This window comes from Diabrotica virgifera, chromosome 6 (genome assembly GCF_917563875.1).
Source record: "Diabrotica virgifera virgifera chromosome 6, PGI_DIABVI_V3a".
Lineage (NCBI taxonomy): Eukaryota > Metazoa > Arthropoda > Insecta > Coleoptera > Chrysomelidae > Diabrotica > Diabrotica virgifera.
In genome coordinates this window covers 152,464,145-152,578,694 of record NC_065448.1, presented here as the reverse complement: position 1 = coordinate 152,578,694, position 114,550 = coordinate 152,464,145, and the positions used below count along the sequence as shown (strand labels likewise).

General features: G+C 33.8%; 1 protein-coding gene and 2 long non-coding RNA genes across 6 annotated transcripts; 2 read left to right on the top strand and 1 right to left on the bottom strand.

The window, feature by feature from the left end:
- The first annotated feature begins 11,130 nt into the window (after positions 1–11,130).
- On the top strand, positions 11,131–12,884 carry LOC126886972 (uncharacterized). 3 transcript variants are annotated; one of them, XR_007698849.1, is made up of 4 exons: positions 11,131–11,231; positions 11,286–11,372; positions 11,478–11,630; positions 12,594–12,884. It is a non-coding gene; the product is annotated as an uncharacterized LOC126886972 (long non-coding RNA). The 3 variants fall into 3 exon arrangements; XR_007698848.1 differs by having other exon boundaries at positions 11,149–11,372; positions 11,478–11,529; XR_007698847.1 differs by having other exon boundaries at positions 11,151–11,372.
- Positions 12,885–31,960: 19,076 nt separating this feature from the next.
- On the bottom strand, positions 31,961–76,628 carry LOC126886971 (nuclear inhibitor of protein phosphatase 1). 2 transcript variants are annotated; one of them, XM_050654176.1, is made up of 4 exons: positions 76,443–76,628; positions 76,149–76,363; positions 63,729–63,946; positions 31,961–33,048 (listed from the first exon to the last, which is right to left on the bottom strand). In XM_050654176.1, the coding sequence occupies exons 1-4, from the start codon at positions 76,469–76,471 to the stop codon at positions 32,494–32,496; spliced, it is 1,017 nt and encodes a 338-aa protein (XP_050510133.1). In that variant the 5' UTR covers positions 76,472–76,628; the 3' UTR covers positions 31,961–32,493. The 2 variants fall into 2 exon arrangements, with proteins under 2 accessions (XP_050510133.1, XP_050510134.1); XM_050654177.1 differs by having other exon boundaries at positions 76,149–76,213; positions 76,443–76,581.
- Positions 76,629–108,873: 32,245 nt separating this feature from the next.
- LOC126886970 (uncharacterized) lies at positions 108,874–110,241 on the top strand. The gene is made up of 2 exons (XR_007698846.1): positions 108,874–109,346; positions 109,846–110,241. It is a non-coding gene; the product is annotated as an uncharacterized LOC126886970 (long non-coding RNA).
- Positions 110,242–114,550: the final 4,309 nt, after the last annotated feature.

Genomic DNA, 114,550 nt, shown 5'->3' with positions numbered 1-114,550 from the left:
TAATCTTTAAATGTTTAAAAAAAATAGTTATAAACAAATTAACGTTTCTCAGAAAGTTTTTATTATATTATAATTTAAAAAAATAGCTAAAATGGGCATTTTAAATATCTTTAAAATGAATGCTTTAAAACTTTTTTGCAACCATTTGTAAAAAAGTTATGAAACAGCAAAGTAATCATACGATTACTACTGTGTTTATAGTTTTTTTAATTCTTTCAAAGCGTAGAAGTGAGTTTAAAGTACAAGCTAATTATTTACAAAAAAATATCGATTATCAGTTTAATAGTTATATTTTAATTAAAGATTATAAATATATTTTTTTGTAATTTACACGCGCGAAAGTAGAGTAACACAGTACTGTAGCTAAGATTTTCACTCGGAGCGACGACCGGCCGCGTGATGTACACTTTTAATAAATAATGCATGCTGCGTGTCAGTCGCTTCGAGTGAACATTTTAGCTCCGACTCTGTATCAGGCCTACGTTTGCGCTAAAAATTACAAAAAAAAAGTGTTTTTAATCTTCGATTAAAATATAACCATTGCAGTAATTTTTGACATTCTTTGTGAGTAATTAGGTTGTACCATAGACTCACTTTTAAGCTTTGAAACAATTAAAACTAATTATAAACAACGGAGATTTCGTATATTTACTTTGCTGTTTCATAACTTTTTTGCAAATAGTTGGAAAATTTTTTTAAAGCATTAATTTTCAAGACCTATGAAATACGCATTTTAAGTATTTTTTAAATTAGAATATAATGAACAATTTCTGAGAAATGTTAATTTGTTTATAACAATTTTTTTTAACATTTAAAGATTATGCAAAAAAATGAAAAATTTATATTTTGTCGACAAAATATTAAATAGGCATCACACCTTTATAATCTTTCTAAGTTTGATCAATGTCTCATGATTATTTTGGTTGTTATTGCGACTGTAAATTGTTAATTAACAATTGAATTGTTGCTAAAATATTCGTTTCATTTTCACCGGCTTCTGAATTTATAATCTATAACAAGAAAGCTTTTATTTCACCAAGCTATATAATTCATCATCATCATTCTCTTTGCCTTATCCCTATGCGGGGTCGGCTTCCCTAATTGCATTTCTCCACACAATTCTATCTTGGGCCATATCAATGTTAATCCCCTTTACCTACATGTCCTGCCTTATCGTCTCCCCCCAGCTCTTCTTTGGTCTTCATCTCCTACTCCTTCCAGGAATCTGCACTTCAGCTATTCTTCGTATTGGGTGGTTAACGTCTCGACGTTGAACATGACCAAACCATCTTAACCTATGCTCTCTCATTTTGGCATCAATTGGTGCCACACCTAGACTTCCCCTAATATACTCATTTCTAATTTTATCCTTCTTTGTCACTCCACTCATCCATCTAAGCATTCTCATTTCCGCCACATGCATTCGCTGTTCCTCTTTCTTTTTCACTGCCCAACATTCAGTTCCGTACATCATAGCTGGTCTTATGGCTGTTTTATAGAATTTTCCCTTCAGCTTCATTGGAAATTTTCTGTCACACAACACACCACTCGCTTCTTTCCACTTCATCCATCCAGCCCTAATTCTACTGCATGCATCTCCATCTATTTCTCCATTACTCTGTAATACCGATCCTAGGTACTTAAAACTATTGCTTTTTACAATCATTTCACCATCCAAAGATACCATTTTATTTGTAGTAGCTCCATCTTTAAATGAACATTCCAAATACTCTGTTTTTGTCCTACTAAGTTTTAAACCTTTTTCCTCCAGAGCTTGTCTCCACTGTTCCAGTTTTTGTTCTAAGTCTCTTTCACTATTTCCTACTAACACGACATCATCAGCATACATTAAGCACCATGGAATGTTACCCTGTATTTTCGCTGTTATCTGGTCCAAAACTAATGAGAATAAATACGGACTAAGCACAGAACCTTGATGCAATCCTACTTTCACATGAAATTTATCAGTCTCTCCCACACCTGTCCTAATACTAGTCGTTACTCCCTAATACATATCCCTCACAATATTTACATATTCACCAGGGACTCCTTTCTTATTGAGTGCCCACCACAGAATCTCTCGAGGAACTCTATCATATGCTTTCTCAAGATCAATGAATACCATATGAGCGTTTGTTTCTTTACTCCTGTATTTTTCCATCAACTGCCTTATAATGAAAATTGCATCTGTTGTTGATCTACCCTGCATAAAGCCAAATTGATTCTCGGATATTTCGGTTTCTTCACGTATCCGTCTATCAATTACTCTTTCCCATATTTTCATGGTATGGCTAAGCAGTTTTATAGCCCTGTAGTTTGTACATTGTTGTATATCTCCCTTGTTTTTGTAAACAGGTACCAGTATACTGCTTCTCCATTCGTCTGGCTTTTGTCCAACTTCCATAATTCTATTAAATAGACCTGCTAGCCACCTTGTTCCTGTCTCTCCCAATGCTCTCCATACTTCCCCAGGAATATCATCTGGTCCTACTGCTTTTCCTTTCTTTATTTTTTGAAGCGCTTGAGCCACTTCCTCGTTGGTTATTTTGGTGACCATTGCTGCTACTGTCTCCGTTGACTCTACAGGCTGTCTGTCAAATTCTTCATTTAATAAGCTGTCAAAGTACTTTCTCCATCTCTTTTTGACATCCCTTTCGTGAACTAGTATTTTATTATTTTCATCTCGGATACATCTAATCTGATTAAAATCTTTTGCTTTCTTTGCTCTCTGTTTGGCTATTTTATATATCTTCGTTTCGCCTTCCCTGGTATCAAGTTGATCGTATAGGTTTGAGTACGCTTCTGCTTTAGCTTTTGCTACTGCTACTTTCGTTTCCTTTTTGGCGACCATATAGTTTTGAAGATCTATGTCCGATCTGGTTTCTTGCCACTTTTTATATAATTTTCTCTTCTCTTTTATGTTTCCTTGTACTTCATTTGACCACCACCAAGTCTCTTTATCTTCAAACTTCTTTCCTGACGTTTTCCCAAGTATTTCAATAGCCGTCTCTCTAATAATATTGGCCATTTTTCTCCAAATTGTGTCACCAAGCTATATAATTATTGATAAATAATTACTGGCCCAAAAAATTTATTTGAAAATTCGAGATTTTGTTGGGAAAACCCACATTTTCCGAGGAAAATTTTCGTCGGAGCAAATCGGGAAAACATGTCTCTATGCAGAATTAAATTGGGGTGAATTTTTATTTGAGTGTTTTAGCTGTAAAGTTAAAATCTTCGGAGTTATAGAGCAATAATTGAAAAAAATAAGATTTGTCGGCGCCATTTTGTTTATAAAAAAAGTAGCACACTATATGCGGACTTTGCATACCTATATTAATAATATATAGGATCTTATAATTCGATTCCAGCAATAAAATTGCTGGTAAATAACCTTTCTTTGTACTTTACTAATTAGACCAGCGTATTATAACTATTTTTTTTACAAAATTTAAAGATTATGCAAAAAAAAGAAAAATTTATATTTTGTCGATAAAATATTAAATAAGCATCTCATCTTTATAATCTTTATAAGTTTGATCAATGTATCATGATTATTTTGTTTATTATTGCGATCGTAATTTGTTAATTAACAATTGAATTGTTGCTAAAATATTCGTTTAATTTTCACCGGCTTCTGGAATTACAATCTACAGTGCTAGTCAAAAGTCCGTACCCCCCCTCGTATCTTTTGAACGGTTATACATATAATAGTGAAATTTGGAGGGAGGAAATAAACGGACCATAGAGTTATATATTAGCATAGAGAGAGTGTCATTCAGAGCGAAGTGACGACACCATCTTTCTTATTTGGATTAGTGCTGTTTCACTCTTACGCATAGTAAAGCTGCTACAGTTGTCCTCCTCTTCCGTGCCTATATTCACACTGAATGTCATCATATTTTCGATAGAATGCGTTAGAAAGAGATGCAGCAAACCAGTTCATAGATCTTGTCGTCAGGAAGCGCGGAAGGTAGGCTCCCTCTATCTTAATATATACCTCTATGAAACGGACGTACGCTTCTTAACTAGTCATGACAGGTGACGTAATAGTGACATATGACTTTACAGCGCCACTGTGACAGATAATTTTAAATGGGACCTTATGGCAAGTGATACTTCATTTGAAAGGTATTGAAAATACCTAGTCAGTCATACTAATTTTTTTGGGTTTAAGTTGATTTTGATTTTGGTGAATAAATGAAATAGATATAACTTTGTAGTTTCGCATTTAATTATTAAAAATTCAAATGTCCGCCCATGGTTATTTTGTCAAAAAAGTTGACATTTTTCAGCTCTCTAGTAGTTTTTACGTCAACGTCAACCTTTTTGACAAGTAACCATAGGCGGGGGTTTGAATTTTTATTAATTAAATGCGAAACTACAATTTTATATTATTTTATTTATTCATCCAAATGAGCTTAAACTCAAACAAAATTATTATAGCTGAATGGGTATTTTCAATACCTATCAAACGAGGTATCGCTTACCATAGGGTACCATTTAAAATTATCTGTCACAGTGGCGCTGTAAAGTCATCTGTCACTTTTACGTCACCTGTCATGACTAGTTAAGAAGCCTACGTCCGTTCATTTCCTTCCTTAAAATTTCACTATTATAAGTATAACCGTTCAAAAGATACGAGGGGGGGTACGGACTTTTGACTAGCACTGTATACCAAAAAAGCTTTTATGTCACTAAGTTATTTAATTATTGATTAATAATTACTTATCTAAAACTTTATTTGAAAATTAGAGTTTTTGTTAGGAAAACCCGCATTTTCCGAGGAAAATTTTCGTCGGAGCAAATCGTGAAAAACATATCTCTATGCAGAATTTAATTGCGGTGAATTTTTATTAAGCTGTTTTGGTTGTAAAGTTAAAATCTTCGAAGTTATAGAGCAATAATTGAAAAAAATACGATTTGTCGGCGCCATTTTGTTTATAAAAAAAGTAGCACACTATCTGCGGACTTTGCATACCTATATTATTAATATATAGGATCTTATAATTCGATTCCAGCAAAAAAATTGCTGGTAAATAACTTTTCCATGAATTTTGCTAATTAGCCCAGAGTAATACTACATTTATTGCCTTACCGATGTTTATAACCGAGTTACAGAGTGTTTTATCGGTTTTGCCCATTTTTTTCTGGGCCCATAACTTTAGAACCACCCTGTAGATATTTTTGATATATATTACACATATGTCTCATTTAGAACCCAAACCATCCAACTACTAATCACTAGAAAAATCCAGATCCGGACTAAAAAAAATTATAAATTCATTGTGACCTTGAAACAACACCCTGTATATTGAAATTTTCCAAATTCGTTTGCATATTCGAGCATAAACAACTAAGTTTAATGGTTCGCTTCAATTTTTTGGCCAGACAATTTAATGACATTAATTTTGAAATTTTTAAGAACTCTGAGAATAAAAAGCAGGTATTATTAACTTTTAATAATAAATTATTTAAGGTAATGAACAGATACTCATTTTAAAAATAATCCATAATTATGTACTACATTGGAACGACCAATTTAGTAATCACAAGAAAAATCCAGGACGGGATTAACAAAAAAAAATATAAAGTAACTGGTGACCCTGAAACAACACCCTGTATATTGACATTTTCAAAATCAATACGCGCATTTGAAAAGAGCACAAAAAACTAAGTTTAATTAATGGTTCTCTTCCATTTTTTGCGCAGGCAAATTAATGACTCTAATTGTGAAATTATCTCGGAATTTTTAATAACTCTGAGAACTCCGATATATTTTTTAAAAGTAATGTCATTAAATTGTCTGGGCAAAAAATTTAACGTATTTTTTTGTGCTCTTTTCAAATGTTCAAACGGATTTTGAAAATTTCAATATACGGGGTGTTGTTTCAAGGTTACAATTACTTTATGTTTTTTTTTATTAATCCTGACCTGGATTTTTCTTGTGATTAGTAAGTGGGTCGTTCCAATGTAATAAATGATTATTGGCTATTTTCAAAATGAGTGTTTGTTCATTAACTTTAATAATTTACTATTAAAATTGCTTTAAAAACCCTGCTGTTTAATTTCAGAGGTTTAATTTCAAATAATCAATATGTTTAATTTCAAAATTAATATCATTAAATTTTCTGCGCTAAAAAATTAAAGCGAACCTATAGACTCAGTTTTTGTGCTCTTTTCAAATGTGCAAACGGATTTTAAAAATTTCAATATACAGAGTGTTGTTTCCAGGTCAAAAATTACTTTGTTTTTTTGTTAATCCGGACCTGGATTTTCTTGTGATTGCTAAATGCGTCGTTCCAATGTAGTAAATAATTATGGATTATTGTTAAAATGAGTATTTGTTCATTAATTTTATAACTTATTATTAAAAGTTAATAATACCTGCTTTTTAATCTCAGAGTTCTTAAAAATTTCAAAATTAAAGTCATTAAACTGTGTGGCCAAAAAATTGAAGTGAACCATTAGACTTTTTGTGCTCTTTTCAAATATGCAAACGAATTTTGAAAATTTCAATATACAGGGTGTTGTTTCAAGGCCGCAATGAATTTATAATTTTTTTTAGTCCGGACCTGGATTTTTCTCGTGTTCAGTAGTTGGATGGTTTGGGTCTGTATACCATAAATCACAAAAAATACAAGATCGTTTGTAAAAGGTATATTTAAAAGACCCCAATAAGGGTTACATCACAAAACAAAACGTTTTCGGATTAATAGGTAATCCATCATCAGTATTAAGCCTTAAAATAGTAAGTATAACCTAATTAATAATAGACAATGTTATAAAAGTTGACTTAGGTTAAGAATTGATAGAGGCCATACTAACAATAGTATGCATGCGTGAGCCACCAAAAAGTTATGGGTAAGAACCCTTTAAAAGTTTCAAGATCTTAAATACTACATATTTTTATTAAAACAGATGGATGTTGCAAATATTCCTGGATATAACCCAGGGCAACACAGGACTCTAACCCAAGTGGATGTGATATGCAAGGAATGAACCTCACATATTGAAAATTGAGTGTCAACTTGGTGTCAACTGAACTGAAAGGTGAAAGAACTTTAGAAGTATGACAGTGACAGATTGTCAATGCGACGTTATGAACTATTTTGTTACTTCAGCCAACGAATTTAAAGTTTATGTTGATGTTGAAAATAAAACATTAAAAAATATCCATATACTGGTATTAGAAATATTCGAACATAAATGTAAAATTGTGAAATATTTGATGATTAAATATATGAAAATGACAAATGATAAATAGATACTAGAAGTTATGCAGTCAGCAACACATTAGGATCTTACAGAAGTGGTAATAGACTAAGAATTATTAAAAAGGCCTTTTATGAAATACGCCTAGGATATCAGAATTTGTTTAATATGTACATAAATGTACAATTCTAAGTTATTGATTAATGTGTGAGTGTTGTGATGACTGATAATTTGATCTAATTTGTTGAGTACAGATAAACTTGACAAAATTGGAAAGTGATGGTATATTTCGTTTGGCTGAAGAAATTTTGTTATTATGTGCGAATGAGAATGAGACTAAAAACACTTGATAAGACTGATAACCCAAGAGACTCGACCCCAAACCGCCCGAAAATAAATTATTGAATAAAAGAGAAGAAGGGTGGAGGATCAGGGTGGAAGGATGTGGAGATAGATAATCAATAATGTAGAAAATGAAACGGATAATGTAGAAGTATGTCTAAATTGCTGTAGAAGTGAAATAATAAGAATGTGGAACGATAAAATGCGAATAAAATGTATTGAGAGTTTGAAGTAGGATGTTGCTTATAGAAAATTTGTATAGAAATAAAAATGAAATAAAAAGATAGTCAAAGTATGATGATACACATAAGATGAGAGGATATAGATGATATGTGTTATGAAAAAAGTTACGTGTTACGAAAAGTATAGATGATATGTGTTACGAAATATACCATTACTTTCCAATTTTGTCAAGTTTATCTGTACTCAACAAATTAGATCAAATTATCAGTCATCAAAACACTCACATATTAATCAATAACTTAGAATTGTACATGTATCTACATATTAAACAAATTCTGATATCCTAGACGTATTTCGTAAAAGGCCTTTTTAATAATTCTAAGTCTATTACCACTTCTGTAAGATCTTACTGACTGCATAACTCCTAGTACCTATTTATCATTTGTCATGTGCATATATTTAATCATCAAATATTTCACAATTTTACATTTGTGTTCGAATATTTCTAACACCAATATATGGATATTTGATGTTTTATTTTCAACATCAACATAAACTTTAAATTAGTTGGCTAAAGTAAGAAAATAGTTCATAACGTCACATTGACAATATGTTACTGTCATACTTCTAAAGTTCTTTCACCTTTCAGTTCAGTTGACATTCAATTTTCAATATGTGAGGTGCATTTCTTGCATATCACATCCACGTGGGTTTGAGTCCTGTGTTGCCCTAGGTTATATCCAGGAATATTTGCAACATCCATCTGTTTTAATAAAAATATGTAGTATCATTTAGATCTTGAAACTTTTAAAGGGTTCTTACCCATAACTTTTTGGTGGCTCACGCATGCATGCTATTGTAAGTATGGCCTCTGTCAATTCTTAACCTTAGTCAACTTTTATAACATTGTCTATTATTAATTAGGTTATACTTACTATTTTAGGGCTTAACATTGATGATGGATTACCTATTATCCGAAAACGTTTTGTTTTGTGATGTAACCCTTATTGGGGCCTTTTATATACCTTGTACAAAGCAAAAAAAATTGTGAAATTACAAAACACCTAAATTCAAGCTTAAACCTTCTTCTATCAGCTCCCTATAAGAATTTTTGACACGTTTTATTCTAAAACATTGTTTTTTTAATTGTTAATGAAGCGCATATGAGAGGACGGCATTAACAACTAAAAAACAATGAAATAACTGTTTAAAATGAAATAACACCAAATTACTTATCGGTAGTTAATAAAATAAGGTTGGAGCTTGAATTTAGGCACTTCGTAGTTTCAAAAATAATATTTCTTACTTGTGTTTTTGAATCTAGAAAATCGTCATTTTTTGGTTTTTTTCGTTTTTAGAGGAAAATTAAAAATCTCCTTTTTTGTTCCAAATAATCCAAAGAACCTAAAATAATGTCTACCCGGGCCGGAAAAATTGATTTTTATAACTTGTTCAAAAAAATGTTTTTAATAAATGTAACAATAACTCCGAAGTTATGGCATTTAGGTATATAGAACATAACATGAAAAATAATCAGTATTTCTTAAGGACTTCAAAACGCAAAAAATATACAGGGTGTTCCATTTGAAATAAGAAAGTTCATTAGATTTCCAGAAAAACGGAAGATTTGACAATGCAATTACATACCACTATAGTATCGGCCGCATTAGAAGACCCTTACCCACCAAAATCTATTAAAATCGTTTTAGCGGTTTCCGAGAAATTACCGTGTTTCCATACTTTGTCGCTACCCTGTATATGCTGACGACATGGACATTTCAACAAGAATCAAGACGAGAACCATGGAAATACCAACCGAGATGGTAGTACAGCAAGACAAGCGAAAGGGGTTCCTTTGTGCTTCATTATCATATTTGTTATTTGTCACTGAAGATTTTACCTTTTCGAATTATCATATTGGCCATATAATATTCCGTTGGTTCATTTTCGGTTTATGTAATCACATTTGAAATTATTCTCAAAATTAAATAAATATTCGTTTTAGTACGGATCACGTCGTATATTTTAATTTTGTACATCATAATGAGTTAGAATTAAATGTATATGTAATATTTTCTTCTATTATTTTAAATACTCGCTTCTACACTCGCCTATTTCTTTTCTATTTCATAATATATAACATACATATACTTAAGTCGAAGGAGCGGAACCAGCGTTGTTCTAAACTGAACGTACATACCTACCCAATTTCCTTTTTGACGTCCTATGTTATATAATATGTTTTAGTTCGTTATATATTATATGTTATATAATAGTAAGTTGATTAGTCGTTAGTAAAAGTAGATCGCGGGAAAAATAGAATCAACTCCTACTATAGTTTAGTTTTTAACCAGGAGGAGTAAACTAAAAAGACAGATTCACACCCAAGGAAGTCACTAGAAAAATAACCAAATACATCTTCTTTTTTGGTTGATCGTGTCAGCCCTCAACGGTAATCCATAAATATTTTATATTAATACGTCACTAAAGAGTTCTAAAAATAACTGCTTTTTATATAAAAGCAGACTAATAATTTAAAAATTAAAGGAATACCACAGAAAACACAAAAAATCGCCGATATAACTTAATTAACCTACGAAATGTCAATCGTGTCAAAATGTGATAAATGCCATTAGTGTCAAAATTTTATATCAGTGGAGTAAACTTGCCTGCGGTTGGACCAATTACAAACAAGCATTACAGCGCGGTAAATTTGAATCACTCCTCTTGGTTTAAAAAACAAACCATAGTTTGTGACTATTCCTGGATCGATTCAGTAAATGTAGATTATACGAGTATAATCTCACGTACTTTTTTATGAATGTGTGTCTCTTTGTTTTGGCCGTTTCAACTACTTATCACCGATTTGAACACATCCAGTAATATTTAATTTCTAAAGGCCGCTTTACAGCTTGCAATTCTACGTGCAAGACGCAAGAAAGTTGCCTAAAGCATTCGCAGTATGTCGTCAGTTGATTATTGCATGCAACTTCTTGCAATTGGCATCTCGTCCTAAGCAATACGCCCTCTGGAGGATATTGCAGTAACCGAGCTAAGGGGCCATTGTTTATTTTCTTTCACGTTGACGGTTGAAGGCATGGCATCTGGCATATTGTTTAGGTTAGGAGACTTTGTTTGTTTATGGTTTAATTGTTGCTGTATATTACACGTTTGTTGTTATTTATTTTGTTTGTTGTTACGTTATTTGTTGTTTCGCGTTAAAGGTTAATTGTGTTTTATGTACAAAATATAATTAAATTTAAAAGAAAAACACAGATAAACGAACAAAACTAAAACACAAAACTAAACATACAATCAAATACAACTTAAAATACTAAGGCCCGGTCTTTTCACCTCCGAATAAATATGCTCTTATCTGGCAGTTAGCTATCTGGAGGCTGGAGGATAAATATTTATTCGCCAGGTAAAATGTACCCGTCTTTTCACGTCAATTTATGTTCCAGTTAGTTATCCGGTAGATAAGCTTAAAAGTAAGTTTGGATTCGGAACACACCTGATTTTTGTGTTTATTTTTATAATTTCAGCTTTAACTTAACCTAACATAATTAGATTCACATAATCAAGACCAAGATGATTTTCTCGATTTTATTTCCATTTTGGAAGAAGGAAATGTAAGTAAATCAAAGAATTACAACTTAAAATAAGAAGTATATAAAGTCATAGTCATAAGGTTTAGAAATACATTTCCATATTTTAATCAAACAATATTGTTTTAGAAAGAAAACATTGATTATGGTGAAAAAGTTTACTGGAGAACTTGAACAAGAGGTAAATAAATTTTAAATTAGTGGAAAACTGTTGATTTGTATGTAAAGAAGACAAAGACAAGTTTAAATAAAGACAAGCTAGCTAATGAAACAGATGCAGTGGTAATTTTGTTTACATAATTAATAATTTTAACATATTATATTATTAATATCTATTAACTGTTCAATGATGTAAAAATTTGTTAATGTGGGGAAAACTTTTATTTAAATTCAATACTATATTTCTGTAGTGGTAAGGCAAAAATTTGATTTAATGTCCGATTTTAGCCAGAATGAGATTATTTGCTTGATATGCTATTTAGTAAAATTTCTTCAAGATGGTGGAGTTTGGTATGTGTATGATGAAGGTAAAAACCCCTTTGTTCCACATATCTTTTGTATAAAAGTTATGTCCCCTTTTAACTTACTTAGTAGAACCCCGATTATCTGGGTGGGCTTTCTATTACTCAAGTTGCCTTTTTGAGGTTTTATCAAAATAGCGTCATCGTAAATCACTTGACTCTATATGACGAAAGAGAGACTCATAATGAAAGATTTATTTTTTTCTGTTATCTCTTTATAGTAGGTACATAATAATATCTATGTATACACATACATATTATGTATGTGTATACGTACGTATTATACATAATATGAAATACATGTTCGGATTATCCGTGCTTTTCAATTATCAGTGCCACCTTCGGTCCCGAGGAGCACGGATAATCGGGGTTCTACTGTATTAGGTAGACCAGAACTTGATATATTACTTGATTTCTTATGTTGATTACTTTTCGTTTTTGGGTTGGCAAAACATGATTCAAACTTTCAAAATGCTCTCCTGAAAAATTAGGCTAGATGAACATATCAATCATCGTCAAAACGCTACAGATTTATAATCCATCCAACTGGTATATTGAATAGTAAACTAGGGAAATAACCAACTAAGTATATCAAAACACAATATTTTTAAAGATTGGATAATTTACATTACATGGTAACTTGAAGAATCCCAATAACAAGAATAAAACCTAATTTTAATATTTGTTAGTAGATACCTTTCACTTTTCTAAATAAAAAAATTAGTTACAGATATGACAAACATCTAGAAGATTCAATCCTGCGTTCTTAAAGAAAAAAGCTAGTTCCAGTAGTAAGCTACCAATAATAAACTAGAGAATGTATTACAAGAAAGAACAACGCTAATACTAAACATACCTCAATTGCTTCAGATAGAAAAAGAGGACGAAAAGGTACAACACAAGCGTGCTAGAGAAAATGAAAGGGCAGAAGAGAGACACAAAAATTCATTGATTTATTAAATTTAAAAATTAAATTATACAAAGGACAATTAAATAAAGAATAAAAAAAATGATACATGTATATTATTGATCCTTCTATTTCCCCATAAAGCATGTTACTGACCAGGAGGTATACTATAATAGATATATTACATCTCATAGTGCTCACTATAATAATGAGTGAGCCTGCATAAACGGAACCATAATATACATTATAGTTCCATGTATGCAGCCTCACTCATTACTATAGTGAGTGATATGAGATATATTTTAGTATAGATCCCCGTGCATGACAAGCTTAACACAAAAATTTTTATAAGGTTATCAAACATCTTCAGTAAATTCAATAATTTAGCTTATTCCTGGTCTATACTTAGCAATTCATTTTCAAAATTGTCTTCATTTTCATTTCTCTCTCTATGTTATAAATATATTGCTTCAGTGTAAGATAGGACAATTGAATCAATTTAATTGTTTTGTTTTCTGCCATATACAAAAAGGGCGATATGTATTTGTGGACAATCAGAATCTCCAAGTAACAACCCATTCCATTGCTATGATCTGAATTTAAACAGCAATAATACAGAATTATTTATATTTGGCACAAAAAATATTACGCTACCTACATTCAATACCACGTATGAGGATTTTTAGGTGAAACGAGTTAGAGGTTGATTCTGAGTATATTGCGCACACTTTACTGAATGATTCTAATCACAAGTACGAGAAATAATGTTTTCTCGTACTTGGGAATATACTCAGAATCAACCTCTAACTCGTTTCACCTAAAAATCTTCATATGTGGTATTAGAATGTAGGTAGCGATTAGTAATAAGGTACCTATTTAAAACATATCCAGGGAGTATTACGAAATTGTCAGAATATAAAATCAGTCTTCCTATATTCTATAGATTTATTGAAAATTTTGAGAATTTCATGATACACCCAGTATGTTTTGGATACTTAACTCTGCAGCTTTTTTTTCAAGGTAGGTATCTACTGTTTTGGAGCATACTTAATTCTAGTTACTATATCAATACCTTTCATTTTGGAATCGTAAAATATTTGGCAATTCAAAGAAATCATTATTTTAAAAATGTGAAAACTAAACAATTTTTTAACAAAACTAGAGGTAAAACTTTTACCAATTTCATGTTTCACAGATTATTCTAGTGGGTAACTTTAAGATAGATACTTATGCAAGATGGGATAAAAAACCATTTTATTTTTTACAACTTGTTTTCCTTTGTAAATGAATATAGTTGAGTAGGTATACAATAATACATAACTATTATAATTTTTTCAAATTATAACCCATCTTTAATTTAATATCTAATAACTCGGCTTAAAAAATTACAGTAGGTATATAGGTATGTATAAAAACAAAATAACACAAAATTTGTGATTGAGAATTTTTAGAAAGAACAAAATTTTACTTTTGCAATAAATTCAATCAGACCTACAAGATTTTAGGTTATATTTTTAGTTTCGTGGCAATCAGAAACCATGAAATATACGAAAATCAAAGTTTATCTTCCAGATAACTTCTTATTCGGTACTTTATTCGGCAGTTAAATATTTGATATTTAACGTCAATTTATCTGCCGGATAACTTTATTCCAGAGTGAAAAGACGCTACTTTTTTTATCTGTCAGATAAACTTCCCGTTAACTATTTATTCGGAGGTGAAAAGACCGGGCCTAAAATACCTAAACTTAAAATACCTAAAATACAAAGATACTATAAATAAAGAGATAGTATTTTCCCGTAGCTCAAATACGTCCGACTTCGCGCATTGATTACGTAACTGGAGACCGGAAGTTGAATTTGAATTCTTGTAAAGTTAAATGGGATTTGTATGCATTATGTGATGAAATTATTCAATTAGCAAAATAACATTAAACTTCAATGTATTTGAAAAGAGTTTAGTGTCGAGATTCCAGTCAAAATAACTGTCAAAGATAAGATATAAAATACAACCGCGAACAATTCAAAGTAATCGGACATTACGAATGATTACGAACCATTACGAACTTGCCGGTCTCCAGTTACGTCACGACTTCCGGATGTGCAATATATTATCTTGTTATTTATAGTATCATGGGTAGTTTCTCCACTGTCATCAAAACGACTAACTTCACAATGGCCCCTTAGCTCGGTTCAATTTGATACCACATTGGCGCTGCGATCTTAATCCGAATCGCCAATTGCGCGATAATCGGTTTGGTGCCATTTTCTCTGCAAGTTTTTATGCAAGTCTAGGGGAATTTGTAGGAAGTTTGATTTTTCCACAATATCAAATGCCATAATCACTGATTGAGACGGATTCACGAATACATGCCGATCAGCTGTTTTCTGTTTGTGAAATATATCAACAATGGGAATGAATAATGAAATACAAGGATCTACAGACCGAGCTAGTCTCGTAAATTCCACGGCTTCGAGCCACGCTTCACGCAACCGTATTTGCGTACTTGTGTTTCGAGTTGTGTGGTCGGCCGCTGGTTGAGTGGAGTTATAATTTACCAAATTTAAATAATAATATAATCGTTTCTACTGATTCATAATATACTATAATATTAAATATTAAAGTTTTTAATATTGCTAATATTATTAAAGTTTTTAACATTGTATTTTAATATATTTTTTTTATTAGTAATAATATTAGATACCTAAGTATTGCACCTAGTTCAAAAAAAGTACAATAAGATAAATACCGCAGTTTTTTCATATGAAAATACAAAGCAAAATATACAATTTGCAGAGTAAATGCTTGTTTTTTTGAAAGAATAATACAAATTGTATGTAGGTAGGTAGAGTCGCTAAGCGCAAAAGTAGCTACACCATCTGAGACACGAAAAGGATGAAATTAGTTTTATTTTCTTTTCTCATGGAGTATGGAGCATGATGGAGAGTTTTTTAAAATAGGTAACAAAGCATGTTGTTTTGTTACCTACGTTGCAAATATGTTGTTTTTTTTGCAAATTACAAAATATGTTGTTTTCAATAAAAGTTTACAAGAGTTTAAATTATAAACACAAAACTAAATAAATAATTTCTCACAACGGTCAAAAACCACACTTAAAAGTTTTAAAAATTCACAACACAGAATATCAGATGCGCAAATTTTCAAACAGAATCCAAACACCTGACACAGTGTCTCAAGTACGACTGCGCGAAGCCGTGGAATTTACGAGACCAGCTCGGTCTGTAGATCCAAGTTAATGACAAGGCACTTTCTGAGATTCTATAATTGTATATTAAGCTACGGAAGCTCTCTCCTCTAGCTAAGTACCGTAGGAATAATTAATTTGTGTTTCGCAGAAATAGTATCTCGAAGTATAGATTTCTTTGTGATTATGTGTTCAATTTTTCCCGAGTTTATTAAAATGTACCTTCATTCATTTGTAGAAAATTAGAGTCATTTTCGTCATCTACTTGGATAAATTCTTCTGTTAGAGATATATTACCCCTCTTCTTGTTCAACTAAGGTCTTATACCCACCATCTCCGATCTCGGCGTTCTAAATTAGTAACTAAAGGGCTGGCTGCAATAATAATATTTAAGGTTGCTGCTACCGCCTTTTTCCTTTTATATTTGGCTATTTCTGATAGTCTTGGCATTTCGAAATTTACCAAGTTAAATAAACAGTAATAAAGTAATTAAAAAAAACAAAAGTTTATAAGTTAGGTTAAGGGTAAAACTTTCTAACATTCATTGCATGCAAGCCGGGTTGCAAGCTGTAAAATCGCACATATAGACCATGCAATAGACTTGCATGCAAGAAATTGCAGCAAGTTTTCTTGCAAGCTGTAAAGCGGTCTTAAGAATCGGTTGTTTGTGTGAATCAACTCTTACTAAATGGCATTGGGAAGAGTATACTTTTTCTAGTTGGAGTCTGCTTTTACTAGTAAATGTTGAATAAAAATTTTCATTTTATATTTATAATCTACTTTTATTCGGACTCACTCCGTATTCGGAAGATATTCTAGGCGACTACCAATGCGGCTTTCGAAATTGAAGGTCAACAATAGATCAAATATTTACCATCCGACAAATATTAGAAAAAAACTGGGAATTCAACCGAGATGTACACCAAATCTTCGTAGATTTCCAGCAAGCATATGACTCGATAAAAAGAAGCAGACTATGGCTAGCAATGCTAGAAATGGGAATACCAAGAAAATTAGTGCAGCTCACTCAAATGTGCGTGGCAGACTCATATGCACAGGTAAAGATAGGAAACAGAACATCGATGCCATTTAGTATAACATCAGGGCTTAGACAAGGAGACCCTTTATCACCATTGCTATTCAATTTGGCTTTAGAATACGCAATAAGTAAAATATCGTCTGAACTAACAGGGGGATTCGCAAATCGAGGATCAAAACTATTGTTGGCCTTTGCCGATGATCTAGATGCAGTCGCACATTCTACAAGAGACGTAAGGGAGGTGTTTTCACAGCTCGAGGAGGAAACAGGTAACCTGGGCCTTCGAATAAATGAAGAGAAGACGAAATATATGCTGGTGACCAAAAATCCAAGACCAAGAGTTAGGCAGAACGTAACTATTAATGACCACAACTTTGAAGTAGTAAAAGAGTTTAAATATCTGGGAGCAGTAATCACAGAGGACAATCACATAGAAAAAGAGGTCTCAGCAAGAATAGCTGCGGGAAATAGAGCATTATACTCCCTATCATCATTATTAAGATCTAAGCTGCTGAAAAGACAATCTAAATTAAGACTGTACATATCAATTATTCGCCCAGTTGTTACATATGGGAGTGAAACATGGACTCTACATCAGCGAGAAATAAATAAATTGCTGATATTTGAAAGGAAAGTCCTCAGAATGATATTTGGTCCTCAAAGAGATGAATTGACAGGAGAGTGGAGAAGGCGCCGCAATGCTGAATTGGTGACTCTATATGGTACTGAAAACATCGTCAGACATATAAAAGCTAATCGGATAAGATGGGCAGGTCATGTAGTAAGATCAGAGGAAGACAGAGTGCTAAAGACAGTGTTCTTCGAGAGACCAGACGGTAGAAGATCAGTGGGCCGTCCCAGAAAAAGATGGAAGGATGATGTTGAAACCGATCTATCTAGGATTGGGGTACAACAATGGCAAATCGAAGCGCAAGATCGCAGACGATGGAGGGCCATAGTGGATGCGGCGAAGACTCACCCCGAGTTGTAAAGCCAGTCAAGAAGAAGAAGAAGAATCTACTTTTACGAAAACCAGCCGTTTGAGTTAACTCGAACTAGGAATAGTCAACTCCAACTGGATAATCAACTTGAACTGTAACATATACACATGCACAGTGCTTTTAAATGCTGAAAACGTGAAAAATTTTTTGACATGCAATTATGAATTTTGTATTCTCCATTGGCGCGCATACGGGTCATATTACTCGTATGCACGCCAATGGCGAATATAAAATTCTTAATTGTATGTCAAAAAATGCTCAATAACTACCTCTCAAAATACTCTTCAATAGGGCTTTTCATTCACAGTCATTTGTTTCGAGCTTCTGTCATGTGACACTTAATATTAATATATCTACGTCGTACGTTATTGGTATTACCAATGATACAAACCGAAGACGTATTACGTAGATATATTAATATTATGTGACACATGACAGAAGCTCGAAACAAATGACAATCGATGAAAAGCCCTATTGGTAAAAGGTATTTAACAATTCTGCAACATAATGATCATTATGTTTATCGGCGGCATTAAACACATCTACTATTAGGTGTTCCGCGGGCATTTCTAATTTTTTAAGACTTTTGACAGGAACCCAATAATAAAACAATAGAATAAATAGAAGTACAAGCATTAACAAACTATTGTTTATTTATAAGTTAATTTACACTTTTTTCTTAAAATTATATATCTAAACCACTCATCGTATAAAAAAGAAATATACAGGATGGCCATATAATATTAAAAATGTTATAAAACAACATTAGATAATAAGTTTTAGGTTCAAAGTAATAACAAATTTTCAAAAGATTTTTCCAGTCAAATAAATAAAAACCTATCCAGAATTTTAACAAATTTTTTGTTAGTTTATTCTATAAAAAAATTTTACTTGAACAATAATAGCCATCTTGCATATTTGAAACAGTGACATTTGAAGATTTTTTTTATAACAAGTAATAAATATTTATGTATTGCTTTGATTTTCGTTATCAATTATATAATACGTGTATTGGTATTTAAATTATGTCGGTCTCTTCACTTTTCAGTCTTGGCACCTGAAGGGAGTGTAGTGGTCGTCGTGATATCTTGTATGGCCCGCCTCAATGGATTTCTGTCTCTGGTAATTTAACCCTTCCATCTTTGTATATTTTAGAAACTGTTTGCTTAATTCGTAAACATCTCCATGTCTTTCCACCAAGACCAAACCATGACTACTTCACGAGAAATTCTACGTTTAACATATATTTGCCAACCCCGTCCTCGGAGTTAGTAATCCTCGGAAATCTATATTATACTCCGCAAAAAAACTTTACAACCATCTCCCTCTACAACTTAAATCTGCAGCATCTTTCCCCAAATTCCGTAAACTGACAAAAGCCTACCTATCTGAAAGACCATATTATTCAGTAGAAGATTTTCTTAATCAATAACTAAGAAATTACAGTACCCTTTGCACAAGTAGTATTTTTATTATTATTTTTATCTATATTTGGGTGTCATATGCAGCAGCTTAACTTTTAAAACTTTTTTTATTAATTACTAGGTAGACTATGCATTTGCAATTTATTTTAAATTTTGCAATTGATTATTTGTGTTCATTCACCTTCATTTGTAGTCAACTTCATTATTGTTATTATCATTTTAAATATTTGACGATTTATGAAATTTTAGTAAATTGGATTGTTATTGTTTTGTTTTCTTGACTTTTATAAGCTTTGTCGATAAAATTGTACAATTTTTCATGACAATAAAGCATATTTCTATTCTATTCTATTCTAATTTCTATTACATCATGCATAGGTCTTTTGCAACTACCTGTAATCTAGTCAATCCTTCCCGATCTCCCCATGGACTGCAGTCAAGGTCATAAATTATTTTGTAGTTGTATTTTGCTGGAAAGGCTCTTACAGATCTTTAGTTATTTTAGAATAAAATTATTTGTTCTACTGTCAGTTCATTTGTCTATAGAAACTTAAAAGTATCCTAAAACTTACGCACATAGTAACTTCAATTGTTTATAAAGTGGTCTCAATCTCAATCAAAATGAGCGATTGCCGTGAGGATATAAACTGGAGGGTTTTTGAAAAGTTGTTTTCCTCTATTATTGACTTGTGAACCTTGAATCAATAATTATAATGGAGAATGCACCTTACCGCAACCGACGTTTGGAAAAAAATACCGACTTCCGTAATATGAAAGGTAGACATACCAAACTGGATCAAGAACAAAACTATAGATTTTGATGACTCAATGCTACACATTCTTGTAGTACTTGACAAAGTGCTGAAACATCATAGTCCAGAAAGCCACTGCGCATCCGCCAGGAAAAATATTCTGATTCGGATTTTTTGCACAATCTTACTCAAAAAGGACCCCTTTTAACAAATTTGCATGTTGTCAGGACCAAAAGTGGGTCAAAAATTGTTTAAATTTTTTTTTTGTTTTTTTCTTAAAATTATTTTTTTTGCATGGAACAAAGTTTTTTAGGTTTTTTGGATCATTCCAAACAGAAAAGGCCTTTAGTGATATTTCTCTAAAGTTAATAGTTTTTGACATATAAGCGATTAAAAATTGAAAAATTGCGAAATCGGCCATTTTTAACCCTCAAAAACTATGCGAAAAGCTGAAAATTTGAATGTTGCCAAGGTAGGTAGATATTCTTTAAACATCGATTGATGAAATCTTGAAGAGTTTTTTGCAATACAGTATTCAAAACTCCTTTGTTTTTTAATTTCTAATCACGCGTGCGCGACACTATTTTCCACCGTTCGCGTTGCATGTGTATACAGTATGGTGCAAATTAAAGGAATAAATTCGTTATTTCGTAAACCGGCGACTTTAAGGAAAAAATCAGAAACAGGTCGATTTTTATTTTCAAGTTATGATATTGTGGCATATATGGTATACTAGTGACGTCATCCGTCTGGACGTGATGACGTAATCGATGATTTTTTTAAATGAGAATAGGAGTCGTGTGGTAGCTCATTTGAAAGGTTCTTCAATTCTCTATTCCGTAATGTAAACATTTACATAATTATTTATACAGGGTGTCAAAAACTTTTATTAAATTAAATTATTTGACAAAAAAGAAGTAGAAGGACACACTGTATAAATAATTATATAAATGTTTATATTACTTAAATAAAAATCGACCTGTTTCGGGATTTTTCCTTGAAGTCGCCGGTTTACGAAATAACGAATTTATTCCTTTTATTTGCACCATACTGTCGGTGGAAAATAGTGTCGCGCACGCTTGATTAGCAATTAAAAAACAAAGGAATTTTGAATATTGTATTGCAAAAAACTCTTCGGGATTTCATCAATCGATGATTAAAGAATATCTAGCTACCTTGTCAACATTCAAATTTTCAGTTTTTCACATAGTTCTTGAGGTAGTCCAAGTAATGAAGCTTACAAAACCTCGCAATTTTTATAGAATGGATCGATTTGCTTGAAAATTTATGAATAAGTAGTGGATAGTCCAAGGATCAAAATCTATATCATGCCGAAAGGCGCTTTTACCAGGGGGGTGGTTGCCACCCCATCTCGGGGGTGGAAATTTTTTATTATATTTTGACTGTAAAAGTTGGTAAAAACATTCATTCTAAGCAAAAAACGTTCTATACATTTTTTTGATAAAATTATAGTTTTCGATTTATTCGCTATCGAAAGTGTTAGTTTTATATCGAAAAAATCAATGTTTTTAATAAGTTTTCGTTTTATCAAAACAACTTTATTTAACAAAAATGTACCTTTTGAAAAAATAAACAAAATCGTATTTTTAATTTTCTTTAAGACCAATAGTAATCGAGCTATACTTTATTATATGTTAGCTCTTCTTCGTCAAATGCTAAATATTGTAGTTTCAAAGTCAAAAGACGGAAAACTATGCATTTTCGAGGATAACTTGTTTAAACTAATTTAAAGTATTTGAAAATATCTATCTCCACAAATAAAAAAAAAACCTCTAGCTCAAAAATTAAGTGACTTATAATGAAAAGAAGGTCAGTCCCTATTTTTTTCAGCGCAAATGTGATCGGGAGCAACCCCCTAATCACCACCCTAATTAAAATTAGTTATTGACCTTATTTGATCTTCTCTATTTATATATATTACTAATAGGTTTTAGAAGTCTGACCGGCTTAGAATGATTAGTTTTTAAAAAAATGGAGTTAAAACATTTGGTGAATAACGAATTTTTGTAATTTGAAAAAAAAAATGGCCTTTTCTTAAGAATAGAAAGATTACCATCAGACATACGAAAAAATGTTTAACTATAAAATTGTACCTTATTTAATTTACAAGAAGTTGTATTACAAAAATTTTTCTACGGCAAAAATTAAGTGAGCTATTGACAATTAAAACTTCACCTTCACCAACCCTTTCAAAGTCACCTCTTTTTGCGGCTGAGGGTTTCAAAAAGATTTAATATTAATAGACTTATAGATCTTATGAAAACTTACAAAATTCTTTTTTATCAGACTTTCTAAGATTAAAAATAAAAAAGTTACGGTTAAAAAATCAATATATTTTAAAAAAAAAAAAGGGAAAATCCCATTGGAAGCATAATAATATAAGGTAGCGGTGTTTTTAGTCATTGGTCTTATTCATTCTTCTTTATTTATGTATTATTAGTAGATTCTAGAAGTCTGACTGGCTTAGAATGATTAGTTTTTAAAAAACTGGAGTTAAAAGCGAATAACGAATTTTTGTAGTTTGGTAAAAAATGCCATTTTCTTCAAAATAGAAAGATTGGCATCAGAGATACCAAAAAATGTTTAAATATGAAATTGTAGGGTATTTAATTTCGAAGAAATTGGTTTCAAAAAATTTTTTCTACGGCGAAAATTGAGTAAATTGTAAATGAGTATACCATCGAACAACATTGCTTTTTTAGACATAAAACTAAAACTTTTGATAGCAAATAAATCGAAAACTGTTAATTTTATCAAAAAAATGTATAGAACATTTTTTGCTTAGGATGAACGTTTTTATCAACTTTTGCGGTCAAAATATAATAAAAAATTTCCACTCCACAGATGGGGTGGCAACCACCCCCATGGCAAAAGCGCCTTTCGGCATCATATAGATTTTGATCCTTGGACTATTCACTACTTATTCTCAAATTTTCAAGCAAATCTCTGTAAAAATTGCGAGGTGAAAAGCTTCGGTTCCTGGACTAAGGGTTAAAATGGCCGATTTCGCAATTTTTCAATTTTTAATCGCTTATATGTCAAAAACTATCACCTTTAGAGAAATGTCACTAAAGACCGTTTCTGTTTAGAATGATCCAAAAAACCTAAAAAAAACTTTGTTCCATGCAAAAAAAATTATTTTAGGAAAAAAACAAAAAAAAAACGTTTAAAAAATTTTTGACCCACTTTTGGTCCTTAGACCAGGGCGGATCTGTAAATAATAATATTTGAGTTATCCTCCCTGTCAAAAAGGTCCACAACATTGTTTAAATAATCAAAATGTCAAAAAATGAAGGAAAAATTCGATTTTTTTCTTCGTTTTTTGATTATAACTTTAAAAGTATTCATTTCCGAGAAAAGTTGTACTAACATAAAAGTTGCGTAATTAAATTTGCTACAATATAGAATTAGTTAAAGATTTAAAAAATAGTCACCCTTGTTGCCAAATAGCAATAATTGCGAAAAAACCATACAAAAACAAGTATTCGCATTTTACGTTTTTCAACCATTTATTCTAAACTTAGGACCTTCATATTTCACCCAGAAAAACTTTATGATACAGTAAAAAAATTCTGTTAATTTCATTAAGATCGGTTCAATAGATTTTGCAAAATAAATTTTGCAATCCAGCTTTCACAAAAAAAATTCATTTTTTCAAAATGTTACAGGACTGAAAATAAAGCAGATAGTAAGTTGAAATTTTTTTTGCGTATAGAAGTGTACTGTACCTTTCATTTTCAATTTTGCAAAATTTAAATCGATTAAGACCACGGCGTCAGGAATTTTTTTTTTAAATAAACATTAAATATTGGTGCTACGCGCAGGACAGCGGATAGTTTGCTCCGATTGGGCATTCCAATGACCTTTGATAATGATTGATACATTTTAATTTTTATTACATTTCGATATAAATAAATAAATTTGTTTATTGCAAAATAAAAACACATACTCTATCCTTTGAAATAACAGTTTTTTAGCAAAAACTTTCTTTGTTCATATATTTTAACTTAGAGAATAAAAGTTTATTATTTTTAAACATATGCAATTGTTTAAACAATATTTCACAAACAATAATAAAATTAGTTTGATTTTTGTGGAATTAAAATATTAAAATACAACAAAATATAGAGTAAGAAAATAATATATTAGATACAGATTGGAAGAAATTTTGATGGAAATCAACTTGTGTGAATAGAACACCGCTGTCCTGCGCGTAGCACCAAAAATTAATGTTTATTTAAAAAATTTCCTGACGCCGTGGTAATTAATCGATTTTAATTTTGCAAATTGCAAATATAAGGTACAGGACACTTCTATATTCAAAAAAAAAATTAAACTTGCTATCTGCTTTATTTTCAGTCCTGCAACATTTTAAAGAAATGAATTTTTTTTGCCAAAGCTGGATTGCAAAATTTATTTTGCAAAATCTATTAAACCGATCTTAATGAAATTTACAGTGTTGTTTAACTATATTATAAAGCTTTTCTGGGTAAAATATGAAGGTCCTAAGTGTAGCATAAAAGGTTGAAAAATGTAAAATGCGAATACTTGTTTTTGTATGGGTTTTTTCGCAATTATTGTTATTTTGCAACAAGGGTGACTATTTTTTAAATCTTTAACCAATTTTATATTGTAGAAAATTTAATTACGCAACTTTTATGTCAGTACAACTTTTCTCAGAAATGAATAGTTTTAAAGTTATAATCAAAAAACCAATAAAAAAATCGAATTTTTCCTTCATATTTTGACATTTTGATTATTTAAACAATGTTCCGGACCATTTTGAGTGGGAGGATAACTCAAATATTATTATTTGATTTATTTTCAAGCAATTTCTGCAAAAAAATTTGAGTCACCTCTCAACGTCCATCTCAAAACAGATGCGCCCTGGACTACCTGGCAACATGCAAATTTGTTAAAAGGGATCTTTTTTGAGTAAGATTGTGCAAAAAATCCGAATCGGAATATTTTTCCTAGCGGATGCGCAGTGGCTTTCTGGACTATCAGATTTGCAGTCGTCCAAATGGTACGTCAACCATTCTAAGAACCCCGCCGTATAATTGTGAATTAATTCGATCGAATTTGTAGGGGCGCGAGTAAAAAATAAGTTATCACCGAAGAATACAACATTTACATTAAAAAATTTCAAAGTGTTACTAGAACATCATTCAATCTTCGCTTGTCCACTACTGGACATAAATCTCCCTCATAATCTTCCATCCGTTTCGATATTGTGATTCTCACATCCAATTACTATGACAAAGTTTTGGATCGTCAGTCCAACGTGTTTGTGTACGACCTCTGCTTCGGTAGACATCATCTCTTGATCTCCATTCTACTATCCGCTTTGTCCATCTGTTATCTGCCATTCAAGCCACGTGACTTGCCCAGTTTAACTTGCTATTCTCACTACAGCCTCATCCACTAATGATCTTCATCGTAGCTGGGATCTTGTTTCGCAGTGGAATGCCCAACATAGCACGCTCCATCGCTCTTTGAGCCACATGGATCTTTTGCATTGTTCTCCTTGTCTTGTCATGGTCAGCGTTTCCGCTCCGTATGTCAACACTGGAAAAACATACTGAATAGTTTTTCTTTTTAAGACATATGGATATGTAGGACGATTTGAAAATGTGGTTCAACTCGTCGAAGGCTGCCCAAGTCAGTCTTATACGACGGAGAAGCTCAACGGTTTGGTTATCTTTTCCTATGCGAATCTCATGACCTCAAGTATTTATACGCCATTACCTGGTCTATGGATCTTGCTCCTACGCATATATCTTCGCTGACTATAGGCTATTGATTATGTATTTTAGAAAGGAACTACAACGTTAACGGGGTTTTAGTGTTTCGTATAGTCAATGGACCTCTAAATATGAAAAACCCGTGGAGTTCTACCATTTAAAGGGGTGCGATTTTGAGAAAGGGGTGAATTAGTCCCTAGGCACAGGGCGAATTAGGGTGAGTTCTTTGTACTTTTGGTACAAACACGTCCACAGAAAAATTGTTTCAAATTAAATTTACTATGGGAGCATCATATTTTAAAGCCAAAAATATTTTTTTTACAAAAATATATTCAAAAGAATAGCAAGAAAAAAACACAAAAGATAGCAATTTTGTTTTTTGCCCCTTAACTTTTTTTCACGGGGATATAGGTGTAGACATTGCTTCACAGAAAAAAAGCTTCCATCCTTCCTCTTTAAAATGACGTTTGGTAGAAGTCTTGTTTAACTTGTTTATTAGAGACCTGAGTACTATAATATTACATTCTGCACTTCTGGCCTTTGCGGACGATTTCAGATTTCAAATTTCATAAGGTTATTGAGTCCGAACTAGACACTGTACTGCTATAAAAGGATCTAAATAACTTATGTGTATGGTGTACTGATAATGGTCTAGAATTAAATGTTAAAAAATGCTTTAGTATTACCTTCAGTCGCTCTAACAATACCATTGTAAAAACGTATATATTGAACAATACTGTTATTGAATCTGTGGACTGTATTAAAGACTTAGGTGTTTTGTTTGACAGAAAATTAACTTTTATACCACATATTACAGACATGATTAATAGGAGTATGCGAAATCTTGGATTTATAACACGTAATAGTTCTCAACTGTCACCGAATTGTTTTTTAAGGTTATATGTTTCTTTTGTGCGCTCATTGCTGGAATATGCCTCAATTATATGGTCACCTTACTATGATTGTCAAATTAGAAATATTGAGTCCGTCCAGAAAACATTTCTTCGTTCTTTGGCATTTCGAGCTCATATCAATATTTGTCAGGGTTTTAACATTAATTATGATCTGGTTAATCAAACATTTAAATTGGATAGCTTGGAAGTAAGAAGGGCTAAATCAGATTTAATAATCATTTATAAAATATTAAATGGTCTATATCATTGCCCAACTATCTTACAAGCTATAAGCCTCAATACTGTCCAAAGACGGGTTTCCCCAATTTTTCGCATACCTTATCATAATACGAACTATTGCTTTTACTCCCCATTGTCACGCACCTTGCGTCTAATTAATCATAATCAAAACAGTCTTGATCCATTTGTGGACAGTCTTCGTGTATTTAAAAGAAGCATACATAATTCAGTAACTGAAGTAAAGTACTAAGTTCCTATAATTTATTAATTATTTATTATTGTTACTAATTTAATTTTGTTGGTTTTTATTGTTGTCATTTTTATTATCTTTTGTTATTTGTTATTTTAGGTTAAAATTGGTTATCTTTACTGTTTACCATAATATTTCATTTTTTTTTATACATTTTTTGTAAATTGACTCTGCCGTTTATTGAATAAAATAAAATAAAATAAAATAAAATAAATAAAATAAGTCTCTATGATTTACAGTTTCCAAAAAATGATTTTTCAAAATTCGCCACCCACAGCGATTTTGGCCCATTTTCCTTGTTACTTGTCAAATATTGCTCTGTAACTTTTTTCTACGTATCTTTAGGTGTACACAATGTCACATTTAATAGAAAGAAAAGTCAATTACCTTTAAAGTAGTCTATTGTAGAAGGCTGTATGACTATTTTTAAGTAAGATATGGTTGTTCAAAATTTTATACTTTTAATGATTTTTGATACATTTTATGATTATTTGTAAATTTCTCATTATACCTTTGTTTATTGTATATTTAGGTATATACATTGTAGAATAAAAAAGAAAGCTTATTTTCTTTACTTTAAAATGGTGTATTGTAAAAATTCTAGGACTATTTTTAAACAAGATATTATGCTTTTTTAAAATGTGACATATACACATGCAATAGGTCCCACTAAGTTGGAACCATATGGAAAACTTTTTTATTATTAACTTTATGAAAAAAAATTATTCTTTATAAAATGCTCTGCATAGTCTAAAACCTAAGATGCAATTATCAGATATAAAATTTTATCAATAGTGTACGAGGTATGTTAAAAAATATGGATTTCGTTCAAGAGTAAATACCTTTATATTTCACAATATAGAAAAATGTTATTAAGGAAAGTTATTTGGAATTAAAAATTATGTTATAATATGCAACTATATTCTTCTATTTGAAAAAATTAAAAAATAAAATAAATTTTTTTCTCAAATTACGGATACTCTTGGATATCCTACGGATATCTTGTTTAAAAATAGTCCTAGAATTTTTTTGCAATACACCATTTTAAAGTGAAGAAAATAAGCTTTTTTATTCCACAATGTATATTCCTATTATTCCTATATACAATGTATATTCCACTTATGTATATGTTTTTATTCCTAACCTACATGTACAACAAAAAAGTCATAATGAGAAATTTAAAAAATAATCATTAAAAATATCAAAAATCATTAAAAGTATAAAACCTTGAAAAATCATAACTAGCTTAAAAAGAGCCGTATAGTCTTATACAATAAACCATTTTAAACGTAATTCACTTCTCTTTCTTCTAAATGTGCCATTGCATATACCTAGAAATGAGTAGAAACAAGTTACAGAACAATGTTTTCGAAATAATGGGGAAAATAGCCCAAAAATGCTGTGAGTGGCGAACTTTGAAAAATCCTATTTCGGAAACTATAAATCCTAGAGACTTTTACCAAACTTCAGTTTAAAGAGGAAGAAGAGAAGTTATTTTTCGCTGAAACAATGCTATACCTGTATCCCTGTGGAAAAAGTTATGGGGCAAAAAACAAAATTACTTTCGTGTTTTTTTCCTGCTTTTCTGTTGAATATATTTTTGTAAAAGAAAATACTTTTTACTTCAAAATGTGAAATTTAGATAGTAAATTTAATCTGGAACAATTTTTCTGTAGACGTATTTGTACCAAAAGTCCATAGAACTCACCCTAATTCACCCTGTGCCTAGGGACTAATTCACCCCTTTCTCAAAAACGCACCCGTTGCCACTGAATTGGTGTTATTCTTTTTCTCATGATCATTTTTCAGTGCGTCACAGTTTTTCGATTTCTCTCTAACGCATTAAATTGTATGTGACAGAAAAAAAGGCACGTCTTTGAATACTTTGGTAATTATTCTAGTTCGGTGATTATTCTAGTTGTCGATAGATGGCGCCATAATAAAAAAAGAATTATTTATTAAATAAAATAATAATATTATCAATATAATCTGTACAATTTATAAGACTATACAAATGAAAGAAAATACCATTTTATAAATGCAATAGACACAATTGATTTGGTTTTATTCCAAATTGAAAATAAAATTTGACAACTGTCAGATTTAACAAAAATGTCACGTTAGAATAAATGTCATAAATGTGTATTATCACGGACTTACCTTTTTTTCTATAATTTGTGACGCACTGAAAAATGTTCATGAAAAGGAGTATACTGGCTTCCTGCAGACATCTAGTGAATATTTTGGCATAGGGCTGTCAAAATCTTTTTCAGTCACTGTCATGGCATCTGCCACTAGTTCATCGCCTCAGGGGGACTTATTGTTTTTCATTTCTTCGAACTCATGGGTATTATGTCCGGTAAAATTTCAGGTCCCAGATTAATTATCTTTGGTAATGATCCACTCCGGATACATTGCTGTTCTTTGCATAGTTGGTTATAAAACTCTCTATGCAGGGTGATTGATTAGTAGGGTAAAGCTCAATAGCTCCGCCATAGTAATAGATAGAAATAAAAGTTAATAACAAAAGTTTTAGCCACCTTTGAGTTTCACATTACAAAATTAGTTAGAATGTTACAGGGTGTTCGATAACACAGTGGCAGACCTAACTTATGTTTTTTTAAATGGAACACCCTATATTTTATTTTATATTCGAAATCCTGTTAACTTCTTCATCACAAAAATATAAAGGTTTGTAATGTTATACAGGGTATTTACAAAGTTATAACCAATTTTGTATGAAAATCGTAACAAGTTTAACTCCCTGTATAAATAAAAATAAGCACAACAGCAATGGTTTATTAATGCCATATTTTTTTATTTATTGTCAAAATTTTTAAGAATTATTGATATTGCTAATTTTCTTTATATCAAATACAGGGTGAGTCAAAACGCAAGTACATTTTTTTCTCAGTAATGTTAAATGGAACACCCTGTATTTTATATCATTATTGAAAAGTAACATTAACGTACTTTAATTTTTATATAACATTCCCTATGCCGAAATCTATTAGTTTTCGAGATATTTTCATTTTTCAGAGCAAATTATTTTAGGTGTTTAAATTTATCTAAATTTTAAGTAAGCCATGACTGAATTGACAATTGAAGATTACCGATTATCAATCCGGTAATCAATGTAACACTGTAGCAAATAAAGAAATAAAAATAATTTATTAGTAACATTTTACAAACAAAAACACAACCACTACATGCAACATTTTTGAAACAATTAAAAACTATCTTTTTATGTAAATGCAACAAATAAACAAACAAATTTAGTAATAAAACTCACAAACACAAAATACAATATTTTGTGAAGACAATTAAACACTACTTTTGTATGTAAATGTAACAATGTAACAAATAAAGAACGAAACATAATTTATCAGTAATACATTTTGCAAAAAAACATGTTTGAAAAAATTAGAAGCTACTGTTAATAAAATATTTTTAATATTTAATTACATATAATAAAATATTTTTAATATTTAATTACATAAGGTGTTCAAAATTATCTCCTAACACATTTATGTACGCCTAAAAACGATCATTGAATGAGCTACTTACTCTACGGAGCATTTGTAAATTAACACATCGAAATACACTTTGTATTCTATTTTTTATCTCATCCCTTGTTGTTGGAGGTATTTTATAAACTTCATTATTAACGTAACCCCAAAAAATCAGTCCAGTTTATTAAAATTAAAGTACGGTAATGGTACTTTTCGATAGTGATATAAAATACAGGGTGTTCCATTTAAAATTACTGAGAAAATAATGTACTTGCGTTTTGACTCACCCTGTATTTGATATAAAGAAAATTAGCAATATCGACCATTCTTGAAAATTTTGACTACGTTAAAAAATATGGCATTAATAAACCATTGTTGTTTTGCTTATTTTTATTTATACAGGGAGTTGAACTTGTTACGATTTTTAAACAAAATTGCTTATAACTTTGTAAATACCCTATATAACATTACAAACCTTTATATTTTTTTGATGGAGAAGTTAACAGGATTTCGAATATAAAATAAAATATAGGGTGTTCCATTTAAAAAAACATAAGTTAGGTCTGCCACTGTGTTATCGAACACCCTCTAACATTCTAATTAATTTTGTAATGTGAAGCTCAAAGGTGGCTAAAATTTTTGTTATCTATTACTATAGCGGAGCTATTGAGCTTTACCCTACTAATCAATCACCCTGTAGTGTTCATAATTTGATCTCGATCCTCAATGATTTGCCCCTGTTCATTTTTTAATGTATGGATTTTTTTTTCAATGGACATGTTCTGTCTGATACTTTCAAGCTTTTGTTTTCTTCTATTATTCTAGTTATTTTCATCGTATTGTATCGTCACAGATCCTTTCGAACATCATTTTTCATTTTCTTATTCAAGATTTTTAGTTCTTAGTTCATTTATTTATGATCATGATTTTCTCTACGTGTTCTACTTTCCTCTAGAAGATGTTTTATTGTTTTCAGCACGAAGACAGTACCTATTTTCAGCTGCTTTCGATGTTTCAATAATATTATTGTTCATTTCATTGATGCTCATAAAGTCATGTGTAGCCAAAATAGTCTTAATGTTTTCTTTATAAGGTGTTCAATCTTCTGGGAACATACATCTTCCACTCTTCTTTTTTTTTGGGGCCATTTTTGTTTTTTCGAATTCAATGTTAAAAGTGATTTTTGCTCTAATGAATATATGGTCACTCCTTGTTGAAAATTTATTCAATACTGTTACATCCTGAGTGAACTATGTATATCTTTCCGATTTGATATTATGAAATCAATCTCATTTTTTGATCTTTGGTTCGGACTTTTCCATGTCCACTTAGGTTAGGGTTTCTTTCTGCTGAAGAATGAGTTCTTCCTGGCTCTGAATTGCTTAAAAAGACGAATGGAAACTTTTAGATGTAGACAACATAATTACTGTAATAAGGAACCTTCTACAGATAATTATTTTTTGTTTTCTAATGTTGATCAAATAAACCTATGTTGAACATTAAGTTTCGTTACTGTCCTTTCAATACATTTGCAATAGTTTTTGAGTCGGGAATAGCCTTTAAAACTCAAAACAAAGATATCCAAATGACACTGTTTAAAATTAGAAAAATAAAAATACCAGAATATCTGATAGCACTATACCAATAAAGTTTGTACCGATTTCTTCCCCGGCCAGGCCTCTTTTGCGTACTTCTTCTTTTTGGGTTCCATCGCGTCGGATACTTGTACTTGCTGAGGCACGAACGGCGTGGGGTTCGTAAAAGACTGGCCCATGTCGACCTCGGGAGCCGGATTCGGTAGCACCATACCCAACCTCGAGTTCAACGCGCTGTATATTCCCATAGTACTTGCTCCAGAAGAGTGCGTTTCGGGAGGTAAGTCCGTGTACAAATCTGGAGCTGACGTGTGGTGTTGGTGTACTTGTTTGGGTTGTCTGAATTCTGGGGTGGATATACCAACGGCTTCTGCGATCTTAAGTCGCTTGGCTGACGTAGGGACGACTGTCGTTTGTACTAGATTGCGGAATCTTCCTATGCTCGGATCGATATCTTCTGGATTTATGATTTCATCGTCTTCGTTGAAGGACACGCTCTGCCGCTTTCGTTTTCGAGACAACCTTTTGTCAGGATCATCGGAAATTCCCAACATCGATATTCGTCGATTGTGGGCTGTGTTAAATTCTGTTAAGTTCTGAAAAAAAATGTTGGTTTTTAGTAACATTCATTATACAGATTTGGGATAAAGTAGGGAACCAAGAAAATAGTTGGCATGCAAGTACAATGACACATCTAGCGTGACGAAAAATTATACTTCAAAATGTATTTATATCTCGATTTTGTATTCAAATTATACTTTAAAATTTTAATCTTAAAAATTTACCAAATTTAATTTTAATTTTAAAAATTTTTAGATCTCAATGATAAAAAATAAAAGAATTAATTTTGCTACACATTTGTAAAATTTCGAACGATTTATTAATTTTTAATTGTTATTTATACCTTCAAAAATTATAATAAACATCAAAAAATCATATTGATTTAAAAAAAAAAACTAAAAAACATGGTTACCAAAAACGTATGTAAGTGTATTTAACAAGCATAAAAATGCGCCGAAAACGTAAGAACTACTGCTACAGAGCGCCCTGTCATAAACGCTGCATTAACAATTAAAAAAAAACAATAGTTTAAAATCAAATAAGGTCAAAATACTCATCGGGAACGGATACAAGGTTTGAACTTTAATTTAGGCACTTGGTAATCTCAAAAATAATATTTTTTACTAGAGTTTTTGGGCCTTAAAAATCGCCATTTTTCGTTTTTTTTTTTAATTTTAAATTGCTTATAACTCGAAAACGATGAACTTAAGAGAAAAATTACAAGAGACCTTTTTTGTTCAGAATAGTCCAGAAAGCCCTAAAACAAAATTGCCCAGGTGAAAATATTGATTTTTGCAATTTGTTTAAAAAAATTTGGACCACTTTTCGCGTGGGCGACTTCTTGAACCTTATTCTGGCGTGTCTCAGGAATGTGATTATGCAAAAAAATCTCATGGGAATATTTTTTCCAACGAACCCACCGTTTTCGCCTTGGCTAATAAACATTTTTTGCTTTACACAAAATGGACCCGAAGTTTGATCCATGATCCACATGACTCAACGTATGGTGCTGCTTGTTTTTACTAATCACATTCCAAGCTTTAGTGCATTCGCTGAAGGTTTTCACCTCTGATTTCGTAGAACCTCTAACGATTTTCAAGAAAATTGGTGACAAGTTAGGATACCTCAAGAAACAAAAGTGACGTGTTAACTTGCGCTTTTACCCTGGGGGTGGATAAAACATTCGCCATTTTCACAAAAATAAAAATTTATAGTAATGCCTATAAGACTTTCTTTACTTTAGCATAAGTAAAAGCCTCAAACATTTTGACAGGTTTAGAATGCATATTTTTGAAAAAAATGAGTTAAAAAAATAAAATTTTTCAAATTTTTGTAAATTTTCTTTTCTTTTGATAAATAACTCCAAAAATACTCGATATACGTAAAAAATAATAGAGAACAAAATTTAAGTTTTTTTGTTAGCAAAGATTTTACTTGTTTTTTATTTTTGTATGGTAAAAAATAACCGAGATTTAAAAACGTTTAAAACCTAAATTTTACTGTGAAAACCATGTAACCCTTTAACATTTTAACTTAAAAAAATAAGGCATTTAAAATATTAAATTTAACACAATTTTATAGTTCCTGAAATTACTTTTCAAATGGTTTTTAGATGAATCTGATATCATAAACATCAACGGAATTATTCTAAAAAAAAAACAATAACATTTTTTTGAAAAAAATTTTGGAGAATAAATTTTGAAACATTTTTGTACCATAAATTTTGATGCTATAAACTTCTACGGCAGCTCATTTGATAGGTATTTGTACCTTGTACAAACTTTGGTAAGTGCTTAGTAAGTATATTTGGTAAGTGCTTAGTAAGTATATTTTATAAAATGCACCGTTTTCCTGTTATTTAAGCTTAAATACTTATATTTGAGCACTCGCCGAAAAAAATATACATTCAATTACCTATAACTCACTCTCAATTAATAGTAAAAGTTTTTTCAAGAAAGGACTTGATTCGATTTTTTCTACTAGCTTCAATTTTGGTAATATTGTGATGTAATTGTCTTTTTACGTGGTTGACTCTACTATTTTATTATTTATGTTTTTAGGCACTAAGTTTAATTTAATTGACATTATTTATTTTTAATAACTTACACTTAAAGAAATAAAGAACAATGAATTTATATCCTTTAATAACACTAATTTACAAACTTAACATTAAAATGCTGCATTATTTTTATTCGTTACAAAATAACCACGGCTTTATTAAAGATTACACTAAAACAACAATTTATCTAAATGCCTAATATGTACAATTTACATTTACATTTATTTCGCGTTCGAACATCGAAAATGTTACTCGACCGACGACTACAAATTTATCACTAACTCTAATTTCAAAAAATGTCTCTTTATATAGTTATAAAAATTAATCTACTGATTTCCAGAAAAAATCGAAAGAAATGTATTATTTACAAAGCAATAAAAAAAGGTGTATTCGGTGATCTTCTAGATATGCCGATACGTAACAGCTGTCTCGCCGACGAACAGGGTTTCAGACACTTCGGCGCCAGAGAGTTCTGGCGTTGACAGAACCGGCCTGGGACCGTGACATTGCCCCCTCCTCAAAAGATGGTTCCTCCTGGAACCTTATCGGGACTGGAACTGGATGCTGGTATCTGCAACTGGACCCTCTTTTACAACTCCCAGTTGTATAAAAGTGACAGGGGACGGTCTTCTCTCCGCACCAGTAACTATGCGGATTGCAACAGACTAACACCTGGACCTCGGTGTCTTGGAAAATTTCTTCTACCATATTTCGGATAACTCTCCAGTCTAATTGGCTGCATTCTAACTTTGGCATGGCTAACTTTTGCACGTCGGACTCCAACACGTGCTCTCTCAATTGAATTAATGCATCCCATACATCTTGGTAGGTAGGTTGGTCATGGACAGTGTCTTTCGTTACCAGATAGAATAGGTAACGTGATGCATCTTGGAGTTTCAATGCTTTGCCAGGAGCTGGCAGTTGGCATTGAAGTTCTGCAACTCGACCAAACTTCATTCGGAAGGCGGATGCCAACCCTCGTGCGTCTTTGATACTGGCCGGGATGGTATGGGCCAGTGAATAGTCATCGGGAAGTGCGAGAAAATCTCGCTTTTCTTCAGTGGTAACACCATGTCTTGCTTTACCGGTACCTCCGTAGGCACCCATGAACTCTTCAAAGGTAAGGTCAGGTAAGGTAAGGTCAGTATTTTTCTCGAACTTGGTTGACTTCCACTTCTTCATCTACGTCGTGGTCTCCCTCGTACGGCGCCAACCGGTTATGGTGGACTATCATCGGCTTTCCCCTAGGAATCTTGCTTATTCGGTAGATAACGTCATTGATTTTCTTAACAATGAGGTACGGACCTTCTCAGAACTGCTGCAACTTGGGAGAACAACCTGTTCGCTTCTTTGGATTATAAAGCCAGACTTTGTCGTTCTCCTTGAAACATCCCTTCTCAGCTTGGGTATCGTATCGTTTCTTCATTCGGTCGCTAGCGATCTGAAGATTAGAACGGACCAACTCATGTATATCGTCCATTCTTCTTCGTAATTCATTCACGTAATCCTCACCAGCAACATCTTCTCCAGGTCGACATCCAAACTCTAGATCACAGGGTAGACGCATCTCACGTCCAAATAGGACTTTTGCTGGTGTTTGGCCAGTTGATTCATTAACAGCAGATCTATAGGCCATTGCGAAGAACGGAAGGTACTGGTCCCAGTCTCGTTGATGATTGGACACCATCTTTGTCAAATACTTGCCGACTGTCCTATTCATACGCTCCACCATTCCATCTGATTGCGGGTGATAGGCCGTGGTTCTTGTCTTCTTCATGCCTAGTTTATCACAGATTCCTTGAAATAGATCGCTCTCAAAGTTCCTTCCTTGGTCACTATGGATCTCCAGAGGTACTCCAAATCGGCTGATGCAGTCTTTGATTAACACATCTGCAATAGTGGCGGCCTTCTGGTCTGGAATTGCGTAGATCTCCACCCACTTCGTGAAGTAATCCATTACCACCAACATGTATTTGCATCCATTGTCACTTTCTGGAAATGGCCCGGCAATATCCAAAGCTATTCTTTCAAACGGACTTCCAACATTGTACTGTCTCATAGGAGCCTTTCTTTTCCGGTAGGGTCCGTTACTTGTAGCACAGGTAGTACATTTCTTACGCCAGTCCTTCACATCGTCGGAACTATTCATCCAATAAAATCGTTCCCGAATTCTCTGAAGGGTCTTCTTTACACCAAAATGCCCTCCTGATGGACTGTCGTGTAACTGACGAAGTACGTCGGCTACTCTGCTCTTTGGAATTACCAACTGTGTTCTCCTCACTGAACCATCATCATTTTCTATTACTCGTTTAAGCAAGCTGTCTTCCAAGATAAATGAGTCCCACTGGGCCCAATACGTCTTAACTACTGAGCCTAGGCTTGATATTTCTTGCCAAGATGGTCGACGATTTTCTTCTTTCCATTTTCGAATCTTCTGTAAAACTGGATCTTTTTCTTGTTCTTCCTTGATCTTGGTAGGCGTCCACTCGTCGTTGACCACTGTTGTTCTTAGTACTGCTGCTTCCTTTGACTCTGTTTTGTTGCAATGGGAACATTCTGCTGGACACGGTCTTCTAGATAGAGAATCAGCGTTCCTGTGGCTAACTCCGGCCCGATGCTCGATCTTGAAATCGTATTCCTGAAGTCGTTCAATCCATCTGGCTATCTGACCCTCTGGATTCTTAAACTGCATTAACCATTTAAGGGCGGCATGGTCGGTTCGGATTAGAAACTTCCTTCCATAGAGGTATTGATAGAAGTGTTCTACTGATTTCACTACTGCTAGAAGTTCTCTTCTCGTGACGCAATAATTTCGTTCAGGTTTTGAAAGCACTTTACTAAAATATCCAAGGACTCGTTCCTGTCCTTCTTGAATCTGCGACAGCACTCCTCCAATTCCCACATTACTTGCATCCGTATCTAAGACGAACTCTCCTTCGGGCAGTGGATACCCTAATATTGGCGCTGTAATTAAATGCCTCTTCAAAGTTTCAAAGGCCGTTCGGCAGTCTCCATCCCAGCAATAATCTCTTGCTTCCTCTGTAAGTCGCGTTAATGGCTTAGCGATATCTGCAAACTTCTTAATGAACCTCCGGTAGTAAGTACATAGTCCCAGAAAACTTCTCACTTGATGTTTATCAGTTGGTTCAGGCCATTCCTTAATGGAATCGATTTTTCCTTTGTCCACGGCCACTCCTTCTTTGCTGACTATATGGCCTAGATAATTGACTTTACTTTGAAATAGCTGGCATTTCTTGGGGTTTAACATTAACTGGGCAGCTTTAAGTCGATTAAAAACGTCTTCTAAATTCTTCAGGTGGTCTTCAAACGTCTCCCCCAAAACGATTATGTCGTCTAAATATACCAGGCACGTTTTCCAAGATAACCCTCTCAACACATTTTCCATAAGCCTCTCAAATGTCGCAGGAGCATTACAGAGTCCAAACGGCATAACGTTGAATTCCCATAATCCAGATCCTGTCGTGAAGGCCGTCTTCTCCTTGTCCACTGGATCCATTTCTACCTGCCAATATCCAGACTTCAAATCCAAAGTAGAAAACAATTTACTTCCAGCCAATGTGTCCAACGTGTCGTCGATCCGAGGCAGAGGATAACTATCTTTCTTGGTAACATTATTCAACAAACGGTAGTCCACACAGAACCTCGTGGTTCCATCTTTCTTCTTGACCAGAACCACTGGAGAGACACATGGGCTCGTAGAAGGTTCTATCACCCCGTCTTTCCTCATTTCTTGAACAATCCTTTCAGCTTCCTCTCTCTTCGCCTGTGGTAATCGTCGAGCTGTTTGACGAATTGGCCTAGCGGTACCAGTGTCAATTTTATGTTTGACAACTGTCGTTCTTCCTGTCTTTCCTCCTTTTGGTACGAATATGTCACGATATTGCCTAAGAAATTCCCTTAATGTCCTTTTTTCCATTTGATTTAGAGATTGGCCTGCAACTGCAACCATTTGGTCGAACTTGTCGTTGGAATTATCTGATGTTGTCGTCTGCCGGATTATGGACGTCACGGGTACACAAGTTCCTACTTTTGTCTCCTTCTTGATGGTCACTGGGTAGTCATTGACATTAATCAATCTCACGGGAATTTCTTTAGCAGAAGTAACCAATTCCTTTCCAATTATGATTCCTCGGCCAACCTCCTCGTCGTGGTTCCATGGCTCCATCATAACAGGTGTTCCTTCTTCTACAATTCCCTGTAGCCGCGCTACGATGATCGTTTCACTCCTCGCAGGCACAACTGTATCTTCTCTAATAGCTGCTAGCATAGTGCTGTCATCATGTGGATGAAGAAATACCTCCTCGTTGCCAACTTTGATTACCCTGTTCTTAAAATCCAATTGAAATCCACGCAAATTCATTACGTCCATTCCTAATATAACATCTTCTTCGATGTCTGCAACTATGACAGTATGGACGAACTTTTCTGCTCCAATCCCCAATTGTATCTGGATTTCTCCGTGGATGTTGGCATTTTCACCTGTGGCAGTCCGCAGTCGCAACCTCGTTGATAAGAGTTTCTTACGACTGTTTATAACTGACGGTCGTATAATGATCCTGTTCGCTCCGGTATCCACCAACAATGTATACTTTTTACCATTTATTTCTCCATCTACATATACATTATCTTCAGGACATTTCAAAGAAGCTATTAGTATTAGATGGTCTTTAGAGGAGTTCTGAGTCGAGGCTGCCCCCGTAGGGTCTGTGCGTTCTCTTATTTCCTGCTGGCGAGTTTCTTGATTTGCGTTCTTCCTTAAACTCCGTGCGTCCCCTTTTCACCACAATTGCAGCAATTCATGGTCTTCGTTTTCTTCGATGTAAAGCCTTTCACCATATTTACCAGCTGGTCAAGTTTTTCTTCATCCTCTTCTTCTTTCACAGTTCGAACTGCACTGTACTCACCAGAGGCCTGCGTAGCTGATTCGAACTCGAGGGCCGCGGACAATACATCGACCAGCGTCTTGTGACAAGCTAATCGCAGTGTTCTCTGCATTTCAACATCACGAAGACCATCCATAAATGTTTGAACAGCCAATATTTCCATCATGTCTTCGGGAGCTGTTGGATATGCATATCGTACCAACCTGGCAATATCTAGCTCATATTCTTGAAGAGCTTCATCTTTCTTTTGTCGTCGGTTTTTAAGCCGCGCCTGATAGACATACTCCAAATGTTCGTGCCCATAACGCATGTTTAGTCTCTTCATGAGTTGTTCAAAATCATTCGTCTCCTCTACAGCTATGGTCTGGAGTACATCCAAAGCCTCTCCTCGAAGAGCAATAACCAGATTTACAGCTTTGTCTTTTTCAGACCATCCGTTCGCTCTTGAAACTGTTTCAAACTGTTTCTTATAACTGTTCCATGACGACTTTCCGTCGAAATTTGGCACCTTAACACGAGCATGACCTACACTCCCTTCAACTATCGACCGTGGCTCCAATTTGTATTTGGTTTCATCATCTTTAATATCTGTTAAGATGGGTTCCACCACTTTGTCCACTTTTTCAGATTCCTCCAGTTTCTTTTCTATTTCCTTGATCTTTTCTTCAAAAGTAGATTTTATGGACGATATCTTGTCGTCAAAATCCGAAGTGACCTTAGAGATGTTAGCAGAGATCTCGTTAGTCATTTTGCTTTCAAGGGATGAAATATCACCCGAAACTTTCTTCTCTAACGATGCAATGTCTGTCGAAACTTTCAAAACATCCGAGGAAACTTGAGAGATTTCACTAGAAACTTTGCTCTCTAACGATGTAATGTCTGTCGATACTTTGTTCTCTAACGATGTAATGTCTGTAGAAACTTTAGAAACATCGGAGGAAACTTGAGAGATTTCACTAGAAACTCTGTTCTCTAACAATGTAATGAGTAGATAGACAACGTATGTTCTGGCGCATCCCCTAAATCGCAACCCTTAAATATTAATAAATGCCAAACGGCTTAACGTAGGATGACGTGTGACGTATCGTTGGAAAGGGGATGAAAAAGGGGGTTGAACGCAGTATGTGGCGTGCGCATCGGAATATGCCAAAAGGGCATTACGTCATATCTTCTTTTCTATTGGTCCGATTTTGACGTAAGAGGGCTCGTCGGAACGGGGAGGGGGTAAAGAACACACAAAAAACAAAGATGGCGGCAGTGCCAAAAGGGCATTACGTCATATCTTCTTTTCTATTGGTCCGATTTTGACGTAAGAGGGCTCGTCGGAACGAGGAGGGGGTAACGAATAAGTTGAGACAAAAAACAAAGATGGCGGCAGTGCCAAAACGGCATTACAGTATATCTTTGTTGCTATTGGTCCGATTTTGACGTATGGGGTGTCAAATAAAAGCGGTGGTGACACAGAAGCCAACTGTCAATTCTTCTTCTTCTTTTCGTTTGTCAATTCTTCTTCTTTTCCGTATAGTGCCTAAGAGAACGTGACATTTGACGTATGACGTGACATTTGACGTAGGACGTGAATGACGTGAAATTCGACGCAGAACGTGACATTTGACGTAGATATGTGACATTTGACGTATGACGTGAATGACGTGAAATTCGACGCAGAACGTGAATGACGTGACGTGAATGACGTGACGTGAATGAATGTAAGTCGGCCGGAAAACTGAACGGTATGATATTACACTCAAAAGGCCCCTGAATTGTGTAGATTTGTGCCTGTTGTTCCATAAGAATCAATGTAAGAGTGCTGCATTTAAGACATTTACTAAACTTGGTTACATTTTTCCCTACTCAGGCTACGAGAGATACATGAAGGTATCAATACTACCAACATAATACCGATACAGCAAGTACTACAAACACTTTACAATAAGTATAAATAGAAAATTTTAAATGTAAACACCTAAAAATCTTGATTATTCCCCACCACTTTCATTACTAACTGCAGTACTTCAGAAGTACAGAGGGGGTACCTCAGACGTACAGACGTCATCAGAGACATGCTAACAGAAGGCATAAACGACCACAGAGGGGTATCAGAGACATACAGACGTCATCAGAGACACGCTAACAGAAGATACAGGCGATCACAGAGGGTTACCTGAGACGTACAGGCGTCTACAGAGACACGCTAACAGAAGGTCACAGAGGTATAAATACAAGCATTTTAAAGTCGAGAAGTCATTTGTTAACATGTCTTCAAATAGAGCGGTTCAAGTAAACAAACTTGCGGCAATAGTGAGAGAAAAGTACAAAGCTCTTAGAAGAATGCAAGCTGATGAGAAAGAGGTTCTACAGACAACGTTTAAGCCAATAACTACGCCTCTTAAAGAAATAACCAATTATGTGAATGAAAATGTTCCTAAACCAGATCTCAACGAAGATGAGTCACACATTAATCAACCATCACAGATCAGTGACGACGAACCTCTACATATACAAACATCGTACAACCCTTATTTAGAAACATATACGCAAAATTTAGGGAATACTGACCAGATATTTGGCCCCAAGTATAACTGGGAGACGGGTGAATGGGAGTTTGGAAATCACACCATTGAGTTCGGTAAAGATAGCATTCAAATGGATTCACACATTTTTAAAGCTACACCTGGCCTGTACGACCTGATTTTCTCGAAGGAACCTACACAATATACTCTAGCCGATCAAAAAATTTACAAAACTCTTCTAGACGTATCAGGAGTACATAAGGATGGACGAGGGCGTCTACGCCACCAATCTCACACAGCAAAATACGAAGAAATTATTAAGCCAATGTATCTAGGAAAAAGAAGAAGAAGAACAAAGGCCTTACATGGTACCTCAAGAAATGCCGAAACACAAGAAAAAGATACATCAGGCATACAACAACAGTGTAAAAGAAGACATATATCACAGAAGGGTCAAGATACAAAAGATATGCAGATGCAAGGTTCAAAGAAAAACCGTGTTGATGTTCCCACAAGAACTGCTGAAAGAAGGGTTTGTGATATAGCAAAGAAGCAGATACTTGACGAACTGGAAGAGATATGGTGTCTGTATAGCGAACATGGCGACCCGAACATGCTTGTGAAAGGCATTGAAATTCTTTCAAAAGCCGATGCTGTAACCGGAAAAGAAGCAGCTGAAATTATAGAAGAGCTGAGGTACCTAGATATTATTGACTAATAACAGACACATACTTCAAGAAAACAAGATTAAAATATTAAAAGTCTAATATTCTTTTTTGTGATTTAGTTAACGAGCACAGTCTTACAGTATGGCTAAACCATTTCCCGCTTAATGAAACTTATTGTTTTTAAAATACTGGATGGTGTAGTTTACAATGACAATACATAAAGAGAAACTTTTGTTATATTTCATTAGTCAATCATAATGTGTCTTGACGATTGTACGCCTGAGATGAGCAATTTTTATGTAAGATTATCAACTTTTGGTAGCTGGAAGGGAAATAAACCTGCAATAGAATTAGCTGCGTGTGGATTTTACTATCTACAAACAGAAGATATTGTTAGGTGCTTCAACTGTGGTGTAGAAATTTACAAGTGGAAACCAGATGACAATATTCTTGAAGATCATAGAAAGTTTAGTCCTAGTTGCAAATTTATAGAGAAAATACAACATATTTTCTTTCAAAACAACAGCAGCACAGTGATCGAGAAGAATCAAAATATTCAGCTACATGACAGCAACAATAAATTTCTATTACTAAATATATTACTTGTTTTGGTTCACATCATCATCTTTTTTATACTTGAATCTTCACGTTTTTAACATTGGTTCATACACATATGTTATATATACTTAATTAATTTTATCCAAATGGACTAAATCAAGCTCGACCAACAACAAAGATGGAGAAGGCAGCAAAGAAGGTTACGTTTAACGAAGATTTAAATAAAATATATGTTATCTATAAACCGTAAAGTGACTACAATTTTGAATTTCTAAACCGAATGCGATTCCAAAATCGTATACATGTAACTGCCATAGTTATTAATCCTGTATTAGGTGCCGCTCATAGAAATATTGTGTATAATAAAATAAATGTAGAAATAAAGAAATGTTAAAAAATTAACTTGTCATTGATCTACCCACTTATGCGTTAATAAAAAACCTAAATTGGGATAACATAAATCTATTAATATTTCATGTATATGTGACCAATTTATCAGTTTTATGTGACAGTCATCACAACGTAATTGATCGTTCAAAATCCTTTAATTTGATGGTCCATTATCTTTTGACTTTCGCTTATCCGTACAAAACATGCATCTTACAGTGCCATAACAACCATTGCGTGACGATGGCTCGACACAATGAAGAAGAAATGACAAATCCAAAAGAAGAAGAAAAAGAATTGACAGCAATATGACAAACGAATAGACGAAGAAGAATTGACAAACGAAAAGAAGAAGAAGTGACAAATCGAAAAGAGGAAGAAGAAGAATTGACAGAAACATGACAAACGAAAAGAAGAATTAACAAACGAAAAGAAGAAGTGACAATGGCTCAACACAATGAAGAAGAATTGACAAATCGAAAAGAAGAATTGACGGCAACATGACAAACGTAAAGAAGAAGAATTGACAAACGAAAAGAAGAAGAAAAAGTAACATTAGCTCAGCACAATGAAAAAAAACTTGATAAATCGAAAAGAAGAAGAAGAATTGACAACAACATAACAAACGAAAAGAAGAAGAATTGACATCAGCATGACAAACGAAAAGAATAAGACGTGACAATAGCTCAACACAATGAAGGATGATTGACAAATCGAAAAGAAGAAGAAGAATTGATAAATCTAAAAGAAGAAGAAGAATTGACAGCAGCATGACAAACGAAAAGAGGAAGAAGAATTGATAAATCGAAAAGAAGAAGAACAATTGACAACAACATGACAAACGTAAAAAAGAAGAAGAATTGACACATCGAAAAGAAGAAGAATTGACAGATGGCTTGACACAAAGAAGAAGAAATTAAATACGATTTCATTATTCATAAACACATCTAATACTGGTATTAAATATAATTTCATTAGTCACACAAAACGAATGTGTCAGCGGAAGCAATATCATATTACACCTGTAACATGATAATGTAGAATTGGTAAGAATGTAGGGCAATGACCGCAAAAAAGCAACGATTATATTTTTTGCAACATCGCCAGAAACACCTTGCAAATTTCAATAACGGAAATTAAAACTGCAACTTCTAGAAATAATATTCACATGTCGTCTAATATTGCATTTTAACCTGACGGTGCAAAATTAGCAACAATGTAGGGTAATGACCGCAAAAAAAGCATCGATTTTATTTTTTTTAGTATACGATTTCATTATTATGACACAGCACATTCCACAATACGTGTTAAAAACGGAAATTAAAACCACAAATTGTAGAAATAATATGCAAATGCCGTTTCAAATAATCCTGCAAGTACATTTAAATTATAATGCATCGGCAAAGTAACCTAGTATATAAATAGAAATCGGAGGATAGTCAGTTCATTGAGTTTCTGACAAGTATAAAGTAATAATTGTGTATAACCAATTGTGTCCGAGTTATAGTTAGCATCTGAACGTTTCGCTAGTAAGTTCGCAGTGCAGTGATAAATATTGAATAAAGGTAAGCGATTTTTGTTGTTCATTTGTTAAACATTTTTATGTGTGTTTACTGTGTACTTGTGTTTCATATTTTAAATATTTTTTAAATAAGTTCTTGTGTTAGTATTATGTACTTGTGGTTGTTTTAAGCATTTTTAACATAGTTACGTGCAAAAAAAAATTCACGTATACTCTGCTTTAATAATTTTGACTTCTCTTTCTCTCTCCTCATTTTTGTGTGCATTCCTTCTATGTACTTGTGTTTCTTTTATCTATGTAGTTTTAAAATAATTACGTCCAAAGAATTTCCCGTCTGCTCTGCTTTAATAATTGTGGATTACTGTTTTCTATTTCTCTCTGTTTATGTATGAATAGTTTTCTACCAATTGGCAATCTTAGTGCTGCATCGGGTTAGTATATAAAAACACTATGCGTTTTTTTTTATTTTTCATACTAGTACATTGTAATAATTAAAGTTATTAATACAACTTAATAATTAAAAACCAGACATCCTAGCCGATTTATTTGAACATTTCCATCTATAGATCTAACGGCATAACGGTTAAACGATGGTGTCTCATATTCAATGTCTGTGCGCTGTTTAAATTGTAGGGCAGATGGTTCATTTACGACGTTTTTCTTATTTTTTCTGTGTATTTTCAAAGCGGCCTCGATTATGTGGTTGCTCATCTTTAAACAAAGGTTTGATGATTTTATTAAATTTATCCTGGAATGCTTGATGTCTCAAATATCCTCGAGAATCTCTATGAATACCTGTGACTTCTAATATTTTTCATAATTGATGCTGTTAAAGCCAGTTAGGATAGGTGATGTCATAGCTCCTTTTAAAGGTAGTGACGTGTGTAACCGATGAACTGGTATGTATATAATAAAAAGTACGCTAAATAAATTCTGTAATATTTTATTTGTTAAAAATTAATACGTATAAAACACAGAACTTTTAGTATATTCATTCTTGAAGGTCGGATATGTTATCTGTTATTAAGATGAACTTAAATTCTGAAGTTTTACTTGGTTGTTCTAAAATTTCTTGTTTTCTTGAAGTATGTGTCTGTTATTAGTCAATAATATATAGGTACCTCAGTTCTTCTATAATTTCAGCTGCTTCTTTTCCGGTTAAAGCGTCGGCTTTTGAAAGAATTTCAAGGCCTTTCACAAGCATGTTCGGGTCGCCATGTTCGCTATACAGACACCATATCTCTTCCAGTTAGTCAAGTATCTGCTTCTTTGCTATATCACAAACCCTTCTTTCAGCAGTTCTTGTGGGAACATCAACACGGTTTTTCTTTGAACCTTGCATCTGCATATCTTTTGTATCTTGATCCTTCTGTGATATATGTCTTCTTTTACACTGTTGTTGTATGCCTGATGTAACTTCTTCTTGTGTTTCGGCATTTCTTGAGGTACCATGTAAGGTCTTTGTTCTTCTTCTTCTTTTTCCTAGATACATTGGCTTAATAATTTCTTCGTATTTTGCTGTGTGAGATTGGTGGCGTAGACGCCCTCGTCCATCCTTATGTACTCCTGATACGTCTAGAAGAGTTTTGTAAATTTTTTGATCGGCTAGAGTATATTGTGTAGGTTCCTTCGAGAAAATCAGGTCGTACAGGCCAGGTGTAGCTTTAAAAATGTGTGAATCCATTTGAATGCTATCTTTACCGAACTCAATGGTGTCATTTCCAAACTCCCATTCACCCGTCTCCCAGTTATACTTGGGGCCAAATATCTGGTCAGTATTCCCTAAATTTTGCGTATATGTTTCTAAATAAGGGTTGTACGATGTTTGTATATGTAGAGGTTCGTCGTCACTGATCTGTGATGGTTGATTAATGTGTGACTCATCTTCGTTGAGATCTGGTTTAGGAACATTTTCATTCACATAATTGGTTATTTCTTTAAGAGGCGTAGTTATTGGCTTAAACGTTGTCTGTAGAACCTCTTTCTCATCAGCTTGCATTCTTCTAAGAGCTTTGTACTTTTCTCTCACTATTGCCGCAAGTTTGTTTACTTGAACCGCTCTATTTGAAGACATGTTAACAAATGACTTCTCGACTTTAAAATGCTTGTATTTATACCTCTGTGACCTTCTGTTAGCGTGTCTCTGTAGACGCCTGTACGTCTCAGGTAACCCTCTGTGATCGCCTGTATCTTCTGTTAGCGTGTCTCTGATGACGTCTGTATGTCTCTGATACCCCTCTGTGGTCGTTTATGCCTTCTGTTAGCATGTCTCTGATGACGTCTGTACGTCTGAGGTACCCCCTCTGTACTTCTGAAGTACTGCAGTTAGTAATGAAAGTGGTGGAGAATAATCAAGATTTTTAGGTGTTTACATTTAAAATTTTCTATTTATACTTATTGTAAAGTGTTTGTAGTACTTGCTGTATCGGTATTATGTTGGTAGTACTGATACCTTCATGTATCTCTCGTAGCCTGAGTAGGGAAAAATGTAACCAAGTTTAGTAAATGTCTTAAATGCAGCACTTTTACATTGATTCTTATGGAACAACAGGCACAAATCTACACAATTCAGGGGCCTTTTGAGTGTAATATCATACCGTTCAGTTTTCCGGCCGACTTACATTCATTCACGTCACGTCATTCACGTTCTGCGTCGAATTTCACGTCATTCACGTCATACGTCAAATGTCACATATCTACGTCAAATGTCACGTTCTGCGTCGAATTTCACGTCATTCACGTCCTACGTCAAATGTCACGTTCTCTTAGGCACTATACGGAAAAGAAGAAGAATTGACAAACGAAAAGAAGAAGAAGAATTGACAGTTGGCTTCTGTGTCACCACCGCTTTTATTTGACACCCCATACGTCAAAATCGGACCAATAGCAACAAAGATATGCTGTAATGCCGTTTTGGCACTGCCGCCATCTTTGTTTTTTGTCTCAACTTATTCGTTACCCCCTCCTCGTTCCGACGAGCCCTCTTACGTCAAAATCGGACCAATAGAAAAGAAGATATGACGTAATGCCCTTTTGGCACTGCCGCCATCTTTGTTTTTTGTGTGTTCTTTACCCCCTCCCCGTTCCGACGAGCCCTCTTACGTCAAAATCGGACCAATAGAAAAGAAGATATGACGTAATGCCCTTTTGGCACTGCCGCCATCTTTGTTTTTTGTGTGTTCTTTACCCCCTCCCCGTTCCGACGAGCCCTCTTACGTCAAAATCGGACCAATAGAAAAGAAGATATGACGTAATGCCCTTTTGGCATATTCCGATGCGCACGCCACATACTGCGTTCAACCCCCTTTTTCATCCCCTTTCCAACGATACGTCACACGTCATCCTACGTTAAGCCGTTTGGCATTTATTAATATTTAAGGGTTGCGATTTAGGGGATGCGCCAGAACATACGTTGTCTATCTACTGTAATGTCTGTCGAAACCTTCGAAATCGACGAGATCACAGCAGCATGCTTGTCTTCAAACAAATAGGTTTCTGGATCTTGACCCTCTTCTTTTAGTGCGTTCTTCAGACGTTCAACTAGATCAGCCTTTTTTCCAGTAGAACTCAGGTCCCTTTCTTCTAATTCAAGTCTCAGGTCTGCAATTTTTAGCTTACATAAGGTAGACATGATCACACACTTTATTTATTACGATTTATATTTTATTTATTTTTAAAGGTTCCACACTCTATTTAAACCGAAAATTTACGTTGATATTTATTTCAAGTATCCTCACTTCTGCACCATTGTGATGTAATTGTCTTTTTACGTGGTTGACTCTACTATTTTATTATTTGTTTTTAGGCAGTAAGTTTAATTTAATTGACTTTATTTATTTTTAATAACTTACACTTAAAGAAATAAAGAACACTGAATTTATATCCTTTAATAACACTAATTTACAAACTTAACATTAAAATACTGCATTATTTTTATTCGTTACAAAATAACCACGGCTTTATTAAAGATTACACTAAAACAACAATTTATCTAAATGTCTAATATGTACAATTTACATTTACATTTATTTCGCGTCCGAACATCGAAAATGTTACTCGACCGACGACTACAAATTTATCACTAACTCTAATTTCAAAAAATGTCTCTTTATATAGTTATAAAAATTAACTGATTTCCAGAAAAAATCGAAAGAAATGTATTATTTACAAAGCAATAAAAAAAGGTGTATTCGGTGATCTTCTAGATATGCCGATACGTAACAGCTGTCTCGCCGACGAACAGGGTTTCAGACACTTCGGCGCCAGAGAGTTCTGGCGTTGACAGGACCGGCCTGGGACCGTGACAATATGTAATAACTTTTTTTGTAAAAACTTTTTTTGAGTCATTTATGAAAAACCGCTTTAAAACATGAATTTTTTCACGAAAAATTAAAAAATTTTATCTTAAATAACTCAAAAAGTATTGATTTACTTTACTAGCTTAATAAAGCAAATATTGCTTTGAATTTGTCCCTCTGTTGATTTATGTGGTTATTTTTAATAAAATAATTTTTACCCCTGAGAAGGGGCGGCACCATGTCACTTTTGTTTCTTGATGTTTCCTTTAACCACTCACCAATTTTCTTGAAAATCGACGAAGGTTCACTGAAATCGGAGGTCAGATGATTTTTACCTTAATACATTGCACTCCTAAGCGAGTGGGGCTTTACACAAAATAGTGACTAACATGTGCTGCTCATAGTGATGTAAAATTCCCGGGAATTTATTCTCGAGAGAATATACCCAGAGAATATTCCCAAAATTCATATCTTCCCGCGAATTTTTGGGAATTTATAATTTACACCGAAACTTATTTAAAAATAGTTATTTTACATTAAATGGAAACTTATTGGGATTTATATTCTAATATGATGAAAATTAGACAGAAAACAATTCAACATTTTCTTAAGTTTAAAAATACAAATGTAATTAGTGAAAAAAACTTATACAGATCCAACAATTACTAATATAAAAAACCGAATAGAGGCCTATTAAGTAGTAGCATAAAAAAAATCAGAGTCTATTCATTCTCACTGTCATTTACATCCATTTGATATTCATCGTCGTCGTCGTCATCATCATCATCATCATCATCCTCATCATCATCATCCTCATCATCATCATCATCATCATCCTCATCATCATCCTCTTCTTCTTTTTCTTCTTCAGAATCCTCGTCCTCATCCTTATGGCTTTCATCTTGTACAACCTCGTCGTCGACCTTCTCTTCGTCAGGTCCATCCTTATTAGGCCTACCATCGGTTGACGTCGTTCGGCTTAAAGAACCTTCCTTTGGAGTGCTGTTCATTAGTTTTCAATTGTAAGCAAGTTAGGTAAGCTTGGCTGCTCGCTCTGGTGATAATCGATTTCTCTTAGAGTGCATCCAGGAGAAGGTACTAAATGTCCGTTCAGTAGCGACAGAAGTGGCAGGAGCACTCAGGATCCTTATTGCCACATTGGCTAAATCGCAGGTACCTCTGAGTCCCCTCCACCACAAAACAGGCCTGATAGTTGCCTGCTCACCAACTCCCTCCCAAATAAACTTTCTCGAGAAAAGTCCTTGTTTGTCCCTATAATCGACCAAACTTTCTCTAACTTCATTACGTCAGGATTCATGTTTTGAGCACATTCGCAAATAAAACCCATGGCATCCAACAACTGCGTTGAATCAAGTGAAATCATATTTGGATTTAGCACAAAAGCTGCCAAGCGAATATCTCCAATTCCAAAATCTTTTTTCTCCTTGAATTTGGCTGTGATTTTTTTTTCTCAGCCTTCTGGAGAGGTAGCGATCAAGTTTAGGGCTATAATATTTTCCAGATCATCCAACTTTCTCACAACTCTGTGAATTTGTGGTTCATGGGATTCAATCGCAGTAATGAGGTCTACAATAGGTTCGAGCAAATTTGTTCGAATAAGTTTTAAGATTTTCAGTAAGATGTTAATAGTCTAAAATAGTGCTAAAATATCAGTAAACTAAACTTCTTCTTTTAATCCTGATTAATTAAGTAATAAAATATATGTGATTCTGACAAAACAAAATAGAATTGACCTATGTTCCGTCTCCTTATGGTTTAGTTAATTTTTGTTTCAATTTTATTTTACATGTAGATGCATATCAGAACATTCCTAAAGCTTGGGTAAATTATTTTCCAGAAATCACTTAATAGATTAAAATACATCCATTCTTACCCATAGTTCTGGGTAATATTTGTCAATTGTATTCCTGATTCTCTTTATAAAGTTAGGTATTTGGAAAGTTTGTGCGAGGCAAGCTATGTTGCTGCTTCTTGGAAGGACAATGATGACGATTTGTTAATTACGTTTTTTCCAAAAGTGAAATTTTGTAGAAGAGATAAAGACATTTTTGCTTTCCCCACCACACGGGATTTCTGGGCGAGGGCTTTTTGTAATTTTAGTAGGTAGTAGCGAACAAAACTTTGATCTGTAAAGACGTATAGCAATCAATAAAGAGTTCTATCAAAAAGTGTCGTCGAATATTCTTTAATTTGCTAAAGTAATATTTAATAGCATCGTATATTCACGGTAAACTAATCGTGAATCAAACATGGTCCTTCTAGCTTGATATATTTGAAGAACTGAGCGTAGTTAATGTTGAAAAATAGAACTTTTTGCTGTATTGCTTTAATCAAAATAAAGTGAAGATTCGAATAGTAATAGTGGTGCTATAAAACCGTAGTGAAGTGTCTCAAGAATACATTATCGCCTTTTCGTCGGAATTCTCAAGGATTCATCATACATCGTCGTCATATTCCTGTACCATCAGCAACAACGGTAATCATAGCATCAAATCAAATGTGAGCTGTCATCAGTAGAAGTCTCGAAAGTCACTAATTCAAAGTAAGTCATTTGAACCACTCAATTAATCCATTATTTTTACTCTATTCCTTTTACTATTCATAAAAATTAATATCCTCTCTATTTCGAGTTTGCTCAAAGTTAATTAAGTATGAATTTAATAAACTGATTATATAATTTAAATTATTTATTACCGCTTTGTAGTGAGAAATTTTGGATTTTCGGTTATTTGGTTTTATTTTTATTTATATATTATAAAAATTTAAAATGACTGAAGAGGTAATTAAAGCCCTTAATGTCAAACGCGGTAATGCCAAGCGATCTTTAACGATATATGAAAATTTTTTAAATAAATACAATCCTGAAAAAGATTTTCTAAGCTTAGAAAAACGGTATCAGGACATAGAAAAAGTTCGTGAAAATTTTGAAATTGTTCAAACGGAATTAGAAATATTACAGAAAGAATCGGATGAACTTACTAATTATCGTTTAGAATTTGAGGAACAATATTATAAAACATACGCAATCGCTACCAATTTTTTGTCGAATCGGATTACGGAAAAATTAAAATCGTCAACTTTGGATGATACACCGTCAAAACCAATATTTTCTAGCGTTCCTTCATCGTCGTCGTCGGCAGAAATACGATCTGCAAACAACGTTGCATTAATTGCTCCTATAGCAAATAATTTTGCAACAAATTTCCCGGCAGCATCTCTTCCCAGCATTCCTTTACCGATTTTCAGTGGCACTATAGACACGTGGGTTGGCTTTTTTGATTTATTTAATTCATTAGTTCATGAAGATAATAACATTCCTCCCGTGAGAAAACTATTTTATTTGAAAAGTTGTTTAACAGGAGAAGCTGCGGACATAATATCTTCCATCGAATCGTCTGCTCAAAATTATGATGTCGCGTGAAATTTGTTAAAAGAGCGCTATGACGATCGAAAATTCATTCGTGATAGTTATATCAAATCGCTAATTGACACGCCGTCCATGTCAAAAGAATTTTCGACTCGTGCATTTTTGGATCATACTCAAAAATATTTAAGAGCGTTAAAAAATCTTGGTGAACCCATCGACTCGTGGGATTCTTTTCTCGTCATAATATTAAAATACAAATTCACTAATAGTCTCCGCAAACGATGGGAGGATAATAGTAACGAATCGCGTAACCCAACAATGAAACAAATGATGTCGTTTTTAAATAAAAAAGCTCAACTCGAAAACACGCGATCTCAGCAATCTTCTATCAAGAATCCTCCACCAAATAAACCAAAATCGTCGAATATGGCTCAGCATTCGCAAAATAGACAAACTTATACTGCAACTACTTCACAAAATAGTTGTATTTTTTGTGACGGTGAGCATTATATAAACTCCTGCCGTGAATTCACATCATTATCGCCTGTTGAACGTTATGAAGTTGCAAAAAAGGGTGGATGGTGTATTAATTGCTTACGCAAAAATCATCGCGTCTTGCAGTGCACCGCTTCCAATTGTCGCGTTTGTCATCAAAAACACAACAGCTTGTTGCATTTCGATAAACCAAAAAGAGCTTCGAATAACAATAAAAATACAAACACGGATACACCTAGTGCTAGCGTAAATTTGCACGCAAATGTAGCCACGGAAGTACTATTAGCTACCGCAGTGGTAGATATCGTGAACAGTCGCGGAAAAGCCAAAACTTGTCGAGTGTTTTTGGACACCGAATCTCAAGCACGTTTTATCACCGAAGCCTTGGCTCAATTTTTAAATTTGGATCAAAAACCCGTTAATATCACAGTTTCCGGGGTAGATGATTTATCGACCAAAATAAAAAATTCTGGGCATGCTACAATCAAATCGCGTTTTAGCAAATTTCAAAAAACTGTTGAATTTTTGATTTTGTTACAGATCAGCAAAACAATGCCGTCGATTCAAATAAATCCTACTGAACTCGAAATAACAAAAAATATCGTGTTAGCTGATCCTGAATACTGTAAACCCGCAGAAGTAGATGCTCTTTTGGGAGTCAAATTGTTTTACAAACTTCTCAGTGTAGGTCAGATATCGTTGAAAAATCAGCCTAATGCTGTTCTCCAAAAAACCCAACTAAGTTGGATTGTCGCAGGTGAAAGAAATCATTCATCTCAATTGCAAAATATTTCGTGTCATCTTTCATTAAATAGTCCAATGTCGGACCTCAATCTAAATCGCTTCTGGGAAATGGAAGAAATTCCAAGCATCAAAGTTTTGTCGCCGGAAGAAAAAGCATGCGAAGAGCATTTCGACTGTCACACTACTCGGGATGTTACTGGTAGATACATCGTAAGGTTGCCATTTAATCACAAGAAATCGAAATTAGGTGATTCATACAATAGCGCGTTAAAACGTTTTTATTCGCTAGAAAATCGTTTTCGTAAAGATCCTGCTCTCCAGCTGGACTATTCTGCTTTTTTGACTGAATATGAGAAATTAACTCACATGTCGTATAAAAATGATAAAAATGACCAACAAGTTGGATTTTATCTCCCTCATCACGCAGTATTAAAACAAGATAGTCTCACCACTAAAACTCGCGTAGTTTTTGACGGATCTGCAAAAACGTCAATGGGAATGCACTCAATGATGCCTTAATGGTCGGTCCCAAGCTGCAGGATGACTTATTTGTCATTCTTCTTCGTTTTCGTCAACATATATTCGTATTGGTAGCCGACGCAGAGAAAATGTATCGCCAAATTCTCGTACACCCCGATGACGCTATTTATCAAAAAATTTTGTTTCGTAAAAATCCACAAGAGCCAATAAAAACGTACATTCTTAATACCGTCACGTACGGTACCGCGCCGGCATCCTATTTATCAACTCGAACTTTTAAGAGCAATTAGCTCAAGATGAAGGTTCTGCTCATCCTCTCGCAGCTATCGCATTAAACAGAGACTTTTACGTCGATGATCTTCTCACTGGTGCAAAGACTCGCGCAGAAGCGTCCGCTCTTAGAGAAGATCTTATCTCATTGTTAAAAAAAGGTGGTTTTCTTCTTCGAAAATGGGCATCAAATGATAGCTCCTTAATAGTTGATCAAAATAAACATGCTGAGAGTACTCACATGTCTCTAGATCCTGATGCCACCGTCAAGGCATTAGGAATTCAATGGAATTCTCGCGAAGATATTCTATTTTATAGCTCGAGCAATTTAAGTATCGAAACTGTAACGAAACGCTCTATTTTGTCGCAAATCGCAAAATTGTTTGATCCGCTGGGATTGTTGGGCCCAATTATCGTATACGCAAAAATAATTATGCAAATGTGCTGGAAATCGGGAGTAACCTGGGATGAGTCACTTCCGTTCGAAATTCACGATTTGTGGTTGTCATTTCAAGCTCAATTAAAACTTATCGAAAATTTAAATTTTTCTCGGTGTATTACAATACCAAATCCCGTTGATATCCAAATTCATGGATTTTGTGATGCTAGCGAAAAGGCTTACGGCGCTTGTCTTTATTGTCGTTCTGTTGATGCTGAGGGAAATATTTTTGTGCGATTAATTTGTGCAAAATCTCGCGTAGCACCCCTCAGTTCAATATCATTACCGCGATTAGAGTTATGCGGCGCTCTACTTCTAGCTCGGCTCTATGCGACGCTTCAGCACTCTCTTTTGCTGGAGATCAGCGGTACGTATTTTTGGTTGGACTCAACAATCACTCTTCACTGGATTAATACCCAGTCGTATCTTCTTCGCACATTTGTCGCCAACCGGGTTGCGGAAATACAAAGCCTGACTAGTCGGTGTCATTGGCAGCACGTTTCCTCGTTGGACAATCCAGCCGATTGTTTATCGCGCGGTCAACTTCCCTCGGAATTTTTAGAAAATAATATTTGGCAAATCGGTCCGTATTGGTTATCGCGAACCCAGTCTTCGTGGCCGAAAGGAATCCTAGATTCGATCGAAATTCCCGAATTAAAATTGGTAAGGCGTGAATCAATAAATTGTATGCAAGTTTTGTTGAATAATAATAATATTTTAGAAAAATACAGCTCAATGCATAAACTAATTTGCGTGATTGCCTATGTTCGTCGATTTATTATTAAAGCAAGGTTGAAGGGAAAAGATAAGCGCAATTTAAGCGAGCTAAATGCTCAAGAGTTGGTTGATTTGCAATCTTTAATAATTAAGATGACGCAATTCGCGGAATTTTCAAAAGAAATTAATTCTTTAAAAACCAAATATTTCGTTATTAGTACCGGTAAATTGGTGCCTTTGAATCCATTCCTAGATAATAACGGAATCTTAAGAGTTGGTGGTAGACTTGATCGATATTCGTTATCTGAGTCTCAAAAACATCCAATTTTGCTGCCAGCTCATCACTACATTACTCGATTAATTATACGTGAAGAGCATGTAAAATTAAAACGTGCTGGTCCCCAAGCCACCTTGTACTCCGTGCGCCAAATTATTGGCCGTTAGACGGACGTAATGTAACTCGAAAAATTTTACATCGATGCATCCCTTGTTTTCGCGTAAAACCTCGTCCGGCTAATCATAAAATGGGTATCCTTCCCGAATACCGGGTAACTCCTTCTCGACCTTTTCTTAAAACTGGAGTTGACTATTGCGGTCCTTTATTTATCAAGGAGAAAAGGTTCCGCAATCGTAGACGATTAAAGGTATACGTCGCCGTGTATGTATGCATGTCTACACGGGCCGTTCATTTAGAACTAGTAAGCGACTTGACTACCGAAGCCTTTTTAGCCAGCTTTCGTCGTTTTTGTTCTAGACGAGGAAAATGTGCAGAAATATATTCCGTTAACGCTACCAATTTCGTGGGGGCAAGTCGCGAGCTGCACGAATTATTTAACTCGTCAGATTATCAAAATGCCATTAAAAGATGGCTTGAAAGGTTCGCTTGGCATTTTATACCGCCCAAATCTCCCCACCTTGAAGGAATTTGGGAAGCCGCGGTTAAGTCCTTCAAGAATCATTTAATTCGCACTGTAGGGGATACTTTGTTAACATCCGAGCAATTAGAAACTTATCTTATTGAAATAGAGGCGATATTAAATTCTCGTCCTATTTCTCCTATGTCGTCTAACCCAAATGACCTTCTTCCCCTTACCCCTGGACATTTTTTAATTGGTGGTCCGATGACAAGCTATCCTGAGACTGACTTTTTGGATATGTCATCAAATAAACTATCAGCCTGGCAGCATGCCCAGCAATTGAAGCAGCACTTCTGGAAGCGATGGTATAAAGAATATCTTCATCAATTGATCAGCAGCAATAACGTTAATGCTTCTGATAATGGAATAATGGTGGATGCTTTGGTGTTAATTCTTGAAGACAGTTTGCCCCCGTTGCAATGGGCCGTTGGACGCATCACGTCGGTGCACCCTGGAGAGGACGGCATTGTCAGAGTGGTAACTCTGAAAACCAAAACTGGAGAGTACAAACGCTGCGTGAAGAAGTTGTGTCCACTTCCGATCAGAGCTGAAAGTATCTTTAGTAAAAAGATAAAAAAAGTATCTAAGATACTAAAAGTATCTTAGATACTTTTATTTAAGATACTTTTTGGTTCATTTAAAAGTTACTTTTACTTTAGATACTTCTTAAAAGTATCTAGTATCTTTTATCTTTAAAAGTATCTTTAGATACTAAAAGTATCTTAGATACAAAAAAGTATCTTGGATACAAAAAAGTATCTTGGATACAAAAAAGTATCTTAGATACTTACTCAGGACCTGAGAAATAGATACTTTTCATGATCCGACAAGCTTCGACCTGTCGCGCCGGTCGTAGCGGGAGAGACGATGTGTATTGTTCTTTGCATCCCGCCCGCCGGCCCGCAGCATTATTAAGTGATTCAATAAATTATGATCCCTGATCCCTGCAATGTAGAGTAGAATACCTAAAATCCTATGGTCAAAGAAATCAAAATAAAATTATAAAATTAACATTACGGTTGTATCTACAGGGTGCAGGGCGCAAAAATATATATCCACTGATATATATCTTGATACTTATCTATAATAAATATCGAGATCAAGATATATATCAATATTCTATTTCCTGTCCTACATTTCAGTTTTATAAAGTTTGACGGGAATTAATGTTTTTACGTTATTTTATAATATTATTGCTTTTCTGTTTTTATTTTGATTTATATTGAAGACTTAAGAGTGTATCAATTTATTAATTATTTAAGAAGGAATTTATGGTTTTGTTTCAAAGGCATCAAAGGTTATATTTTTGTTAATTTTGTTTCTTATTTTTATCTTTTATGTATCTATTAGCATTATTTGTTTTTTCGCTTTAGCGTAATATCATTTCACATTTTACTAGCATACTTAATTTTTTATTTAGCTTTACATGTTTTTTTTATATTTACTTTTGAATAAACTTATTATTTCTGCTTTTTTTCCATTTTGTAACTTTTTTCGAAAATACATAAATATCGCATTTGGATATATATCCGATATATATCAAATATATCCGATATTTTGATATTTATATTTATATAAACTATCATGATATTTTTGCGCTCTGACAGGGTGTCCCAATTCCCAATGGTGCAGTAAAGTTCGATATATCTGATACTGTACAAAAAAAAACCTATTTATAAAAATTGTGGACAACTTTAAATTTCACGTTTTAAAATTATTTACTTTTATACAGGCAGGGTGTTTCATATTTCCAGGATTAACTAATTAATATTTTTTTAAATGGAACGCCCTGCCCCTGATATATATTTTCATCTTTTTGGATTCTTTGCATTAAGCCGATTCAAACAATCTCTAATACTTGGGGTCTACAATTAGAAGTTTAAGAGATACAGGGTGTTAAAAATCTTATTTTTTTAAGTTTAAGTAGTTATTGCAGCGTGGTCCTTGTAAAATCATTCAAAAAATAATTATAGTAGTGCTAACAAAATTAGGGTCGGGGCCACATAAAACTTGACAATTTTGTTTCAGATGGATATATATGAGAATTGTCATGATAAAGAACTAAATGTCGATGTTGACATGACATTTACTGAACCTGAATCACCTGAACCTGACCCTTTTACACCAAGTGAAGATGAAAAAGACCCTACATATGTTCCTGAAAGTCCCGAAACAACAACAAAAAAGAAGTTCAGAAATTTTTTTGGCGGTGCCTCCTCTTCAAAATCTTCGGAAAAAACCTATGAAAATCAGGATTCAGATTCAGACAACTCGGCTGCTACTAGTGCTACTGCTGCTAGTAGTTTTACTAGTTCTGTTTCTGTAACTAATAGTCAATCCTCACATCATAATGCAGCAACCTCAAATCTCTTTGATGGGAAATATTTTGAAATTACGCAACAAATGTTAGAAAAACTTGACGGGACAAGAGACATTATAGCTAAGTGTAGAATGTGTTTACCTAATAATAAATATTTAAAGGGAAATTCAGGTTCTATTAGTAACTTCTTAAAACATTTTAAAACGAAACATTCAACATTTTATAAGGATTATTTAAGTTCTAAACTTACGAAAAAACTGGAAATTAAAAATATCAATGATAGGCAAATGAACATTAGACAAATGATTACAAAGACCGAAAATGTTACACAGGATAAATTTAACAGAAGACTTCTTCAGTTTATTGTACATACCATGTCACCTTTGTCGTTGTTACAAAATCGTAGCTTTTTAAATTTATTTAAGGGAATTACTCCTTTAAAAATTATATCCAGGCCTACAGCTGTAAAAAAAATTTCCTCTATGGCGTCTGAGAACAAAGAAAACTTAAAATTAACATTACATGATATCCGTTACGTCTGCACGACGGCTGACATTTGGTCATGCAAAACCCGAAGTTTTCTTGGTGTTACATGTCATTGGATTGACGACAAACTTCTACGAAAGTTAGCAACGCTAGCATGTAGAAGATTTTCTGGAGCGCATACACACGACCGTATAGCTGAACTATTAGAAGACATACATACTGCTTATAATCTACATCCAAATAAAGTGTTAGCAACAATTACTGACAACGGCTCAAATTTTGTCAAAGCATTTGGTGTTTTTGGTATCAATAATGTTTTACACTACACTGGTGACGACGGTGAACATCAACAACAAGTGCCAAAAGATGATATCGACATCATTGAGGAAGATCAGGAAGATATTTTGGAGGATGAAGAGGATATTCCTGACATATTTGAAAACGAAAATTATCTCCTTCCAAATAATTTAAGTGACAATAATTTGATCATGATCATACCTACTTTATCTGAACACATACGTTGTGCAAGTCATACACTTGCCCTAATAACAACTACTGATATTAAGAAAATAATTAATTCAACCAGTTCTCTTAGATCAAAACATGAACAAGCAATAGCTAGGTGTAATCATATATGGAAAAAAGCAGGTCGTCCTAAATCAGCTGAAGTGATAAAAGAAGTATTAGGACATACTTTAAGTTACCCGGGTGTGACTCGTTGGAATTCCATGTTCGATGCTCTGAACCAGATTCTTAAGTCTAAAGAAAAACTGGAATCTCTATACGAAAAATTAAATTTTGCAAAACAAGATCGGCTCAGAGATACTGATCTAAATTATTTAGCAGAATTATGCCAAATACTAAAACCGTTTGCTTTGGCACTTGACATTCTTCAAGGCGAACAAAATATGTACTACGGTTTCCTTCTACCATCAATCGTAAGCTTGTTTGTTAAAATTGAAAAGCTTAAAACCAATAAGTTTAAATATGTGGAACTATTTTGAACGCGCTGACAGTATCTTTAAACTCCAGATTTGAAAAACTTCTTAAGTTGACTAACCAATCTGCAATAATTGCTGCAGTTACTAATCCTTTATTTAAAACACGTTGGCTTACTGCATTTCGAGGAATCAGGAATATCGAAAATGACCTTAGTGAAATTAAGGATTTGGTAATTACAGAAGCTATAAAAATTATGAAGGAAAATGAGGAACAATTAAAACAATTTGATGTAAGTACAAATAACATTACTACTGTAATGAAAAGTAACAAAAGGCAAAACGACTTCTTTGAATTTGATAAAATTCAAACGCAAAACGAAAACACTGGCTATACTGATTTAGATTATAAACGACAAGCTGAGCTGCAACTATTACAACATTTGACCGATTCTGAAACCAACATACAAATGTTAAAAAAATATAATATTATAGAACAATTATTTAAAAAGTTCAATACGCCATTACCTTCTTCTGCAGCTGTTGAAAGAATGTTTTCTTTTGCAACTTTTATTAATTCACCCCGACGTCATGCCTTGTCTGATCATACTTTTGAAAATTTAGTTTTACTAAAAGCTAGTGGTTATACTAACTAGTTATTAGCTACCAAAATGTTACTATTTTTTATATCCTATCCTATTGTGTTTGAAAATTTAATTATGTTGAATGTTCTGTTTTTAATGCATAATGCATCTTATGCTGTTTTTAACACACGAATTTATGTTTATTTTATATTGTTTTGAAAATTTAATGTTTGATTTTTGTTTTCAATACATAGTTATTAGTTTGTAATAACTTAACGCCTTTTATTTCTTATCTACCCCAAAGCATAAGCATAAGGTATACCATTTCAAAGTACCTGCTGGCTTAAACTAAAATTGTATGATAATTTAAAGGGTTAAAATGATGTTTTTAAAACAAAAGTATCGACAATCTACTGTAGAGTAGTAGAGTACTGAGCACCTTTATATACCCTAAAAGTATCTTAGTTACTACAAAAGTATCTAAGTATCTTAGATACTAGAAAAGTATCTAAGTGTCTTTGATACATAAAAGTATCTTACATACTTAAAAGTATCTTAGATACTTAAAAGTATCTTAGATACTCAAAAGTATCTTAGATACTTGAAAGTATCTAAGATATTTTTACTCTAAATACTTTTCCGGTATTTTGTATCTTTAGATACTTTCACAAAAAATTATCTTAGATACTTAGTATCTTAAGATACTTTTTGCCTCAAGTATCTTAAAAGTATCTAGATACTTTTAAAAAGTATCTTTTACAGCTCTGCTTCCGATCAACTAGATTATCGACGTCAACCGACAACCTCATTTGAACTTTATTAGTTCAAGGCGGCCGACATGTTCCGTCTCCTTATGGTTTAGTTAATTTATTTTACATGTAGATGCATATCAGAACATTCCTAAAGCTTGGGTAAATTATTTTCCAGAAATCACTTAATATATTAAAATACATTCATTCTTACCCATAGTTCTGGGTAATATTTGTCAATTGTATTCCTGATTCTCTTTATAAAGTTAGGTATTTGGAAAGTTTGTGCGAGGCAAGCTATGTTGCTGCTTCTTGGAAGGACAATGATGACGGTTTGTTAATTACGTTTTTTCCAAAAGTGAAATTTTGTAGAAGAGATAAACACATTTTTGCTTTCCCCACCACACGGGATTTCTGGGCGAGGGCTTTTTGTAATTTTAGTAGGTAGTAGCGAACAAAACTTTGATCTGTATAGACGTATAGCAATCAATAAAGAGTTCTATCAAAAAGTGTCGTCGAATATTCTTTAATTTGCTAAAGTAATATTTAATAGCATCGTATATTCACGGTAAACTAATCGTGAATCAAACAACCTAATTTAATAAAATTCTTTAGTAAATTTATTTGTATAAATATATTAATTTTTGGTCAGTTTATTACCTTTTTGTTCAGATGCCAACACTTTAAACATAATGTCAATTTAAGGCAAATTTATAATGGGTCGAGACTTCTTTAAAAACAGACCTAATAACCATTGACAATTCTGTAGCACCTCCCTATGTTATTATTTTCAGACAAAAAAGTCAAATTTTGTTGAAATAGATCACACTGAGACACGTACATCCTAAAAAACAGCTAAAATGTTAAAAATAAGCAAGATTTTTAATAAATTCCCACTTTTTGGGAAGATATAATGATCGAGGGAATATTCCCATTTTTTAAATTCCTTTCCACTGGGAATATTCCCACTCCACATCACTAGCTACTCACAGTCTCTTTCCCTTATAGAGGACTAGATCATAATAAATTACCCCCACCGAAACATGGATGTTGTGACATCTGCAGGTATGCAATATTTAGTCATAACCAACAAGCTTTAATTAACATGTTCCGTGCGGATGGCATACATGTGAGCCACACATGATGTCTTCACCAATACACATTTTTAATATGCATTTTTTGTCCTTTCAGAGTATGTCTTAGGATCAGACATCCGCACGCCATGTGTTAACAATAGCATATTTTTTTTATTTTTACCACTTTGACGGTTAATACTTACATCTAATTCAGTTTCCGTCTCTGGCAAACCCAGTAAACCACCCTCTGATTCTTCATTTGCCTTTTCAATTTCGTCTATGATGGGCCTTATTCCCGTCTGTGGTCTTTCCCTAATTATGTAATTTCGAGTAGAGGCTCCAAAATGAAAACTGGAATCAATTGGCAGTTGGGTGGGTTTGTATGCTTCAAGGCGTAGATTTCCAATGAAAGTGCCGTGTGCTGAAAGAAAATGCAATAACAATTAATATTTCAATAACAAAAAGTTGTAGAGGAAACTCTAAACGGTATATTATACAGCGTGTCTACCTAAGTTGGAAACATATGGGAAACTTTTTTATTATTCATTTTACGAAAAAAAGTTATTCTTTATAAAAACTTCTGCATGCCCCAAAACCTAAGATTCAATCATCAGATATAAAATTTTCTCAATATTATACGAGGTACGTCAAAAAATATTAATTTCGGTCAAGGGTAAAGTACCTTTATTTTTCTCAATATCGAAAAATCTTATGATAAAAAGTTGTTTGGAATTAAAAACTAAGATCAAATATGCAATTACATACTTCTAATTGAAAAAAAAAATAAATTTTTTTCTCAAATTTATGGATAGGTACCCAACATCGTTTTTAATTATTAACTCTTTTATTATTCATTTTACGAAAAAAAGTTATTCTTCATAAAAAGCTCTGCATGGTCTAAAATTTAAGACACAACCATGATATATCATCTTTTATTAATTTTATACGAGGTGTGTCAAAAAACATGAAATTCGCTCAAGATTATAAGTACCTTTATATTTCACAATATTTCAATTAGAAGGATGTAATTACAATATGAAACATAGTTTTTAATTCTAAACAACTTTTTTTAATAACCATTTTCAATATTGTGAAAAATAAAGGTACTTTACTCTTGAGTGAAATTCATATTTTTTGACATACCTCGTATAAAATTAATAAAATGTGATATCTGATGGTCGCATCTTCGGTCTTAGGACATACAGAGCTTTTTATACAGAATACCTTTTTTTCGTAGAAGTAATACTAAAAGAGTTATCGTATGTGTAATAAATAAAAACGAAGTTCAGTATCAATAAATTTGAGAAAAATTTGTAAAATATTTTTTTCCGATTAGAAGCATGTAATTGCATATTTGATCTTAGTTTTTATTTCCAAACAACTTTTCATAATAAGAATTTTCGATATTGAGAGAAATAAAGGTACATACTCTTAAACAAAGTTTATATTTTTTGACATACCTCGTATAATATTGACAAAATTTGATATCTGATGATTGAATCTTAGGTTTTAGAGCATGCAGAACTTTTTATAAAGAACAACTTTTTTCGTAAAATGAATAACAAAAAAGTTTCCCATATGTTTCCAACTTAAGTAGACACGCTGTATACAGGGTATAATAGTTATTTATGATATAAGTGTTAAAAGTACACGTTTAAGGCATGCATGTGAAAGTTTGCAGAATGAGCGATAGCGAGTTCTGCAATTCACATGAGTGCCTTAAAAATGTACTTTTTAACACGCATATCATACAATATTTTTCGACACACGTAATTACAGGACAATATCTACAAAAACTTTTACCTGAACTTGACTGACATTCCATTTTTATATTTTTTTGACATTACATCAAAATTGTCTATACGGTCAATACGAAATGCAGTGCCTTAAAAATATTTTAAAGCACTAGTGCCTTAAAGTAGCATTTTTAACGCACGCATGGAGTGCTAAAAATTGCATTTTTAACACGGTTGTAGAAAAAACATATTAAGTTATGATATAAAAAGAAATGAAACTAGTGGAGGTGGTAAACTTAGCGATAAAAACTTATACACTTACATTCTATTTATTGTTTCCCACCTTTAAACGTATCAGAGGAGTATGTCAACTAAAACTGTCACTGTCACAGTGGCAGTTGCAAAACTCGTCCGATACGTCTAAAGGTGGGAAACAATAAATAGAATATATGTTTATAGGTTTCTATCGCTAAATTTCCCACCTCCACTAGTTTCATTTCTTTTTATCTCACAACTTAATATGTTTTTACATATATACAGTTGTCATATACACAGTTGTCACAGGTACGCTGGACAAGCCATACAGTCTGTAGTCAACACCCCGATGTATGAGCGGGAACAAAAGGTGAAAAATGCTCATACTCTCATGAGTCGCATCTGGCGAGTCATGAGAGCCTTCACATTTTACTCTCTTTCAACTTGTCTTGAGTGAAATTTCTTTAATCTTTCCTATCGGCCTCACTTGGCCAATTGTTACTTTTTCCGACCCCGAATGGCTATTAGGTTTCCGAGGACAGACGGGTCACTATTTTCTACTTCTATCACTTCTTCTATCAATACTTCTCACCGAATGATTGCGGGTATAAGCAATCCCCCACTTACTGACCAACTGCTTCGGGCGGATGAGTTGGTGAGTGGTAGGGCACTCTGTTGTCCTGAGACCGGAAATCGGTCTCAAAGGCGGAGGAACCAGGAAATGGTCAACGGCATCCGGATGTAGAAGGCCAGGAGAAACCACTACATTAAAGATCCTTGTGGATATCTCTAGTACAGCTTCCCATGACAGATAAGGAAACTACACATACATTTAATGATCATGGAGTTCGGAGTCCAAGATCCGGCAGGAGAGGAAGATTACAACCAGACCACGGGGCCTCTCAGGTCGTCAACACACGAAAACCCCGTGTCGTGGAAATCCACAAGATAGCTACGTGGAACGTAACAACTATGTTTGAAGGTGCGAAATTACAAAATATTCAGCTAGAAATGGCCAGACTAGACATTCCTATCCTAGGTATATGCGAGACGAAATGGCTAGGGTCAAACATATTTGAGAATAATGGATACAAAAAAAAAAAAAAAATCAATGGGAAAATCCCAATAGTTGGCTGTATACCATAGTTTAAAAAACCAATACAGAAGTAAAAACTTCGAGATGTATTCTGGTATAAAATCGTTTATTTAAAAACTATAAAATGTCATCGATTGCAGAACGTTTTCGTTCTAAACAGAACATCTTCAGTGCCTAGAATGAAGTATTTCCACGTTAGATTAAAGCAAAGGGTTAAAAATGTGACTGTTAAAATGAAAAAAGTGTGGGAATACTTACATCCTGCCGAGTATTTTGAAACTAGCACACCGTAAATAGTGTTAACATCATCATATATGGTTTACATAATGTAATATGTATTACACATATTACATTATGTAAACCATATATGATGATGTTAACACTATTTACGGTGTGCTAGTTTCAAAATACTCGGCAGGATGTAAGTATTCCCACACTTTTTTCATTTTAACAGTCACATTTTTAACCCTTTGCTTTAATCTAACGTGGAAATACTTCATTCTAGGCACTGAAGATGTTCTGTTTAGAACGAAAACGTTCTGCAATCGATGACATTTTATAGTTTTTAAATAAACGATTTTATACCAGAATACATCTCGAAGTTTTTACTTCTGTATTGGTTTTTTAATAATGGATACATTGTATACCACTCGGGAAAGGCAGAAGGACCCAGACGTAACGGAGTCGCAATCATTGTCAAAGAATAAATTCGTAACTGTATCCGAAATTTCGTCCCCTTCAATGATCGTATCATGATGATTCAGATGCAAAATAAACTACTGAATATTAATATAATACAAGTCTATGCACCAACAGCAACAGCTGACCAACCAGATGAAGAAATTGAGCAATTCTACAGCCAAATTAAACAAATTCTTCGGAGCACAAAAAACACGAAGCTACAATTATTATGGGAGACTTCAACTCAAAAGTTGGTGCCGAAATCACACAAGATATAACCGGAAAGTATGGACTTGGAGAAAGGAACGAAAGAGGGCAAAGACTAATACAGTTCTGCCAAGAAGAGAAATGCATTATAGCAAATACTTTGTTTCAGCAACCTAAAAGACGACTATATACCTGGAAATCTCCAGCTGATCAAGAGGGAAAGATAGTCAGAAATCAAATTGACTACATTATCATTAATAGAAGGTTTAGAAACAGTATTACATCTGCAAAAACATACCCAAGTGCAGACGCAGCAACTAACCATAATCTGCTCTGTGCTGGATTCAAACTAAAACTAAAAAGAATAAAAGTCCCCACAACGCAGAAGAAACCTAATACTCGACTCCTAAGAAATGCCGTAATAGCAGATGAGTTCGGAAATAAGATAAATCGTGAGATTAAAAAACAGTTAGAAAGATCTGAACAAGAAAATATCGGTCAAAATCTAGATATCATGAATTCCGCCATGGTCACCATAGCAAACGAAGTTTTGAAACCAGAAAAAGACCCAATAAAGAAAAAGGATTGGATGACCGATAAAATACTAGACGTTATTCAACAAAGAAGAAATTGGAAAAACAAAGACGAGATTCGGTATAGGGAGATATATCGACAAATAAGATACGAGGTTAAGCGAGCAAAAGTGGACTGGATGGAACAAATATGTCGTGAAATGGAAGAACTACAAAGAAAACATGACGAGTTTAATATACATAAAAAGCTTAAAGAAATTACCTACACTCAGAGAAAAAGAACTCCTCACTTTATGAGAAACACCAAAGGTAAAATAATTCTTGACTTGGATGAAAAAAAGGAAGAATGGACTAACTATATAAAAGAGCTCTTCCTGGATACGAGGCCACCACTTAACATCACAAAGTATACGAATACTGGTCCTAGTATTTTAAAAGCGGAAGTAGAGAAAGCCACCAAACAGAGCAAAAATGGGAAATCTCCAGGCCCTGACCAAATACCATCAGACTGGCTCAAACTTCTGGATGATGACAATGTCTCACAACTAACAAACATTTATAACCATATATACGAGACTGGAATGATGCCACAGATATGGTTAGAGTCTACATTTATTCCACTCCCAAAAAAACCTAATACATCATCATGTAAAGACTTTAGACTAGTTAGTCTCATGAGCCACTCTCTCAAGCTACTTCTTAAGATAATTCTGAATAGAATCAAGCAGGAATGTGAAGAGACAATGGGAAACAAACAATTCGGTTTCAGAGAAGGATTGGGAACAAGGGAAGCTTTGTTCTCAATGTTAACATTACTTCAACGATCATGGGAAGTACAGAAACCAATTTACGTCTGCTTTATAGATTTTGAGAAGGCGTTTGATAGAGTTCAACATGATAGGTTGTTTGAATATCTAGAAATGATTGGAATAGATGATAAAGATCTGAGACTTTTACAATATCTATATTGGAATCAAGAAGCTTCTGTTCTGGTAGACGGCAAAGAAACAGACAAAATTTGCATTCAAAGAGGTGTCAGACAGGGTTGTGTGTTATCCCCAACTTTGTTTAACGTATACTCAGAAATAATTTTTAATGAAGCCTTGGAAGGACAATGTGGAGTTCGAATCGGGGGAGAAACTATTAACAACATCAGATATGCAGACGACACCGCGATCATGGCTGAAAATATCGAAGATCGTCAATTCCTTACAGATCGAGTCACTAGAGAATGCTCCAGTAACGGACTTAACATAAATGCAACAAAGACAAAATTACTTGTGGTTAGTAAACAAGACGTCGGCCCTATGCAACTAATTGTCAATGATGAATCAATAACAAAAGTTAACCATTTTAAATATCTAGGATGTTGGATAAACGAGACACTAAATCCGGATGAAGAAATTAAAACTCGTATAGAAATTGCAAGAGGAGCATTTATGAAACTTAGACCTATTCTGAGTAACTCTCAGCTGAACTTACAACTAAGAATCCAGTTCCTAAAATGTTATGTGTATCCTGTATTACTATATGGATGTGAAACCTGGATCATGAAGGTTAACATGATGAACAAATTAGAAGCCTTTGAGATGTGGTCGTATCGTAGAATGCTCAGAATATCTTGGGTTCAACGCATTTCAAACAGAGAAGTCTTAAACAGAGTAGGTCAAGGCGAAGGTGACTTATGGTAGGGGAGCCCAAGCGGCGATTTTTGCAGTTACTCGAGCGCGTCAGATTAGCATATGGGGAGAAACCTGGTACTCTGCAATGTACCTCTATCATATATTGGCTCTTAACACAGGGGAGTTCGTTAAGGGGGGCCCGAAAAAAAAAATCTATCCTTAAAAAAACTCGAAATTGTCAGATTAAGATACGGTAAGTTAAGTATATGCAAAAGAGTGTATATTTCACAAATCTGACAATTTGAGTCGGGCGTAGGGAAATGGGTGAGTCCCAAAGTCTCACAAGAAAAAAGCGAATAATTCGCGAAATGGTTGATAGATCGAAAAAGTAAAAAATATGTGCTCAATATTTTTTAAAAATCTATCGAATGATACCAAACACGACTTCCCACGGGGAGGGGTGGGGGGTAAATTTAATATTTTAAATACGAATCCCGCGATATTTCGCGAAATGAACATCAGATCGAAAAACTGTAAAATACACTTATTCAATATTTTTGAAAAAGCTATCGAATGGCACCAAACACGACCCCCCATGGACGTGGGGTGGGGGGTTACTTTAAAATCTTAAATAGGAGCCCTCATTTTTTATTGCAGATTTGGATTCCTTACGTAAAAATAAGTAACTTTTAATCAAAACATTTTTTCGAATTATGGATAGCGATGGCTTAGTGTGAAAACCTCGTATCTCATTAAATTACACTTTTACATGAGAGGCAAAAAACGGATTTTCTGCATAATATAATCTAAAAACAAAAACTACTGTTACGTATTTTAATTTGAGCACATTGAGACAAATATCTGATCTTGGCCCAGAGCTGAAAGTGTTAAATGTTGCTATTAAATTGAAAAAAACAAATATTAACTATGAAAAACACGTAAATATCCTTGCAGTACATAGAGCCTTTGCCCAAGTAACTATGATAACCTCGTATATCTTGATATACGTGTTTTTCATCTAAAATGAGGTTGTGTTTATGATTATTTACGAGGTTTTCATTTTTCATAGCTTATTGCACACCTCCAAATACTAGGTTGATACAGTACAAATCTTTTGATTTAAGGTTCATAAAATGTTTCTATATGCCGGACTACCTTTTATTGTTCACAAAAAAACATTTCTTCAAGTCGAATTTTTTAAACAAACACTCCAAATTAAGTACCAAATTCGTGGTTATAAATATACGTGGTATTCACACTAAATCAAGAGAGCAATTGATATACGTGGTTTCTTTTTTCGGCTGTAGAAAATAGTCTGGTGTATTTGGATTTTTTCTAACAGTTGTAAATCGCAAGATAAAAGGTTTTCAAACTAAAACCACCAAAATGTCATTTTCTAAAAAAAATGAGATACGAGGTTTTCACACTAAGCCATCGATAGATGGCCTTATAATCGAAAAAAACGATTGTTGGAAATGGAAAATTATATTAAAAAATGGCAAGCGCCCACTAAAATGAAAAACTTTACTTAACTTTTTTTGGTTTTAGGACCTACTCTTCACAACCCAATAGGTCCCCAAAGCGCTTGAGTGACTGCACATTTAGCATACTTTGCTCCCCTACCATTAATGAAGATGATAAAAAAGAGAAAACTTGAATATCTGGGGCATATAATGAGAGGTAGCAGATACAGGATGCTGCAGTTAATACTCAAGGGAAAGATCGACGGAAAAAGAGGAATTGGTCGAAAGAAATATTCATGGCTCCGAAACCCTCGTCAATGGACTGGCTTATCAGCAGTTCAATTGTTACACGCCGCACAAGATCGAGAACGATATCGGCAAATTGTTATGGAAGCTACCCACGCCTAAATTGGGCACGGTACTTAAAGAAGACAGTTGTCATGGCAAGTCTTTTTCATTTATGTCTGTAATTGTTCAGGCTTCAACTCCATATAAAAGGACAGAGAATATGTAGCATCTGAATACTCTAGTTTTACTTTCTATTCCCAGTATTTAATTGCAGAATACTGCTTTCCTCATATTGAAAGCACTTTTGCCCATCTCAATGTGTCGTTTTATTTCAAGGCTGCAGTCCCATTGTTTATGTAGCCCACATCCAAGTAATTGTATCTGGGTACTTTCTCAAAAGCTTTTCCTTTATTGTAGATTGATTTGAGGCTTTCTCAAAGTCAATTAGACATATGACACAGTTGACGACATCTTTGTACTGTTTTATGAGTATTTGTATAGTAAATAATGCCTCTCTAGTGTCAAAGACTTTTCAAAATCTCAGTTGGTTTTCTGTTATTCTATCATCTAGTTTTTTGCATGTAGTACGTTCCCTGGTGGTAAAATATTGCAAAACCTATAAATTTTGAAGAACCACTTAGATTGACATGAAATTTGGCATACACATAGGTAACATGTCAAAGAAGAAAAGTTATATTGTGCCGATGTGTGCTATTGCCATGGGGGGAGTTTCACCCCTTTTCGGGGGTAAAAAAATATACCTACTTTCAAAATAAGTCACAAACTGGATAAACTGGCCAATTCTAAGCAACTTTTGTTCTATACCATCCATTTTTGCACTAAAATAATACTTTTTAAGTTATTTGCGAAAATATGTTTATACTAAATTAAACAAAAATGTTGTTGCTTAGTAAAAAATTCTTCGAATAATTTATTTAATCTGACTCATTTATATCGGCAATTCAGACATGTATTATGCAAGACTTGGGCGTCGAAACGTTAATAAATATGTTCATTTTTCAAAAAAAAAACATATTTTTAGACGGTTTTTAACAAATAACTCAAAAAGTAAGTATTTTATCGAAAAAAATGTTCTTGGCAAAACTATAAAATGTATAAAACATAAAAAAGGCAAAAATGGTGTATGTATGAGATCCCTAGACCCAATAAATGAAGAGTTGTAACTAATGAAAAATAGATTCATACTCGCCAAATTCCAAATCAAATATTTTAACGTGAAATAACCAAAAAATGAAGCACTTTTTGAGGAAAACTGATTACAACTTTTTAAAGATTAAAAAAAACTTTATTCTTGTTTTTTTAAAAAGTATCTAGTATCAAAAATAAGTAAGTTACGCTCAAAATAGAGTTGGTCCCTTTTTTTTGGTAAAAAAATCGTGAAAATCGCCCCCTAATTAGCATCCCAAATGATATTAATCGCGACCACTTCACAGGTCACTTTACTCGTATATGTATTTTTGATACGATCTGTAAGTAATTGGTTCTTCTTCTTCTTCTTATACTTGTTGTAGATCTGTTAATTCCGACGTTGAAGTATTTCTTGAGAGGTAGACTGCCAGCTATCTCTCCATCTTTTTGGTGGTCTCCCCGGTGGACGCTTGCCTGCTGGTTTTCCTTCTAGAGCAATTCTTGGTAGTCTGTGCTCCTCCATCCTTTTTACATGACTGAACCATTCTCTTCGTCTTTGCCTGCCCCATCTGACTACATCTTGCACGCCACATTGTTCCCTGATGATGTTGTTTCGTATTCTATCTCTTCTTGTCTTCGCTGCTATTGCTCTTAGTGTCTTCATTTCGGCTGTTCGTAGCATGATTTTGGTCTTATTTGTGTCTTCTCTTGATTCAATGCCATAGGTCATAACAGGTCTGGTGCAAGTTTTATAAATTCTAACTATGCTGTCCATTCTCATATATGAGTTATTCCAGACCACATCTCTCAAACATCCGGACAAGACAGTGGCCTTGTTAATTTGTCCTCTTAGGTCTCTGGCTGGGTCATGATAACTTGATAACTCTACGCCTAGATATTTGAACTGGTTTAACTGTTCTATGGGTTTTCCCTCTACCACTAGCTTGCATCTAATTGTTGAGTCGTCGACATGCTTGATAGAATCGATAAAGTTGTCTTTGTAGGTCATCCTCGTCCTCTGCAATCAGGGCTGTGTCATCCGCATAGCACACTATACTGATTCTACTGTGGCCGAGTCTGTATCCTAGTTGTAGCGATTCCAGATCTTCTATTATTTCATCCATTAGCATATTGAATAGAAATGGACTGAGGCTGTCTCCCTGCCTGATTCTTCCTGGTGTTGGTATGTTGGCTGTAGTGGTGTCGTTTGTTTTAATTTTTGTCGTGTTGTTATTGTTCATTTGTTTTATGACTTCAACAATGTTTGTTGGTATCCTTTTGCTTAATTTTCTTTATTATATCGCTAAGTCTGACTCTATCAAATGCTTTCGTTAGGTCTACAAAGCAAATATATGTGGGTTTGTTATATTCTATCGACTTCTCTTTCACTTGTTTCATGACAAATATTGCGTCCGTCGTCGACCTGTCTTTTCTGAATCCTTGCTGTTCTTCTCTGTTCTTTATCTGTGATTCCAATTTATCCTCGAGTATGCCTGTGAATAATTTCATTGTCGTATTTAAGAGAGTTATTCCTCTGTAGTTGTCCAGGCATGATCTTTGTCCTTTCTTAAAAATCGGTATTGTGATACTGGTGTGCCAATCTTGTGGTATCTCTGCTCTGTCTAAGATTTTGTTAAACAATGGTGTGAGACAATTAGTGAGTTTCTGACCGCCGTATTTCAGCAGTTCGTTAGTTATTCAATCAGTACCTGGCGATCGTCTATTTTTTAAGATCTTCATTCTTGCTTCTACTTCAGTTTCTTTAGTGATATACCCGTCTTCTGCATTGTAATTGTGTTCGTCATTGGAGTCTTCACCTTTGTAGAGTTCTCTGAAATATTTTTCCCATGTCTCAGTTGGTATCCCTTTTGTCTGTACAAATTCAGTTACTGGTTTTTTTCTGTTTTTTAGCATTTTTCAAACTTTCCTCTGTGCGCCATAGATGTCGTGATCCATGTCACTTGTGAACTTGATCCAGTGCTCTCTTTTTATTGCTCTTATTCGCGAATTAATTCTGTTTCATGTTTCTATATAGATGACGCATTGTTCCTGCGTTCCAGTGCTTTTGTAACACAGATCATTTTCTCTTTTGTTCTGCAAGTTCTTTGAGTTCTTGACAAAACCATGATTTGTTGTTTCTTATTGCGCTGGTGTTTGTTTTTCTTTTGCCAATAGACTCTTCCGCAGCCTGCTGGATGCAGTTTTTGATTTCATTCCAGCATTCTTCTACTTCACAGTTGTGCATGTTAATGTTTTCCAATTTGCTTGTCAGCCTGCTTTCATATAATCTTTTTGTGCTCTCCAAGGTCATTGGTTCTATATTGTATCTCTCGATGTATGTGGGGGATTTTTTGATTTTAATTGGTCGTTCTATCTGTATTTTACATAAAACCAAGTTATGATCTATTCCAGTGTTAGATGAGGTTAGGGCTCTAACATCTAGTATCTCTGCTGGGGCGAAAGCTCTGTTAGTAATTATGTAATCTATGATTGATTTTTGACATCTGGTGTTGCAAAACGTGTATTTGTGTTTTCTTTATGTGGGAAGTATACGTTGTTAATCCTCATCTCGTTTCTGGAACAAAAATCAATCAGAAATTCTCCGTTCTCGTTGATGGTGTCTTCGTTAAATTTTAAATACTGTTCATGTATTTCTCATGTAGTATGATGCCTACGCATGAGTGTGCTCTGTCGTGTTAAGGTTTGCCTCTATATAATAAGATGTACTGAGCATAGCGGGTTGTTCCCTGGCCTTTCTTTTTGGTCTCTGATAGACCACATATGTCAATTTTATGTTTTCTCAATTCAATAATTGTTTCTTGGTCCCTTCAGTTCCAAGATGTTATGTACCAGCATGCTAGTCTGGTTACATTTAATCGTTTTTCCATTTTCGTTTTTTGTCATTGCGTTGTTTGTCATAAATTTAATCCGTCCTGGTTCCGAGGCAGTGTTGGTTCTGTGAGCCAAAATTATGTGATCCTCCAGGCAGGGGGCTACCCTAACCTGGAGGCCCCTCCTCCTCTAGGTTGCGTGTTGTGCAGGCAACATCATCTGCATGTGCCAAAATTTGGGACGATTTATTAAAAATATTTCCTCTGTTGTCTATTCGGGCATCTCTGACTGCCTTTCCCAGAGCTATATTGAAAAGGAGACACACCAGCGCATCTCCCTGTCACAGTCCAACATATGTTCGACTTTGCAAACAACTTTACGCATTGTATCCTTAACCAATCTTATCAGTTTATCGGGGATGTGGAATTCATCCATGGCTTCATACAATTTGTTTCTTAAAACAAACACTATCATAGGCTGATTTAAAATCTATGGTTTGTGTCGATATTTAATTCATTGGTTTTTCCAGTATTTGCCTTATTAAGGAGGGTTATTCCCCTATAGTTTCTACATTCCAACAGATCACCCTTTTTGTGTTGCAGACAAACAATTCCAATGCACCACTCTTCCAGGATTTGTTCCTCATTCAAGGCTCTCAGTATTAGACTAGGATATATAAACTATTTGTGTACTTCCAGTTTTTAAATAAATGTGTATGTAAACATGTAAATATCTTCTAGATCATATCAGTTAATACTTACTACTTCCAAGGTCGACTAGAAATGCTCGCTCTAGGTGTTTGTGCCAGACGAAAGATGAATGAACCCTGGAACAAGAGGCATGATCAATACAAAAGTCGTTCATCTGAGCATTCCTCCCAAATAAATAACACTTTTTCTCGTCGATCATTAGCTTTTGAATTAGCTTGTCGCCCTTTAACACATCTAAATGAAGACCAACTGGGGGTTTACCAGCCCTAAAATTAAACAATTAAACAATTAAACAAGACATAACCTCACACAACAAGTAATAAAATAGGAAATAATAATATATACCAGCTGGGAACTTCATAATGATTGGCCATGATAAATAATCATAAAATCCACTTTATTTACAATTTAACAAATTTTAACATTTTCAAAATATTCAAATGACAACAGCCAATCTGACATATATTTTTAGATTTGACATTTGACTTTGACTTGAATTTGATGTGAAAATGACAGTACAGTGTTGCCGATTTGACATTTCTCATTTTCAAAAGTGTAGAAACCTAAAGGCTGTATGACACTATGCATTTTCTTGTATCATTTCTAATATCGTTTCTGATATGTCAAACACAGATACAAGAAACGATATCAGAAACGATACAAGAATTTGTGTCAGGCACAGATTCTTGTACAATAACTGCGCCAATTTCTGCGCAAAGAGCAAAAACGTAAAACCTGCTGGCAAAACTTCTAAATGTCATAATGACTGCGTTCACCAGATGCAAACACATTCACAAATGTTTGCGCTTTGATTCTAAACTTGTTGACAGCGAACTGAACGGATGGTTGTTTAGGTTAAAATTTGACATTTTGCTTGCTTGGTTTGAACGTAACCTAAAATAAATTTCCTCAATAAATACGTTTTTCAATTTATTTTTTTTATTAAAGGAAAAAAGAAAATTTATTTAATATATAATAACGTAGCAGAATGTCTTCAGTAGCCTTTATTTTATATATAAAACCCTTATCAATATATTTTACAATATATACAATTTAAATTCCCGCCATATTTCAACACGTTTGCAAAGTTCAACTTAAATATGTTATGTTTGCAAAAATGGCGACCGCTTTCCAAACATGTTTGACGTTAGCAAGTCGTTCAGAACCATAAAGCGCAAACTGATTGCCAACGTTTGCATCTGGTGAACGCGCCCAAATGGCGGCTGAAAATGAGATCATATGATTTATGTCTTGATGAATTTATTTGTGTTTTGTAGGTATTATTTATAAATATTTTATTGATACTTAATATACCGTTTGGTATGGACTACTGTTCTACTAATAACCATATATTTAGAATAACTTTGGGTTTCATATTGCATAATTTTTTAATAGAGGAAAATACAATAGTTCTAATTTGGATCAAACTGAAGATAATTATAATGCAAATATTTTAGCACAAATATCAAAACAAAATAAAAAACACAAATAATCAACAGTCAACGTAAAAATTCTAGTTATTATAACATTAAAATATTTGTTTTTAAAAGTTTATAAATTTTATAAAATCCTTAAAATCAGCTGTAGACGCAGTACTACCATACCAATGTAACGTGACAGGGCGACAAACAAAATTTCGACCAATCACGTGCCGAATTTCATACAGTTTTCGATACAAGAACTTGCATAGTGTCATACAGGGCACAAATGTACGTACAAGAAATGATACAAGAAAATGTATACAAGAAACGATATTAGAAATGATACAAGAAAATGCATAGTGTCATACAGCCTTAAAAATCTTATAAAATCCTAATTCAAAAAGTCACGCAGTCTGTCCGAGACGTTTGTCGATATGTAAACATTAAAAGACGTTTAATAAACGTCAATTTAGTTTTTAACATCTTCAGCTTCAGAACTGCACCGATTTAGTTCATTTCGATTTTGAAACATTTGTAGAAATCCAAGGAAGGTTTAAAGGTGCGAAAATGTGATGAAGTTTTAAATCGGTGTTACATTGGGTGCGTTCGGACGACCACAGCGGCTGGACAGCTGAGCCAGCAGTAGCTGTCAGACGTCACCGCTGGAAGCCAGCCGCTGAGAGATTTACTAAGCTTTCCCTATCACGGCTGGATACAACCACTCAGCCGATTTCTGCTGACAGCCAGCCGCTATGGTCGCCCGAACGCACCCATTATGAGGCCACAGTAGCGCGTCATCAGTCAAACTAGTCAGAACAGAAACCGTCAGCAAACAGTTGGTCAGTGAGAGACACGGTTCTTAACTACGGTTGCCTAGATCGACTAACCAATGAACATTAAAGGCGGCTGCACAATTGGCCGGGAACGGGAACGAGAACGGAAACGGGAACGGGAAAAAAGTTAACCTCTATGTAAATTAATGTTGTAGATGCACAATAACCGAGAACGAGAAGCTGTCCGGTAACGGGAACGGGAAAGTTGACCATGTTTTAACTTTCTCGTTCCCGTTGTATTCCCGGAACCAATCAGAAGGCAGTATTAAAAATACTGTCAAATGCCCAATAAAAATTTGTTATTAGAAGTGTGTGATCAAGTTTTAGTGACAATTTTTATACATTTTGCATTAAAATAAATGACGAACGATTGATTTCTTTATTGGAAAAATGTCCTCATCCGTATGATTGATGTAGATCATAGTACACGTACTTATATGGTAATTAGATACAGTAATAATATAAATATTTCAATGATATGCTTTTTATCTTTATGCTGACAAACCTTTGCGATTGCACACATATTGTGTAAATTAGTTCCAAGATTATAAAAAACGAAAATATTAAAAGCTCGTCATCAAATAAATCCATATTTTTAGAATTAACAGACATGTGCTTTTAATAAAATTAGGAAAAGATCGTTCCACAAAATTTATTTTGAGAAAAAAAAAATTAATAGCACAAGTGACAGTGACACAAAACAGCTGTTTGCCATTTAATTGTGAATCTGCTGACGCTTTCAGTTTCCGTTCTCGTTCCCGTTTCCGTTCTCGTTCCCGTTCCCGGTCAATTGTGCAGCCGCCTTAAGGGTGCGATTACGTCACGAGAGTGTACTGTCATTTGAATCGTAATATAATTTTTTTCGAATCCTGAGAAAACCAAGTATTTTAGAAAAATTTAAACGCAGGATGAAAGATTACATTATTACCGAGGGCGGAAAGCCCCTTAGAATAAACAAGCAGTTTCTATTGAATGAAATATTTTAAATTAAATATCACACTTCTCTTTTATTTTCAGCCCTGTAACTTATTAAAATAAACATTATAGAAGTTTTCAGGGACTTTCGGCCCTCGATAATAATGTAGTCTTTCATTCTGAGTTTAAATTTTTCAAAAATATTTATTAGTTTTCTAAGGATTCGAAAAAAATAAATAGGTACAATTAAAACACATTGAGTTTGACATGCGTCAAAATTTTGCATTAACTGAATCTAAAATTCTAAACTGTTGAATTCCAGCTTCCCTAATTATTTTACATCAAAAGACATTAGAAACTATTTGTAGAGGATTGAAATCTGTATTGAAAACAACTGTTAAAATATTGGTCTACATAATTAAACATATTCCAAAATTTTGTAAAAATGTAATACATTTTAGTTTTCAGCCCAAACTTAGGCCACACACAATGCAATAATGTTCACATTTTTGAACTGTCAATATTTTTATTTTATCATCCTATTGTTTAAAAACAATACAGTTGATAAGATACCCTCAGTTGCGAAGAAAGTATTAATAATAAAGATTTTTTATTCAGTCAATGGTGTGAGCACTGTCAGTTAAATAGTAACGTGTGGCCTAACTTTTACACGCATACCTATTGTGGTAAATGTATCATATTTTTCAAAATTTGGGAATGCATTTAAATCGTAGAACAATTTTAACTTTTGATTTTAATACAGATTTTAATTCTCTACAAGTATTCTCTCATGGCTTTTGATGTAAAATAATTAGGGAAGCAGGAATTCAACAATTTAGAATTTTACATTGAGTTTCCTATGGCCCTTTTTATGATTCACCACCCGGTATAAGATAAAATGTGTACTATTTGTCTTATTATTTCATAATAACACAAATAATACACATATATACACAATAACACACATTCAATGATCGAAAATCATTTAAAAATATGGGAATGTGTACGTTGTGACGTAAAGTCAAAAATATAAGTCTCCCCACCACCGTCAATCAAGGCAACCGTAATAAAGTCTAATAACCGTGAGTGAGAGAACATAATACAGTCACCAGTGCTATCCCCTCCACTCGCGCTGGTCCGCTATTCGCTGATGGTTTCAAACCGTTTGAAACTGATGCTAGAACAAACCTAATATTACTTCGGGAGATGCGTATGGTTTGTTCCAGTGATGTGGGAGGGAGGGGATACGACATAAGGGATGATTTTGTATTTATAATGGGATCACTTGATTTAACACTTTTGTGCTACATCCAATATGGCGACTGGCAGGTTTTTATACGTTATATATGGAAAATGTTATTAATTAGTTATGAAAATTATTAATTATATATATTTACAGTGGGTGATCATATTATTAGAGCCACCTCAGAAAATTTTGCTTTTGTTTAATAATGGTATGTAAGTTTTTTCTTTATACGGTTCACGTTGCCTTTGAAACTTTAGAAATGGATGCTATGTTTCTGTTGGAGTGATTAGTATTGAATATTATTAAAGTTCTTATTTCTGCTATTTTCCTTGGTGAGATGTCTTTGGATTTCCCATGATGTTCTGGTACCACTAGTGTAACGAACGCGCAATTTTTACTAAATTCACAAAAAATAGTATAGGCCTGTCAGAATAATACTAGAGAGCATTGGAAACTCGCAAAGTTTATTATAACTCTAAACACCAAGAATACAAAATAATAGGCACACGAGTTGCAAGCTAGGCTGGGCAGCACTGACAAACAATGGCATTTGAGTCACGCATTGCCACACATGCGTGTTGCCACATTGGGACCGTGCAAGTTCGGCAAAGCGACCTCTATTTCTACGCTCTGTACTTTTATTCGCACTTTTAATTATATTGGCCAATTATATTAGTCCTGGTTGCTGGATAATTGTCAAGACCATAGTCCAAAAAAATAATAAGAAGAAAAAATAAGATGCAGGTTATGTTTAGCAAACGTAAACAATTGTATGTAGTAAATAAAATCAGTTATTAAAATGCAGTACTGCAAGCAAAATACAATTACTTAAATTTACCTTTATATAATAATTGCATATCATATCAATATTGTGGAGCAATATATAATTTATCTGCGTCAATGACAGAAGGTATGAAATCTACGTCAATTTGACAATTTTAATAGACAATATGAATTATTTAAGATAGTTGCAATATTTCTACGCGGCTCGCGCGCGGTCGTTTCTCGTTTCCCTTTCCAAGTAACCGCGAATTGTCAGACTATTTTTTGCACTTTCATAAAAACAAGACAGCCAAATGGAAACAAATCCATTAATATATGATATAGCTCAATTATATACCCTTCCTCTAAAACATTGAATTTTACTAGGTGGCTCTAATAATATGATCACCCACTGTATAGTATATAATATAATATAATTTTATTATTACATATTTTATATAGAGCAGAATATACTACCAAAGAGTTGTTCCGCCATATTGGATGGAGCGTTTTTGCGAGTAAAACCGATGCTATCTATTTCACCGTATGCCGCATCCCCTCCCTCCCACATCACTGGTTTGTTCCAACATAACGAGAAACCGTCCATGTAACGATGACCGTAAGGCGCAGTAAACAAAATAACCCATGGAACGCACGATATACAGACACAGAACGCATGGAACGTATTATTTTATAGTAACGTGATCTTTACATGACGTTTCTTCGTTGTGTTGGAACAAACCTATCATACCCTTTTTCGAAAGTTCTGCGAAACTTTGGCAAGAGTGGCAATATTTGACATTATCTAATTAATATTGAGATTAATATTGTGACAATATACTTAGAGGCGCATTAAATGGAAATAATAGAAAACACTTTCATATAAGTTTTACTATAAACGTTTATATCATATACCTATAGTTTCGTCGGAAGAAATGAACGACAGATTGAAGCAAGTTCGAAAAGATTGTCGACAATGAATATAGAACTACCTAAAAAAGTAGCATTTGTAGTGTAGTCAGGATTTCTGTACCTAAATACCAATAGATTTATTGCGAGTTTCATTTTCATGGAAAACAACTTTTCACACCTTTTTTATTTATGACAACAGATTACTTCTTATAGTGACCTACTTACATTATTAAAATTTGTGGTGGCTCTAATTTCGATTTTCGCAATAATTTTGGCACGGTTTTGAATGGACTTTTTTTTGGAAGGTTTCACTTTATTTTTTGTTTGATGAACTTTTCCCAGTTTTTTAAACTATTGATAATATTTTTAGAATAAAAAATCCTCCTAAAGCTTTATATACTCGCATTAGAATTCGAAATATTTTTACGTAAAATATACTTACCTATAATTAAGCAAAACTCACAATAATAATTAACAATAATCTATTTTTTCAAATAGTCACAACAACTTCGTTCTATTACACAAAAATATAATAAATTAATTATAAATAAACACTACTTCCCTATGGATAAACACTAACAAATTCTTAAAATAATACACTGCTGCACTGAACATTATATCGATACACATAACAGAACAGATAAGAGAATCGAGCTATTATACATGGCTATTACACAGAAATCTGACGCAGGTTTGTCAAAATGACAGTGTTTTAATTTCTCTATGTTGCATAATCAGTTATTACTTACAATATTTATGTTTGATTTCTTGTTATACTGAATTCGCTCGGCCGAGATTCATATTGACACATTCGGAATACGAAACTTACAACACAAAAATTCCTACCTCACACTATTAACTGCTTAAATAAACTTAATCTTTCATTAAAAAAAGAAGAATTATTAAAAATAGTGGGAGAGTATAATAAGCTTATAAAATTTTGTGGAATTTATTTCTACAAAATATTTTTATTTTGTACAATAAATAATTTTCTCATTTGTTATCAATACATTATAATGGTGTACCGCCCGGTTCATAATGGTACCGGTTTCATAATCAGTGAACCAGTTTCATAAGTGAACATGAACTAAAGTCACTTTAACGTTGACATTTACCCGTATGAATTGCATTGATAAAGGTAGCAACTTAAAATTTAAAGTCCACATTAACTGATTATGAAACCGAGCGTTAATAAATATTTATTGATTGACGTACGGTTTATGTTATTTATGTCTGTTTACTATTAATAATGTTGGCTATAAGCAGGTATGTTTGTAGGTTGTGTCGTAAATTCCAGTCACGTCTAGCAACCTAACTTCCCAAAAAAGAAATTACCAACATCACTAGACAGTTGTGTCCCAGATAAACAAATCGACTTAAGAGATAAAAAATTTAGTAGTTTTAGGCCCGGTACTTTATGTCTCCGTTAACAGGCGGTTAGTTAACCGGGGTTTAATCGGGACAGAAATATATGCATAACATAGACATAAACGCAATTATACTTATTATTATATTCATAAATAATTATAATAATAATTATAATTGCTTTTATTACAACGCAAGAGGCCCTATGAGATACTTTTCTGTCCCGATTAAACCCCGGTTAGCTAACCGAGGTTTAACCAGGACATAAAGTACCGGCCCTTAATGTGACACAAAATCTAGGCATGGGATAAAAAAGTTTATTTGAAGAAACTGTATTTTTTTTCTTCTTAATGGCGGTACAGGCTCGTTTTTTTATTATTGTATTTAATTATAGAGTAATTTCCACATACTCACATATTTCTCAAATTGGGCTCTGTACCGCCATTCTTTACTACATTATGAATATGTGTGTAAAATATCTCGACAAAATATTCAAAATTAAAGCAGCAATCGTGGAACGAGTTTTCTGTTTTGATGACGCTATACTGTAGCCTCATATGCTATTATCCTTGCCCCTTGCCATACTTGGCAACGTTTCTGACGTCACTGGCGGAATTAGAACATATTTTAGCGCTTTTTAAACGCTTTTAGTTAGTTCAATAGTTTGCGTCAAATCTTTAGACGTTAATTTGAGTGCCTTTTCTCCAATGCAAATGAATGAAAATTTGCAGACATATGCATTCGCGGGAACAATACACGAATAATCAATAAAAAAAAATTTTATGTTTATTAATTGTTTAAATAAAAAAAACGATTTTAATAAAAAATGCTTAAATTCTCTTGTTTTTTACAATGTAAAAACTTGAAACTTTTACGGATTGTAGCTAATGATATGAACTATACATAATTTCACTTTTTACGTTAATTGTTTACGTTATGCTTCATCAATAAACAATAAAGTTTCAAATTTTTTGCCGATTCCGACTACTTGTCATGTTAGTACATCATATTATGTTTTATACATATTTTAAGAAACATGACGATATATTTTAATGTTTGAAAAGTGTAAGACTAAAAAGTAAAAGATAAAAAAATATGAAAAAATATATTTTTAAGAAACGCTTTTCTTTAGTTACGAGTGACTAAAATTAAAAATATAAAAAAAATCAACTAAAAAGCAAAAAATTTAAAAAATCTAACACATTCGTTAAAGAAAAGCGTGGGGCGAGAACCGTTTATTCGATGAAGGCGCGCCACGCTTTTCTTTGATAGTCCATTCTTTCACGGTTTTTGCTCTAAATTTTAAAGAACCGCTTGGATTGACATGAAATTTGGCATACGCATAGCTTACATGCCAAAGAAAAAAGTGATATTGTGCCGATGTGTGCTTTTGCCCTGGGGGTGACTTTCACCCCCTCTTGGGGGTGAAAAAATATAAGTCTAAACTAAGTCCGGAAATGGATAAACTGACTAATTTTAAGTAACTTTTGTTCTATAGAGCTTTTTCGCCAAGTCAACACTTTTCGAGTTATTTGCGAGTGAATATGTTCATTTTTCAACAAAATAACTACATTTTTATACGGTTTTTCGCAAATAACTCAAAAAGTAAGTGTTTTGACGAAAAAACGTTCTTAACAAAAATATAGCCTGTAAAAAAGTAAAAAAAATGGTGTAGGCATTAGGTCTCTGGACCTCGTAAAACCAGAGTTATAGCCAATGAAAAATAGATTCATATTCACCAAATTTCAAATAGAATACTTCGAAGTGAAATATCCAGAAAATTAAGCACTTTTTGGGGAAAACCCGGTATAACTTTTTTAAAGTGTTTAAAAAAAGATTTATTTCTGTTTTTATAAAAAGTTTCTAGCGTTAAATTTAAGCAAGTTACGCTCAAAATAAAGTTGTTCGCTTTTGTTTTGGTAAAAAAAAAATCGGGAAGACCACCCCCTAATTAGCAACTTAAATGAAATTAATCGTTACCGCTTCACAAATTATTTTACTTATGTTGTGTTTATATGATCTGTAAGTTTCATCGATTCAAAGTACTTATTTTGGAAAAAAATTGGTTTTAAAGTAAAATTTTTAAAAATTTTAATTTTGAAAAATATGCTTTCTTTCAAAATAACTTAAAAAGTGTTAGAGATACCAAAAATCTCTAAAAACAAAAAAAGTCAGCACTGCTTTTCTGAATATCATGTATTTTTTTGTTTTTCTGTTAGACAAAAATTGATTGAGATTTGGTGTTTCTAAATTTGCATACATTCGTGATGAGTGACTCGTCCAACACCTTTTAACTACAGCCCTTTCAAAAATAAGGACTTTGAACCGATGAAACTTACAGATCATATAAACAATACATACACGGGTCAAGAAACTTTTGAAGTCGAAACGATTAAGTTCTTTGAAACACTAATTAGGGGGTGATTTTCCCGATTTTTTTACCAAAAAAAGGGAATAACTTTATTTTGAGCGTAACTTGTTTACTTTTGATGCTAGAAATTTTTTTTATAAAACAAAAATGAAGCTTTTTTTTTAAACACTTTAAACAAGTTGTAATGAGTTTTCCCCGAAATGTGCTTAATTTTTGGTTATTTCACGTTAAAGTATTCCATTTGGAATTTGACGAATATGAACCTATTTTTAATTAGCTATAACTCTGCTTATACTAGCTATAGAAACGTGATATATACACCATTTTTTTAAATTTTTTACAGGCTATATTTTTGCTAGGAATATTTTTTCGACAAAATACGTACTATTTGAGTTATTTGCAAAAAACCGTCTAAAAGTGTAGTTATTTTGTTGAAAAAATGAACATATTCATTGGAAAATAACTCGAAAAGTATTGACTTAGTGAAAAAAATCTATAGAACAAAAGTTACTTAAAATTAGTCAGTTTATCAATTTCCGGACTTACTTTGGACGAATACTTTTTCACCCCCAAGAGGGGGTGAAAAGCACCCCGGGGCAAAAGCACATATCGGCACAATATCACTTTTTTTCTTTGACTTGTTAGCTATGTGTATGCCAAATTTCATGTCAATCCAAGCGGTTCTTTAACACATTGGCTGCCACCATAAGAGTGTTAGGTACGTTCACCAGGTGCCAAAGTGAAAAATGCTTACAAAACAATATTTATTCATACAAATGGTTAATAATACAGTGTAAGTTTACATTCTTACAAATTTTTTTGAAAAAAATAGCAAGATCACGGGTGATCCTAATGGCACTGCACTAACATATTACACACGTATGTGCCACCAGTATCACCGGTGATCGTGAACAACTTAATGCTTTTTAGTGAAACATGTCACACAGTAAAATTTTTCACAAACATTACAAAATGTAGAAACAAGTTTGGGTTTCTTTTGAGCTTCTTTGCTGCCTTTTGTTGCAACTGTTTCAGTGTAACATTGGTTACAACGTTTTCTCTTCTTCCTATTGTTTGTAGTTTGGGCGTCAACTGTAACAAGCATATGCTTTACAGTAGTAATAGGCTCAGGCATCGGACTGTAATTGACTAAACTTAGGATTAGCATTTCCCGAAATGAGATAACTTGTTGTTTTGGTGTGTTGAAGGAATTATATATTATCAAACTATTGATGACAGCCGTATTCAATAAAACTTCAATTGCAGCTTTATGGTACCAGCGAACACTTTTTCTCAGAGGTTAGAAATAGCTTGCGAGTTGATCTGAGACATCAACACCATCTTTTCCTTTGTTGTAGTCTATAATTGCTTCAGGTTTAATTATAGCTACACCACCTTTCTTATGTTTACCTGTCTCTTTCATGTCGATTCCATGTCTGGTCGTCAAGAAGAGGACATCACGTTTATAGTGCCATTTGCCTATTACAATGCCATCACGATGTTCCTTTCCAATTATCTCTCCTTTTTTTAATTTTGCGGAAAGTATATCTTCTGGAATATATTTTCTATTTTTACGTAATGTCCCTAATAAGTGACTATTAGCATCTAATAATTGTTTTGCTAAAGGCACAGACGTATAGTAATTATCTGTTATTAAAACTCTTCCTTTTTGTAGATAGTCGTTTGCTAAATCTAGTACAATTTTTCCCGATAAATCCTGCCCTTTATTAGCCATTTTTCCTGTATACATAATCATTTTTAGAGTATAACCTGCAGGATTACATAATTTAAACAGTTTCAAGCCATAGCGGTGACGCTTTGAAGGTATATATTGTTTGAAAAGTAGTCTTCCTCGAAAGGGAATCATACTTTCATCAACAACTAGTATTGAGCCAGGATTACATTGTTGGGCAAAACGTAATTGTGTCATTTCAAATAATTTTCTAATTTTATGGCAACGATCGTTTGGTAAAGCAGCCGTGTTATCAGCAAAATGCAAGAATCTCAAAAGAAGCTGAAATCTGTTTCTAGTCATTACAGAAGAAATAAAAGTAAAATTATACAATGGTGACTTACTCCAATAATCAGCAATTTTGGGAAGCTTGACAACTCCCATATACATAACACAACCCAAAAATTTTAAAATTTCTTCTTTATTGGTAGGTTTCCATGCATGAATTCTGGATGATCTGCTATAACGTTGTGCATTTTTTACTTGCGCAGCATTTCTGTTAGTCTCCTCTACAATAAGTTGTAAAATTTCATCATCGATCAGTTTCCTGTATACATGAAAAGGAGTTAGTTCGGTTCTATTTTGAGGATACCTATCATCATAGACATATGATTCATTACCAGGAAACTGTATATCGAGACGTAAATGAGTACAGTCAACTTCGTACCATTCATCGTCATTATTTTGCTGGTCGTTAGATTTTACCGATTGTCGTGCATTTTCATCTAATAAGCTTGAATCACTGTTACATTCATCTTCTATATCAGATTCTTCTTCGTCACTCGGGTTGTACTCTGAACCGGATAACACACATTCATCAGAATCCTTCTCTAACAATTTGAGCAACTCCGCCTCTGTCAACTTTTTATTTTTATTTGGCAGACGCTGCATTTTACTTGTACTTGGTAAATTATCCATGATCTGAAAGACAAATTCCAATTAAAAAAAGTAACTTTACTATCACCATTTTTCGTTAATTAAATGTAAGCAAAAACATTTGAGGTTATGTAAAATAAATACTGTAATATTTTGTTTATCTTTACAAATATTCAAGCAACAAGATTTTAAAACGAATAAACTACATATACTTACTTCATATAATTTCAAATTCACCAAAAAACTGCTAATTCCGTAGAAAAACTTGATAATGAATGCCACTAATCGTTTCTACAACGCCTTATTATCAACTGTCGTTACAAGCTATTTACGACATAATAACATAAGCTAGCTATGGGTTCCTAGTGTGCCACAGTAAAACTAGTTGAGCGTCCTCACAGTGCCGACCGTTATAATAATTCTGAAAGTTAAATACGCACAAGTAACACCGGTGATAATAATGGCACAATTGTAATCTGTTAGTTAGGATCGCCGGTGATCCTTGTGGCAGCCAATGGAATTTAGAGGTTTTGCAATATTTTACCGTTAAAGAACGGACTATGACGAATGTGTTAGATTTTTTCAATGTTTCGTACTTTTTGCTTTTTAGTTGATTTTTTTTATAATACTTTTAATCTTAGTGACTCGTAACTAAAGAAAAGCGTTTCTTAAAAAAGGTTTTTCATATTTTTTTATTTCAATTCTACAATACTCTCTATATAAATAATATACTCTTCAATCGTAACGATAAAGGCATTAGTTTTCGAGCTATTTGAAGTTAAACATGTAACGGCAACGATATTTTGATTAATGTATTATGCCGCTTAATTTTAAACTTAAAATCTCTCAAAAACTAATGAATTTTCTGACACCCTCTAATTTTTACTGACACTCTAATTTATTTTTATTATACATAATATACAAGGTGTTTCATTAAGAATGTCCAATCTCTGAGTTATAGATTCTAGACCTCAAAATATTAAAATTTAACCCAAATAAATTAATAAAATGTGGCTGTTTACTGAGTTACAGGGTGTTTTATTTAAAAACTATTGTTGCTCAGTATTTTAAAACTATTCGACGTATCCTTTTCGTACTTGGCAGAAGGTGTAGGTACTGTACACCCAACTAAATTATGATAAATAAACGTTTCTGGCTACTACCATAGGCGTACCGCAGAGGTCAGTGAATGGTTGACCCTTCCCAAATTCTACGCCATTGGCGCAATTGCTATTTTAGCGCAATTTTTCGATTCTTCAATACTCTCTGTAAATAATATACTCTCACTCGTAACGATTAAGTCATTAGTTTTTGAGATATTTGAAGTTAAACATTTTAACGGCACAGTTATTTTGATTAATGTATTGTGCCGCTTAATTTTTAACTAATACTTAGAGATAAATAGTAACCTATCTCCGAAACTAATGAATAATATAAAATATCTACCCTTCATTCTTAATCTTCCTCTGAAGATGACACTATATCAATTTTATTTAAAAAAATTTCTAAAAAATATCCAAGTTGGACTCAAAGTACATCAGAAACGTTTTTGATCTTATCAAACCATCATCAGGTTAAACTCCAGATTTTAGTAGTTGAAGCTAGCCACAGAATTTGGTCACAGGACGTTTTAATTACAAAATTTGAACCATTTGACTTGATGTAATATATTTACTAATCATGGTAGTGCTTCTAAAATGTCTACAAAAATAGCGGTGTTGTCTGCGAATCTTATGTTGTTCAAGAGTTTTCAGTTTATTGATATACCCTGTTCTTCCTCTGACATTTCTTCCTTAAAAATGGCTTCGCTGTACATATTGAAAAACAATGGGGACCACACGCAACCCTGTCTAAGACATCTTTTGATTTCTATAGTCTGTTCCGACATTTTAGATTCTAACCTTTGCATTTTGATTACAGTGCAGATTGACAAAAACCCGTAGGTATATCTCGAATGTCCACATTCTTATCTTTTAAAAGTTCTATGAGTTTATGATGTCGTACTCCATCAAAAGAGTACGACATCAGAAACTAGAGATCATCAAAATGAGATTATCTGACGAAATGGTTAATACTCTAATACCATAGGCAATAGTAGAGTATTTTAGAAAAATATACGAAAAACACGTGGTGGTGTAGATGAATAATACTTTCTAACGCTGATATGCGAATTCTATTGATTTTACAAAAAAAAATTATAAATACATAAATTGTTGTAAATTTTTCTAGTTTAATTTTGTACATAAATGTTTTTTTCGTAACATGCGTCGGAAAGGAGATATTCCCAAAGAACTGTTTAGGCGCCATTATTTGAATATGGCGGCGCGAGCGGTGGAGATACGAGATAGCAAAGTTGAAATTTACAAAGAGCACACCGAAATCCATAATATAACAAAGTTTCCAAACTCTTGTTAAACTTTCCAGGTAACCCCCTTTTTTTCGACCAAATGACTGTACGATATATTACCTACTATAATATAGAAAGATTATTACAATGTCACTGTAAAAGCTTGGCTTCAAAAAATTGTAAACAAAGTGAAAATTATTGAGGATAATTTCACAGACAAAGAGACTAACGACATGTATGATGATTTCACCGAATTTCAAATTCTATTTTTTATTTGTTTGCTTCTAGCTTGTTTGGGATACGTCAAAAAATAAAAAATTGATTAGTTGTCAATATTGTACTTTTTGCAAAAAACCTTATTTTTACTTAAATTAATTTTAAATCAGTTAGTTTTTGTTAGTTTTTTGAAGGCATTACTAAGAAGTCAGGGTTGTATGGGTTGACCAGCCTTTGGCTTCTTTTCGGTAGTAATTGGCCTCTTTTGTGTTCTGTTTTGACATTCGATGTTTTATTTCTGGTTGAACATAGTAAAACTCATTAAATTACTTCTGTAAATACGTTCAGTGATAGTGATAGTGTTAAATAATATACAATGAGTAAAGTTCTTGAAGGAAAACCACCCGATCCTCCAGACGATCTTCAAGATATTAACAAGCAAGTGACAGATTCATCTATACTAAATACACATCAAAATCATAATGTAAGTACACCAAATTCAATTAAGGAGCAATCTGATCTTTTGAAAGACGGCAATTCATATCAATCCCAACCTGAAAAGCAGAAACAGGTATTTAAGTACGGTCCAAATGATCAGGGACCTTATGTTTATGTGGAAAATAACCAAACAAATTTTACAGGTAGACTAAATGCTTTAAGAGTCGGGGATATAATTTTAACAAACTATCCAGAACTGGACAATAAGATTTTGAGTATCGATTCAATAGGTCGCAATAGAATTTGTATTAAAATGAAGGATCCAAAAAACGCTAATTACCTTATCAGCAACAAAAACGATAAAGTATTTATTGATAACAATTTAGATATTTATGTTCCCAAATTTATTATTGTCAGACAGGGTGTAATAAGAGACATTGAGACGGAATTTTCTGAAGATTACCTTAAAAATAAAATTAAATCATATGATCACCATTTACCATTGGAAGTTTTAAATGTTAAAAGAATAAATCGTAAGATTACAAAAGATGAAATGACAGAGTTTGTGCCAACTAAATCATGTGTTGTTAGTTTCAAAATACAAATATTACCTAAATATATCATTATCAAAACCCTCGAATGGGGTGATAAAGGAATAAATGTGGACGGAGAGATGCTACACCACCTAAGCTACGCAGACGATATAGTCCTAATTGCAGACGATTTGGGACAAATAAAGAAAATGTTGGAAGGACTTGGTACGGCATGTCATAAAATAGGCTTAAAAATGAATATAACAAAAACAAAATATATGACGAACTTAGTACCAAGTAAACACCTTGAAATACAAAATGAACAAATAGAACTGGTAGACAAATATATATATATATATATATATATATATATATATATATATATATATATATCTGGGTCACGAAATTAAGATAGGTAAGGACAATCAAACAACAGAAGTATCCAGAAGAATAATACAAGGATGGGCAGCATACGGAGCTCTTAGGGACATTTTTAAGAGTGACATCAACTAACATTGAAGAAAAAAGTTTTCGACCAATGCGTGCTACCGGTGATGACCTATGGTGCAGAGACATTATCGCTCACAAAGAAAAACGCACAAAAACTAAGAGTAGCGCAGAGAAGAAGGGAGCGATCCATGATAGGGACCACTCTGCGAGACAGGATTAGAAACGAATATCTACGAGCTAAGACCAAAGTCATAGACGTCATTGAAAGAAGCTGTAATTTAAAATGGAAATGGGCTGGACACGTTGCCAGAATGAAGGACGGAAGATGGACTCGCAAACTAGTTGAATGGAGACCAAGGGCCGATAAACGTAGCAGAGGAAGACCACCAATATTATGGCAAGACGACTTACGAAAGACAACAAAAAACTAGATACAGAAAGCACAAGATAGAACACTTTGGAGACAAACAGGGGAGGCCTATGTCCAGCAGTGGATTGAGAGAGGCTGATGATGATGATGATATCATTATCAATAAAGTTATAAAAGAAGTATAGTCATACAAACAAAAAGTACTACTTTGTTTTTAATTGTTTGCGTTATGGGCACCTAGGAAACCAATGTAAATCTCGACCCAGATGCTATACATGTAACAAAGACCATAACTCGAACGAGTGTACGGAAGAAGAAAAAATTCACCGTCATTACGCCCGTAAAGAAGTATAACTTCAATAACACCAAAATTGTTAGTTGCATGGGAGATAATTTCACCATTAATTTTAAAGATTGCCCGGAATTTCATCGACAAAAATTAATAAAAGAAACTATGTCATCAACCAATATAAATTATTATGATGCTAATAAACAAATTCCTAGTAACTCATACGCTTCTATTACTGCCAATCGTTCAACCAATAGTAACAACATCCCAAACAAAAGCATGGCCTTTCAGAATATTTCCATTCCTCGACCAACCCGTATTGAGCATCTACCTTCAAACTCGACTCAACCTCCTTCAACCTTCAATTTCTTCGGAGAATGCTCTTCACACCATACACAAACACAAAATAAAATTTATAGCAAACAGTCAACTGTTTCGTTACAGACGCCAGTCAAAAGGCATAGACCAAGTAGTCCAGATCCAGTAGAAATAGCCCACCGACAGATTATTTGTCAACCTAGAAATCTAGGTCCAGATTCTAGTATTATAGCTAACCCTAGTTATGTTAGAAATTTAAGCACGTCAGATTTTTCAACTCATCCGGGACTAAGTTCAGAAAATATCAAAATTATCTTAGATTTGGTGGCAAACATTATCTCAACAATTAGAAGAACCAATAATTATAATATTTCCAAAACTGAACTAGAATATATAATTAGTAAACAATTAAATTTAGATCTATCAGAAAACACATTAACATAAATATAACACAAAAAATAAATATCATTCAATGGAACTGCGGATCTGCAGTTTCAAATAAAGAAAACTTGGAATTCCTTCTTCACGAGTATGATGCTGCTCTTGCAGTGTTATCTGAAACTTGGTTCAAAGAGGGGAAGTATTACAATTTTAAAAATTACAATATTAGTCGTAAAGACCGTCCAGACGGATATGGAGGGATAGCCATATTAATTAAAGCAAACATTTACTATAAAGAAATAATAATAAATACTAAAGTCAATTTTTCTCATAAATGTATTGCAATTAAGCTGTTACCCAATAAAAAAACCATTCATATAGTTTCATTATATATTGAACCAAGAAAGAAAATAACTCTGCAAGAGTGGAATGGATTTTTTGCTAATGTACCAAAACCTTTTCTAATAGCAGGTGATTTTAATGCCCACCATGTTTCCTGGGGTTGCGAATTTAATGACACATATGGGAATATTTTATCTGATGCAGTAAACCAATGTAATTTTGTTTTTCTAAATAGCGGATCTCCAACATTAGTTCCTTTAAGTAGTAAGAGCGCAATCGACTTAATCCGTTAAAGTCCGTTAAAAGTCCGTTAAAATCCGTTAAATCCGAAAAAGTCGTTATTGGAGAGAGAAAATGCGGGTGAGGAGAATTTGTCTATCCAGTTCCGTCACGGTGAGCCAGTAGTCGTCAAATCAAAACCAAAAAACCTTGCTCTTACCCATTAACAGTGTACTATCAGAATGTTGGTGGCCTGCGTACAAGACTTTTTGATTTGTTAATAAATGTGTCATGCTGTCCATACGACATAATCATACTAGTTGAGAGTAATTTGAATGATAACTTCAGGGACAGTGAATTAAGTTGTGTTGGTTTTGATGTTTTTCGTTGTGACAGAAGTCTGAAATCTAGTGACAAATTGAATGGAGGTGGTGTCCTGATATTTGTTAGGAACAAGCTTCAATCTCATTATATCTCTATCAATGAAGACCGTATGGAAAAACTTCTTATTTTGTGTCAGTTTGGTAAGTCCAAGTTTATTATTGGGGGTACTTATATTCCTCCTCATTCTTCCCGGGAAGCATACATGTGGCACTGCCAATCCATGGAAGAAATTGTTCTTCAGTATCCATCACTTAATATTTACATGTTTGGCGATTACAACTTACCAAATGCAGTATGGTCCAATGATGAGTTTGGTGTCCTAGTTCATTGTCCAGGAGGTGATCCAGCTGTTGATGTGGCACAAGCTTATGGTTACCTAAAATTTTACCAACTAAACTCTTTACCTAATGACAGAAATGTATTTTTAGACCTGATTTTCTCTAACGATAGGGACTTGGTTATCGCAAGGGCGGGTGATCCTCTCTTGAACTCTAGTTTACATCATTTTGGCTATGAAGCTAGCTTGATGGCCTTAAACACATCCTCCTCTTCATGTCTGTCCTATGATGAATTCTACTATGATTTCAAGAACGGCAACTACTTTGAGTTTAATAACTTCTTGGCTGCTATAGATTGGCAGGAATGCTTAGGTTATAGCGATATAAATGTATCAACTCAAGTCTTCAATGAAATTCTTGCTACAGGTATCGCTTTTTTGTACCTTTGAAACGCTATAGATCTTCTACTTTTCCTAAGTGGTTTTCTCATGATCTTAGATGTTTGACGAGAGAAAAGAAGTATGCCCACTCTCTGTACATGAAGAATCGGTCTGTTGTTAATTATTCCAATTTCTCTCGCCTCCGTTCAGAATGTAAACGGTTGTCTGATGCATGCTTTTCCCTGTATATTAGAGGTTTAGATGCTGAATTGCAGAATAACACTTATTCTTTTTGGAAATATATTAGGGATAAACTGTCTAGTCACAACCTTCCTGATTTGATGTTTTATAATGAACGGTCAGCTTCTAATGGACAAGGTATTGCTAATTTATTCAAAGATTTCTTTCAGACTGTTTACTTACCCAGTAATAACGATCTGAAGTTACCCAGTGCACATTTAGATAGCAACATCGGTGCTTGCTTCAATATCACTGACTTTACTGTCACTGATATTTTTGATGGTATATGTTCTCTTCCAAATAAAACTTCCAGCTGTCCAGATGGTGTTCCTAATTTCCTGTTAAAAAAATGTGTCTGCACTGTTGTTGGGCCATTACTGTTATTATTTAATAAATCCTTAGTCTTCTACATTTCCAGGTGCTTGGAAGGAGAGTTTTGTTGTACCCATATTTAAAAAAGGTAAGAAGAATGACATAGAAAATTATCGTAGTATATGCATTCAATCCGCAATTCCCAAACTCTTTGATAGTTTGGTAGCTAAGCAGCTGTCGTGGGTGTGCAGGGGTCTGATTTCTGAATCTCAGCACGGTTTTTGCAGACAAAAATCTACAGTAACGAATCTAATTTGCTACCAATCTGATCTCTTAAAGCATATGGAAGATCGTAAGCAGATTGATGCTATTTATACGGATTTCAGTAAGGCATTTGATCGTGTTGATCACCAAATTCTCCTTAATAAATTGGCTTCCATAGGTTTTCATGTCCATTTTGTTGAGTGGGTTAAAAACTTTTTATCTGGTCGTACCCAACGAGTTAAAGTGGGTGGTCTTTTTTCTGATGTTATTACTGTAAGTTCTGGTGTTCCACAGGGTGGGCATACGTCTCCCCTGTTTTTTCACTTATTTGTTAATGATATCGTTAATTGCTTCTTATATAGTAAATGTTTAATGTTGGCTGATGATGTAAAATTTTGGCGAGTTGTGAATGATATTGAGGATCAGAAACTTTTACAGGCTGATATGGATCGCTTATTTGATTGGTGCATTTGCAATAATCTTCAGTTATGTGTTGAGAAGTGTTGTTATATTAGTTTTTCCCGTAAGTTAAACAGAATTGATACTGCTTATCACATAGACAGTAAACCTCTTAGATATGTCTCGTCTATTAGAGATCTAGGTGTTATCATGGATGAAAAGCTCTCATTTGTCGAACATATCAATTCATTATCCGTAAAAGCTTCTAAATTACTTGGATTTGTTAAAAGAAACTCTAAATACTTCTCTGTTGATGCTGTTAGGTTGATCTATTGTTGTCTAGTCAGATCTGTATTAGAATATTGTTCGTTAGTTTGGTCTCCGTACCATCAAATTCATATTGACACTATTGAAAAAGTCCAACATAAGTTCCTAAAATACTGTGCTTATAAAACTCAGACTTATATTGAGAACCATGATTACACTGGGATTGAGCAACGTTTATCATTAGATCCCCTTAGTGTTAGGCGTGATATTTCGGGAGGTGTCTTTGTTTTCAAAATCATTAATGGACTTATTGATTGTCCCAGTTTGTTGGATAGTATAAGATTTAATGTTCCATATCCAGGTTTACGCTACAATGTTACCTTTAACACTGCCTTTCACAGAACATCCTACGGTAGTAACATGCCTTTAGATAGATATATGTGCTTCCTTAACGGTTTTGATATGGATATGTTTAATATAAGCCTGGGCCAACTGAGGAGATCTCTTGCCATGTGATAATTAGGTCTCATCTTGCAATGTTGTTGTATTTTATTATTGTATTTGTGCTTTGTATAATTTTATTGATTTGTTTCAGTTACATGTGTACATTTTATATTTTATTTTTCTAACTGTTATGTTTTGAATATCTTGCCTGGTGATTTTTCAAGGCTTTGCTTTTCTTATTTTTACTTTTTATACTGTAATGAATGATTGTACCTCATTTTTTTTTATTGTATTATTGTATTTTTACTGTTCATGGGGTTTTCCCGTGGATAAATAAATAAATAAATAAATCCTGTGCTCTCACGATATTACACAATTTTTTACATGGACCACAATAGAGGACCCACATGGATCAAATCACCTACCCATATTGATTACACTCGATGTTGAAAATGATCATCACTTAGCTGGACCCTCGGAGCACAACACATGGCAGTTAAAAAATGCAAACTGGAATCTATATGTAGCTAATCTTGAATACCGAGATGTAGCTCAAAATTATGAAGAATTCCTTTCTGTGATTAATGAGGCTGCAGAAATCGCCATCCCAAGAAAAGTTTCAGGTCGGATTAAGCTCCGTAATCACTGCCCGAAGCCTTGGTGGAATGAAACATGTAAAAACGCTGCTCATCAAAGAAAAATAGCTTTTAACAAGTATAAACAAATTCCAAATAGGGAAAATTTAATAGAATTCAAAAAAATGGATGATTGCGCCAAACGCATATTCAAACTCACAAAAAGGCAAAAATGGATTGAGTATTGCGAAATCTTAAACCACCATACCCCAATTTCACAAATTTGGAAAACGGTAAACTCCTATAAAAAACGGAAAGTTCAAAATAGATTACCAATAGACCCAAATTCGAACTGGATAGAAGAGTTTCATATCAAAATTTCACCGCCATGGGTACCAACCAACCGAAATGAATATGATCACCAAATTTCGTCAGTACCAAGGAATACGACCTATCTAAGCGATAGATTTATGATGTGGGAACTTGAACGATCTATCAAACATATCAGAAATAGCTCTCCTGGTATAGATAATATTTCATATTCTATGCTTTATAATTTGCCAATGAATCAGAAAAATCTCTCTTAGGTATATATAATGCAATATGGACAGGACAAACAACAATCCCTGAAAATTGGAAGGAGTATATTATCATTCCAATAAAAAAACATGACAAACTGGATTCCGCTCCAACTTCTTATAGACCCATATCATTAGCTTCATGTGTGCTGAAAACTTTGAGGCTTATCAAAAATCGCCTTGAACAATGGTTAGAGAAAGAACATATTTTACCTGATACACAATATGGTTTCAGAAAATCTAGGTCAACATTGGAAGCATTGACAGGTAACAGATATTTTAGATGGATTTACTAATAACCTCATGACTATGGCAGGTTTCAATGGTATTACAGGGGCGTTTGACAACGTTAACCTAAATGTTTTAACGAATAAACTGATTTCAATTGGACTTCATAAACAATTAGCCAACTTTATAACTTCTCTGTACACTAACAGAAAAATACATTTAAAAATAAATCAAGTAATTACTACATCATCATCATCATAGTCATTAACATCTTAGTAGATGTGTTGTGGTTCATAATTGGGCTTCAGCAGCTCGGACAGTTTGATTGATAATATTTCTCCACTGGTCGCGGTCATCAGTTACATGTATTGCCTCAGTATACTGTTTGTTGAGAAGCTTTTTAGTAATGTCCGCCCATCGCTGTGGAGATCTTCCGCGTTGGCGTTGAGTCTGAGGCCTTCCTTGGACCACCAACCGCTCCATTTTGTGATCACTTCGATGGATATGACCAAAGAACTTTAAAATTCTAGAGTAAATGGTACTGGAGAGACGCTGATTCGGTTTAATTTCATCCAGAACCGAGATATTTGTACGGCGAGCCGTCCATGGAATTCGAAGCAGGCGTCTCCATGTCCACATTTCAAAGGCGTCTATACGTCGTCTATCTGATTCTTTGACTGTCCATGTCTCGCATGCATAGTAAAATATGGAAAAGACCAGAGTTGAAACGAGTCTCTTTTTGTTTGTCATAGTAATGTGACGATCACGCCAGACCCCGTTTAGTTCACTCATTGCTGCTCTTGCTAGTTGAATGCGTCTTCTAATTTCGGGTTCACAACTACCTGTGTTGTTAACTAGAGCTCCAAGATATATCATAGATGAGACTACCTCGCATCCCGCAATAGTTTGGGTTTCAGGAAACTGTTGTTGGCGATCAATAACCATGATTTTGGTTTTGTTGAAATTAATCATGAGTCCAAATTTAGCACTTTGTACCTCGAGTTTTTTTAATAATTCAGTAATTTCTTCTGGAGTAGAGGCTAGAAGTGTAGTGTCGTCTGCGAAACGCAAGTTAGATATCTTAACACCACCTAGGTTTACTCCTCCCTCCCAACCATCCAAGACTCTGCGCATTATGAACTCCGAATAGATGTTAAATAATAAAGGAGATAAAACGCATCCTTGGCGTACTCCCTTCTCCAAAGTGCATTTGTCAGACAGGTATCCGTCCATTCGAATATATGCCAGGTTATCTTGGTATAGTTTGCTAATAAGGTGAGTCAAGTGTTTAGGTACACCCATTGTCGTCAATATGTTCCATAGTTTGTCCCATCTAACATTATCAAAGGCCTTTGTATAATCGACGAAACATATAAATATCGGGATCTGGTATTCTCTGGCTTTTTCTATGATGTTTCTTACATTAAGGATTTGTTCTCTAGTACCTCTGCCCTTTACAAATCCAGCCTGCTCAGGTGCTATTTGCCAACTTATGAAGTTTTCTAGACGCCGTTGCAGTATGTAGAGGATCACCTTACTGGCGTGTGATATTAGAGCTAATAGCCTGTAGTTGTTACAATTATTTGTTGAACCTTTCTTATGAAGAGGTATGATTATGGTCTTTCTCCAATCCTCAGGCCAGACGTCTGTGTGCCATATTTCATTACACAATCGATGTAATATTTTCACTCCACATTCCGGAAGATGCTTCAAGACGTCTGCAGTAATGAGATCATATCCTGCTGCTTTGTTTAACTTAAGTCTTTTTAAAGCGAATTCCACCTCGGAAAAAAGTATGTCAGGTTCAGATTCAAAACTAGTGTGGTGTGTCTCTGTTGAAGGAGAATGGAAAGTGGAGGTCTGGCAATCAGGTACAAACGGGGTGTCCGCTGGCATCTGGTCCGTATTGGCGTATAAAGACTTACAATACGCCCTCCAAACATCAATAACCTTGTCCAAATCCGTCTGTACATTACCTTCATCATCTTTGATAGACCAAGATTTCTGCTTGAATTTACGTGTGAGTAGTCTGACTTTATCAAAGAGTTCTTTGGTGTTATTTGTGTCGGCATGTAGTTGAATTTCTCTGCAGATTTTCTCTATATGTTTGTTTTTGTCTCGTCTAAAAGCAGCCTGAATAGCTCTAGATAGCTGTCGGTACTGGGAATTCCTGAGAGGGTTCTCGATTCCAGCAATTTTAAGTTTTCTACGTTCTTCAACGAGGTCAAAAGTATCTGCAGACATCCACACTTTTTTTGGTCCGGTTGAGACGGCATTAGACTGTGCCTCGTAGTCAGTCAAGGTATGTATCAAGGTATTTTTAAAGGATAACCAAATCTTTTCGGAATCATGAGTGACGATAGTTGGTAAAATATTTTCGAATCTTTCATTACATTGGCTTTTAAATTGTTGTGTATCTTTTATTTTTGATATCCTCTTGTTTCGGATCCTAGCACATGCCTTGAATTTTTGCTGCAGTCAGCGCTAGGTCGTGTTTTACATTGGCTAATAGATGTTTTCCAGCGATGTTTAATCATTATGTAATCGATTTGATTTCGGTGTCGTCCGTTAGGTGAGATCCAAGTGTACAATCTTCTGGGGTTGTGCTTATACATAGAGTTCATTATTGTCAAGTCATTGTCAACGCAGAACTGGATAAGGCGGTCTCCCTTGAATTACGTTCACCTATTCCATATCTACCCACAATATTTCGTATATGTTCGTCAGCCATAGTAACTCCGATTTTTTAGTTTAAATTTTTTGCAGATATTTTGCAGATATGATTCCAGTTCGTTGAAAAAAGATTCAGTTGTATCATCATCAGCAGTTGAGGTAGGCGCATAGACCTGAATCAAATGGACAATAGAGGGAGATCCATTTAGTTTTAAGGAAATTATACGATCACTGATAGCTTGATATCCCAGTATATAAGGAGAAAGAGATTTTGAAACCCAAAAGCCAACACCATTGATACTTTTGTTAGTGTTGCCGGAAAAGCACATGAAATGTCCCAAATTAGTTATGTAGTGCCCCTCGTTACGGAAGTGAAGTTCAGAGAGCCCGGCCACAGAGATATTGGTTCGTTCCAGTTCCTTCTCCAGAATAGCTTGTTTGCCCGGTTGTAAAAGACCACGGACATTCCATGTAGCTATGTTGTATGGTTTGCGGTTATTAAGTTTTTGTTTTTCACCAGTAGCACATTTCGCATGTAAAGCCTGATGAGTCACGTCTACATGATTTCACACATTCCTCCCCGGACGAGAAGAGGCCTCGCAGCTATTGCTCATATCATGAACTTTTGTGGGTGAAATAAAGGGGTGGTTTCCCGTTGCCTTCCCCTTTGGTTGGGAGTGCTTATATTACTACATATAGAACTACAAACCTTGGTCTTCACCAAGGCAGTATTTTAAGTCCGCTTTTGTTTATACTATATACAATGGATGCCAGTGTTAAGCTACAAAACATACGAACAATACAATTTGTAGATGATATTGTTTTTTATTGTACGAGGAAAAATTTTGAAACTTGTGAATATAATTTAAACAAAACTTATGACATCTTCAATGAGTGGCTGAATGAAAACAATTTTACACTCTGAACAAAAAACAGATGTTTGTGTATTTAGTCGAAAACGAAACATTGAGCAGGATTATGTAAATCTAGGACCTTATAATTTCCAAATTGTTGTGAAATACTTAGGATTATATCTAGATAGGAAACTGGAATGGAAAGGCTGTATACATCAAATAACGAAAAAGTCTGAAAATGCTATTAATATACTGAGAGCTTTCTGTTATACTAAATGGGGAGCCGACCCAAATATCGCCTTGATGTTTTATAGAACCATGATAAGGTCAATCCTGGATTATGGTAGTAACTTGTATGGATCAGCGACACAAATACATTTAAATAAAATAGAAACTCAAAAAAACAAAAGTCTAAGAATATGTCTTGGATATCTCAAGTCAACTCCAATAAATATTATGGAAGCAGAAGCTGTAGAACCACCATTACAACTGAGAAGGCAACTAATCAGTAATAAATTAATCACAAAAGCATTTTCCAAATCCGCAAGTTATTTAATACCTATCCATGAACTTTCAGTTTCAGTACTCACACAGTCGTATTGGCGAAAAAAGAAAACTCCACTAATTTGTGAAAGTTATACCACTCTTTCTAAATACAGGTTTGCACTGTATACATCAAAAATCCAACCAATATTTTCAGAACATCCACATATTCTCTTTTCTAAACAAATAAGGACATTTCGGATCGACAAAAACGACCACTTCCTCGAAACAGTTAATCAACGATGGCCCGATTACTACCAGATTTACACCGATGGATCAAAACAAATTCGTACAGGTGCCACTTTTTATGATCACAGTGCAAAATATCATGAAGAGTTCAGATTAAAGCTGCGGTTAAAACTCGCCCTGATGGAATACAATGTTGCCTAATTTACTGTTCCGTTCCGTCACAAATCGTCTGTCATTCAAGTCATTCTGTCAAAAACAAATTTGGTTTTGGGTGTGACAGTTCAGTGTGGAAGTGATAATTCAAAAAAAACGCAGGCGGCAAAAACAAAATAGGAACTACATAATAGAGGTAACTAACAAATTTCCTATCTGTTGAATTCCTAAATTTCCTGTACTTTCTTTGAATAAAATAAATTATACATTATCTAGTTAGGTAAAAAAGAGACAGCTTTGCATTACACGGTTAATTATGGGGGACTCTACGGGGGGGGCTAACCCCCCCGGTGATGAGGAGATGTTAGATAATATAGAAAACACTGAAAATAATAGTAGTTTAAATAATACACCATTACTTGATAGCAATGCTAATTCAATCACTAATAATAACAATGAAATAAAAAAAGGAAAAAAACATTTCTATTATCAGTACACTGATACCGGTCCCTTTGAGGTATTTATGGAGTCAAAAGGCGATAACGTCGGTAATTATAGTTTTTTGAAATTAGCAAAATACATAAATGACAAAAAAATCGAGAATGTACTTAAACTTAGCAAAAAAGGAAAAAACCGAATTAGCGTTGCTTTCAAGAAATGGGAGGATGCTAATAAATTTGTTTTAAATGACGTGGTCAGAAATGATGGATATGAATTGTTTATTCCGGCAAATAACGTAACATGTAGGGGAGTCGTTAATAATGTAGATACTAGTATATCGGATGCAGATCTAATCAAATTTTCGGGATTGGCTTCGGTCAACATTAAAGTACTAGAAATAAGACGATTTAAACGGAAGTCTAAATATGACACGGAGAAATATATTGATACAGAAACGGTCGCATTTACCTTTTCGGGAAAAGTAATCCCGAAGGAAGTGAATATATATGGGATCCCTTTTAGGGTAAAACCATACATGATACCAGTGGTTCAATGTTATCGGTGTTTTCTTTTTGGACACACAAAAAATCTTTGTAGAGGGGGAGAAAAATGCAAAAACTGCGCGGAAAAAATACATGAAGGGGATTGTTCGATGAAATGTTTACATTGTAATAGCAGCTTTCATATAAGTACCTATGAGGAGTGTCCAGAGTATGTGAGACAGCGGAATATTAAGGCTGTCATGTCTCTGGACAATCTTTCATACTACGAGGCATGCGAGAGATTTCCTTATGTTTCTACTAGAAAATCGCAAGAGAATAATATATTCAGAATGAGCCAGGAGGAATTCCCAACATTACATAAAACTCAAACAAATAATTTAGAGACAATTCCCATCAATATGCGATGGATAGAAAATGTAAAGAGTAACCCTGAACACCTGTTTAGTAGAAAAATTGAGAATAACTCAAACAAAAATAAAAGAAAGGCTAATGAAACAAATAAGACATACAATAAAGAAGTACACAATCAATATTTATTATCTTCAAATGGGAAAAGCGAAGAGAGAGCTCGTGCAGTAAACAATGAGACTCCTGGATGTTCCCGTACAGAGCAACTAGAGAGGGACACAGAAAAAACACTGAATGCGATATTAAAAAAACTAGATTGGAAACATAAGGAACATATAATCAATTACTTGAACCAGCTATTTATACATGAAAACTCATCGAACCAAAAGTTGCTAGATTTAGATGGATATCAAGAATCCACTTATTATCCAATGGAACATAAAAAGTTTAAGCAGTAACTATAACAGTCTGAAATATTTCATAAGCGAACATAGACCCAAATTAATTCTATTAAATGAAACTTGGCTAAAAAATAATCATCACTTCTATCTAAGAGGATATGAAATACATAGGTTGGATCGAGGGGATGGTTATGGTGGCCTAGCTACTGTGGTTCATAATAGTCTGGATCACAAAATAGTATATAGGTATAATAATAATGTTAGTAAAATTCAAATTTTAGCAACAAAAATAATAGATTGGGACATTACAGTTATTAACATTTATATCCATCCTAGGGCAAAAATAAATTTAAATAGTTGGGTTGGACGCATAAATAAAATCAGGGGAAATAAAATTTTAATGGGGGATATGAATGCACATAATGCACTTTGGGGAAGTCAAGTGTCTGTTAATGTTAATGGAAGAATAATTGCTGAATCCTTAGAGGATTTGGATCTAGTTTGCTGCAATGATGGGAGACCCACGCGGATTACCCTACCTGGACAGAATGCCTCAGCGGTAGACCTAACACTAATTTCCTCGGAAATTGCAAATATATGCCAATGGGATGTGTTAGAGGATTCTGGAGGCAGTGATCATTTTCCAACTTCTTGCAAAATCGCAATTGTAAATGAAAATATAGTAACACAAAAAAGTCATAAAAGAAATACAAAGAATGTCAATTGGGAGAATTATGCTTCAAAAATAGAAGACTTGATGAAGAATGGGTGTGAAGACTATAATTCATTTACACAAATTATGGAAATGGTGAGTGATGAGGAAATACCTCTCTTGAAAACAGAAAAATCTATAAGAAAAAAGAAAAGCCCTCCCTGGTGGGATAAGGAATGCTCTAATTTAATAAAAACAAGAAAAGAAAAAATTAAAAAATATAAGGAAGAAGCAAGCAATGAAAATTATATTGAAATCAAAAAAATATTTGCATACAGTAAAAAAATATTTAAAACAAAAAAAAGAAATAGCTTCAAAAGCTTTTGCAATGGATTGACAAGGGACACTCCTCTATCTGAAATATGGCGAACAGTTAAGCTATTCTCCACATATCAAAATGCTGTAATCCCTGCTAAACTTCCCAACAAAAACATAGCTCAGAACATATTAAATAATTTGGCAATTGACATAACAGATCCTGAGTTCACGGTTACCCTAACTAACGAGGATGTGGAGGACATTTCAAGGCAAGAAATAATAAGTGTCATAAATAAAAAGGATAAGGCTACTGGCTTAGATCTTGTAACATATAGCATGATAAACAGACTTCCCCTGGTGGCGCTAGATGCATTGTCAAAAATATTTAATCAAATAGTTAAAAGAAACACAGGTTTTCCACAAGAATGGAAAAACACCCTTGTCATTCCCTTTTTAAAACCCAATAGAGACCCTTTATGTGAGGATAATTATAGAAACATAGCTCTAGAGTCATGTGTAGGCAAAATTTTGCAAAATATAATTAAATTAAGAATAGAACAAATAACGGAAAAAAAATCGATACTAAGCCCTAAGCAGTTAGGTTTCAGAAGAAACAAAGGGTGCAACGATAACTTAGCTTTAACAATTAATTATATTAGAACTGGATTTAGTAAAAATTTAAATACAATTGGAATTTTTTTGGATATCAGTAGGGCATATGATACAGTCAATATATATTTGCTATATAAATACTTATTAAAGTATGACATCCCAATAACTTATGCAAACTTGATCTTGCAATTTTTGCTCAACAGAAATATCTACGTTAAAGACAAATCAAATAATATATTAGGCCCAATGGAAGCATCCACTGGATTGCCTCAAGGGTCTCCACTCAGTCCAATATTATTCAATCTCTATACTAGATCCCTACATGATTTAATAAACCATGAGATGGAGTGTTTTCAATATGCAGATGATTTTGTAATTCTGGTGCAAGGATCTGATATATACAAGCTAATTAATTCCTTAAATACCCATATAATAAATTTACAGGAGTGGTTTGAGAAACACAACTTTAAAATTTCAGCACACAAATCAAAAGCAATAATATTTAGAAAAAGAAGTCAGGCTTATAACTTCCCACATTTGATATATCAAAATATGGAAATTCCATGGAAAAATGAAATAAAGTATCTGGGATTTCATTTACAGTGTAATTTGAATATGACAATTCAAATTAACGACATGATAACTAAAGCAAACAAAGGAATAAATGTCATGAGAGCAATTTGTGGTACAAAATGGGGAGCTGACCCGAACATTCTTTTGAGTTTATACAAAGGAATAGTTAGATCTCATTTAGATTACGCAGCCAATCTTTTAAACCCCTGCAGTAAAAGTTTGATGATGAGGTTGGAACAAGTACAGAATGTTGCCTTGAGAATCGTAACGGGTTGTCTACGTTCTACACCCATCTTAATATTGCAAGCAGAATGTTCAGTAACAACGTTACAAGTTAGAAGGGAGATACTAGCACATAAATATATACTCAAACAAATGCCGGAAAAAAACAATATCATAGTAAAGAGTCTAAATAAGCTAAACGAAGCAATAAATGCAAACAATAGATTCTGGAGGAACAAGGTCATACCAGATTACTCACTAGCATATACAAATATACTCAAAAAAACAAAAAACATAATTAGATATAAAATCAATCCTATATATGAGGTAGAAAGAAAAACTCTTCTATACCCCATTACAATTAAAAGTCTAGAATTTGAAAAATATGAAATTGAATCGAACGAAAGGTTCATAGCTAAATATGGTGGAATATATAATAATCATACCCACGTATATACAGATGGATCAATAGACCCACAAACAAATCAATCGGGATTTGGAATTTACATCCCAAGCATCAATTATAAATATTCGTCACGACTCCATAACTACACACAAATCTGCACAACTGAAATAATAGCGGTATACAAAGCCATGTCGGTATGTATTGAAAAGGAAATCATGAAAGCAGTGATCTTTGTAGATTCAAAAAGTGCCTTATCCAAAATATCTAGTCACAAATGGGACCAAATGGATTATGTAACTATAATGACCAAAAAACTACTGGTAGATGCAAATAATATGGGATTTTCAATAGGATTAGAATGGGTACCGGGACATCAGGGGATTAAAGGCAACGAGGTGGCAGATAGCTTGGCCAATATTGGGAGAGAATTAAGAGTACCATATGATGTAAAAAACATCAGCACAGATATCTTTTGTGTTACAAAAAAGAACATCTTGACTCAATTTTACAATAACTGGTATTCCCAAATTAAAGGTAAATATCCGGACTATTATGGACTGCAGGATAGTTTCCCTATAAAACCTTGGTATAACAAATGTGGATATTTGGGTAGGAACAATATTACTAACCTTAATCGTTTACGAAGTGGACATTGCAAAACTCCTTGTTATCTCCACAAAATAGGCAAAACGGAAACACCGATATGCGAATGCGGTACTATGGGAACATTGGTACACATCATCTTTGAGTGCCCCATAAATAAACATAAAGATATGGATTTGTATCTAGAACTAATAAAAGCTGGAATAGACAGTCCAATATCTTTACAGAGCATTTTATATAAACCCTCGAATAAAGTTATTAAGATAATCAATAAATTTATCAAATTTTTTCAAGTAGATCTATAGAATTTTCAAAAAAATAATAATAATAACAATAACAATAAATAAATACTTCAGAAAATACAGGGAATCTCCTAAAATGTCAAAAATTATATTTGTATCCTTAAAATCCTTAATCCTAACCGAAGGTAGCCAGCCCTAAACCTATGTGAAAATGTTTGGAAGCTACCCCCAAACGAGAAAAGTCTTAAGTTAACCTTAAATGTTGTAACACTTTTCCCCCTCTACCTACAGAAAAACAAGAAGAAGGACAAGGACAACATAGGACCAAAAAAAAAAAAATAGATCTGAAGTTTGACAGGACACCTGGTTGTGCATTGCCTTGAGCAAGACGCGCATAACCAATAACATGTACTGGGTAAATGATTAAAAAAAAATCGAAACCCAAAAAAAAAGGAAGAAGAAGAAGAAGAAATTTGGTTTTGTTTTCAAAGTTCTATTTTGTTTTGATCTGTTTTGTTGAAGTTCTATTTTCTATTTGGTTCTATTTTTTAGTCATGAAGTTAAGTAGTATCGTGGGATATTTGAAGTTCTTGGGTACTGAAAATTCAAGAAGTTTTAAACTCTAGTCATCTTATTTTGGCTGCAAAAATAGAGGAAAGTTCTGAGCATACCATCAAAATATAATATGGTTTATTCCTTCAGTAAGGTCCAATCCCCACGAAATTAAAGGAACCCTATCTTTCACAAATGGCACGAGCATTAGCCAAATGTTATGTTCTTGTAAAGCAGAAAATAGTGGAAAATGTAAACATGTCTCTACTCTTGTTAAATGTAAGTATAAGGTATGTAAAGTTCCAAAAATAAATGCAATCATGAAAGGAATATTTTTGAAAGATGAAGTTTTCGATCCTAATAGCACTATTAATAATATTTAGAAAATATTAAAATATTACTAAAAGATTTTTAAATCGAAAACTTATTGGTCCATTTCCTTGGTAACACCTCCAAGTCTTCTAAAATTTGCAAGCCAAATGGATGCTGAAGCGTAGAAGACAAGAGGGAATTCAAAAAACTTACAATTCACGACCCCGTCTGTTCAGCTGGTAAATTCCAACAGAAAGTGGACCTAATTACTCGAAGGAGTAAAGACCAATATAAAAATAAAATAAAATTTTTATTTTTAATTCAGTTGCAATGCGAAGGCAAAACAATCTTACTTTTCAATTAGAATACGGAGCGCAGTCCAGTCCCTTGAATTGCAATTTTCGGCTCTTATTAAAAAAAAATATTTTTTTTGAATATTTTTGATTTTACATTGATATTGTTTTAGGGAAAATGTGAAATTAATGGAACATTCAGTACATGAGTTGAAAAAATGTTAACAGATTGGCAAATGAAGACCATTTTTAATTGATCTAAACATTTATAGAAACAAAGTATATGGTTAATATAAATATTACCTGCCTGAAGTAACTTGGTGTACAAATCAATAGTAACCATAATTTTTATTCCCAGGGCCAGTGAGAAACAATGTGCATTTGATTTCTAAGTGTTCTAAGGAAAGATCTCGTAAGAATAAATAGATCTGTACAATGAAGATTAACCTAATCTGTTTAACCATCGAAATTATTGTATTGTTATAAAAATAAAAAAAGAATGTGTGTGTACTTTGTACGCACGTAATAAGTTATACTTCTATTATATGATTATATGATTATAAACGAAATTAATATACTTTTTATTTATATTTTATTTAAATATTAAATTAATTTATACTTACTACTTCTCAAACATCTTTATTAAAACAGTGCCAAAAATTAAAATAATAAAATTATAAAACACACACAAACACATTAAAAATGCCACAAATGATTTCTGAACATTAATTGTCGGAAAAATTTTTAACTAAATACGTATTTTCTGAAAATAATATTATATAATAAATATACTTACAATCATAAAATGTATAAAAAAAACTAAAAAAATGAAAGTTTCTATTGGGATTCGAACCAACTTACCACGCGGCTGGTATTTGCGTTGTATTGGGATTCACTCGCATTAAAACTTCGCCACAGAGACAGCTTGTCATTATGTGCCAAGATCGTCTAACTTAACAGATTAACCTTTTGACATTTTTAACTTATGTAAATCAAATTATTTTGATTTTGAATTGAAATGATTTAGAATTGAAAAAATACAACAAAACATAGAGTAAGAAAACAATATATTAGGTGAATATTGATAGAAATTTTGATGGTAATCAAATTATGTAAATAAAAGTATTACATACTACTTATGTATTTTCGTAGGTTCAAGGTAGGTATCGGAGCCCGTATAACGACTAATAAATTTCGCAATCACTTGCGTCGTGCAAAGTGGCTATGTTCAAATATAACAAAATTTGATTAACTATTTATAAAACACTTACCAGTGAAAGATTCTTTAGCTTTGAATAAGCGAGATATGCGGCACTCATACTAGTCACAGTTTGATGAGCTTTCACATTGGCATGCAACAGTCATCTCTTCTATGTAAATAAGTCCAAAAATATAATATGAAAACTATTTAAAAAGGCAGTATAACCATTGACTAACTTTTTGTTTGTTGTTTCCCTTCCTACAAATTTTAAAACGCAACAAGCATACATATATAATTTTTGATAATTGATGAAAACAACATTAACTGAGGTATAGGTACCACTAACGATCGGCACAAACAAAAAACCAATTTACTAATTGATACGTGATTTTAATTTTGTAAAGAATATTTTATCGCCTTATGTTAAAGAATAACAAAAAAATAAAGTCAAAGGAAATGCGGTTAAATAACCTGAATTTGATTCTGATCTTTGTAAATTAGCAAAGTATGACAATAAAATCAAACAATTCAGGTTTAAAAGAAACTTTCCCCGACTATATTACCCTCTTAGAAAAATGAAAAATGCAAGAAAAAAATATAGAAAATGGATCTATCAGGCTCGTAACGGATCAATAAATCATCTTGGAGGAGACTACTAACTCAGTGAGAGCTTTATTAGTGGACTGTTTAGCATAGGGTGAATTTAAAATAGAATAAAAAAAAATAACAGTAAAAAAACCAGACCTTAAAGTAAATTGTAATAAAAATATTTCCTACCTTGTCATTTCTCGTTGCACAAGCTGGAGCAGGCCTGCTATTTTTCGTACTGCTATTGCTGAGTAGTATAAATCACTCGCGAGGACTATATTGAGTTTCTATACACTTTTCGGAATAATTGTAAGTGACTGTTAACCAAGAGAGTTGGTTGGCGAATTGTCTTTTTAAAAATGAGGCGAGTAGGCAGGTAATTACATACAAAAAACTCTAAGGTTTTTACTTGAAAATAATGATAAAAATTAATACATACTCACTGAATTAGGTATTGGCCTACTCGTATATACGGGGTGTCCCATAATATTGAAAAGAAAATGAATTAAAATATTCTTTACAAAAAACAAGAAAATTAAAAATTGTTATTCCTACTTATGTGGACGAACCACAACTGCCCACCACAATACGCAGTATTGTTACGGCTCAAAAGGCAAAGGACATAATTTTACTATAGAGCGTTTATATATACCACTATTAGTTTTCACTGTGGCCACTCTAACTATACCATCAGATCCAGGATGAACCTCAATTATACGGCCCAAAGGCCATTGTAGCGGGGGAATATTATTTTGGCGGATTACCACTAAGGTACCTAGTTGGACGTTTGGAGACGGAGAATTCCATTTAGCCCTTTGATGAAGAGTTTGGAGGTACTCCTTAGACCACCGTTCCCAAATCTGTTGGTGCAACTTATTTAATAATTGCCAACGATTCAACCGATTGTGCGGAACATCGAGCAACGTTTCTTCGGGCGGAGCACTCAAAGGCTCCATGGTCAAAAAATGTCCTGGAGTTAACGCACTAAGATCGTTTGGGTCTAAACTTAACGGGCATATTGGCCTCGAATTCATGATGGCCTCAATTTGAGAAAAAATAGTATATAACTCTTCAAAAGTTAGTACTTGTTCTCCAATTGTGCGAATTAAATGACCCTTTACCGTCTTAATATTAGATTCCCATAAACCTCCAAAGTGTGGAGAAGAAGGGGGAATGAGATGCCATTGAATAGATTCATGAGAAGCAGCTTGTGATGCCAATCTGTTAAGTTCTGCTCTGGCTCCAACAAAGTTAGTGCCATTGTCACTATAAACATGTTGACATCGGCCTCTACGACTGACAAATCGCTTAAACGCAGCTAAAAACGCGTCAGTGGATAAATCAGATACGAGCTCTAAATGAAGAGCTTTTGTTGAGAAACAAATAAAAAGCGACAAATACGCTTTAAGAGTTTGAGACTTTCGAAGTTTGGAAGCTCTTATAGGAAAAGGGCCCGCAAAATCAACTCCAACATTACTGAAAGGTTTTAGTTGAGATATTCGAGCTAGCGGTAGATTTCCCATTAACGGAACTGGAGACAAAGGATTCACCTTAAAACATTTAACACATTTAGACAGTACTCTACGAATGGCTCGTTTGGAAGATATAATCCAAAAACGCTGAGAAATTAGGTATTGAACAGTTTAAAGCCCGGCGTGTAGATATTGCAGATGAGTAGATTCAATAATCATATCAGTTAATTTACAACTGTTAGGAAGTAATGCCGGAAATTTGCGATCATACGAAATGGGCGCATTAGCTAGGCGACTACCTACACGTAGAATTCCCTTTGCATCGATAAAAGGTGAAAGCTTTCTTAAATTTTTTGGAAGCAGCTGTTTATCTTGGATAAAATTTATTAAAGTATTAAAAAAGATCTGCTGTGTTCGTTTAACAAAAACCAGTAAGGAGTTATGTTGCTCCAATAAACTTAAACAACCTATTTCCAGATTACCATATCGGTTTTTGGTTACATATTGGAAAAAACGAATAATGTAACACAAACATCGAACACACCTATTTAAAGACGAATGACGATCCAATAAAATATCTAAAAAATTATTGGGAATTTCAGCAATCAATGCGACAGTCCGCACTTCCAAATTTACATTAGTAGACTCCTTTGAATTAAGTTCAAAGAACGTTAGCGGATCAGATTGTAAGAAGGTTGGCCCCACCCACCATTTGGAACAGTTAATTAACTCAGAGGGTAAGCAACCCCTTGAACCAATGTCAGCAGGATTTTCTTCAGAAGGAACATAGTGCCAACATGAAGAAGTTACTCGATCCTGCACAAAAGCTACTCTATTGCTCACAAAAGTTTTCCACTGATGAGGGGAAGATTGTAACCAACGTAATGTAACAGCAGAATCAGAATAACAGTATATTTCCTTGATTTCTACTTTATCTTTAATAACAGAAGAAACAAAGGAGACTAGTCGAGCCACTAAAACCGCAGCAGACAATTCTAATCTGGGAATAGTAAGTCCCTTATTAATGGGTGCGACCTTAGATTTAGCTATAACAAAAGAAACAAAAGGTTGGCCTGAAGGTGATAAGCATCGAAAGTACAAGACAGCGCAGTAACCTTTCTCGCTAGCGTCACCAAAACAGTGAACTTCTAAGCGTAAAATATCGTCAATTAATAAACGACGAGGTAAATTTAATTTACTCAAATATGCTACATCATCAATGTATTTTTTCCACAAACGGATAGTTTCTTTTGATGGAGCATCATCCCAACCAATCTTTTGAGTCCATATTCTTTGAATAAGGTGTTTAATTAGAAATGTTATTGGAGATAAAAATCCAAGAGAATCAAATATCTTTGCTAAATTGGACAAAAGATGACGTTTTGTACAAGAAGAGTCTAAAACTTGAACTTTAAAAGCAAATGTATCCGAAGAAGCGTCCCATTCCAACCCTAATACTTTAAGTGTTTTGGACGAAATATCATCATTAAATGTAAGAGGTTTTATTGCTAAATCTGATACAGCTAATCCTTTCAATAAATCGGGTACATTACTGGACCATTTTTTCAACTCAAAACCTCCTTTGGCAAGTAAGGCAATAAGTTCGTCTCTTAGTGC

What these genes read in the sequence shown, in the direction of transcription:
- LOC126886971 (XM_050654176.1), bottom strand. Translation starts at nt 76,471, where the DNA reads ATGGCCAATCATTATGAAGTTCCCAGCTG. An exon ending in CATTATGAAGTTCCCAGCTG is followed by an intron (nt 76,364 to 76,442) that starts GTATATATTATT and finishes GTTTAATTTTAG; the next exon opens with GGCTGGTAAACCCCCAGTTG. An exon ending in TCTAGTCGACCTTGGAAGTA is followed by an intron (nt 63,947 to 76,148) that starts GTAAGTATTAAC and finishes ATTTTCTTTCAG; the next exon opens with CACACGGCACTTTCATTGGA.